Source organism: Scardinius erythrophthalmus (genome assembly GCF_964197995.2).
Source record: "Scardinius erythrophthalmus genome assembly, chromosome: 12".
Taxonomy (NCBI): domain Eukaryota; kingdom Metazoa; phylum Chordata; class Actinopteri; order Cypriniformes; family Leuciscidae; genus Scardinius; species Scardinius erythrophthalmus.
Genome location: NC_138232.1, coordinates 39,920,429 through 40,030,468, shown reverse-complemented (window position 1 = coordinate 40,030,468; position 110,040 = coordinate 39,920,429). Strand labels below are relative to the sequence as shown.

At 40.6% G+C, this 110,040-nt stretch overlaps 4 protein-coding genes across 8 annotated transcripts; 2 read left to right on the top strand and 2 right to left on the bottom strand.

Moving 5' to 3' along the window:
* Window positions 1–3,467: 3,467 nt before the first annotated feature.
* On the top strand, window positions 3,468–17,512 carry rad54l (RAD54 like). The gene is made up of 18 exons (XM_081380336.1): window positions 3,468–3,773; window positions 3,939–4,019; window positions 4,250–4,354; window positions 7,338–7,398; window positions 7,502–7,637; window positions 7,730–7,799; window positions 9,538–9,826; window positions 10,299–10,423; window positions 11,008–11,158; window positions 12,002–12,128; window positions 12,211–12,285; window positions 12,473–12,603; window positions 12,710–12,820; window positions 13,857–13,980; window positions 14,166–14,244; window positions 15,160–15,339; window positions 15,456–15,619; window positions 17,119–17,512. Exons 1-18 carry the CDS (start codon window positions 3,771–3,773, stop codon window positions 17,318–17,320), a joined length of 2,214 nt encoding a protein of 737 aa, XP_081236462.1. The 5' UTR covers window positions 3,468–3,770; the 3' UTR covers window positions 17,321–17,512.
* Window positions 15,741–28,077, bottom strand: lrrc41 (leucine rich repeat containing 41). 2 transcript variants are annotated; one of them, XM_081380338.1, is made up of 11 exons: window positions 27,907–28,072; window positions 27,709–27,795; window positions 27,398–27,468; window positions 25,676–26,360; window positions 21,853–22,080; window positions 20,905–21,051; window positions 19,291–19,389; window positions 18,848–18,976; window positions 17,880–17,952; window positions 17,544–17,802; window positions 15,741–17,389 (listed from the first exon to the last, which is right to left on the bottom strand). In XM_081380338.1, exons 1-10 carry the CDS (start codon window positions 27,992–27,994, stop codon window positions 17,583–17,585), a joined length of 1,827 nt encoding a protein of 608 aa, XP_081236464.1. In that variant the 5' UTR covers window positions 27,995–28,072; the 3' UTR covers window positions 15,741–17,389; window positions 17,544–17,582. The 2 variants fall into 2 exon arrangements, with proteins under 2 accessions (XP_081236464.1, XP_081236463.1); XM_081380337.1 differs by having other exon boundaries at window positions 17,377–17,802; window positions 27,907–28,077.
* Window positions 28,078–29,159: 1,082 nt separating this feature from the next.
* uqcrh (ubiquinol-cytochrome c reductase hinge protein) lies at window positions 29,160–32,854 on the bottom strand. The gene is made up of 4 exons (XM_081380004.1): window positions 32,538–32,854; window positions 32,201–32,236; window positions 31,209–31,370; window positions 29,160–29,468 (listed from the first exon to the last, which is right to left on the bottom strand). The coding sequence occupies exons 1-4, from the start codon at window positions 32,580–32,582 to the stop codon at window positions 29,436–29,438; spliced, it is 276 nt and encodes a 91-aa protein (XP_081236130.1). The 5' UTR covers window positions 32,583–32,854; the 3' UTR covers window positions 29,160–29,435.
* A 1,642-nt stretch (window positions 32,855–34,496) lies between these two features.
* On the top strand, window positions 34,497–65,313 carry LOC308699656 (fatty-acid amide hydrolase 1-like). 4 transcript variants are annotated; one of them, XM_081380556.1, is made up of 15 exons: window positions 34,519–34,833; window positions 35,516–35,629; window positions 43,799–43,939; window positions 44,026–44,159; window positions 47,549–47,755; window positions 48,673–48,713; window positions 48,797–48,921; window positions 49,017–49,142; window positions 52,169–52,266; window positions 52,416–52,515; window positions 52,642–52,685; window positions 53,160–53,199; window positions 54,921–55,029; window positions 57,704–57,849; window positions 63,749–65,313. In XM_081380556.1, the coding sequence occupies exons 1-15, from the start codon at window positions 34,624–34,626 to the stop codon at window positions 63,893–63,895; spliced, it is 1,782 nt and encodes a 593-aa protein (XP_081236682.1). In that variant the 5' UTR covers window positions 34,519–34,623; the 3' UTR covers window positions 63,896–65,313. The 4 variants fall into 4 exon arrangements, with proteins under 4 accessions (XP_081236684.1, XP_081236682.1, XP_081236683.1 ...); XM_081380557.1 differs by having other exon boundaries at window positions 57,704–57,799; window positions 63,749–64,465; XM_081380559.1 differs by having other exon boundaries at window positions 34,525–34,708.
* Window positions 65,314–110,040: the final 44,727 nt, after the last annotated feature.

The following is a 110,040-nucleotide window of genomic DNA, read 5'->3' as shown; positions in this document are numbered from 1 at the left end:
TACTTTTTGCAACGCATTGATCAGCATTGTTATTTTTGTTTCTCTGTTTGAGTGAATGTCTGTTTTTCTGTGCATGTTCTATTATGGGCTGGATCTTTGTCAGGGTGGATGCCAGATTTCACTGGATGGACGTACAGTCTGTTCATGAGGTACTTCTGTCTTCAGCTCTCGGGTCATGTCTAACCCTGGCTCAGGTTCATCGCACACAAGACTATACCGGTTTACCAAATTGTATTTAAATTGAGACATTTCACATTTTAGTTCTATGTTTTTGGGTATTGACTGATTGTATGCAAGGTGAATGATATACCAAAGCGATGGATGGATGGATAGATGGATGGATGGATGGATGGATAGATAGATAGAGGATGCATAGATAGATAGATAGATAGATAGATAGATAGATAGATAGATAGATAGATAGATAGATAGATAGATAGATAGATAGATAGATAGATGGATGGATGGATGGATGGATGCATGGATGGATGGATGGATGGATGGATGGATGGATGGATGGATGGATGGATGGATGGATGGATGGATGGATGCATGGATGCATGGATGGATGGATGGATAAATGATGGATGGATGGATGGATGGAACGGAAAGATAGATGATGGATGGATAGATAGATAGAGGATGGATGGATGGATGGATGGATGGATGGATGGATGGAACGGAAAGATAGATGATGGATGGATAGATAGATAGATAGATGATGGATGGATGGATGGATGGATGGATAGATAGATAGATAGATAGAGGATGCATGGATAGATAGATAGATAGATGATGGATGGATAGATAGATGATGGATGGATGGATGGATGGATGGATGGATGGATGGATGGATAGATAGATAGATAGAGGATGCATGGATAGATAGATAGATGATGGATGGATGGATGCATAGATAGATGATGGATGGATGGATGGATAGATAGATAGATGATGGATGGATGGATGGATAGATGATGGACAGATAGATAGAACAATGCACCTCTTTAATCGACAGTCACACGCTTCTATTCCACTTCTCACAGTTACTGTATTAACATCATGGTTTACTTAAACTTTTACTTGCATATCACTTGTAATATTCTCAAAGACACTATAACTTCCTGTGAACTCTTGATTGAATCTCACGAAACCCGTCAAGAACACGTCTGGATCATGTTTCACCTGGAATTCAACAGAAATACTATTCAGGAATTTGTTTTCTGAAACCATAAAAAATTGAAATAAAGAAAATATAAAAAAGTTTTTAAAATTTTATTTCAGCTTTTGTTTCACTTCCAATTTTCATTTAGTTTACCTTGATGAACTAAAAATAAAACTGAAATAAAAATTAATAAAACTATATAATCGAAACAAATAAAAATGACAAAAAAATACTAAAACTTTAACTGAAATTAAAATAAAACTGAAAATATGAAAAATCAAATTCAAAATACTAATTAAAAACTATAATAGTAGGCTATCTCAATTATAATAAAAATAACACCGGTATTCATACATTGTGGCAGTATTTATTGTACATGCTTTTTGATTGTATGACATATTAAAATCAATATATTTCCGCATGATTTCTTTCCTTTTCTTCTGTTTTCTGCTTGATTTTGTGGTTAAATGTGACCAGGACGTGTCGTCATGAGATTCACCCTTGAACTGAAAATATTTTATCACTATGGAAATTACAAAATCACAAATTCCATCATTGTTACTGCCTTTGAATGTAACAGGGATTTTATCAACTGTTTTGTATTGATATTATTATTAGAAAACCTCATACAACTGACATCAGTTTAACCTCCTTATGTTTTGTTGGATTCTGGCAGTGTTTTGGCCTTGTTTGTATCTGCATTTCTGTTTTTGACTCATAGATCATAGATCTAATAGATTATCTACTATTTTTCCCAGCATTTGAAAGATGTCAGATTGGGCGACGCTTTAATGTTCTCCACAATAATCTGGGACGTTTTGGTCAGTTTTGAGTTCTGTTCCTCTGAGATCTGAGGAAAGCCGTGTTTTATAGTCTTGAACCGCTCATCCTGTTTCCCAGCAGCGCAGTCCATTCTTTTCCTTAAGGATGACATCATTTTCCCTTTGGATGCTGTGCATCCCCTGCTTTATTTAAGGGAAATTACTGCTATTGTTTGATGTATTTATTGTAGTTTTTTTGTGTACATGTTATCATAATTATATTTTTATTATTTATAAGTGTATATACCTGGAATTTATTGCTCAGATTTTTATACAGATGATGCATTTAAAGAGAAATATACATTTTACCTTTGTGTCGTACGTGTTTCATTTAGTGTTTTGCTTTGCACAAACATTTACATTCCAGATTCTCTCTGCTCTCCCATTGAGTTCTAATCGGTTCTAATGGAACTTTGTGTTCCGCAGTCAGTGTCAGTGTGACCTCTGACCCCTATATAAACAACACGACTGCGCCATCTAGTGGACAGTCAGTGGAAGTTCAATAAAAGATGCTCGAAACATTCTGACGAAGCGTTGGGAAGTTACTCTAAAAGTAATCAATTAGCTACTAATTACTTCTTAAACAGTGTAATTAGATTACTATTGCTACACTTATTACTAATTAATAAAGAAATCCCATATCAACCTTGATGAACAATAAAAGGATAGACATGAAACTGCTCTTTTAATCTTTTTTGAAATAAATAATATGAAAACAAATTATTAAATAATATGAAATTGCATAAATTATTCTTGAACTGACAAGGGAGAAGTTTACTTTAAAATGTAGGCTATATTTTATCATTAGACGTAAAAGTTTTATGTTAAATCCACTATTGTTATATATATTTGTTCTATAGTTTATACAGTATTTTAATGCAATTACATCAGAAGTAACTGAAATTGAATAACAGAAAAATTAAGACTAATCCCTTAGACTTTTTCAAGGGAAAAGTAATTAAATTACAGTAATTAGCCCAATTAATAATGCTTTACACCCAACACTGGTTAGAATTTAATAGGAATAGAATCTATAAATGCAAATTAATCAAAGTAAAAATACCTACAGTGCATAAGCCTACATTGATAATATGATTAAACGCATATTATTAGCTGTTATCAACAAAAAAAAAAAAACTTAGAATTGAGTAAAATACAATCATCAAGACATTATAACTCTATATATTTGTGTTTTGATGCCATTGGCATACTTACTCCCTAATGAGAAATCCTATCATGTAGCCTAATGGAAAATTATAATAATTTAAATCTATTTTGTATATATTTAATATGAATATAAAATATAAAAATAAAACGTATACATTTCTATTACACCTATTTATTTTAATTAACTGTTTAAATTAATATACATTTACATTTTATATTTGTATTATATTATGATATTTTTGTTCTGTTTCTGTCACAGCCTGAGGTCGCAGCAGCATTTATTTTCGAAACGCATGTCAAGTTTGTCCCTTCCCGTTGCCGTAGAGTGTGAAGTGTGCACATTGCGCGGGACTCTCAAACATGCCAGTATTTAACAACAACAACGACGATGACTAAGTTTTCAGTTCTAATTAATATGTCAGTGTTAATTTCTTATTAAATACGATATTCGTTGTTGTTGAAAACAATGGTGTGGGAATTTCGTTAAACGGATCAGTAAACTTATTTATTTAATGCCTGAGGAGGATCGCCTCAGAAAAAAAAAAGACTTGGGGAAAAAGAAAATGCATATTTATTTGAATGAAGTTATTTAAGTTGGATTAAATTCCAGATTCAGAATGGTAAGTTGCTATATTAATCCTTTAATTTGATGTCGATTAAAGTATGTTTAGATACCTGTGAGCTTTGTGTAAGTTATAGCCTACTTTTAGTGTGTATGTTCTGTTTGTTGTTATTGATTCGTGTTGAGAGAATTCAGTCAAATCTTCTGTTATTAATAACCTCAGAGGAGAAGTCTAGCACCCAGTCAGATGGCCAAGAGGAAACAAGGCCCGGATTCAGACGATGAGGACTGGGAGCCTGAAGTCGTGAGTGGGACACAGTTAAAGCTCTTGGTTGAATGAGGATGTGATTGACACACACACACTGAATTATTAATTGTTCATATTTATATATATGTGTATAGTATATGTATGTATGTGTGTGTTTGTGTTTTCTAGAATCACTGTAAACATTAGAAATGCTTAATTGGCAATACATTGTAACAATTGTCATGTCTATAAAGCACACTTTTAATTGAATTGTGTCACTCCCACAGGGATCACAGAGTAAGAGAAACTGTCGAGAAAACTTAATCTCTCCCTTCAGAAAACCCCTGACGCCTCTCACCAACACACCCGTCTGCGCAGATGGCAATGCACATGTGAGTTTTGAAATATTAAATTAAATAGAGAGAGGCACATTCAATTAGACTTGTTTGTAACACATTGGAAATCTAACAAACAACTCCTTACAAAATGAAAATTAAATCCTTTGGGTGTAGGTGTGTGAGTGCAGTCATTTTTAAAAAACTGCAGTGATTCTTTTACATTTAAAGCTGGAATGACTTGTCAAGTCATCCTCATTTATATAGCGTTTTTAACAATGTAGATTGTTTCAAAGCAGCTTTTTAGAGATAAACGTATAATATAAACTTTAAGGTATAAACTTTTGTCCTCACATCAAGATTTCAGTCTCGTCATCCTAACAGACAGTTAAGGCAATTTTTGGGATGATGCATTGTATTTTTTGGAATAGTTTTGACAGAAAATTACATTAGACCCTAAAATCACCTTTATTTATATAGCACATTATACAATACAGATTGTTTCAAAGCAGCTTCACAGTGATGAACTAGTGATTAAATCATTGAAACTTCATTAAATGTGAGACTTATTTAAATTCTGCGCTAAAAAAAGACAGAAGTGACGACATTATTCAGCTCAATTCCCTTATGAAAATCAACCATGGTTTTATTATAGTAAAAGTGTGGTAACCATAGTTTTTTGGCAGATTGAGCACCAGTTTTACATGGTTAAACTATGGTTAGTGTAGCAAAAACATGGTTAATTTGTAGTTACCAATGGTTTAACTATAATAAGCATGTTTTTATGGTTTTATTTGTAGTAAAACCATGGCTAAAGTCAGTTCAGTGTTGATGTTCAGTTCAATAGAGTGGTGCAGGTATTAAAATCTTGAAGGAACCGGCGCCGAATAAGAGTTTCCGGGTTCTGATGTCATACTTGCACCACTCTATTACTGTGTAAAGTTAATCAACTTGGACATGAGTTCAAATCATTCAATAACCGAGTCCAATAAGCAGCTCTATCCACCTTATTCCTGACATCATGAGAATAACGTAACACTTGGTATTTTAACGTGACATGTTATAACAAAAATATCTACGGCAAGAGCTCTTTTCAGTCGCTGCTTTCTTTTCCTGGTGAGTATTTTCTTTTTTCCCTTTGCAATCCGCTGTAAAAGTATGAAAAAGGCAACATGTACTACACATATGTGCTCTGTTCACTCGAATTTAATTTATGATATATTCCATTAATAATTCACTGGAATGCACAAATAATCTCTCGTTATTCTCAAATCCTCACGTCTCTTTCCAGGTTTGTTTTCACAGGTAAATGCAATTTGTAATCTGTCAAAATGACGGAAATCACTCTGAAATAGTATCACGTAATGCTGAAGTTAATGAACATTTTTGATTAAGGGAACATAAGTTACAGATACAGTACCAGTCAAAAGTTTGGAAACATTACTATTTTTAATGTTTTTGAAAGAAGTCTCTTATGCTCATCAAGCCTGCAGTTAAAAAAAAAAAAAACAGTAATATTATTACAATTTAAAATAATGGTTAACTTTTTTAATATATTTTAAAATGTAATTTATTTTTGTGATGCAAAGCTGAATTTTCATCAGCAAGTACTCCAGTCTTTGGTGTCTTATGATCCTTCAGAAATCATTCTAATATGCTGATTTGATACTCAGTTATTATCAATGATGGAAACAGTTGTGCTGTTTAATATATTTTTTTGGAATACTTTTTTCAGGATTCATTGAGGAGTAAAACGTTAACAGCATTTATTCATAAAAACAGCATTTATTCAAAATAAAAACATTTCTAACAATATAAATCGTTACCATCACCTTTTATCAATTTAACGCATCCTTGTTGAATTAAAGTACTAATTTGTTCCCAAACTTTTGAACGGTAGTGTATATTGTTACAAAAGATTTCTATTCTAAATAAATAGTTCTTTTTAACTTTTTATTCATCAAATAATCCTGAAAAAAGTATCTCAGGTTATAAAAAAAATATTAAACAGCACAACTGTTTCCATCATTGATAATAACTGAGTATCAAATCATCATATTAGAATGATTTCTGAAGGATCATAAGACACCAAAGACTGGAGTACTTGCTGATGAAAATTCAGCTTTGCATCACAAAAATAAATTACATTTTAAAATATATTAAAAAAGAGAACCATTGATTTAAATTGTAATAATATTTCATAATATTACTGTTTTTTTTTTTTTGTTTTTTTTAACTGCAGGCTTGATGAGCATAAGAGACTTCTTTCAAAAACATTAAAAATAGTCATGTTCCCAAACTTTTGACTGGCACTGTATATATTACTACAGTGATATTTAACCCGTCCGTCATTGCTGTGAAAGACTCGCGCTTTTGGGGTTGTTTGGTCTGTTGAAAGTACCTTGTTGATGCTTTTACACTTTTAAATTTCCTTTTAATGTTCGATGGCTGAAGGGTGAGTAGATTAATGTCATCTCATTGTGACACTTGTATTGCGTTCATAGAGCGAGCGTTTCACTAATTGTTTACAGTTTAACGGAAGTTACACCCATAATTCGCGCAAAAACGTCATAGGGCGAAGGAATAAGGTGGATAGAAGAAATTAGTGTCGTTATTTACTTTGAGTCATCAATCCAGCTCAATTCTGTTCGAGTTTTGTTCTCATCCAATAGTGTCAGTGCAGTCAAGTAGGATAAAAGATTATTTTATCTTATAAATGTGCAAGGCTTTTGGTAAATTCTTGAACAGAGAGAATATCATTTAGATACAGGCCCGGTTTCACAGACAGTGCTTAGATTAAGCCTTAGTTCATTCAGGACATTTAAGTAGCTTTTATAAACGTGCTTTAGAAAAAAACATTGCTGCTGTGCATCTTGGGACAAAACAATAGCACTGACATATTTTAAGATATATCAATGCAAGTTGCATTCAGTTAAAACAGCTCAAACATGCATTTCAGTCGAGGACTAGAATAAGCCTTGTCTATGGCACCAGAGGATATTGAGCTATAATTAACTGATTATTTTCATTTCTTTTACAGGAAGACTTCATTCGCAAGATCTTATCAAAGCCATTTAAAGTCCCCATTCAGAATTATACAGGTAAGTCTGCACTCATAGCTCGTTTATGTATTTTTTATGAAGTAATTAGTGTGATGCTAAGCGAGTTGTAGAGGTTCAGAGGCTCTTGTGTTGCTCTGATCAGGCCCGTTGGGTCTGCGCGCTCTGGGACTGAAGCGGGCCGGTGTGAGGAAGGCCCTACACGACCCGTTTGAAGACGGAGCTCTGGTTCTGTACGAGCCGCCTGCCATCAGCACTCACGAGCTCATCAAAGCAGACAAGTCAGTCATATCTGTTGATTATCAGATTATCAGTCTTATTTTGCAGCTTCTCTCCAATGACATGATCGACGTTGTGATTGATTGTTTTGCAGGGAGAAGTTACCAGTGCATGTGGTGGTAGATCCAGTGCTCACTAAAGTGCTTCGGCCCCATCAGCGAGAGGTATGATTTGCTATATAGAAGAATATAGGGGTGGATTGTTACAGAAGAACCTCAAAAGGTCTCAAATATCAGTCAGATATTTCCACTATAATTATAACCAGGGCTTGACATTAACGCCCGTCAAATGCGGGTGTATTTCAGCAGTGGCGTGTAACGCAGTCACTCCTACTAGCCACTTTGGTGGGTTGAATTGTATATATAATATTTTCAATTGTAGTCTTTTAAAAAGGCATCCGAAATAGTAAACTAAGTGCAATGTAATGTTGTCAAAAATATCGATTTTTTTCTTAACGTATCGATGCTGAAATATCTGAAAAGCTTCCAATACTAATTTTCCACTGAATGGATACACGATATAATTGGCGATATAATAACACGATATAAAAACTCTCATCTCTCTGACAGCGAGTGACACACAAACCCTCTTCCTCTCAGTCTCACGTTTCATTTGCTCTGGATCAATATTGTTGCATTTACAGGGCTTGAATTTCGCTTGTTATTGCGTGTATTGCTCATAATTGTACTCATTCCTGCAGATTTTGTGCTCACACGTCACACCCTAAATGTGTGAACATAAAGCCGCCTCTCAGTGCTGAATAGAGCTCTTTTTCACTGCTTATTGGGCTTAAATAGTCAAATACACACAAAATAATGTCAAAGTGCTGGTCTTGGTGAGTATTAACGTAAACGCAGTCTGTTATGTTTTATGTGAACGTAAACCGCTGAGAAAGAAAATGTGTAACAGTATAATGGATCCGTGCGTCAGGTCTTAAAGGGGTGGTTGATAATGATTTCACTTTTCTAACTATGTTAGTGTGTAATGTTGCTGTTTGAGCATAAACAACATCTGCAAAGTTACAACGCTCAAAGCAAAGGGAGATATCTTTTTTTTTTTTTTCTCGCTTTTTAAGGACTACAACTAACGGCTGATAGGGACTACACCACATTCCTCCCGGGTTATTAGTGACATCACCAACCCTAAAATTTACATAAACGCCGTCCCCAGGAACGCGATTTATAGATTATTAAGACAGAATATGCTAATCAATGACTAGAAGATAACTACACATAAGCTACATAAATTCATCAACTAACCATTCAGAAATGTCCTTTTGCTTCTACATGTTGTCACCTCTTATTGAGTCTCTCCATCATTGTCTGACTCCGGTTTGAACATAAAAGGCTAAAAGTTTTTGAAATTTTCAGTGAATGTCTGTGTGAGGTAAAAGAACATGAGCTGTTGAAGCTCCGCCCCCTGTGCTGGGAGCAGCAGCTCATTTGCATTTAAAGGGACAGCAAAAAACGATGCGTTTTTGCTCACCCTCAAAAAGTGACAATTTTAACATGCTATATACAAATATCTGTGGGGTATGTTGAGGTAAAACTTCACATATACACTCTGGGGATGTCAGAGACTTATTTTACATCTTGTGAAAAGGGCATTATACAGCCCCTTTAAAGTGACAGCAGCTTAATATGCCTGCTGCCAAATTATGAGATGATGATAATAATAATAATAAACATATCTGTATGGCAGTTTTTCCCATTGGTATCGGTCAAAATTGTGGCCAGTGAAAATGCTGAGTGGCTAGTAACTTTAGAAAACCACTAGCCACAGTGGCTGGTGAGCAAAATAGTTAATGTCAAGCCCTGATTATAACCCCTTCTCTTCTATAAATCTTTATCCAACATTTTTGGGAAAGACCTTTCAGATAATCCCTATAATTTTCTTCCGTAGGGTGTGAAGTTCCTGTGGGACTGTGTGACAGGAAGGCGGATTGAAAACTCGTACGGCTGTATTATGGCGGATGAGATGGGGCTGGGAAAGACTCTGCAGTGCATCACACTCATGTGGACTTTACTTAAACAGAGTCCTGATTTCAAACCTGAGATCGACAAGGCCATCGTAGTGTCCCCTTCAAGCCTCGTGCGAAACTGGTACAACGAAGTGGGCAAATGGCTGGGTGGACGCGTGCAGCCTGTCGCTATCGATGGCGGCTCCAAAGAGGAGATAGATCGCAAACTTGGTATTCTTCTTCTCATTCTTTTGTTACAACAGGAGTTATTTATAGGCTTTAAGACAAGACAATTTCACTTGAGATGCAAAACTGATCAAGAAGACTTTATATATCTTGAATTCATTGTTTCTCTTACTCCTTTGTTTCATTATTTTATGCATAAGCCTCACTAAATCGTGTTAAATTTGCACCTGAAACAAGAAAAAACTGTATCCCAGTAAATTAAATTTCCTATGCACATTTATCATGTTTTATTTATTGTTTTACTGGAAAACAAGACAAAAATACTGATTAGATTTTTATTTAGTTTTTTGGCTTGTTTCTTGTTATAAAGTATGTGTGTGTGTTTTAAATGTTTAATTTGAGTAATTTGGCTATTAAAAACCCCACATTGGCTGGTCACTATACTTCATCTTCTGTTTTGAAGGACTCTGTTATTCAGCTTCACTACATGTTCATGTCATCGCATGTGTTCTTTCAGAGAACTTCATCTCCCAGCATGGCAGACGAGTGCCAACTCCTATTTTAATAATATCCTATGAAACATTCCGCCTCCACACTGAAGTCCTGCACAAAGGCAAAGTTGGACTGGTTATCTGTGACGAGGTAAGTGTACAGCAATAGTAAAAAAAGTACATAATAATTAAACGATTCGTAGAAAGCCTAAAAATATTAGGGAATTTTAAAATTGTTATTTTCAGACCTTAAAAGGTAAGATAAATGTATATATATTTTTTGGAAGTATGGAAATTTACTGAAGTGAATACCATTTAATAAAAGAATACTTAGATTCAGCAAAGATGCCTTAATGTAGACAGCATTTATTTTATTTTGTAATAATGTTTCACAATAATACTGTCTTTACTGTATTTTTGTTAAGATAAATGCGGCTTTGATGAGAATAAAAGCCTCTTCACACCAAGGGCGATACATATAACAATAAAGATATAGTTCTAAATATCATTGTAAAAGAATAGCAGAGTTCACACAACTATAACAATATGGCGCAGAGAAACAATGTCATTGGAATTACTTTCGGAACAATTTCTTCCTGCTGATGAACTATAGAAACCTTGAGACTTTTTCTAAAATTAAAAACATCTTACTGACCCCAAACTTTTTGAACATAGCGTATCATGGGGTTTCCATTCCGTATGTCCCGTATGACTGTTCCCGTGTGGTTTGTTTAGGGTCACAGGCTGAAAAACTCAGACAATCAGACGTACCAGGCGCTGAACTCCATGAACGCTCAGAGGAGAGTGCTGATATCTGGAACACCCATTCAGAACGACTTACTGGAATATTTCAGTTTGGTGCACTTCGTAAATTCTGGTATCCTTGGTAAGAGACTTTTGATCATTTCACTTGTACATGATCCTGTGGAGAGCTTTACTCAATCAATATTTATTGTGTGTGCTTCAATAATCATCCATCTCTCTTCTATAGCCCTATTCGGTTGGACTAGTTTAACATGAGAGGTGGGGTAAAGTAATGATTCCCAGAGCTTCTCTGTGATTTTAGTCCCATCCAAATGTGCATCTCAGTAATCATCACGGACAATGTCAGTAAAGATTACGGCGACTTTTACCTTCAGTAAAAAGGTCCGGAAAAATGACCTCAGGTTATACTAATCCTGTGCGAATAGACCCGCTGTAAATATGTACGTAAATATTCCGTCATTTCCTGTTTAAAAGTAGGTTTCCGTGGTTTTTCAAGTAAAGAGATGCTTGAAAAACATTGTTGCGTTCTAGACGCTGGGACAAGTCTGTGGCAAAACTCAAGTGTTTTCCACATTCAGATCAGAAAGAAGATTGAAAGCACTTGTTAGAGGCACGAAACATCTTTTAGCGTTAGGTAAGTGCCTTTTACCAACACAATCCAATCTGAAGTTAATTCATGCATAGTTCGACCAGACATAAATGTTTATAAATATAGGTTATGTGTTTGCACACATGATATCAGGAAGCAACGTAATACACACATGATAACAGGAGTGACGGCGATGCATAAATCGAGTTAACGTTACCCCTCCCACTTCTAGTGAGATCTCTTATCCCATGCGAATCGGCCATTATTATTACAGACGTCCTGTGGTAAAATTACATTACTCCATCTACCCTTGTAATGTTAATCCCGCCCGAATAGGACTTATGTGTGTGCTTCTTCAATCGTCTCTTCTCTCAGGCACAGCTCAGGAGTTTAAGAAACGTTTTGAGATTCCAATCCTGAAGGGTCGTGACGCTGACGCCAGTGATAAAGACAGAGCTGCCGGAGAGGAGAAACTCCAGCAACTCATCAGCATTGTAAACAGGTCAGCATGAGAGAAAACGGCCCGGCCACTCTATCACACCATTCAAATCGTTTCAATTAAACCTTGTGTTTGTTTTGTTAAGGTGTTTGATTCGAAGAACCTCAGATATTCTTTCCAAGTATCTGCCTGTGAAGATCGAACAAGTCGTCTGCTGCAAGTAAGAGATCAGCTGATAGTCATATTCCCTACTTTCTGTCATAGCAAGGCTCAAAATAACATATCCAGTGTTTAATACAGGGATTAGTAACCTCATGCATGTGTGCCATCATTAGCACTTAATCAGCAAGTTTAACTTTGTTTTGCCTTAAAGGAAGCATTAAAGAATAATAATTGTGTTTTTTCAGTCTTACTCCTCTCCAGAAAGAGCTGTACAAGTTATTCCTGAAGCAGTCCAAACCTGTCGAGAGTCTGCAGACCGGCAAGATCACGGTGTCTTCTCTGTCGTCCATCACCTCGCTTAAGAAGCTCTGCAACCGTGAGTGTGGACCTCTTCACCTTTGACATAATCAGCCCTTTTTTCTTTTCTGACAAAGTTATTGTTACATTGAAACTGCAAAAAATTGTTTTGTTCTCCCTGTTAGATCCTGCCTTGATTTATGAGAAGTGTCTGGCGGGAGAAGAGGGTTTTGATGGAGCAATGGACCTCTTCCCACAAAATTATTCAACTAAAGCAGTAGAACCACAGCTCTCAGGTCAGTTCTGACTTACACTGCCGTTCAAAAGTTGTTGTTTGAAAAATTACACATATCAGAATGTTACAAAAAAGTTTAAAATAAATGCTGTTCTTTTAAACTTTGTTCAGAATCCTCAAAATCTGAAGCAGCACAACTGTTTACAACATTGCTAATAATCATAAATGTTTCTTGAGCATCAAATCATCATATTAGAATGATTTCTGAAGGATCATGTGACACTGAAGACTGGAGTAATGTTGCTGAAAATTCAGATTTACTCAGGAATAAATTACGTTTTAAAATCTATTCGGTAACACTTTTTCAATAAGGTTCATTACTTAACAACATTAGTTAGCATGAACTAATAATGAACTGCACGTATTGTATACAGCATTTATTAATCTTTGTTAATGTTCATTTAAACATTTTCTAATACTTTATTAATCTTGTTAACATTAGCTAATGCACTGTGAGCTAACATGAACAGCTGTATTGTATTTTATTAACTAACATTAACAAAGATGAACAAATACAGTAATAAATGTATTTCTCATTGTTAGTTCATGTTAGTTACGTTAACTAATGTTACTAATGAACCTTATGTAAAGTGTTACCATATGTGCGAAATGAATATTTCTGTTTTTGCAACCTTGTTAAACATGAGACTTCAAAAAAGTCTTACTGCCCCTAAACTTTGGTAATATTTAATGTGTCAGAAATAAAAAATGTAAATGCGTTGACAATATTTGTGCTCAGCAACTAACATTTGTGGCATTTTTTTTTTTACCTTCATAACTGCATTTTTCTGAACCATGTAAAATCAAATCACTTTTATTTGTGACATCAATTTAATCTGTTATTTAAAATATTAATATTAAATATGAATCTGAACCTATATAATTAAATCAATCAACATCAAATAAAACCAAATGTAAAACAAAGTGGTACAAGCCTTGCTAGGGTACATTTTAAATAGGCCAAAACCCATAATGTGTGGCATTTAAGCCGTGATTTATTAATGTCTGACCGTGATCTATGACTGCCTTGTTTTCAGGAAAGATGCTGGTACTGGATTATATCCTGGCGATGACCAGAACAACAACAAGTGATAAAGTGGTTCTGGTCTCTAACTACACACAGACTTTGGACCTTTTTGAAAAGCTGTGTCGAACCCGAAGGTGAGGATTTCAGATCATATAAATGCAACTTCAGTGTAGAGCGCAAGCGGCCTTGATCTGGAAGTATTTTCCCCATCTGCCTCCTTATAGATGTACACAACATTAACTACAATTTTTTGCCATGAACCAAAATATTACCATTCAGCCTTATGATGGTTTAATAATATATTTTTCTCCATGAATAGATACCTTTACGTTAGACTGGATGGGACAATGTCCATCAAGAAGAGAGCAAAGGTTGTGGAGAGATTCAACACCCCCTCTGTAAGTCTGTTTCCATAGTTTATTCTTATTTTAGTTCTATTTATATATTATTATAGTTTTCATTTTGTGCTTTTCTTTTTTTTTATCCCTATTTAGGTTTATTTTTATTTCAGCTTCAGTTTTAGATTTTAGGTACAATTTTATTTTCAGTAAGAAATTTAAGTGCTTCAACTTAAAGGGGTAGTATAATGCCCTTTTCACAAGATGTAAAATAAGTCTCTGATGTCCCCAGAGTGTGTATGTGAAGTATAAGCTCAAAATACCCCACAGATATTTTTATATAACATGTTAAAGTTGTCACTTTTTGAGGGTGAGCAAAAACACACCGTTTTTGTGTCTGTTCCTTTAAATGCAAATGAGCTGCTGCTCCCAGCACAGGGGGCGGAGCTTCAAGAGCTCATGTTCTTTTACCTCACACAGACACGCAATGAAAATTTCAAAAACGTTTAGCCTTTTATGTTCAAACCGAGTCAGAAAGATGGAGAGACTCGAGAAGAAGTGAAATGTAGACATTTCTGAATGGTTAGTTGATGAATTTATGTTGCTTATGTGTAGTTATCTTCTAGTCATTGATTAGCATATTCTGTCTTGATAATCTATAAATCGTGTTCAGGGGGCGGGGTTTATGTAAATTATAGGGTCGGTGATGTCACTAACCCTGGAGGAATGACGTGTAGTCTCTACCAGCTGTTTGTTGTAGTCCTTAAAAAGAGATTTCTTTAAAAGCAAATATCTCCTTTTGCTTTGAACTTTGAGCGTTGTAACTTTGCAGATGTTGTTTATGCTCAAACAGCAACATTACACACTAACTAAAGTTAGAAAAGTGAATTCATAATCAACCACCCCTTTAAAATAGAAAGGCTGCCTTGTGAGCTAGCTGAAATGAAATGAAAAATGAAGAGAATTCTCTTCCAGAATCCAGAGTTCATCTTCATGCTGAGCAGCAAGGCTGGAGGCTGTGGGCTGAATCTGATTGGTGCAAATCGCCTGGTGATGTTCGACCCTGACTGGAATCCAGCCAATGACGAGCAGGCGATGGCCAGAGTGTGGCGAGACGGACAGAAGAAGACCTGCTTCATCTACAGACTGCTGTCGGTGAGTTCAGAGAGACGTTTTCCCAATTAAATGGCTAAAAAATGTCTCTTGTACGAGATACTCATCATTTAAAAGTGGGTCATTAGCCAGCTTGTTTCTTTTCCCCTCTCTGTTAGACTGGAACAATAGAGGAAAAGATCTTACAGAGACAGGCTCATAAGAAAGCTTTGAGCAGTTGTGTAGTGGATGAGGAACAAGATGTGGAAAGACATTTCTCTCTTGGAGAGCTGCGAGAACTCTTCTCACTCAACGAGAAGACAGTCAGCGACACGCATGACAGGTAAACACTACATTACTGCCATTCTCACCTTTATACAAGTGTGGATTTAGCACCTACTAGCATAAAGAACAAATATAGACAGACTGTGCAGAGAGATTGATTTAAGACTCAAACTCTGTTCGATACAAAAACAGTTCTTGATTTTAATGTTGTTCATTATATTATACAAGCAAGGATGCAATTTGTCTTAAATATCTACACAAATGCAAATGTGACATTGATTTTACCATAATTTTATATCTCTCTAATTTAAAACATTATTTATAAAGGTAATGCACAACAACAACAAAAAACGCACTGGAAAATACATTTAAGTGGGCAACTATTGTCCCTTAAAGGAAAAGGGTGGTAAATGCCTCGGGAGGGTATGCCACTCTAAAAAGTTTGGGAACCACTGCCATACAGCATCATCACGCACTGGCCTCAAACAGTTGTGGCGCGTCATGTCACATAAGTGCCCAGTACAGAAATGCTGGATGAGTGGGATAATGGCTTTCACTCTCGATGAGTCTTAAGCACTATTCGGACGGGACTAGTTTAACATGGAGAGGTGTGGTAATGTAATGTTACCACAGGATGTCTGTGATAATAATGGCCAATTCGCACGGGATAAGAGATCTCAGTAAAACTAGAAACAGAAGTGGGAGGAATAACTCGATTTAAGCACCGCCTTCACCCTCCTGTCGTCATGTAATAATAATCCTAATATCACGTGTGCAAACACACACGCATGCACACACACACACACACACACACACACACACGTGAATATATATATATATTTCTGATCTGAATGGTGTGTGGAAAACACTCAAGTTTTGCCACAGACTCGGCCCAGCGTCTAGAACGCAACTGAATGCTTTTTCAAGCATTTCTATACTTGAAAAACCACGGAAAACTACTTTTAAACAGGAAATGACAGAATATTTACGTACATATTTACAGCGGGTCTATTCACACGGGATTAGTATCACCTGAGGTCATTTTTCCAGACCTTTTTACTGAAGGTAAAAGTCACCGTAATCTTTACTGACATTGTCCGTGATGATTACTGAGATGCACATTCAGACGGGACTAAAATCACAGAGAAGCTCTGGGAATCATTACTTTACCCCACCTCTCCATGTTAAACTAGTCCCGTCCGAATAGGGCTTTAGTCTACTCAGTCGCTTACTCATGACACATAGCAACACAGCTAAAAGTATTCCTAATGTATTGGACCTTTTATTGAAATTAGCCTTCTTTTACCTGTTAAGACCCTTAAGAACTGTGTTTGAGTTTGGAGGTGCGACACAAAAGTGGTGTTTGCAAGGTTTTTGTGTAAATCCTCTGTGTGCCCCTAGGGTTGCAGAAACTGCATACTTCACCTCTAACACCTAATTTATTTATTGACTAAATTCATTCATGGATGAGGACATCTCAAAATGCATGTCTAATAAGATTATAAAAAGAGGCATTTGTATATAAATCCCTTTTTTGTGTGTGTGTGTGTGTGTCAGGTTTCGCTGCAGGCGCTGTATAAACAACCGTCAGGTGCGTCCTCCTCCGGATGACTCGGACTGCACCAGTGATCTGTCCAACTGGCAGCACTGTTCAGATAAAAGAGGCCTGAGGGACCCGGTGCTGCAGGCGTCCTGGGACGCCGCCGTCTCCTTCGTCTTTCACCAGCGCTCGCACGAGGACCAGAGAGGAGTCGTCTGAGCATCATGAACACACACATCAGATCATACAGGCTGAACACTGTGCAACTGACATCAGCTGATCTGGGAACTGTAGGAGATAGTACACTGTAATTCAATTCTCTTCCTTCTACTTTCCTTTTATTTATTCTGTGCATTTATAAACAAATTCAATGTTTGTCCCTATCAACGTCATTAAACGTGAACTATATCCAAGGTGTTTATGCTGGTCATTTCTCACTCACATCTGCATGATTTTGTTCAAAAGGCAGCATAAGAGTTCGTCACATCACACTGATGTGATCTGCCATGGTGGACCTGGAGTCCCAGTCATCCGTTAATATGTTACAGTACGGGATGAGCTTCCGCAGAGCTTGACCTTTGACCTCAGGGTCACGATCCAGTGGATTAAAGCGCAGGTCTAGTGTCAGTCGCTGAACTGGCCTGCATGTTTCCAGCAGCTGTGCAAACTCCAGAAGTTCAGCAGGAAGAATGAAGTTTGAGCTGTGTGAAAGAACACACTGTGTTTATTGTGTAAACAAACATGTATGGAAGATGCATGCAATAAAACCAGTATTTACCTAAGGTCTAATTTTGTGATTTTGCTGGGACGGCATCCTGAGAATAAGGTGGCTATCTCTATGACACCTGATGCTGGAAAAAGAAAAACAAGTTTGGTCATATTTTTTTCCCCCTATTATTTCACAAAACACAAATTTGTTAAAGGGATGGTTCGGAGTGAAATCAACCTAGGGTCCTTTGCACCATGACCTCGAGCCAAACACCCCCCAGAAGTCTTTTTCCCCTTGGTCAAACATTATTAAAGTTAAAGCTTATTTAGAGATATAAGGCTTCGTGCAGGCGCTAATGGATCCAAGGCTATATCTCGTAAATTACTCCATTTAAATTCACTAGCTTTTGAGCCGTCAGGCAAGTATTATTTAAATAAACTCCTGATGTACTTACAAACTTTCCAATGCCTCGTTTTATGAGTTCAGAACCTATTTGTGCTACTGTAGAAGTTTGGTACCATTCTGGGCATTATTAGTGGGGTAATTTACCAGATACAACCTTGGATCCATTAGCGCCTGCACTAAGCCATCCGGCTGATATCTCTAAATAAGCTCTAACTTTAATAATGTTCAACCAAGGGAAAAAAGGCTTCTGGGGGGTGTTTGGCTCGAGGTCATGGTGCAAAGGACCCTAGGTTGATTTTACTCCGAACCATCCCTTTAAATACTTCTTAGACAATCATCATATTTTAGTCTGTTGCTCACACAAAGCTGCATATTAGAATGATCCTTCAGAAATCATGCTGATTTGCTGCTTAAGAAACATTTCCCATTATTAGCAATGTTGTAACCAGTTGTGCGGCTTCAGATTTTTGTGGAAACTGATACATTTCTTTCAGGATTCTTTGATGAATAGAATCTTTTGTAACGTTCCAAATCTCTTAACTGTCACTTTTGATCCATTTAACACATCCTTGCTGAATAAAAGTATTCAATAAAAATAATAGAGACACTGTACGGAGCGAGTTGAGTCTTACCCAGTCGGTTCTGGGCCAGCGTCAGGCTCTGGAGGGACGAGACCCCTTTCAGCGCTTCGACGAACGGCAGCAGGAAGTCCTTCTTCACCGCACACTTATCCAGCAGCCGACAGTCTTTCAAGGACAGCTCTGAGATCCAAACAACAGCACAAGCATTAGGCATTCGTTTCAAGACTCAGGCTAGCTTTTTAATGAATACATCTTCAGTATCTCGCTGCTCTTTGGGTGTAGGGATGGTTTCACTCACAAGAAAAAACAATCAAAGGCACTCGAGTAATTCGTTTTTAGAAAAATATTCTTTCATGGCTTAGATTTCAACGGCACGGTGTTGCTTGACATCCGGTTTTAAAATCTAAGCCATGAAAGAATAAAGACTTTTTATATTTTTCGAGTGCCTTGGATAGTTTTTTCTTATGAGCTTTTTTTATGCATTATTGCTGTACCTTCTAACACAGAATATTCCAGAAAATGAAGAATCTCCCGGTGATAGTCAGCTAGGTTTACGTCTTCCAGGTTTAACACTTTGAGTAAAGGATTTGATTCTATGAGGGCGAAAAAGAGACATGTATCATGTTAACATATGAATCAACTGAATGGAAAAACATTCTGTAATACAACACTGACATGATTCATTTTCAAACATTACAAGTCAAACTAAAGAAGTTGCTAGAATCAGGTAAGGCGAGTATTTCTACATTATTATGACATTTTTTCAACATTACCTCAGAAATACATTTGTTTGGCCTCTGCTTTTGTGTAAAAGAATTACGCTTCATTGTATTGAACGTGCACACTTGTAGTGCACTTCAAATCTTAAGAGTATATTCCTGTAAAAAAACTACTATAATATCAATGAAATAAAAGGCCACTTTTAAGCAACTATCAAGTACACGTCTAAAAAATGCACTTTGTAATAATGTCAAATAAGGTTTTACACTTATTTTAATGTGTTGACAAACATAGTAAAGTACTTGATTGTATTTTTAACTGTAGTGTTATTTGATATATGACACACTGGTTAACATGAACTAACAGTGAAAACACTTCTAAACAAGTCAGATTCATCTTAGTTCAAGTTAATTTCGACATTTACTAAAAAAAAATTATTAAACTCAAAAGTTGTATCTGTTAATATTATTTATGAACCCGAGCTAACATGAACTAACGATGAACTGTTATTAACTAACATTACTGCAACAAAATGTATTGCTCATTGTTAGTAAATGTTAATGCATTATCTAATGTTAATATAAGTAACTGGACCTATTTATAAAACTATTACCATTTAAACTCTAATGCAATTAAAATGCATCAGTGTCTGAAAACATTGCATTCAGTTCACAATTAAGTATATTCTTTGAACATTATTTCTGTAGTTAGAGTTATGCATGTTAAAGGGGTGGTTGATTATGATTTCACTTTTCTAACTTTAGTTAGTGTGTAATGTTGCTGTTTGATCATAAACAACATCTGCAAAGTTACAACGCTCAAAGTTCAAAGCAATGGGAGATATTTGCTTTTAAAGAAATCGCTTTTTAAGGACTACAACAAACGGCTGATAGGGACTACACGACATTCCTCCTGGGTTAGTGACATTACCAACCCTAGAATTTACATAAACCCCGCCCCCTGAACACGATTTACAGATTATCATGACAGAATATGCTAATCAATGATTAGAAGATAACTACACATAAGCTACAAAAATTCACCAACTAACCATTCAAAAATGTTGCCTTCATGTCTCTCCATCTTTGTCTGAATCCTGTTTGAACATAAATGGCTAAAAGCTGCCTTCCCTGTGCCGGGAGCAGCAGCTCATTTGCATTTAAAGGGACAGACACAAAAACGTTGCGTTTTTGCTCACCCTCAAAAATTGCCACTTTTAACATGCTATATAAAAATATCTGTGGGGTATTTTGAGCTAAAACTTCACATACACACTCTGGGGACATCAGAGGCTTATTTTACATCTTGTGAAAAGGGCATTATACAGCCCCTTTAAATTTTCACAAGGGTGCCAGAAGGACGTTGAGGTCGTGTGAAAATGTCTGTACCTGCTAACGTGTGAAAAAAGCGTGAAGACAGGTGTACTCCTGTGAGATGAAGGCTGGTGAGTTTGGGAGCACACGTCAGCGCCGGAAGAAAACACTTGACTGACATCGGGCCGGTGGATTTGACCAACAGCTTCTCCAGGCACAGCTCTGTGGATCAGCACTAATGATCAATCTCAAACTTACAGACCAAATTAAACAAATATCTTCAGTTACAATCAGTTAACAGTGATGACACTGTCAGTGTTATTTTAAGATAATTGAGATATTTATATAGGTTTTATTAATATTATGAATCATTTTTTTATTTTACATTCAAATTTTTAGTTAAAGTTTTATTAGTTTTGTTGTTTTTTTTGTCCTATTTAATAGTTTTTAAAATATGTCTAAATAGTAATTTCTCCCCTTTTTCCATTATTTTTAATTAGTTTAGTAAATCAAAAAAAAAAAAAAAAAATAAATAAATAAAAATGAGAAAAAAAGTGTGCCTTGGCAATTAAATGAACACTTAAATTACACTAATATATATATATATATATATATATATATATATATATATATTTTTTTTTTTTTTTTTTTACATTTAAGTTAACATTTATTTTATTTCAAGTAACAAAAAAAATATTTTTTATGGTTTTAGTTTTCAATAATAACCCTGCACTGATTCAGCTCCTGCTCAGTAAAATTTTACTGACAAAACAAAGCATTGATCATTTATTTTGTAAGAAATTCTGGGCAAAAAAAAAAATATATATAAAAGCCTTTGATCAGATTTAGGGAGAAAAAAACTGCCTTTTAAATAGCAAATCATATATGTGGCCGAACTCCACCTCTAGGTTGTTGGCTAAAAGTTAACATCAACTAGCGATTTTCAATCTTTCTATGCATGAAAACTGGAGCCTATCTACATCTCCTCCATCTGCAGAATTCATATGTATTAGTTTGACTCACCTTTGCTTTGAGTGAACTGCGCCTGCTGGCCGTGTGTGTTTCTGTCGGCAGGAGGGCAGATCTCCAGAGAAAGGCTCAGGAGAGTCGGACACGCTCTCAGGACGCTGATCACGTGTGTGTGACCACAAACGTGACTTACACTGAGATCTGTGAGAGAGCAGCCGGGGTTCAGGAACAAGCGTCTGAGAGACTGCACCAACACTGACATCTCCTCCTCTTGAATGAGCCCTGCACAGACACACACAGAGCGACTGCTTTACTTCACACCATCCTGCATTCAGAGACGGATATATTAGGGCCAGACTAGGGCAAAAGAAAGAAAAAAAAGAAAATATATATATGTGACCCTGGACCACAAAACATGGGTCAAATTGATGAAATTGAGATGTGTACATCATATGAAAGCTATATAAATATGCTTTCCATTGATCTGTGGTTTGTTAGGATAGGACAATATTTTGTTGAGATAAAACTACTATGAAAATCTGGAATCTGAGGATGCAAAAAAATCGAAACATTGAGAAAATCGCCTTTAAAGTTGTTCATGTTCACCATTGTGCTGCATTCACTCACTATCACTTCCCTCACACACTCCTTATATAAGGGTTAGAAGAACGGTTGGCAAACATATAACATGCTAGAAACATAATAATCACTGCAATAATGATCCAATCACAGACTCTTAAGCATTTGCCTCTTTAAATCCAAACAACATTGGCCGGGAAGTGTATTTAAAGGTTTGGGGAGAGTAGGATTTTTAAATGCTTTTGAAAAAAAAGTCTCTTCTGCTCACCAAAAATTATTTGATCAAAAATACACAAAAAAAAAAAACAGTAAAAATTTGAATGAATTGTTTTCTATTTTAATAAATTTTAAACTGTAATTTATTCCTGTGATCAAAGCTGAATTTTCAGCATCATTACTCCAGTCTTCAGTGTCACATGATCCTTCAGAAATCACTCTAATATGATATGATTATTATCAATGTTGAAAACAGTTGTGATGCTTAATATATGTGGAAACCGTGATACATTTTTCTCAAGATTCTTAGATGAAAAGAAAGTTAAAAACAGCATTTATTTGAAATGGATATCTTTTGTAACATTATAAATGTGTTCACTGTCACTTTTGATAAAGTTAATGCACTCTTGCGGAATAAAATGATTAATTTCTTAAACAAAAAACCTTAATGGCCTCAAACATTTAAGCAGTTGTGTATATATATATATATATATATATATATATATATATATATATATATATATATATATATATATATAGTAGCGCTGCACAACAGGGAACTACACTAACCTTTTCCACTGGTGGCACTTGCGCTACTAACTTTTTCAGTTACTGGCGCAAAACATGATTTGGTCGCACAAATTATTTATAGTAAGCCGCTCTGCATAATAATGAACAATAATGAAACTGTATTGCATACAGATGTGCTTTTTATTTTACTTGCCTACTTTTAAACCACATGCCTTCTTGTTTTTGTTTTCTTTAACATTGGTTGGGATAAATTTTCTCCTAAATGGATTTCAACATGCTATGGTTGGCACAGGGCAGACTCCTGAACTCTTAAGTAGTGATGCACCGATGTGAAATTTGTGGTCGATAACGATAATAACCAATATTAATATTGCTGTTATGGCATAAAACAGTAAAAAAACAAACAAACAAAAAAAAAAACAGGAACATTGTGTACAATTAAGATAGGCTACTTAATTTATTATTCCAATGGCAAAAATATTGTATCATGATTTTTTTTCAGGAAAATCACGCTTTCACGATTTTATCACGATTCTTTATGTTGGTTTTACTATTTTGCGACTGAGCATTACAGCCAAAACGTATGTCCATATTTTAAAAACAAAGCCTTGGGTAACAAAACATATATATAAAAAAATGGCAGACGAAGATAACAAATATTTGTCATTATTTTCTTTGTTATTAAATATTAAGATCAAAGATGCACATTACACATACACAACTTAATACACAAATTAAATAAACAGTGTTTTATGTTTTCAGCTTCAGTATTTAACAGTAGCATTGAAGAAAGTAATTAAATTAACAAATATGAAAATAAAACAAAATAGACTTCACTGTATAAATTATACATTGATACTTATTAAAGCTACTTCAGTCAAGAGCAGTGTGTGATTTTCTCTTTGCATTTTGTTGTTTTATTAACATTAAAGGAATAGTTCTCCTAAAAATTCAAATTGTCATAATTTACTCTCTGAAGTTGTTTTAAACTCGAATGAGTTTCTTTCTTCTGTTGAAAATAAAAGTTATTTGGAAGAATGTGGGTAACCAAACAGTTGATGTACCCCAGTGACTTCCATAGTATATTTTTCTCCTTTGGAAGTCAATGGGGACCAGCTACTGGATAGCCACATTCTTCAAAATATTAATATTAGAAAAATATTAGAAAATATTAGAAGGAAATTAATACAGGTTTGGAACAACATTAGAGTGCGTAAATTATTTTTGGGTGAACTATCCCTTTAAGGACAAGCGGCAGCGTGTTTACTATTGCTACTGTCTCTTTAAGAGTTGCGCGCGACGCGTCTATACACGTATTTGACAAGCAGATTTACTCAATTTTCTCAAGTTTGCTTTCACTTTAGACATAACCGACTTTGTTTATCTAAACCTTGTGTGTATTTAACAGTATAAGCACAATAAGACTCGAAAGATAACTAGTATCCAGGCGCTGGTAGACAGGCTTTTAGTGCATGTGAGCTTCACATGTACGCGCTGAGGAAGGAACGCACACGTTAGAACACGTTAAAATATAAAACGTTAAATATCCGTGTTTGTGTGTGTGAGAGAGAGAGAGAGAGAGAGAGAGAGAGAGAGAGAGAGAGAGAGAGAGAGAGAGAGAGAGAGAGAGAGAGAGAGAGAGAGCCGCTCGCGCAGCACTGATTCAATGGTAGGCTACGTTTTAATCTAAGTAACGGTCGCGGGGCTGAAGTTAACTTGATGTTTTGAATGCTCGAGGCAGAGCACGTTATAAAACGTATTCTTAAAATACACATTTCAGTTTTAATAAATGCTCATAGTAAATCATAGCATATTGCCTAAAACATAGGTACAAAAATAATCAGTGATACATTTGCGACCCATTAAAAATTAGGGTCGCAATGGCATTTCAAAAGGTCGCATATGCGACCATTTTGGTCGCAGTGTAGTTCCCTGCACAATATTGAAGAAAAATGCGATATGGGATAACTCATTAAATAATGCGATATTCGATATACGATACGATAATGCTTAAAGTGTGTAAAATAAATTATCTTTAAAATATATTTAAAACTGTATAACCTACATACGTGTTTCACATTCTTTTTGTGACAAGAAAACTTCCCTAAAACTTCAGAAACTGAACAGCAGTGTTTTACTGAAACATAAGAAGTGTTATTTTAACATCAGTGTAAACCACAGGGTTTAGGGTTTCAAGTTATCCTACATTAGGTTTATTTAACAACAGAAACTGAATAATCAAATGTAAAAATAAAACACTGCTTAGTTTTCACTGTATGAATGAAATATATACTGATTCTTATTAAAGCTACAAACGTTATTCAGCCGAGAGCAGCGAGTGATTTTCTCTTTGTCTTTTGTTCATAACCCCAGTTATTGCAAGCTGTTGCGATATGCATATCGCGATATCTACATTTGCGATATTTCAATAATTTCGATATATTGTGCAGCCCTAATATATATATATATATATATTTCCACCTGACTAATCCATATGTGTAGATGTGTAAGAAAAACTAGATATCATATTTAAGTATCAGCTTGTACTTACAGTCACTGTGAAGATGCAGTGTGTGAAGACACAACCATGTAGGCAGACTATGCGACACCGTGGTCAGGATTTCACATTTGGACACTTCAAAATCAAGCGATTGGATGTGACCTTTGGGGCAGTGGTCAGCAGGGCTGCTAAAGGACGAAAACTCGCTGCACAAAACCTCTGGATTTTCCTCCACGTCTAAAGCGAGACGTTTGGCTGCGGGTTCCTCCAGCTCTCCATCATGTTCTACTGAACAATGGCCGTCGGCGTTGGGCGTCTCTGGTGACCCCTGAGGACCCCTGTGCCTGGACATGAGCCAGCGCAGAAAAGATGAATCTGGGTTTCTTCTCAGAACCACTTCTCTGACAGACCCGTGGTCCAGGAGCCGGTGGAGGATAAACAACACGTATTTCCGCCCGTGTTTGAATAGAGCGTTGGCATCCAGTAATCTGAGGGACGTCACTCCCGCTTCGAGGGCGCTCAGGATGGGCCGCAGGTCACCGGATGCGAGCCTGCAGATGTTTTTGGATGAGGTGTTTAGAGAGAGGACTCTGACGTGCTTCACGGTCATGGAGAGGATGGAGGAATCGCTGAGGTTGGAAAGGTACGATCCTGCTCGTCTGACCTGGGTGAACATGAGCATGTGAAAGAGCCTTTCCAAACATCGCTGCTTCCAGTCCTGAGTGAGCGGCGCTGACTGAAAAACACAGAATCACAGTTCAGGTTCAGCGCACTTGCTCATTACACGGGTCTCATGGGGACCGAGGGTTGAATAAAATTAAATTAAAAGGTTTATATAAGAAATAAAAAAAATGTAGGCAGTTATTTATCAATAAACAATTTTTTTTTATAAAATAACAAATTATTGGCCATGTAAGTTGCACTTAAGGAACTTGACTTGGTAGTTTGCTCTAAAAACTCAGAACAAAATACACAGAAAAATTAAACAAAAAGGTCCACATACAGATTTTGACTTCCAGTCAAAAATCCAGAATAAAATAAAATAAAAATAAAATAATACACAAATAAATAAGTAAAAAAGAATAAATAAATAAATAAATAAATAAATAAATAAATAAAAGGTTTATTGTGCACGTAAGTAATAATAATAATAATAATAAAATATATAAAATAATAATAAAATAATACACAACAAAATAAAAACTAAAATAAAATAAAAATGTCTACATAAGGAATTTGACTTCATAGTTTGCTCTATAAAGCCAGAATAAAAATAAAACAATACACACACAAAAAAACTAAATAAAATACAATGTTTATTGCCCATGTATATTGCACCTTTGAGGAATTTGACTTGGTAGTTTGCTCTAAAACTCAGAATATATATATATATATATATATATATATATATATATATATATATATATATATATATATATTACATTCAAATATTTAGTTCGTTTTATTAGTTTTGTTTTTTTGTCCTTTTTAATAATTTTATAAATTATGTCTTAATAGTAATTTTCCCCCTTTTTCCATTATTTTTAATTAGTTTAGTAAATCAAATTATACAAAAAAAGAGAGAAAAAAACAGCGACCTTGACATGTGCCTTGGCAATTAAATGCAAACTTATATATATATATATATATATATATATATATAATAAAATAAAGGTTTAATGGCCATGTAAGTTATACTTATAAGGACCTTGACATCACACATGATGACAGCCAGGATTTAATCCAGCAGAGATGATCATATGAAGAACAAACCTTCGATCTCCAGCGCCACGTCTGATCCAGATCTCTCCATATTTTTGCCCAAATTACAGAGGTGGAGATTCCTGAAATGAGCATCAACTTTTAGCATTAAATATAACACCCTAACTTTATTTCATTCGCATGGCCTGTATTTTAACATTTTAATTCAAAGGAATACATTTTCTACACCATATATATATATATATATATATATATATATATATATATATATATATATATATATATATATATGAAGAGTACACACTGGGATACATCAGATGCTCTTCAGTCATATGTATGTATGCATTAATGTATTACTGTACCTTTAGTGGCAGCGGCAGTTTCAATCCTGTCCAGATAGTAAATGTTTAGATGTGGCAGTAAGTCTTTCAGGAGAGAGACAGGCAGATCTAGATCAAGAAAAATAGAAATAATATAATAAATATCAAACTGGTCACTTACATATGAAGTATTGAATAGGGATTGACAAGTCAGTAATTGTTGTTATAAGTAAAACTTACTCAAAACCTTTCTTTCTAATAGATCAATGTTTTGAGCAACTTTCACGATGCACATTTGCACCAAAGAGCTTCCATCTGAAACTCCCATTTTTGCACAAATACTGTTTTCTTACAACCGAGCGCGTGCTCGATACATTTCTACTGTTGTGCTTCCGTCATGTGTTTCGGAAATAAAAATGCATTGGAAGGGAAATCTGGGACTGGAAGCCATTGCTCCTCCAGGGGGCGCTCGGCTGCTCAAAAACCCGGAATTTTCATTAAACGGCTATTAATCTTAATCTTTTCCCCCTCGTATTTGTGATATTTATACACTTCAAAGTATAATATTTAAAATAAATACATTCAAATAATTAATAGCTGATATGTAAATGTAAAGTCGCTGACATATATATTTTAAATCTTCTTCAGTAATCACACACGACTGCGATTGGGCAGAACTGCCAAGCGCTGAGAAAAGTAACAGTTACCACGTGACAACACTTTTTTTTATATAGTTTACATACTGAATATTATTCTAACGGGTTAGTTCTGAATATTATCTTTATATCCATCAAACTAAAAACTCTCAGTAAAGACACGTTTGGGCTGCTAAGTCCCGCCAGTTAAAACAAAATTATTTCATGTTGAGTTCCATTCTAGTCGCTCAAATTCTATGCAAAGAACCCATCGACTCCTAACTTCCGGGCGCTGCTGTAGCCAATGAAACGCGCTGTATGAAACACGTGGTGCAGGTCCCGCCCAATCCAGCACTCCAGCTCATGAAAGGTTCTTCAAAGGCAATAAATCACTGATTACATAAAACAAAAAAGTTGTATTTTCTTCATTAAAATGGTCCCAAAGCATATTAAGCATAGCACCCTGTGTGAAAAGTTGCATCTTACTGTATTCTATTTACACTTTCATATTGTTTTGCTAAATAAATTAGTAAGATTCTTCAAAAGCACAAGAAACCATGTTAAGACATGACAAAGGAGAGTGTGTGATGCAGCATTATCTACAAGTTTCTAAAATACACATACTGCAAGATTATACAATGAATGAATGTTGAATGTTCGCTCTCTGTTTAAGCACTAACACATTATTATGAACACTTATGACTACTCGAGTTCATTTATAATGTTCCTTGATGCTTGTTTTCATTTTCATCAGGTCTACTGTATACTGTCGATGCTTCGTTGCTGCCGCGCTCCTTACACCGAAACACATTTGTTCCCAACAACCAAGTTATGGCAATAAAGTATTGCATACCGCAGTTATTTTTAGTTCTTTATTGTTTTCTGTTATTTGACATTAGCAACAAACCCCAATTCTGTGTCAGCATCACCTCTCTACTGATCTCAACAACAGAGGACACATTATTTCATATGAGAGAAGAAAACAGAGAACAGTTATTAATACTTCAGTCACAACTCGGCAATATGGAATCTGTTACAGGGAATTATTGAATCTGGGTCAAAAATCACATTATATATTGTATTCTATAAGCAGTGTATTTCTATAAGCAGACAACCATCTATAAACAGCTCCATTTATTTGACCGACTGGAAGACCTTGTGGGCCACCTGTAGAAAACAAGAACAGAACAACAAGTTATATCAAAACTGATGTTCACAAATTATTTTAAACAGTTTTTTTCAAGAGCAAAAGAAGATTTTGAGAATTTTCTCACACACAAAATAGCAGCATACAGGTTAGGTCTGACAAACAAGAGTAAATAATGATAGATTTAGCATTTTTGGTAAAACTACTCCTTGAATGTAGGTGTGTGACTGTAAGTTGAAAAGTCTTAAATGCTAAATTCTTCTTCTAAACCTCTCTACCAATCATTAGCTATGTTTCCGCCCACAGTTGTGAATTTAAAGGGATAGTTCTCCCAAAAATGTTCTTTTTGTACTCACCCTCAAACCATCCTAGATGTATATGACTCTTCTTTCAGACGATTACAATCTGAGTTTTTATTTTTTTTAATCCCGGCTCTTCCCAGTTTTATAGCGGGAGTGAATGATACCTGAGATTTTGAAGCCCAAAAAGCGCATCGATCCATCATAAAAGTAATCCTTACGACTCCGGGGGGATAATAAAGGCCTTCTGAAGCGAAGCCATGTGTTTTTGTAAGAAAAATATCCATATTTCTAACTTCATAAAATATAATAATCACTGGCTTCCTGTAAGGGCCGCATGCGAGTCGACCTCTGAGCCGACGCATGACGAGTGACCTCTGACCTGACGCATGACGTAGGAGTAGCGTAAGCTTTGACGCTTCTCGCTGTTCAGAGCTGGGAACAAACTCAAGCTCCTCCCACATTTATCTTTAAAACTCTGGATTCTCTATCCTCTGTGCTTCCACGTTCGTCATTACTTCATGCGTCGGGTCAAAGGTCACTCTTCCACCGGAACTCCGGAAGCCAGTGATTCTAGTTTATAAAGTTATAAATATGAATATTTTTCTTACAAAAACGTATCGCTTTGCGACTTTTATGATGGATTGATGCACTTTTTTGGGCTTCAAAATCTCAGGTTTCATTCACTCCCGTTATAAAGCTGGGAAGAGCCAGGATATTTTTTAAATATAACTCTGATTGTGTTTGGCTGATAGAAGAAAGTCATATACACCTAGGATGGCTTGAGGGTGAGTAAATTATGGGATTACTATCCCTTTAAAATACGTACAAAATTGGAGTATCACATAAAACATTTACGAATAAAGCAGCGTTTCAATCCCATGTGTTCAAGAGAACAAAATCGTCACTTCCTGGGAAATCGGCGCAAAATATCAGTAAAAAAAAAGGTTGCTGCAATTGAGGAAGAAACTGTGACTCTTTTTTCCTCCATCATAAATGAGTTCGTCTCAGAGCGTCAGACGAAACACAATAAACGCTGTCATGTTCTCTTGAGTTCGGATGCTGGTGTTTGAGAACGCAATCTTGTAAGACGGAGGGAATTAACCAAATCTTTCTGATGACAGACTTTACAGGCAGAGCCACCAAACCAACATCTGAGATGCTGTGATGCGATTGGTCCGCGGGTTAGTCCAGTTATCCAATCACAGCCTCTTCTAAGGTAAAGTCACCTGAGTTTATATTTATTTAGTAAATGTGTTTCCATCGTAGATTATGCACGTCTTCTTATCGGATAAGAAAATGTATCGGCCTCGATTTATGAGTGTTTTTAGAATTTATGCACATCTTAGTGTTTCCATCCAGCGTTTTTTTTTATTTTTTTATGTGATATCCCAAAATGCACATAAAAATAGGTGGACGGAAGCATAGCTAATGGCATCCAACAGCCACGAGCACTCTTACACAGTGGTCACGAGCGTGTAGGAAGTCGAAGAGCTCCTCTGTACAGTCTTCTGTGGTCTCTGAGCGCGAGCCGACCCGGGACTCGCACGCCTCCAGACGCTCGCGTGCGTGAACACAATGCTCCGACTGCGCACACTTCTCCCTCACGACCTCTAGAGGGTCCTGCAGAGCACATATCAAACAATATTCTTCATCAAACTTGTTGCATTGACTAACTGAGACTTGTTACAACACAGGGTATACTGTTGCCCTCTTGTTGGTCTGATTGCTTCTATTGCTCTCCTCATTGGTAAGTCAATTTGGATAAAAGCGTCTGCTAAATGATTAAATGTAAATTGTGCATATCATCCAGACACAAGCCTAAAGGGTTGACTGATATAAGATGAGAGACAATGTTATGCTGGGACTTAAATATCCAAAGTGAATAGGATTTGGTATGCAAGAACACAAACGGATACATGTCAAATTTGTTTCAGTTACGATAGAGGGCGCTATAACTTCAACACCATCAACACTGCACAGCTGTGATCGCGGAAATCCACACAAAATCAATGGCATCCACAAGATCTACTATTTTTTTTTTTTTTTTTACTTTATTTAGATTTTAGCCATGTTTTCCACACACATTATGGACTCTTGCAGTTGTATTTTGGTTTGGGGGTGAAATTACCTGGACATAACTTGACAGTTTTCATGAGATTCACCTTAATATTACATTTTAAAAATTCCAAGTAATAATTTCACTCTTTTAAATGAATAATTAAATTACTGTAATTAATAATAGTTTACTCATTCAAAAGTGACTTACAGTACACTCATTTACTGAGATAACCTGAGGTCTTGATCAAGGGCACAATAGTGAAAGTTTATGGAATTGACCCATTAACCACTTTAAAGCAATTGGTAAATATTTTTTTAAATTCATATGGATTGATTTGGACATAATGTGGGAATATAATATTGGTCAGATATATGATACATAGGAGACATACCACCATGTCCTCCTCCTCTTCTTCTTCTTCCTCCTCCTGAACATAACAAAGTATATTAATAGGTTACTAATGTTCATTCATATACACATGAACAGTATGAAAATAAAAGTAATACATAGGATACCTAGGATGAGTGTGTTCACACGTACAAGACTAAGTCAAAATCTCACGCAACAGTTTAGACAGCAGAAGCATGCAATAATATTATATATGTACATAATAATCAACCTCTAGATCAGGCTCGGCCACATACACCAGAACGTTTCGACATAAAGCGGCTCCTTTGCCCCCTAAATTACATTTAAACCGCTCAGCAAAACACTATATGCTAATATACCTCCTCTGGCTCTCCGTTCATGATCATTTTGTCTTCTAAAACCATGATTTCAGCTCAGTTTTCCAGAAGTGACCCTCTGTAGACTGTAATAATCGCCAATGGAGGACAGCGTGACACTTTCCGGAAGTTGTAAGAGCTTAAAGACGTTCTTGCAAAGAGAGACGTCCACCTCTGCCAACTTCCGGTTCACCGCGTTCATGTCATGCAAACACCAAAATTTGTGTATAATTGTGTATGCGACACTTATATTGAATAAAGTGTAGTTTTTAGCGAGACACGTATGTAAAATATGACATATTTCCTCATTTAAATACGACTAGCGTTGATCTACGTTACATTGTAAATGCTTTGCTGCCATCTGTTGGCTCGGAGAATGAACGTCAGTTCAACCAAGTCTGTCATTAAAAGGTAAAATATTATCATCCAAAACTGAAGGGTTATCAGGTTTAGTGTATACAGCTCTTGTATTAGATGTTCCACAATCAGTCATAATAGAAGTGGATACTATTTTGTTTAATTTCATAATTCATGACCATTTGTTGTGTATATATTTATGGAATATTTTCCCTGAATTGATTTTTGAAAAGCTTTAAAAAAATGTTTTTATTATTTAATTTTGATATAAATAAGGTTCCGATAAAGCTTTCTTGTTTTCATTTTTTTTTATTATTATTATTATTACAGATGCTTATTTTTAAACATAACTTTTCTCCACAACAAATATATTACCTTTAAAAACAAGTCCTTATTCTACAGAAACTGGTGATAATGGTAAAATATTGGTGAGACAGTTACTCTATTTAAGAATAAAAGACATCTATTTAATTACTGTGAATTCCTTAATTATTATAAGATCCCTGTAATTGAATTAAAAAAAGAGTTTGCAATAGTATTTGATGCCATTCCTAGTTGCCTTATTCAACTTTTATTAGGTCATATATCCTCTGAGTCTATCTCAGTTAAGTATTAACAGTGTGAGGATTAAAGATAAAACAATTTTTTAATAACTTTTATATGAAAACATAATGCAGAAAAATATCACTTGCCTAAATGCAAACCATTTTGAAATTTAATGTATAACCAGACTGAATGGAATTTAGTTACTGTCTCACCAGTAAAGTTATGGAAATTACATATAAAGTTATTCATTTGATTTACCCAGTGAGACATGGAGATACTGTACATGTGTGTCTTTTAGAGGAAGAATCCATATCTGATATTTATACTCACAAAATTAAAGATTCAGCTATTTGGTAAAGATATATTTTTATTGTATAAGAGTAAGAGTTTATTATTATTTATTATTTAAGAATTATGTATGGAAAATACCATATAGCCTACATAAACAAAAATGGACAAATAATAAACCTGCATCGTATGTTTTTTAAACTGAACTTATGTATTAGGCTATATTGAGGCCCTAAAAGGAAAACGGATATTTAGAATTTTAGTTGGTAATTTCTTGTAAATTAGTTTTTCCTCCTTTTTGTTGTTTCCTTAATGCTATTATGAATATAATAGTTGAATACATTGTGAAGTGTAGGCTATATTATGTCAAGGTTCTAGTTAATGCAATAAAAACGTTAAATATAGACTGTTTAAATGCACGTTATGGCAATAATTATATGTATAATAATAATTATAAGGCACATTTTTACTAGGAAGGTTAGATCAGCATGGCCTAATTAATATTCATGAGTTATAGACATGGAGATAGAAAACTCTTGTCAAAAATAAAGGTGAAGAAAAAAGGATTTCTTAGCGAACAACTGAAATAATGGCAATTCCTTAATATTTTTATTGGCAATAGGCCTACACTTGTGCTTTACACGTCCTTCCATTCAAACGAACAGCCTTTCTCCCAGGATCGGCCATTTTGAGCGCAGTTTGTAGTCTCCCTCTTTATTGAAGGGCTCTGATCTCCATTCGCACAGGAAATCGGTTAAAAGCATAGACAGTATATAAACGGTTAAAAGTTGTAACACCCGGGCGTTCATTTGTTGTGGTTAACACTACCAGAGTTCTTGAAGACCCAGAGACAGACTACACACTGTCTCAACCGGTCACAACACACTGAGCAACTGTTATGGAGAGTTTTAATTTGCAACAACTTGCCTCAGATATGATTAATAACTGGACGCCGATGTTTGCAGCCACAGTTTGCGGTACAGGTGCGTTAATTCTCTTCTGGAAATGGACAAATGAGGAGATTCAGAAGAAAATACTAAACGCACAGAAGAGCCGTGATGAATCACTTCAACGGGCTGAACAAGCGGTGCAACAATTTAAAATACAAGTAATAAAAATCTAACATGCATCAATTATTAATGCAATATGCATTATGTATAGAGTAAGTGTTTATGAATTTGCATGTCATTCGTTTAGATCAAGGGAAGCCATGGTTCTCACGGCTATTGAAACTCTGAAATTATCATGTTGTCACTATATTGTGTAAGTTGTCACAGTGGAACCTGCCACTGCTGAATAGAATTATTTAGCAAAGTTTAGCAAAAAATCCATTGTTTTTTCTATTATATAATAATTATTACATTTAAAGCAAATTAAATACAATTAAATAATTTATTAAATTAAGTAATCAAGCCATCAAATTTAAATTAATTAATAAAATTAAAACAAACTAAATGTGTCAACTTTCCCCCATCTGACTTTTATGGAGAACAACCCTCAGTTTATCTTCACTATATTGTTGACTTTTGACCTAAATTATGTGAGTGTGGTGTCATTGTGTTCATCTTAACAGATATTATATTACTAAAATATTATGATACTGGAAAACTTCCCCTATATATTTTTAACTAAATGTTTGGAAATCAACATAGAAAACCACCTCTATATAAGCATTTGTTTAACTGGATTTTTGCCTCAAGTTAGGGAGATCAAGCCACTGTGACAACTAGCCCCAGTCTCCCCTAGGTGAATATGTAAACATCTGATGTTTGTTTCTTGCATCTTTCCAGAACCCAGACTTTGAGAGCAGTTCAATAGTATCTCTGTCTTTGTCGGAGCTCACTGGGAAACTCCAGGACGGCTCCCTGCAGCCGGATGCTGTTCTACATGCTTACATGGAAAAGGTTGTGACTGCGGCCATATTTTACCTGTCCATAATTCTTTATGGGATTTATGTTTATTCCCAGCTTCAGAGGTTTACAAATAACTTTTTTTTTATTGTAAATCTTTTTAAACATTGATCCATCTTTTGCTGTCTTTTCTAGATGCCATTTACTAATAGTTTTAATTTTTACTCATATTTAAATCTCATTAAGTAAGTAAATAAATATGTCTCTTCTTCAAGAAAGAAAAGTTCTGATTTCTAAAAAATATAACATTGCAGTTATGGTATATGGCAAATAATTCATTTGAATTGATTTGGTCATAATGTGGGAAATCAAACCAACATTGGGCATTCTGAGTTGATGCATTTAAGAAAAAATAGACATGCAGCCCAACATAGTAATAATTAACAGAAAAAAGATAAGAGCGTGTATCCGCTGTGTAAAAAATACAAAACTTTTGCCTGGATCATAAGAACAATCTGTCCTGTAGCGTCTGGACAATCAGACACAAACAAATTATTATTATTTTTTTTTTTTTTTAATGAATAATCCAGCAAACTCACTCTCCCAACAAAGGCCTGTGAAACTTCCCCCAAAACTAACATCACAAATGAAGTGAACACACTGGCAGAACACGGTGTCCTGTTACAGGACACATTAGCCCCTTTCACACAGAGATTCCCGAAAATACACGGATAAAGTGACCCGGGTTCGTTTGATTTTGGTTCATTCACACTGCCAGTGATTTTCCGGAATCAGAGAGTGCGTTCACACACAACCCGTAAAAATCCTGTAAAGAGACGTGACATCTCAGCAGCGTCTTATATGCCTGGTTCAGATTACAAGATTTTTTTGTCTGTTACGATAGTCACTCTGTCAGATTACACGATTTTGACTCCTAAAAATCTTGTCATATCGTGGACAAGAAACATGTCTGACTACACGTTGCTTTCCGACTCTCACGCTCACTCACATACACACACACTCACACACACACGCTCACTCTCTCACACACACACACACACACACACACATTCACTCGCACATATACACACGCACTCACTCACATATTCACTCATGTTATCTCACTCACACTCTCGCTCACTCGCGCACACACACACACACACACACACACACACACACACACAGACATTCCAACCGTCGTCGTGGAGGACTGAGAAAAAATTAAACATGCTAGTCTTTTCATCGTGATGTCGTGAAGCATCGCAGTAGGTTGTTGCCCACTATGACACACTATACGAGATGAAACGATCGAATCTTGCGTCCCGACGTCCGTTGTCGTTTGCGAATCCCCACGACACCCTACGACAAACGGATTGTGCCAAAATCGGGCTAAAATCGTGTAATCTGAACCAGGCATTAAGTTTGCTTATGAGCTGCGATTTCTCTCTCTCTCGAGAAACCACACATTTTTTTTCTCTGATTCAATCATAAACTTGCGCATTACGTACCGTTTCACAGCTGGCGAACGATCCCGGCTTCAGCGTCATCACTACGACACGGCATTATTACTGCTTTTGTTCACACAGCGCTTGTTCCAGGACTGAACACGGCAATGTTACTAGGTTCCCAACCCGGCATTGATGCTGGCATCAATCCCGGGTCGTGTTTGCGTTCACACAGAAGGCGTTCTGGCAATTTCCTGGGATCATCGCGCTGTGTGAAAGGGGCTATTGAGACTGATAAGAGTTTTACGACCCCAAAAGAAAACTCCAGAGAGTTGTGACTCACTTAATTCTCACTGAGAAGGAGAAATAAACCCTGTTAATCCTATATATTCTATAATCACTTGAGAAATGTGTAAACATGTATCTAATTTTCCCACCTCATGATTTTCCTTTTATCTGGTTTGGATATTGTATTCTTGTAAACTCTATTGGGTTAATGTTTCAGACTTTGCATACTATGGTTAACCAAAATCATATATGTGGCATGTTTGGTCTCTATAAACTCCAATCTTCATCCCCGATTTGTTAATTTACATTACATTTTGTTAACTTTGTGACTCATTTACTGAAGCTTTTATGAAAACACACTTGCAGCTGCGCAGCTAGCACATCAAGCGTCTGGCTCGCTCATAGGCTGTGCTCTGACATGTAACCGATGAGCATCATCATACGTCAGAGCTCCCCAAGGGGTGTGGCCTTAGCCTATAACAGTCCCCCGAAATCGCCATTATAGCAGATATCACTCCTTCAGCGACAACTGCATGTCTCTGACTGACTACTGCAAGCTTCGCCGTTGAACAAGCCCTTCAGTTTGAGCGAGCATTCTCTCAGCGGACTACGCCCTTCAGCTGTTTTCCACTGACGCCGTCTCACCTGTGGCTATCCGGCGACGATTACGACAATATATCCTTTTAACTATGCCTAGTTCATCCTGCGCCACGTGCAGACTCAAGCTGCACGAGGCCGATGGACACGCGAGCTGCATTTCTTGCCTGGGAGTTCTCCACGCGGAAAATGCACTCTCTGCTGGCGGATGTGAGGCCTGCAAAAGCATGCTGATCTCCGTGCTGCGAACGCGGCTAGCTCTCTTGTGAGACGGCGACACCGCTTCACCCACACTCCCCTTCCCGGCCCTACTTCAGCCGAGGAAGAAGAAGCGGCGCAGCCAAAGGCCCCCCAAAAGCATGGATGTAAGCGAACGCACGCTGGCCGTGTCCCCGTGTGCCTCGCCTTCTCCAGAGCTGACACCCTCACCGGTACTGTTCGAAAGAGACCAGTGCCCCCCTAGCTATGTGGCGGGCCATATCTCCTTTGGTGGGTCGATCGAGCACGACGACAGCCTGTTTATCGCTGCATCTGAGGAGGAATGGCCGGGCTCTCTCAACGCCGTCAGAGCTTCTCAGTCGTCAGGCAGCGTTTCAGCGACCAGGACTAACTCCGACGCGGGAATGCTTCGGATCCTGATCAAGGCCATCACGGTGGGCCTCGCCCGAGGAGCCGCCTCGTAGTCGGCTGGATGGCTGGTTTCTCTCGGGGGGCCAACAGGCCCCTTGTCACAAACCTGCGCCATTTTTCCCCGAAGTCCACGAGGAGCTGACTAAGGCGTGGCGCGCACCCTATTCAGTGCGGGTGGGTTCGTCGGTTTCCGCGACACTCTCATCAGTTGACGGTGCAGCGGAAAAAGGCTATGAGTCATTGCCTCCCCTTGAAGAGGCCGTGGCAGCTCATTTGTGCCCGAACACGGTGGCTAACTGGCGAGCTAGAGCTATCCACCCCAACAAACCCTGTAGAGCCACATCAGCCCTCGCTGGACACGCGTATTCCGCCTCTGGCCAGGCTGCATCGGCTCTACACACCATGGCTGTGCTACAGGTCTACCAGGCCAAACTCCTCCAGTCGATGGATGAGGCTGGCCCGGACCCCGAGGCCCTCAGCGATCTCAGAAGTGCAACGTACCTAGCCTTGCGTGCTACGAAGGCTACAGCAAAGGCCATAGGCAAGAGCATGGCGAGCTTGGTTGTTTTAGAGCGCCACCTCTGACTTAAACTGACCGGGATTAAGGAGACGGACAAGACACGATTTCTCGACGCCCCCGTATCCAGCTCTGGCCTCTTCGGCCTGGCGGTGAAGGGGTTCTCGGAGAGATTCACCGAGGCACAGAAGGCGTCCCAGGCCATGCAACACTTCTTGCCGAAGCGCTCGAGCTCTGCGTCCAGCAAGACCAAGCCAGCTTCTTCGCCTCACCCAGCCAAGCCAGCGAAGCAGGTATCTCAGCCCCACCCTGCGGCTGATACCTTCCGCCAGCCGCGGTCGGCTAAACGTTACCCGATGCTCCGGCGTCAGGGCCCACGTCCCAGCGCTGTGAGCGACCCGGTACCGCCGAAGTCGTCCTAGCAAGGACAAAAAGAGTATGCTTCACAATCACAACCCATGGGTTCACGGTCCCCCTACACTAGGTGGCCCCTTCCCTGTTGTAACACTGACTCCCCCCCCAGGTGAAAGCTTGTACAGTCAGTCAAACACTCAATATGTGCACAAATCACAATACAAGGGTAGTAGGTCCCCACATGTTAGGGGACTCATCCCAATCAGTGGTTCAATCCCTGGCCACATGGGTGCAGGCCTGGCAAGCCATCCCCGGTGTGTCGAGTTGGGTCATAAACATTATAAAGCGAGGCTACTCGCTCCAATTCGCTCGCAGACCCCCAAAGTTTCAGGCGGTTGTCGAGTCTTCAGTGAGAAGCAACGTGGGTCACGTGCTTCGCCCCGAGGTACAGAATTTGTTAGCAAAAGGGGCGATAGAATTAGTCCCCCCCGCGCAAACATACTCAGGGTTTTATAGCCGTTATTTTCTAATTCCGAAAAAAGACGCCGGTCTCAGACCCATACTAGATTTGAGACATTTGAACAAAGCTCTCATGAGACGGCCGTTCAAAATGTTGACTATCAAACACATCCTCGCGCAAATTCGCCCGGGGGACTGGTTTGTCACGATGGATCTGAAAGATGCATACTTTCATATTCAGATAAACCCTCATCACAGGCCATTCTTGAGATTCGCCTTCGAGGGTCAAGCTTATCAATACACAGTTCTGCCTTTCGGCCTATCCCTAGCACCCCATACATTCACGAAGTGCATGGATGCAGCGCTTCTCCCCTGAGACATCAGGGAGTGCGCGTGATGAACTATCTCGACGACTGGCTAGTGCTGGCACAATCGAGAACCGAGCTAATAGCTCACAGAGATTTGATTCTCGGCCATTTGAAATGCCTGAGTCTCACAATCAATGTTACCTAGAGCAAACTGACCCCCAGCCAGAGTGTAGTCTTTCTGGGCACAGTTCTAGACTCGGTGGCGATGACAGCGCGGCTCACACGAGAGCGCGTGCTCTCAGTGCAGACACTAGCAGCCTCGTTTAGAGCACACGCCCCTGAGAAAATTTCAGAAACTTCTCAGTCTCATGACAGCGGCATCGTCAGTACTCTGTATGGGACTACTGCGCATGCGTCCGCTGCAGCACTGGCTGAAACATTGTGTGCCAACCCATGCATGGCAGTCCGGCAGCCTGCGTATCATGGTGAATCACGGTTGTTTGAGAGCCCTGGTTCCCTGGCGGGCTCAGGACTGGTACCTCAAGGGTGTGACCATGGGGGTAGTTTCCAGAAGGAAAGTGGTGTTTACAGACGCATCCAACCTGGGTTGGGGTGCTCTGCACGAGGGCAAGCCTGTCTCCGGCCTCTGGTCGAGCACAGAGCAGAGCTTACATATCAACTGTCTGGAAATGAAAGCAGTTGGTTTAGCTCTGAAAGCATTACTGCCAAACTTAAAAAGTCACCATGTCCTGGTCTGCACGGACAACATGTCAGTGGTGGCTTACATAAATCGCCAAGGCGGCATCAGGTCAGGCAACCTGTATGCCATGGCGAGAGACCTCCTCATATGGGCACAGACCAATCTGCGCTCTCTTAGGGCAATGCATATCGCGGGCGTTCAGAATCTGGGTGCGGATATGCTCTCACGGGGCAACACTTCCCTAGGCGAGTGGTCCCTGAACTCACAGACAGTCCGTCTGATATGGGGTGTGTTCGGAGAGGCCGAGATAGACCTTTTTGCCTCAAGATCCAACACCCATTGCAGAATGTTCTTCTCGAAAAGCAGGGATGCGTTGACCCATCACTGGCCCAACCGTCCCCTTTACGCTGTCTCGATGATTCCACAAGTCATCAAACGGGTCAGGGAGAGCGGGTGCCCAGTCCTGCTGGTGGCCCCTCTCTGGAGATCCAGACCGTGGTTTCCGGAGCTGATTCAGCTATCAGACACAGTCCCTTGGCCTGTTCCGATGAGGAAAGACCTCCTCTCTCAGGCAGAAGAGACGATATGACACCCTCGACCCGACTTATGGGCCCTCCATGTGTGGCCCCTAAACGGGTACCCAGGGACCTTCACGGGAAGGTCTTAAACACTATCTCTGAAGCCAGGGCCTGCTGGCTGGACAAATAATTGGCCCTTTGGGGACAGTAAAGTTACCTTGACCTTGAGACATAAAGTCGCAATTGCGTCTAATAGTCAGGTCCGAATCTTCAAGATTGTGTAACCCTGTAGGCATTTTTGAGGAAAAGTTGTTATACCACATTTTTAGAAAGTTCAATGTCTCCTGAATAAGGATCCACCGTATAACATTGAAATAAGGGTCCCATTTTCTTGTAATTGTTATCGAAACAATAGGTGCATTATTCACAGCCGAAACACTACAGGTGGATAGGGTAAAATTTTTAAGTTATAGATATCACCATAAAACCTTTCCAGTTTTTCACTTACATATAGACAGACATTTTTTGTATTACAAGTTTTCTGAAATGTCATGTTTACATATGCAAATGAGGCATACCAGTATATATATATATATATAATTTGAGGGGCAGGCATACCAGTACGCGGTTCTCCCTTTCGGGCTAGCCCTGTCACCTCGTGTCTTCACGAAGGTTGTCGAGGCAGCCCTTGTTCCTCTTCGGGAACACGGGGTTCGCATCCTGCACTATCTCGACGACTGGCTGATCCTAGTTCACTCTCGAGACAAGGTTTGCGAACACAGGGACCTAGTGCTCCGGTACCTAGCTCTTCTGGGCCTTCGGGTCAACTGGGAGAAGAACAAACTCTGCTCCGTGCAGAGGATCTCTTTTCTCGGTATGGAAATCGACTCGGTCACCATGTGCGCGCAGCTTACGAGCGAGAGCGCGCAGTCACTGCTGACTTGCCTTCGTCAGTTCGAGGGCAAGAGTGCGGTTCCACTGAAACTATTTCAGAGGCTCCTGGGGCATATGGCAGCCGCAGTAACGCAGCTCGGATCGCTTCATATGAGACCGCTTCAGCTTTGGCTTCGCGATCGAGTCCCAAGGTGGGCATGGCAACACGGCACGCTCCGAGTCCCAGTGACTTCGACCTGCCGTCAGACCTTCACCCCGTGGACGAACCTCAGTTTTCTACGGGCTGGAGTGCCCATAGAACGAGTTTCCCGTCATGTTGTTGTATCAACAGATGCCTCCACAGTGGGCTGGGGCGCCATGTGCAATGGACATGCTGCCACGGGCTCCTGGACAAGACCCCAGCGCCTTTGGCATGTCAATTGCCTCAAGTTGCAGGCTGTACGTCTCGCCCTGCACCGCTTCTGTGCGTTGCTCAGGGGTCAGCACGTATTAGTCCGATCAGAAAATACCACGACAGTAGCGTACATCAACCATCAAGGTGGTCTGCGCTCCCGCCGTATGTCGCAACTCGCCCGCCACCTCCTCATATGGAGTCAGAAGCGTCTGAGGTTGCTTCGAGCCACGGCAGCTTTCACGCTTGGCTAGGTGCCTCCATGTGCATGGTTCCCCCTCTGGGCGACCCCCACGTGTGTATTCCACTGTAAGCCTCTCTGAGCATGTGTCTTTCCCTCGGCAAGCCACCTTGCCATCCCTGGGGTTGAAATATTCCACCTGCGGCTGGACACCCCAGTGATTCTCCATATGCAGCCCCCTGGGGTCATGTGTATTCCAAGTCCCCCCCTTCGGGCTGGGCATAATTGCATATTTCCACTGAGATATGCTTCCCAGTGTACCTTGGTACCTTGGCATAATTCCAGCAGCCATTAAAAACTGTCCCTTTCATGTTAATGTTGGCTTTTCATTGTTTACATGTTTAAATATTCTGAGAATGCATAGTTTAGTTCTAATGTTTAATGTTTAAACTGCAATAAATGCATTAAAACTTTTTTTTAGTTTTTTTTTTGGCAGCCATTTTGTTTTTATTGTTTATGCCAAAACAGTGATGTTTACAACTTGTTATACGGCAGAAATGGATTCAGCACCTAAAAATCATATAGAAACAACACTTGAAGTACTTTTCCTCAAAAATGCCTACTGCATCTTATCCAGGGCTATTTATCTATTTTGGGACTCGACTATAATAAAGTCAAAATAGTGAGATATAAACTCACAATTCTGAGAAAACAGTCAATCTTTTTTTTCCTTGCATTTGCGAGTTTATAGCTCACAATTTATATATATATATATATATATATATATATGTATTTATTTATTTTTATTTTGGGATGATATAGAAAAAAGTGCAGAAAAACTAATGCAAACAATAAGCTATTATCAGCGCTTATTGTTGAGGTCTGTTTGAATGAAACCACTTGGTATCACAAACTGAGATGTGTAATGTCACACTTCTAAGGCTCTGGAAGTGAACAAGAATCTGAACTGCAGCACTGAGATCTTAATGGAGTCTGTGGAGCAACTGACAGAAATCAACACTCAAAAGAAAGGTCTTCTGTATGGAGTGCCGATCAGCATCAAGGACAACTTTGGATATAAGGTCAATATAAGAGAACAGAGGATTACCAGGGGAAGACAGGTGACTTCCTGTTTGTGGTGTACGTAACTTCCTGTTTGCGTGTGCAGGGTCATGATTCTTCATGTGGTGTTGTGGGTAAGTTGGATCAGCCTGCGGTCATGGACAGTGTGGTGGTTACAGTGCTAAAGAAACAGGGCGCCATCCCGTTCATCAAGACCAACATACCACAAGGCCTTCTCAGGTGAGTAAACACTGCACATCATTCCTGTGGGAAAAACCTGGTGATGTCAGATGATTTGCAGAGCAAGATGAGCCATGGGAATGAATCTTAAGCCAATGAGAGAGTATGAACAGACCATGCAGTTAGCAACTCTTTTACTGGAGCTTAGTCAATAAAGTTAATTTGTATTTTTCTGACATTATTAATGACAGTAAGCACCTTTATCCTCCAGTTGTTAATGTGAAAACTTATTTTCATTACAATGGGGAAAAAAAAAAAATATATATATATATATATAAATATATATTTCTTAAATTGTAAAGTACAGTTGTAAGTTTAAAATGTCAGTGTTTATTGTACTGAATTTAATTTGCTCTTTTTAATAAAATAAAAATAAAAAAATTTGTATTGCATGTCACAACATTGTCACAGTGCAAAAATAAAATAATAATAATAATAATGCTCCTAAAGATGAGGGTTTTTTTTTCATTCTTTCCAGAAGGTAATGTCTCATTTTTATTTTCATTTTGCAGTGACCGTTCTTCGTGAAATTAAACTTTCACCTCACAAAGCACCTCATTTTCTATAGAACAGAGACATGCAAGCCCTCTGTTCAGGCTTTTTTTTTTTTTTTTTGCTAGTATGCTGTTTCTTTTTTTTTTCACAAATATCTTTATTGAATTTTCAAACGTTTTCCAGACATACAAAAGAAAAAATGTACAAAGAAACATAAAAAGGAAAAAACTAAAGACAAGGCCTCCCCCCACCCTAGAACCCCATGCTCACTCCATCAGCAAAAAGTATAGTTTACATGGCGCAAGAAAGGCAACCACATATCTTTAAAATCCTCAAGTTTTCCTCTCGCAATGTAGGTCAGTTTCTCCAGTGCCAGGTTGCTAAACATTAGTTTAATCCACTGGTTTATCTTTGGTCTTTCTGTGTCCTTCCAGTTCAGAGCGATTACATGTTTAGCCTGCAATAAGCAGAAACTAACAAGCTTCCTCTTACTGTAGTAGTCCCTTTAAAACCATTAGGAAAAATGTGCAGTATAAGCAGAGTTTACCGTCCATAGGCATGTTGCAATCAAACGGGAAATAAATGTAGTAACCTCCTTCCAAAAAATCTGAAGTTCTGGACACTACCACATACAATGAAGAAGAGTGCCCTTGTCTACACCACATTTTACACAGACATCAGGAATATTAGAATTAAAATGGTGAAGTTTTACATGAGTAATATAGGTTCTAAATAACCATTTGTACTGCAGCAATCTAAACCCGCGTGTTAATAGTTTGCGTCTGTGCCAACAGGCAAGAATTGTTCCACTCATCATCTGAAATTTCTGTTTGTAAATCAGTTTTCCATGCTTGTAAATAAGAAAGACTACTTTCTTTTGAGGAAAGTAGTAAAATGTTGTAAAATTTGGAAAGCAGGCCTCTACTCTAATGATGGTTAACGGCTATGTTCTCTATAGTGGAGAGTGGGGGTTTCACAGTTGACTTTAGTTGGGTAGTGATGAAACTTATAACCTGTAAATACTTAGTGTTTTTTCTGGGCAAACCATATTTATTTACCAATTGCTCAAAAGACATCAATACTCCTTCACTATATAGGTCCCCAATTTTATTCAAGCCATTATTCAGCCAAATTCTAAACCCCATGTCTGCTCTTCCTGGTTTAAATCTATAATTTCCCCAAATTGCCGACAAACATGAGAGCCTAGATACCTCCGACAAGGCAGAATGAGATTGGTGCCAGACTGATATTGTGTTTTTGAGAAAAGGATTTTTCGTGTCTTTTAATAATTGTTTAATTTCGGCTGCATAAAGATAAGATGTCAAAGGTAGCTTCAATGTATTGTTCTCAATGTGTATCCAAGATGGTGTATCAGTGGTAGAAAAATAATAAGTAGCAGCACAAAGTTGAGCTGCCCAATAGTACAACTTGACATTAGGCAATCTAAGCCCCTCTAATAATTGTGTTTGTATTGTAGGGTTATTTTTGTTCAGCATTAACAGGGAGCTTTTCTTTTGGTTAATTTTATACCCTGAGAATTCACCAAACATCTTCAGAATTTGGCCAACAGCCTGGACAGACCTCCCTAGATCAGTTAAAAACAAAACGACATCATCTGCAAAAAGAGACAAGCGATGTTCTGTTCCTCCGATTTGAATACCAGTAATATCAGGGGAATTACGTATTGCCATAGCGAGTGGCTCGATAGCAAACAAGAAAAGAAGGGGCGATAATGGGCATCCTTGACGTGTCGATCTACATAGGCTAAAAGGTGTCGATTAGTATGCTGTTTCTAAAAGGACTAGTCTAATATAATAGTACTTCATTTCTCTCCTGCAGACCTCAGTATTCATAACAGAGAATTCACAAAAGAGCTCTTCAAATGACAGGTCTTATTAGCATCTGTTAAAATCATGGTATTATGGCATTATGGGCTGCTATTACATGGTAACTGTGTGATATGTAAGGCTTAACTTTTGCTGCCTGAATAACCATGATTTTCAATATAAGACCTTTGTACTGAAAAATAAGTTCAAGAGTGGTTTATCTTCAGTCATAAACACCTGGGGCTCCACAATCATTAAACATTTTGTGAGAGTTGAAATTAGACAAAAGTCAAGTTTCAGGGGTCAGCTAGAATAGTACAGAAACTAGAGCAGAAGTGAGAATCTTGTCTTCAGTTGTTTCTTGAAGGTTGTGATGGTCTCAGGAAATCAGGTAGAGGCTGAAAGCTCGTTCTACCACAGAGGAACTGAGAGAGTGAAGGTTCTGGAAAGTGATTTTGTACCTTTGTATCCATTGAGACTTTTTCGATTAGTTCAACTGTAGGGATACGATATTATTGCGATACTCCAAGACATAAGGTAAAAGGTTTTAAAAAAATTAACTAGTGATTAAAATGCTAAATTTGGTTATAGAGTACATTGGGGGTGGAAATGAATATGGCTTGGACTTGGTGCTGATAACCCAATGCACAGGACAAGAGTGACACCAGAATAAAAATATTCATGATTCTGAAGCTGAAAAAACTGAATTATTTTAGACGAATATGCTTGCACTCTATCACTGACTAGATATATCAAAAATAATACTTTTTTTACTGGTAACATGACATTTGGCATTATCAGGACCCACACATGATCCTCCATTGCATTATTATACATCAACATTATATATAGTAGTTTAATGTAGTACTGACACTAGAACTCTGTAAACTTGAATTTTTTCTCACATAGTAATTTTCATTTTGGGTGAACTATACACAATACTTATTGTCACTATCCACGATACATATTGTTGCATTTTTGTATTGCGATATATTGTGACACGATATATTATTACACCCCTATTCATTTGTATCCAACCCAACCTCTCTGTATTTGTATCGACTGTAGTTATGAGTGCAGTAACCCCATTTATGGGCAAACCTTGAACCCCTGCAACCTCAAGAAGACGCCTGGCGGTTCATCTGGAGGAGAGGGAGCTCTGATCGGAGGAGGCGGATCTATCCTGGGCATTGGCACTGACATTGGAGGGAGCGTTCGTATCCCATCAGCCTTCTGTGGGATTTGTGGATTTAAGCCCACATCGAAGAGGATAAGGTTCGTATGTGTCTTTGGACATTTGTTTCATTTTCCAAAGCAAAGGGTTCACAGCAGTTCTTGCTTCAGTAAATGACAACAAAGCTTTTAAAGATTCTGTCAGACAAATAAGTGTTTTATAAAATGCCTTGTGCCACCTCAAGGTAAATTAATGGATGTTGAGATTTTGCTATGTTTAAACAGTAACAGGGTTAACGTTTCATGATGTTGAGCCATTACTAGCCTTGTGCTCAAGGTCACGACACTACAAGGTGTTTATTAGAAATATAATTTAATGCCCATATTGCCATATTGTTTACTATAGAAAATCAAGGTAACGGAGTTGATCATTTAAGAGACAAATCTAACAACATTAAAAAAAACATGTTAACACATTTACAGCGTACAGGTGTCACTTCATAGTGATGATGATGTCATAATTTTTTGTGTGTAAATTCTGATTAAGAACACATAATCTCATAATCAGAGTATGATTATGGTCATTAAGGGATAGTTATAATGGCAACAGGGTGGACGCATAACATTAGGAAAACAACTTCAAGTATTTGAATAATGCATTATATCTATTAATATCTTTAAAAAAATACAAAAAGAAAGAAAAAATACTAGAATTTGCTTGCATATGTTTTTTCATAATTAAAATGAGCATATTTACTAATATAAAAACGGGAATTTGGTAACACAGGGCTAAATGCCTATTATAACAAATCTGTAAATAAAAACATTTATGTGTTAAAGAGGGACACAAAAGCCACAGTAATGTGCTCAATTTCTGTAAATATTGTCATGATGCACGAACATTTCTTTATTCATAATATAATTTCTTATTTCTTTCTTTGTTGAGAAGTTGTTCATATAATCTACTTGTTTTTTCTTGTTCTTTGATTTGCTTTATTTTTTATATCATCCTTGTTTAGTGGTCAAGAAATCAGTTCTTGTGTCAAAGGCCAGAAGTCAGGTAAGATCAGGTTTGCTGGTCTAGTTTTGAACTGTAAACAAGCCGAAATATAAGATGTGCATAATCTATGTGCTGGATTACAGTGTTGTCCTCTATTGGCCCTTTGGCAAGAGACGTCGAGAGCGTGGCTCTGTGTATGCGGGCACTGCTTTGCCAAGACATGTTCACTTTGGATCCCAATGTTCCTCCCATACCATTCAACCAAAAGGTCCTGTATAAATACAGGACATCAAATGCTTGTTTATGGGTCAATTATACTGTAGGTGAAAGCAGAATCTATGATACTTTCCTCTTATGAAACAGGTGTATGAGAGCTCAAAGCCCCTGAGGATTGGTTATTATGAGAACGATGGTTTCCAGCAGCCGTCTCCAAGCATGGCCAGGGCCTTCAGGGAGACTAAAGCCCTGCTGGAGAGAGCGGGCCACACGGTACACAACTACACTACATTAATAGTTGTTATATTAGCCATCGGCAGTTTGTTGGCAAGCAAAGGATATGCCCTTTTCAAACCATTAAAGGAACTCTCCACCGTTTTTTGAAATAGGGCTTATTCACTTTCTTTCCTACATTTAGATAGGTGGGCAAATGCATTTTTGTCTCAGTGCATGCATTGTTTTAGTTTGACAGGGTCGGCGCTAGCTTAGCTTAGCATAATGAATGGAATCCTTTGTTGCCAGCTAGCATGTCCTGAGTAAAAGTGATATAAAAAAATTAAAAAACCCCACCTAATTACTTCTTGTGGCCTGCGTATTCACAACAAGTACAAATAGCGATGCAGATTAACACTAGGTGATTTCTTAGGCAGATATTGACTTATATATTAAGGACTATATTAGGGGGAAGTACAGGCGAAGCACTGCTACTTGAGCGCGATATCTCTGCGCCCAAGTAGCATTGCTTCGCCTGTGCTTCCCCCTAATATAGTCCCAAGTCAATATCTGCATAGGAAATCGCCTAGTGTTAATCTGCATCGCTATTTGTACTTGTTGTGAATACGCAGGCCACAAGAAGTAATTAGGTAGGTTTTTTTTTTTTTATTATCACTTTTACTCAGGACATGCTACAAAGGATTCCATTCATGCTAAGCTAAGCTAGCGCTGACCCTGTCAAACTAAAACAATGCATGCACTGAGACAAAAATGCATTTGCCCACCTATCTAAATATAGGAAAGAAGGTGAATAAGCCCTATTTCAAAAAACGGTGGAGTGTTCCTTTAACACACAACAAATAGTTATGTATTTGTAAAATAAAGATCACCCATTTTTTACTGGATGTAACATCACAGTCTGAATGGCTTTTAAGATCTAAAATAAATAATAATTATGACTCAAATATACATATAGCTATCTTGTTATCTTGTGAATTTAAATGTAGTTTTCAAATTCTACATGTAACACCAGTAATTGTATTTTTATGAGAGCAGGGACTATTGTTGTTGTATGAATGTAATAATTAATAACTATGTTCAAATGTGTGTGTTTCTGTATGTATATTTGTTTTTATATCCATTATATCACACATTGTTTGGAGGACAACATTGGGCAGGATGTGTTTTTTTTTATTTTAAATAATGGGTTAAAATTAATTAATTTTTTAATAAATAATAAATGTTACTAAATTCCTTGTACAAGTTAGCTTTTTTTTGCTTTTGTTTATCATTTTTTAATTTAGTCATTTTAATTTCTGTTTAAAAATGCGAAGCTGTAACGCAGACTCAGATGAGCTTGGGTTGAGATCCATGTGCAGCTTTATTAGTGAAGACAATAGAGTCAAACAAACAGTCAAGGGTCAGCAACCAGCAAAGGACAGGACAGGACAGGCAGCGAACCATCAGAAACAGAGAGTGAACCATCAGGAACAAGGAGTCATAAACAGATTAACAGTCCGCGCGTCACAACACAGAAATGATAAACTGGGAAAATAAATGCTCAGAAATGTCCACTAAGGCAAAACAAGACTTTGCACAGATAATAGAAATTAAATAAAAAAAACATTGCTAATTGAAGCAATAATCATCAGATTATTTTATTATAAAAATAGACTGTAAAAAAATATGGACGTAGTGTTCATGACGTCACCCATAGGTTTCTGGGTAGGGTTGCACCAGCCGTTCGTAAGTTCTTTCTTAAATTGGAGCGTAAAGTCCACACTAGAGGCTTAGTAACTACTAGCTAGTTTGTAACTAACTCTGTACTTTATTCCGTTGCACCATTTGTTCGTAAGCCAGAACGTTGCTAGTAGGTTGTAAGCTCTCCGTAAAGTAATGCGTAGTCGCATAATATGACATTTAGCCTCGATGATTCAATAGCAGCCTTCAAATACGTGAGCAAGTTGTGTTGAAATGCCGTGAATTTCAGTTTATCCTTCATTCTAACTTCTTATGCCTCACGTTACTAACGGTAAAAATAAGTTTCCATTAAATACGATAGCCTGATCATTAATAACATAAGTGTTTTTATATGTAAATAACATTCAGAAACTGTATTTGAAATTAAATTAATAAGGATCAATAAATAAATATTGATACAAAAAACATAAATTACGTTAATTGATTATGACTGATATTTGACATGCACAACATGGACCGATGCACACAGTTTAGGACGGGTTTGTGTTAAAGAGCTGCTAACAAAGTAATCTTTTCACATAGTGTTTTCTCTCTTAAAATGTTAGCGAGTGTAAATGTCAGCATTATCATATACGTCTAAAGAATTGACGTCTGTCAGGTAAAAGAAGAGCTTATTAATGAAGTTCAGTCTGTCTAATATTTTGTTCCAGCCGCTACTCCTGATCGGAGGCTGCCGTAAATATTTAGTTTATACGTAGAGTTACGCCTCAACTAAGTTTAATGGTGCAACGCAAAAATATTTAGAAGTGCCTAAGTCGTAACTTAGTGTCCATTTACGTCAAAACTAGGCTAAGTTGTTACCTTCGCACAGTTGGTGCAACCGGCCCCTGAAGAGCATTTTTGATGGCCAAAGTGGGCGGAGCCGGCCGACGCCATCTTGGCAGTGCGTCACTTCCGGATAATCGAAAAATTAACAAAGAGGCGGATTATCTGAGGTGACGTGACGCTAACAGACAACTGACAAATGGCTAGTAGTGACAGCACCGGCAATCCACCTGTCACTCAAGTGCCCTCCCCCCACCCCCCACAGTTGTCATGAAGGGCAAAATTAGCTATATAGACCAAAACCACTTTTTGTACCAGGATGTAAACACATTGTTTCTGCTGTAAAGTTGGGCATATTAACATGGGGGGTATATGGGACTGATTCTCTTTCTCTCTAGCAGCCAGTTGATGAATTTTAACAGTTTAAGTCACTTCCGTGTTGGATTCAAGAGAGAGACCGGTTTAAATACTATACATTATACAGAACGTGTGATAAGTTGAGATTGCAGACTTGAAAAGCAGGTCTGATGTTCTGGTCTGGTGTGTTGTTCACATTTCAGCTTGTTCCTTTCCCACCTTTACGGGTCGACGAAGTCTTCTTTGAGTTAATTTTTAAGGGGCTCATGGCTGATGGAGGCAGAACGCTCTACAGTCATCTGTACGTCTGGTACCAGCACATTTACACGTCATGATTGATATCCATTAGAACTATTCCAGTGTTTCTGGCCTCATTAAAGACGCTGTAGTCATCTCTGATTCATAGTAATCAGACATTATGTTTGTATTCATATGTGTGTGTGATTTCAGGAAGCCAGGCCCCATTGATCCGTGTATCCGGGATCAGGCCGCCCTGTTGCGGATCCCAGGCTTCATAAAGAAGTTACTCTCTGTTGTTCTGAAGCCTTTTGTGAGTTCTGTAAATGTTGTTTCTGTTTCTCATTTGCATCTAATTAAGCAATCTGTTTTATTCAAGCTAATATGTTTTATAACTCTATATGTATAATAACTCTTATGTTTGGATTACTTTCTCCAGTATCCGCGGTTGTCTGCAAGCCTGAAAGCAGGTGCTGGAGTTGGGTAAGCTACAGACATTTTTTGTTAATATTAATTTGCATAATGAATATAATTATGCTGATAAATCTTGTGTTCTTGAGTGTAATTTAAGTTACGATTAAACAGTAAAGACCTCTACATTATTGCAAACAGATTTTTTATTTTTTTTTACTTTCTATGCATTAAAGAATCCTGACAAAAATCTATCATGTTTTCTATAATAATCTGAAGCAGCACAACTGTTTTCAACATTGATAATAATCATAAATGTTTCTTGTGCAGCAAATCATCATATTAGAATGATTTCTGAAGGATCATGTGACACTGAAGACTGGAGTAATGATGCTGAAAATTCAGCTTTGATCACAGGAATAAATTACATTTGAACAAATATTCACGTAGAAAACAGTCATTTTAAATTGTAATAATATTTCACAATAGAACTGAGCAGAATTGAAATGATACCTTCCTTTAATAGCTTTTTTTTTCTTTTGCAAGGTCTGTAGCAGAATTATGGAGACATCATGTAAATATTGAGGTATTTTTATTATTTTGATTTTATTATTAATATTATGTGGTCTTTCATCAACACCACTGAGATTGTAGAAATTATTATCACAGTGTAATAGAGGCCTATGGTTCTCTCTGGTCATTGCTGTAGCACATTAAATCATGTGAAGCCTCGCATTATGCACATTGTTTCTTCATTTTCATTCCTGGAACCATTTATAATCCCTGCTAGGAAACATTTAAAAGCCATCCAGACAAAAAAAATGAATGACATCCTAAATAAAAAAAGATTATTAAGTGTCCTCATTTCAGTGTATTATTGTGACCGGTGTTGGGGAAAGTTACTTTTAAAAGTAATACAATAATGTGTTACTCCCTATAAAAGTAACTGATTGCATTAATTAGTTACTTTTTATAGACAGTAATGTGTCACGGTCAGGGTTTGAAATTAACTTTTTAACCCACCGGCCAATTTGGCTACTAAATGTTTAAGTGACGGGCCATTCAGAACTTCTACTAGCCAAAAAGAAGAAATTAACCAGATTAACTACGTCACAGCTTTTATATATTTTCATACATTCATTTCTTATTAAAACAAAATCCTGTCATCCAGCAATCTCCTCCTTTCCTCATTTATTCTCATCTTTTTTTTTTCTTCTTTTTTTTTTTTTACCAAACGTGTTTTAGGTGGAGAAACATGTAGGATGATGTAAAGAACATGTAGGATGTTGGAAAATAGCAATGTCTTTTGTTAACCGAATGTTTTTTTAATCTTCGCTATTGCTGTAATGCAAGTGAACAAGCGCGCTGTTATGTGTTGCTTAGTGACGTCTGTGTTCAAGCAAGCCAGAAACGCACAGATTCTGCGCAATACGCTGTATTTAATAGATCATGATGACTCACGAGTTGAGTATTTGCAGATTTGGCTTACATGAACTTCCCCAGCAAAGTGCAAATTTGACAGCGTTACCCGACAAAGTAAATTTTTACCCGCATTTGCGGGTTGGCGGGTGTTAATTTCAAACCCTGGTTACGCTACTTTTCCTCACCTGGGCTGGGTTTGCTTCTTTGTTTTATTATTTTAAATCTAATCTTGACAAATGTAAAAGACCTTTCACACCAAAAGTGAATAAGCCTCAGGCTGAAGGAAATATTCACGTCTGTACAGCAGCTCAAACAAACCTTTCAGCTGTGCTGCGATTCTGGACCCGGAAGAAGAAGAAAGTTCAACTCTTACTTCAGCATTAAAAACAAAAAAGAAATGCATATGATGTTTATGACGGAATACCACAATATTTAAAGGTGTTTAGCAGTGATATTTCTATTTACAGCGTAATGCTAAAGTTTACAGTGGCTTCATAAATGAATTAAAAACATAAAAAAGCAAAACACCTGATGTACATTTCTTTGTTCTTCATTTTCTAGAAGTAGAGTTTAAGAACCTTGCTGTATTTTTGACAGGGGACAGGAGAGCTGTCAGTCAATACATGGGAAAACAAAGAAACCTGTTACTTATTTGAAAAAGTAACTCAGATATTTTGTTGTAAAATCAATAGTAATTCGTTACATGAAAAAAGTAATCCGATTACCTAACTCGCGTTACTTGTAATTCGTTACCCCCAACATTGATTGACAGTGCCTCCCTGCAGTTGAGCAAATGAATACTGTGTATAAAAGTGATTCTTATTCTGACATGATTGTATGTATTTTGAGAATGTGTGAAAGGTTTTTTGTTTTTCTCATCTGTAGGAATACACTGATGAGGTGATAGCAGAGTGGAGGAGACTTAATGTGGACGTTTTGTTGTGTCCTATGTTTGGACCAGCCTTCAATTTACATTACAGCGGCCGTATTACCAGTACGTACCTCACATTTACATTACTATTACATTATCTTTGTGTCTGTAACCTTTTTGTCATGAAGTGCAATTTTTTAAATTTGTCTTGTTAATCACTGTGCCACATCCCACGTCTCATTGCTTTTAGCTTTCAATTCCCTTATTATGTAAGGGATAATGTAGAGCGAGGCGGTTGTTATAGCGAATACAACCCCGACAAGCTGATCGGGACCCCGACGTGAAGCAGAGCTTGAATCAGCCTGAAGGGGTTGTATTCGCTTATTACATGGCTACCCACCAAATAAATCAATAATTTGACACAAAATATTGATTTAAAAAGGAGTTTATTGATATAAAAACGATTGTATTACTTCCGCTAAAGAAAATAGTCCGTTCTGTCTCTACGGTTAGAATCCTGCGTCCATAGCAACGCTCTGTTTTTCTTGGCAACGGTGTGTTATACTTCGCAGCGGTCTGTTATCAAGAAATAACAGATCGCATTCTACATTGGAATTCAACCAAGCCATGTAATAATACTAGTTAATTTTATTGTGACTAGCAAAAATGTGTTTCCTGTTTCATGATTTACTTAAAGTCAGCCTGAAACAAGTTTTGATAGACTTTTCTTCCCTATTGTGTCGTATCCACGACTTTCCCGAACTCTGACCTTTCCCGTGATCGCTATGGCAACGTAGAACAAGCCGGTAACGAACTTCCGGTTTACGTTAGCCTGAAGATACTGCTAACAGAGAGCCTCAACAAGCCCAAACAATTTGCTTGGATAATGAGGAGTAGAGCTTAGATCGGGCCCAAAAAATCAAGCCCGACCCTACCTGAGCCCGTTGTGTCCGAGCCTGGCCCGACACATTAACTGTAATTATGAGCCAAGCCCAATTTAGACCCAATCATTTTTAATACGTGGGCTGTTATAACCAGGGGCGGTGCCAGATATTTTTTTAACGTGTGCTGAGGGGGTGCTATATATATTATATATATAAATACTTTTAATAAATGAGCAAAAATTGGCCACTTAATATTTAATAATTAATTTTATTAAATTGAACAAGCACAACATTCGGCATTCAATCAAATATTATTAAAGATTTATCATTAATAATGTTATTTCAACACAATATCTCGTTATTTCGACATCAAATGTGTGCCGAGTGTGCGTGCAATAAGCAAGATGTGCATTTGTAAATCCGGTGACACGCGTGCATTGATTTTTATTAATAAACTAGTGTTTTCTGTCAGTGTCTGCTGCAAAGATGAAGATGATCATGGTGTTCACTTTTCATAATCAACATAGATGGAAAAAATTACATTATAATATTTGAACAAATATGTAACTAAATGCTCTTATTTAATGGCTACAACAAATATAGTAGGCCTACATACTCTCTATTTGTACAAATTGCTGCACATTCAAGTTAATTCTCGAATTAATTTTCACATTATTGAAAACAATAAACATACCACTTAAAAATATATATACGGTTGTACTGCAGTTTTTTCTAAGTAGCGTTACAAGAAACACTCTTTCTGCGTAGATCGAGGTCCGTTTATGTTGGAAACAACTCCCATTCATAAAATCCTTCAGTTTTCGCGTGTTGTTTGTGCACCTGACAACGGTACACGTTGAGCCACAAGGAGCCATTGCTTATCTGTCAGCATTACTACTTGTCAGTAATCAGTTTCACCCGTTTGTACCGCGACGCGAGTATCCCTTGTGTGCAAGCTTCATTGAGCGTTACGCTAAACCGGAACTGAGATACCGGCAACAGGAAGTATCGAGTGTCATGGCGACGCCCATTAAGACTCGCAGGAAAGTTGTGGATACCCGAGTGAAACGGCTTCTGGAACAAGAACACATGTGGGCGGGGCTTGATTTTGTCCGTGAGGATTTGATTGGATGGTTGTGGTTTGCTATTGGTGGATCTCATGTGAGTGACAGGTTGCCCCACCCTCATCATCAGAGAAGAGAAGAGATCCTGCTAGAGGAAGGGAAGTTATTTTGGTTAAAGTCCCCCTGTAGTCAATAATTTTATCCCTTAAAACTCATCTTTGATCACCAAAATGACACATTTAAAGTTTTTTTCCTTGAAAAAAAATTCTTCATGCCTTAAAATAGCTTGAATGTAACTCTACACCCTTGCCTCAGTAAGTATACGCTGTTCTATGAATATGCAAATGAGCCCCGCCTCCTCACTCAGCTCAGAGATCCACTCGTTGACGATCACTCGTTGATCTGATTGGTTACAAGGTAGTTTGTGACGTCAGAAACACCAGCGATTTCAAACCGTGTTTTTGAGACTGTCTTTGGTTCACTGCAGTTTTAAGGAGAAAATACTCAGCAATGGTGTCGACTTGTGAATTTACACATGGTTTGTCTTAAAGCATATTAAAAACACCACATAGACACATAAACAACATTAAAAGTTTGATTTTCACCTAATTATGTGCACAGATATATAATTTATAACAAATACTGCAATATTCCATTAGAAATAAGAATGGTCAATTTTGATTTCATGGTGACTTTAACAAAAAGGCTGTAGATTGTGATCCAATGTCTGTTTGATATTATGCAGTAGGTGTCTGTGGTTTAAAGTTACTTATTAACTCGAGTCATGATTTCAGCATTACATACGGCCTTCAACCTTTTAGATGCAGTAATTGTTCTCCACTCCTGAAGGTGCTCTCAGCTACACATCCCTGTACAACCTGCTGAACTTCCCAGCCGGGACCGTGACCGTGTCTACAGTGACGGAAGAGGACGAGGCACAGCTCAGTCAGTATAAGGGTTTCTATGGAGACGTGTGGGACAAACTCTTCCCTAAGGTAGGTTCTCTTACGAGAGGTCTCTCGTACTGCGTAAGTATCTTACACAATCCCTTTTCCGTGAGATATTGAGGCCAAAAATTATCCTTAATTTTGTAATAATGTGAAACGCGTTGCGGCAGCATGCAGACATAGGCAAATGAAACAGGCGTGGCTTAGGCCTATAAATATAGCTCGAAGGCTGATAGAATCTGATTTTTCATCTCTTCAGCGAAGCTCACGCATCGCTGGATCCGGAGAGAGAGAAGCCGCGCCGTCTGAGAAAGCCTTTCAGCAGGACGAGCCACTGCATCTGAAGTCGCTTCTTCACGAAGAAGTTGCTAAGTCATGGAACGCCCCCCTCTCAGCCAGAATGTGTTCCTCTGTCTCGCTGGCATTCTCCGCGGTTGACGGTGCCAAAGACAGAGGATACCATTCTCTTCCGCCGGTGGAAGAAGCCATAGCGGCTCATCTTTGCCCGCCCTCCGCTGGACAGCGCTCTAAGTTTGCGCTGCCTTCTAAGGCTTGCCACACGACGTCAACCATGCTCAGCCGCGCTTACACCGCCGCTGGACAGGCTGCATCGGCGTTGCATACAATGGCCACTCTGCAAATCTTCCAGGCTGATCTCCTCTGAAAGCTGGATGAGGATGGACCTGAAGCGATTTGCGTGCCGGACTTAAGGAGCGCCACGGACCTCGCTCTACGTGCCACTAAGTCTGCTGCACAGGCCATAGGACGGAACATGGCCTCTCTCACCGTAGCTGAGAGACATTTGTGGTTGCCGCTCTCGGAGATGTCCGAATCAGAGCACTCTGCATTCCTCGACGCTCCCTTCTCTTCTGCCGGCCTCTTCGGATCTTCCGTCAATGACTTTGTGGAAAGATTCTCTGAAGTGCAGAAAGCGTCACAGGCCATGAAGCACTTCCTACCGAAGCGCTCCAGCTCCACAGCAGGCCGTGCGAAACAACCGTCTGTTCGGAGCTCACAGCCACAGCCTCCGCCCACCGCCGCCACTTCGCAGTGCCGACAGGGCCCGGGACTCGAGACCGCGCTCTCGCTCTGCTAACCGCCGGCCCCCTACGCGTGGGCCCCGGACTAGGATTGCGGTAAAGCCCGAGGTCCCAAAGTCGTTCTAGCACGCCTAGGGAAACGACGGTGTTCAGGTCTCGCTGTGGCCAGACTTCCACCAAAACTTCTCGCTCGTTCAGTTCCAGGAAATGTGACTGTTCCAGTGTATTTTGCAGTAAACAAGCCGGAACCACAGCCCGCTTGCCTGCACACAAACGCCGTTTTTACGGCGACCCAGATAAATCCCATAAAGAGTGTATTTTCTGGTATTCCGGCCACGGCCGATGGTGTTATGAGTGTAGTAGAAATGCCCACAGCCCAGTACTCATTCCTACACACAAGCACAGCCCGCCACACAGGGCACGTGCACATAAAATCGACCCATGTCAATTGTGCATTAAACGTAGTAAATGTGCCCACAAACACTACATTCTGCATGTCTCACTGTTTCTGTAAAAACAAAACCAGCACACATTAAATCTGCCCAGGCAGACAGTGTATTCAGTGCAGTAAATGTGCCCGCTGACCCGCGCCCACATTCACTCACAGACATGAACCCACGGGGCTCGCCCCACCCTCCCCCTCTAGGCTGACCGCCGCAGAGGAGTCGAGCACGGGCAGACTGCCCGCTGTGATCAGCGCGCCCCCCGCCTCGAATGTCGCAAGCACGCCGTTCATGTTACAGCACACCGAAGGTCTTCGGTCGCCACGCGACCAGAGTTCACATTTCATTCAACCCCTAGTCATTCGTGCAGATGCATGGGCAAAGCTTCTCGGGTTTCAGAGTGGGTGCTAAACATTGTAAAGAGAGGCTATTCGCTACAGTTCAGTCGACGCCCCCGCCGGCGCGCGTCGAAACTACGGTAAAAAAAGAAGTTGCACACCTACTTCGTGCCGAAATAACTAAACTGTTGAGCAAAGGGGCCATAGAGCCTTTATCTCAAGCTCAAAGCGAAGTATTTGTATATCTGTACAGCAGATATTTCCTGGTACCGAAAAAAGACGGGTGTCTCAGACCCATACTAGATCTAAGACAGCTGAACAAAGCGCTTGCAAAACGCCATTTCAGAATGCTCACAACCAGAAAATATCTTTTCTGGGCACAGAGCTGGACTCGCTGTCTATGACAGCGCAGCTATCGCCACAGCGCACACTGAATATTCAGCACATGACGGAATCCTTCTGCTGTGGCGCTATTGTCCCGCTCAGAAAATTTCAGAGAATGCTGGGTCTTATGGCCTCAGCCTCATCAGTACTTCAGCTGGGTCTGCTTCGCATGCGCCCACTGCAGTTCTGGCTGAAAGCGCGAGTACCGCGGCGAGCGTGGACCTCCGGTCTGCTTCGTCTCAAGGTCGATCAGAAATGCATCTCAGCTCTAAATCCTTGGAAAGCAACCGACTGGTACCAATCAGGTGTAAGCCTGGGGACTTCCTCGAGTGTGAAGGTGGTGTCTACGGACGCCTCTACCTCGGGGTAGGGAGTGCTGCTCGAGGGCAGACCGTTCTTCAGCCAGTGGTCAGAACGGGAGAAGCTTCTGCATATAAACTGCCTGGAAATGCTGGCAGTAGACAATGCGCTGACGCGTTTTTGTCCCCAGATAAGGGGACACCACATCTTGGTCCGTTCGGACAACATGTCAGTGGTGGCTTATATAAATCGCCAAGGAGGTATCAGGTCCCGAAACCTTTACAGGCTGACGGAACGCCTCCTGGTATGGGCTCAGCACAACCTGCGCTCGCTGAGAGCAGCGCACGTGCCGGGTCACCTGAATATAGGACCAGACAGACTGTCCAGGAACAATGTTCCGACAGGAGAGTGGCCTCTACACCCACAGACAGTCCAAGTGCTGTGGAAAAAGTTCGCCAGAGCGAAGGTAGACCTGTTTGCGTCTCAAGAAAACGCTCGCTGTCCGGAGTTTTTTTCCAAGAGCAGGGATGCGCTGGCCCATGTCTAGCCCCGCTGCCCGCTCTATGCTTTTCCCCCCGTCTCGCTCCTGCCTCAGGTATTAGAGCGAATCAGGGAAAATGGATGCCCAGTGCTACTCGTGGCTCCGCTCTGGAAGAACCAGGCCTGGTTCCCAGTTCTGATGCAGCTGACAAGCACTGCCCTATGGCCAATACCAGTGAGGAGGGACCTCCTCTCTCAGGCCTCCTCCTCGCCCAGAGCTATGGTCCCTACATGTGTGGGCTATCAACGGGTACCCGCTAACCTCCCAGAGGGAGTGTTAAACACGATGACGCAGGCTAGGGCCCTGTCTACCAGACGGCTCTATTCCTCAAAATGGTTGGTGTTTTCTAGCTGGTGCACAGCTCGTGGCATATCACCCCCAGACTGTGGGGTGACGGAGGTTCTCTCCTTCCTACAAGCTGCTGGATAAGGGTAGGACCCCATCCACGCTCAAGGTTTACGTGGCGGCCATAGCAGTGTTTACTAAACCGGCGCTCGGCCAGTCACTTGGAAGGAACGATTTAGTCATCCGCTTCCTTAGGGGAGCTAAGAGGCTGAATCCTCCTAGACCTCCTTCAGTCCCTGTGTGGGACCTTTCTACGGTGTTGGAAGCCATGAAAGGTGCCCCATTCGAGCCTATCCAAATGATAGATGTTAAACACTTGTCTTTCAAGATAGTGTTTCTTCTGGCTCTCGCTTCAGTGAAGCGCATAGGGGATTTACAAGCGCTCTCAGTGAGCGCGACGTGTATGGAATTTGGGCCAAATGACTCGAAAGTCATACTCAAACCAAGGCACTGGTACGTTCCAAAATCCCTCAACACACCGTTTAGGGCACAGGTCATTTCCTTGTCAGCCCTGCCGGTCTCTAACGAGGAGAAGGACGCGAGCTTCCTTTGCCCGGTCAGGGCATTAAGGGCTTATGTGTCTCACTCGACTGTCTTCAGACAGACAGAGCAGCTCTTTGTTTCGTTCAGCGGGCGTTCTAAGGGACTAGCCGCATCGAAACAGAGTCTATCCAGATGGATAGTTGATGCTATAGCGCTGGCTTACACTTCTATGGGCCTGCGGTGCCCGTTAGGTGTCAGAGCGCACTCCACAAGAGGCATGGCCTCGTCGTGGGCCTGGTCCAGTGGGATTGCCTTGCAAGATATATGTATGGCGGCAGGCTGGGCCTCCCCGTCTACATTTATAAGGTTTTATAACCTAGAGGTTCCCGCCTTACAGGCTAAGTTGCTGTCGGTCTAATAAATCAGTATTGTCTGTTCTGATGTTATCGGGTCAGAATACTGGAGCTGCTGAGCGCTGCTCGCTGATCGACTGTATAACTCTATGGGCAGTGTGTAAGACCCACAATATTCATCAGTTCAGGCCGAGTTTTTCACCCTGTCTGTATGGAATACTATTTATGTAGTTTGCGCCTTATAGGACGCTACTAAATCTGGGAGAAAAATGCTGTTCTAGCCCCCTTTTTTCCCAGACTCCCTGTGAGTTCCCTGGTGATCGTGCACTATATGAGCCCCGGGCACCTGCCCTTGGGAATTTGGTGTTGGATCTCAGCACGCACTGCGTTTTAAATGGGTTCCCCTAGCATAAGATACTTACGCAGTACGAGAGACCTCTCGTAAGAGAACGTACTTGGTTACTAACGTAACCTCAGTTCTCTCTAGAAGAGGGAACGAGTACTGCGTATCTTAGCCGTGCATGCACTGGTTCGCTTCGGCGATGAAAAAACAGATTCTATCAGCCTTCGAGCTATATTTATAGGCCTAAGCCACGGCTGTTTCGGCGGGACGTGACGCAGACTCATTGGGTCTGACATCACGAGTGGCCTCGCTCGATAGGCTGCTGCAGTTGCCGCAGGTCAGCCAATAGGCACGCGAGCCATCTTGCCTATGTCTGCATGCTGCCGCAACGCGTTTTACATTATTACAAAATTAAGGATAATTTTTGGCTTCAATATCTCGCGGGAAAGGGATTTTCCCCTAGTGTAAGATATTTACGCAGTATTCGTTCCCTCTTCTAGAGAGAACTGAGGTTACGTTAGTAACCGAGTACGTTTTCACAGTGCAAAACCACTGAAGTTAAGTTGCATTTAAGTTGCAGTTGATTTTTAGCAAAAAAAAAAACGTTATTTCAAAATTATACGTTCTCATTAATGTGTAATCACTTAAACAAGCTAATTAAGTATTCTCGTAAGTGTATAATCTGCCATTTAGAATACATACGAGCGAGTCGCTCAAATGGTGGAAGCCATGTTGTGCATCCATCTTGAAAATACATTAGACAAAGAGGGACATACAAGCTTCGCCTTTCGCGTATTTACACGCAGTGGCACCGTGACAAATGCAAGAGAGAGATTTGCTCGCGTTTGCCGGCAGATTTGAAACAATACGGCCACCGTAGGAGTTAAAACGGCCTCGGAATGGGAGGAGCTAGAAAGTAATATTCAGTTGGTAGTCATATACAATTTCACCGCTAAATGGGAGTAAATCCTACACAATGTAGTTTTAAAGTGTTGTGAAAAATTGTGAGTTGTATGCCTGACAACCACAAGGCGGCAGTATAGTCACGATTACAAAGACAGAATCGGGACTGGGATCAGTACTTTTATAAAACAGACGTGATATATGTAAAGCTCTACTTAACTCCAGTAACCAATAGGAAAGCCATATATGGGACTATTTGGACTGTGTATATTTTTGGGCCCTATTTAAAAAAAAAAAAAAAAAAAGTATTTTAAAAGTTAAGCATTTTTGCATTTGCATTACTTTCGCATTACAAAGTCAAACCCATCATATAATATCAGTAATATGTCATGGGATGCAAATGTGTGTGTGTGTGTGTGTGTGTGTGTGTGTGTGTGTGTGTGTGTGTGTGTGTGTGTGTGTGTGTGTTTTCAGGCAGTGAAGGATGGCGTAGGTCTCCCTGTGTCAGTTCAGTGTGTATCTCTGCCGTGGCAGGATGAAATGTGTCTGCGCTTTATGAGAGAGGTGGAAGAGCTCACAGCCAAAAACTCACCAAAAATCACCAGGAAACATGTTGACTGAAAAGTCGGCTGTGTGTGTTTCTGAGCTGCAAACGGTTCAGTCGTAGGCGAGTTATGAACGGGCCGACGCAGAATCTGTGACCACAGAAACATCTACAGAATTTGATCATTGTTCATCAGGTGTTTTAGCTGATATGATGATGCTTTTGACTAACAACAAGACTTTAGTATGATGTATTCATTAATGTTTACATCTGATCGTTCTTGAGATTGTGTGTTGAGTTAATGTGTATTTTTGATGTTTAAATCAGATTAACATGTAAAAATGACTAAAAGACATTAATAGGTTGATCTGTTTGTCCAACCAGGGGCAGACAATGAGAAACTATTTGAAACTGGGCTTAATTCTTTGCAATAACTTTTGGTGAAGATAGTGGCACTGAAATTACACACTTCACCTTTAATAAACAAATAACTTTCAATCATTCTTCACTGTTTAAATGAAGTGTGAATATTTGATGCAGCTTCATCAAGCCTGAATGAGGATTTGAATGCATCTCTTCATATCTGTATAATTTTGTATAATTTAATGCCTTACAAAATTCATTAAACTAAAATGAATCAGTACATCACAGGTTCACTGAAAGCGTGTTCTTGCTTGTCTGTCGGCATGAGATGAGCACTGCTCGTTTTCTCGGCCCTGAATGATGACTTTGGTTGGAAAGGCTTTAACTGGACTTAATGACATGACACCATCAGCTCCAGTGTAATGTAAATATTTGTCTGTTCTGGGTTTTGCGCACATTTTACATTCTTCATTTGCATTAGTCATCAAGGATGGGAACTCATTAGGGACATTTCGATTTCTTCTTATTATATTGTTCTCTTTCTGGGTCCACTGCTGAAATGAACCCTAACTCTAATTCTGGCCTGAATAAAGAAATGTATTCAAAAAAACATTGATTTAATAATGTAACATGGAGACATACAATATGCTACTTTTGGGATCAGTAAGGTTAAAAAAATAAATAAAAAAAGAATACTTTTATTCAGCAAATATGCATTCAATTGATTAAAAGCGATAGTTGAGACATTTAGTGTTACAAAAGATGATTATAGTTACTAAAGTTATAAATATAGATATTTTCCTTACAAAAATGCATCACTTCACTTCAGAAGGCCTTTATTAATCCCCCGGAGTCGTATGGATTACTTTTATGATGGACGGATGCACTTTTTTTGGGCTTCAAAATCTCAGGTAAAGCTTGGAAGAGCCAGGATATTTTTTTAATTAATGTCATATACACCTGGGATAGTTTGAGGGTGAGTAAGTTATGGGATAATTTTCATTTTTGGGTGAACTAACCCTTTAAAATACATGCAAAATTTGAGTATCACATAAAACATTTACGAATAAAGCAGCGTTTCAATCCCATGTGTTCAAGAGAACAAAATCGTCACTTCCTGGGAAATCGGCGCAAAATATAAAAAAAAATTATAAAAAAAATGGTTGCTGCAATTGAGGAAGAAACTGACTCTTTTTTCCTCCATCATAAATGAGTTCGTCTCAGAGCGTCAGACGAAACACAATAAACGCTGTCATGTTCTCTTGAGTTCGGATGCTGGTGTTTGAGAACGCAATCTTGTAAGACGGAGGGAATTAACCAAATCTTTCTGATGACAGACTTTACAGGCAGAGCCACCAAACCAACATCTGAGATGCTGTGATGCGATTGGTCCGCGGGTTAGTCCAGTTATCCAATCACAGCCTCTTCTCAGGTAAAGTCACCTGAGTTTATATTTATTTAGTAAATGTGTTTCCATCGTTACCTTGTATTATGAAAACAAAAGCAATAAGGATCTGGAATTTATTGTTAACCTTATTATTTTATTAGCAAAATTTCACATACATAAACAAACATTTCTTAATTCATCTCCTATGTTAAATTTGTTTTGCTCTGACTTTGATTTTTATATTTCTTCTATAAGACTGTTAAAAAACAAAAAGTCTGTGAAATATTTAAAATGCTATGATACTCTCTTTAATACCCCTGATATCTTGTAATATCTTTATTCGTTAAAATTGAATGTGAGATATCCTTTTTCTGTTTTTATTTTATTTATTTTATGTATTTATTTATTTTTGTGTTATTCTCTGTATGTTACCTTTTCTGCAATAAAAAAAAAAATGTGTTTTCATCGTAGATTATGCACGTCTTCTTATCGGATAAGAAAATGTATCCGCCTCGATTGAGCGCATATGTTTTAATAAGCGTTTTTAGAATGTATGCACATCTTGACGTTTCCATCCAGCGTTTTTTTTTTTTATCCCAAAATGCACATAAAAATAGGTGGACAGAAGCATAGCTAATGGCATCCAACAGCCACGAGCACTCTACAGTGAACACAATGCTCCGACTGCGCACACTTCTCCCTCACGACCTCTAGAGGGTCCTGCAGAGCACATATCAAACAATATTCTTCATCAAACTTGTTGCATTGACTAACTGAGACTTGTTACAACACTTGTATACTGTTGCCCTCTTGTTGGTCTGATTGCTTCTATTGCTCTCCTCATTGGTAAGTCATTTTGGATAAAAGCGTCTGCTAAATGATTAAATGTAAATTGTGCATATCATCCAGACACAAGCCTAAAGGGTTGACTGATATAAGATGAGAGACAATGTTATGCTGGGACTTAAATATCCAAAGTGAATAGGATTTGGTATGCAAGAACACAAACGGATACATGTCAAATTTGTTTCAGTTACGATAGAGGGCGCTATAACTTCAACACCATCAACACTGCACAGCTGTGATCGCGGAAATCCACACAAAATCAATGGCATCCACAAGATCTACTATTTTTTTTATTTTTTTTTTACTTTATTTAGATTTTAGCCATGTTTTCCACACACATTATGGACTCTTGCAGTTGTATTTTGGTTTGGGGGTGAAATTACCTGGACATAACTTGACAGTTTTCATGAGATTCACCTTAATATTACATTTAAAAAATTCCAAGTAATAATTTCACTCTTTTAAATGAATAATTAAATTACTGTCATTAATAATAGTTTACTCATTCAAAAGTGGCTTACAGTACACTCATTTATTGAGATAACCTGAGGTCTTGATCAAGGGCACAATAGTGAAAGTTTATGGAATTGACCCATTAACCACTTTAAAGCAATTGGTAAATATTTTTTTAATTCATATGGATTGATTTGGACATAATGTGGGAATATAATATTGGTCAGAAAATGTTGATATAATACATAGGAGACATACCACCATGTCCTCCTCCTCCTCTTCTTCTTCCTCCTCCTGAACACAACAAAGTATATTAATAGGTTACATGTATGTTCACATATACACATGAATAGTATGAAAATAAAATACATAGGATATCTAGGATGAGTGTGTTCACACGTAAAAGACTAAGGCAAAATCTCACGCAACAGTTCAGACAGCAGAAGCATGCAATTAGTAGTATATATGTACTTAATAATTGAAAAGGAGGTTTGAGAGGGATGTGGCTTGAGACCAGTGGAGGTGTCATTAAGAACCGTCCAGTCCAGTCACTTTAATTACACAGCGTCGTTCTTTATTTGGTATAGTGTTTGTGTTTGTGTTTGTGTGTGTGTGGTTTCTAGGAGGGAAAAGGATATGGAATACAATTAGTTACATAATGGCACAATACAAGGCCACAATTCATTTGAATGATTATCAAACATTTGTAAAAGAACTTAGAATGCAGGAAATTAGCTAGGTAGCCTACAAACAAAGTCAATACATACATTTTCTCTGCCCCGTAATGCCTATAAATACTCAAATGCACATATTCTTACAATTACCACAGTGAGTCACGTGAGCAATATAAGCCAAGTTAAACTGTTCAATCTAACTGTAGAAACATATGGAACTTACGTAGTTCAATAACGCACACAAGGCAGGAGACACGGCATTTTCAGCACGACACACTAGGATTCCTCCATGTGGCATGAGCAAAAGGAAGGGGCTGTGTGTACCGGTGCTGCCTAATGAAGTCTGTGGCTGATTGAGGCTAATTAGTTGAAGGTGTGGTGAACTGCATGGGGAACTGAGGCCCCGTTTACACGATGGGAAAGCGCAGATATTTCCCTGCATTTTGGCCTGTCATTTACACGAAAACGCAGTTTTTATCGCAGAAAACAATTATTTCTAAAAACTCCGACCAAAGTGGAGATTTCTGAAAACGCCGGTTATGTGTTGCCATGTCAACTGGGAGAAACGGGGTTTTAGGTTCTCAAACGTCACATTATGCACCAGAAAATGCTTAGGTCATGTGAGCGCCCTATGTTTAGAGTTTGTTTGGCTAGCTTACTGTTTGATCATGGATGCTGTTAAGGTGGTACTCATTTTTACTTTTGTGCAAACGCTTTTGGCCTGTTTGCATTTGCAAACACAACTGCTGTACTATATCGAGGAGCAGAGGCGAAGGAGTACACGAAGGTCAGCATTTTTACAGCAGCTTTCCCTTCCAAGACGCCGGTACATTGCCTGCCAACGTCGCCGTCGCCGGTTTTGGATCCGACCTGGGCGAACCGCGGTCTGGTGGGAAAACTTTGAGAAAGAAGTCGTGCTCCCGGAAGAATGGCATGAGAACTTCTGAATGTCACGGTCATCTCTACTGACGCTTTCGGAGTTACTATGTCCCTCCATAGAAGGTCAGACTACTGTCATGCGGTCGCCGGTCAGTGTAGAGAAAAAAGTTGCCCTCACCCTATACTATTTAGCTGATGAGGGTAGACTACGTAAGACGGCCAACGCATTCGGCCTGTCTAGATCGGCCGTTTCAATAATAATCCGAAAAGTGTGTAGAGCAATAACTGTCCACTTGGGTCCTAAGTATATAACACTGCCTAAATCCGAAACTGCTGTCCAGCAACTTGTGCAGGGATTTGAAGAAGCTCATGGTCTTCCTCAGTGCCTAGGTGCTGTGGATGGGACGCATGTAGAGATAAAGCAACCACCAGCCAATTCCAGTGACTACATCAATAGGAAAGGGAGGTTTACCTTAAACATTCAAGCCACCTGCGATTATAAATATGCCTTCATGGACGTGGTAGTGAAATGGCCTGGGAGCGTGCACGACGCACGTATTTTTGCTAACTCCACACTTAACACATCCTTGAAAGATAGAAGCATCCCTCCCTGTCCAAGGCAAATCATCGAAGATGAAATGGCCATACCGGTTTACATACTAGGCGACCCTGCATATCCACTGCTCGCATATCTTATGAAGGAATATGTCAATGGGGGAAGCTCTGCCCAGGAGCAGTACTTTGGACTATCTTTGTGCCGAGCGAGGATGGTGATAGAATGTGCGTTTGGGAGACTAAAAGCCAGGTTCGGAGCCCTGAGAAGGGCCATGAACATTAATCTGGCTGATCTTCCCTTTGTAATTTATGTATGTTTCGTGCTGCACAATTACTGTGAGGCTTCCAAGGACACGGTAGACGACAACACTGTTGCTGAGGCAATTCAATACGACAGGGAAAACCAGCCAGACACACAACCAGATGCCAGAGCAGATTGCATGACATCAGAAGGGAAGAGGGTCAGGAGAATCCTCACTCAATTCCTGGATCCATAAAAGGGACAATCCCTGACAATGAAAAACATTGTGTGTGGGGTATCAGACAGTATGACATCTCAAAGTTTAAAGTTCTTATTGTCATAGTTCACAATATTTTGCTTTTGCTCATCACAGACCTAAACACTGTGCTCCTTACATGCCAGTATTTAAGCAGTATGTTTTGGCTACATTTAAATGTGTTAAGCATTTAAATTTACAACATGTTAAAGCAAATATGTTAACAGTTTTCTATTCTTTACATTGTACATGTTTACAAGTCACTTGGATGTAATGTATCGACATTGCCAAGTGTAAATGTTATTTGTTTGGTAGAATGCCATTATCCACATAAAGAATGAGAAATTCTAAATGGTCCTGTGTGAACGCTTTCTATAATAGGTTGATCTGGTTTGAACCATATTGAATAAACACAAACACACGTCTTAATTTTTCAGACATTTTATTTCTGAAAAGATGTTTGTCATTAATCCAGAAAATCAGACAAGCATAGAAGTGCAACAAAGTGGCATTTGTAGTGCAAATGGTCAAATAACAAATAAAGGCATATTTCAAGTAAACTTAAGACTTCAAGAGGAATTCACAAATTGACTAAAGTAGTGCATATAAGCTGCCTCTTCAGTACTGCTTTTTAAGCAATAGGGTTTTTAAGTAAAAAAAAAAAAAAATCAAGAGGCCTTAACTCAAGGCTACCTGTATAGTACCCATTTTTAAACTCTTGGTACAAAAATATTGGAACTGCTCAGGGTAACATTTCACAATATAAAAACATCCACAAACATAACATAATAAGGTTATGAACAAAATACAGTACCAATATACAATACCAGTATTGGAATTATTTTATTTTTTTTGCACATCAATTGAAACTTTTTATATCTCAATATCGTTAATCCTCCTTAAGGGCTTGCATGGGTATATAAAAACTGACCCTGCATGACTGTGTTCTGTCCTGTGCTCTAGTCCTTTTGGACCACCAAGCGGTTCAGTGTTGAGTCCAGGAACTGACTGCATCTGGAGAAACCCAAATCTCATGCCAGGCTTTTATTTGCTGACTTCTCATCAGCTTTTAACAAAATGCAGCCTCTCATTTTGATTGAGAGGCTTGCTTCTTATTTTAATCTGCTCGACCAGCTTTTAGCCTTGTTCTTAAACTTTCTGACTGATAGGACACAGGAGGGTTTTAGTAAATGGGGTTACTTCAAAAACCCAAGTCTCTAACACAGGTTCCCCACAAGGCTGTGTACTTTCCCCGCTACTGTTCATTTTATACACGGATAGTTGTAGGTCTCTTAAAGAGGACAGTTTTCTTGTTAAATTTTCTGATGATACTGCTCTGCTGTCACTCCTCCATGGCACAGAGTCAGATCACGGACGTGCACTTCCTGATTTCGTAAAGTGGTGTGATGACAGCCTTCTTGACCTTAATGTTCTTAAAACTAAGGAACTCGTTATCGATTTTAGAAAAAAAGGGACAAATACCTGTAGCGACTGAGACAAATCAGACACAATTATTTGCCATATGCACACACAAATCTTTAAAAACTTCCATCCGAGAGCAGGGTCCCAACCCCCCAGGCGGGGCGAAAGGGGCCTGGTTGCCATGGCCGCGATCAGATAGGATGTTTTATGACTCTCAGGAATGCTAACAAGTAACTAACTCTGCCACAGATATCAGAACAAACTCTCCTGCATTCATTTATTGATGAACTGACTGACATGAAATGAACAGGCATTCCAGAAGATTTTGAGAATGATTTACTGTTGGGTGTTTTGTCTTTTAATAATTCTGTTGATAGGCTACGATCTCTTTGATACTATGTAGTTATTACAGGACCAACTGTCTATGTAACTCCACTTATACCATGTTTGGTCTCGATAAATTGGTACTTTGAAGATCGAAATGATTGTGTACATGATATGCCAATAGCTGTGCAACACATTAGAATTACTAAGAATCTTCCTTAGTAGTGTCATTAAACACCAATCCAGCATGCCAGTCCGAGTGAGCACGCTTAAGACAAAGGCTTGTAAATCCTGGTGACAGAAGAAACTCCCGCCAGACAGTCCACCCTTCTCATTGGTACAGCAAACCCAGAGAGGGGTGGCCATTCTCAGGCTTTATTAGAGACTGACCACAGTGACCGCGCTCTCTTCTCAACGCTTCTCATCCGACAACAAGGCAGCTTCTGCTGTTACTGGGGGAGGGGCTGGACCCCTTTCCCCCCACTTGGGCCCAGCTCCCTGGGTTTTGCAGTTTTGCACAAACGCTTTACTATAGTCGCTCCTCGGTTTCTCTGGCCGCTCTGTGTCAGCGCTCGCTGCGGCTGCCTCCGCTCCCCCTCCCTCTCAAACATGACACTGGCTTTGAGTGTGAACGGCTGATGATTGGCTGTTCTGCCTTAAGTCCCGCCTCTCTTGGTGTGTTAGATTTATCGGTCAGCTCGTGCTGAGGAGGCGGGAACTTATGGTTATGGTTATTTACATCTCCCTTTTCCAGGTACTTTGAATGAGTGTTTAGCCTATGCTTTCAAGGTTTTTAAATAAGCTTGATATGTGTTTGAGAAGATGTTCTGTTCTGTTTATATTTTGGTGACATGTCGAATGTTTTTGGTAATATATTTAGTTCCCTTACGAGAACGTTCTCTCGTACTGCGTTGAAAACGCTGTGGGAAAAGTCCTTTTCTCGAGAATATTGAAGCCTTTATTTTAAAACGCATTGCTGCAGCACATGCGAGAGCTAGAAGCTCGCGTGAGCGTGCTGATTGGCTTGTGCAAAGCAACTGCACGAACCAATGGCGGAACAGCAGAGGAGCGCGAGCCAATCGGGGCGCTTGGCACTCTGCCAGAGTCAAGCGCGCGAAACTGCATGTGACAGAAGAGTATAAATACACAGAGAATCCGCCATTTGACAGATTTTATCTCCTTCAGCTTCGACTCACCTCGTCGCTGATCCTCTCCGGATAGAAGCCGCTCGTCGTTGAACAGCCGTCCAGCGGAACAGCTTCGCATCCCGGCATCTGCCAGCTGAGCGTTTCCCTGTGGCATCCGACGAGTATCCTTTTTCTCTTTCTCTCTATCCTAAAAGAGCAAATTCGCTGTTTTCACAGCGCGCGGTGTTGATTCAAATGCCGCTCTCTATCTGTGAATACTGCGGGTTTCCCCTGCTTGTGTTTACAGACACACACTCTGTGTGCTGCCTGTCTCGGCCCTGAGCGCCGAGTCAGCGCTCACTATAGGCGGCTGCCTTCTCTGCGACGGGATGCCTGTTTCTTCTCTCCGCTCGAGACTCGCTCTCGCTTCGTCGGTGAGTTATCCCGCCCATCTTCCGTCTTCGGCGCCCCGCAAGCCCCGTAGGAAGAAGCGGCGTGATCATGAGGCGTCCTGAACGCGGTGAGTTAGCGGATGCACGCTGGGCTTTCTCCACGTGCTTCCCCCACGCTCTTCTCAGTTCTGTTCTCTCAGAGCGACCAACGCCCCTTGTCTGAAGCGGCGAGATTCGTCTCTTTTGACGGATCTGCTGATGTTAATGCATGACGCAGTTCCGTGGCGGCATCTGAGAACGAGGATTGGTCGGGCTCCGCGGACCCCTCCCCCCCCGTCTCAGTTAGACCCTTCTGACACTCGAGCGAACATCGACGCCGAACTCTTCCGCGTCATGTCTCGCGCTGTCAACGAGCTGGGACTCTACTGGTTTTTCTCCAGCTGAGCCTGCCAGAAGCCGCCTCGACGAGTGGTACCTGCCGGGGCGCCAACAGGCCCCTCGTCAGCGCGCCGCTCCATTTCTGCCTGAGGTCCACGAAGAGCTCACTAAAAGCTGGCGCGCTCCCTTTCCAGCGCGAACGCGCTCATCTGCTTCTTCAACGCCCTCCACTGTTGACGGCACTGAAGAAAAAGGTTATGTGTGTCTCCTCCCACTGGAGGAAGCGGTCGCTGCACACTTATGCCCTCCCACTGCAGGAAGTTGGAGGTCTAAGACTGAGCACCCATCTAAGCCGTGCAGAACTACTTCGGCCATTGCCAGCCGCGCTTATGCTGCCGCCGGTCAAGCCGCCTCTGCTCTCCACGCCATGGCGACCCTGCAAGTGTTTCAGGCGAAGCTCCTCCGCTACATGGATGAGTCAGGCCCTGACCAAGACACTTTTAAGGACCTCAGAAGTGCGACAGATCTAGCGCTAAGGGCCACAAAGACCACCGCGCAAGCACTGGGCCGCAATATGTCCAGCCTGGGTGTCTTAGAGCGCCACCTGTGGCTTACTTTAACGGAGATCAGGGACGCTGACAAAACTGCCTTCCTCGACTCTCCAGTCTCTCCATCCGGTCTCTTCGGCCCTTCTGTAAATGGCTTCGCTGATCGCTTCACGGAGGCTCAGAAAGCTTCAAGTGCTATGAGGCACTTCCTGCCCAAGCGCTCTAGCTCGGTCCAACGGCGCCCCAAGAGCACGCCGCGACCGGAAAAGCCCGGGTCTCAGGTTCCCCAGCCCCGCCCCGCGGCTGACACCACTCGACGCCTGAAGCCTGCAAAACGATTCCCGTTTTCCCAGGCGACAGGGCCCTCGACCGAAGCTGACGCTCGACCATGAGCCCAAGAAGCCGTCTTAACCGGCAGAAAAAGGGGTCTATGTCCCGCCGCGGCCGGACCAGCCCCGAAGATCGCTCGAGTGCTTCTCACAGCCCCCTCTTCAGTTCAGGCGGCTGGAGCAGCTGTGTATGCAGACAATGGGCCCGTCACGTGTTACGCACCCCTGCACCCAAACGCTGTTTTAACAGCGACCCTCACAGAGCACAAAACGAGCAAATTTTCTCCCCTGACTTCATATCAGTTCGAGCCCCCGTCTCTGGGCGTTCCAGATATGATGATGCCTCTGGCTCTTCGGGCTCTAGCCTGGCAGGCTATCCCAGGAGTTTCAGAATGGGTGATATACATCATAAAGCACGGCTACTCGCTTCAGTTTGCACGCAGACCCCCGCGCTTTCGCGCTGTGGTTCAAACCTCGGTCAGCAGCACACTGTGTCATGTCCTCCGCACCGAAGTACTAAGTCTACTAGCAAAAGGAGCTATCGAGAGGGTTCCCCCTTCTCTAAGCGAGTCAGGCTTTTACAGCCGTTACTTTCTCGTTCCGAAGAAAGACGGCGGCCTGAGGCCCATTTTAGATCTCAGACATCTGAACAAGGCTCTCATGTCACGGCCGTTCAGGATGCTCACGACCAGACATATACTGGCGCAAATTCGCCCAGGCGACTGGTTTTTCTCAGTAGATCTGAAAGACGCTTACTTTCACATTCAAGTGAATCCCCACCACAGGCCATTCTTGAGATTCGCCTTCGAGGGGCAGACATACCAGTACACGGTTCTACCGTTTGGACTGGCTCTGGCACCTCGTACATTCACGAAGTGCATGGATGCAGCTCTCTCCCCCTGAGACAGCGGGGAATGCGCATTCTAAACTACCTCGACGACTGGCTCATTCTGACTCAGTCAGAGGCGGAGTCACATACTCACAAAGCCTGGCTCCTCAGCCATCTAGAATGTCTAGGGCTCAGGGTGAACTTTTCAAAGAGTATTCTGTCACCCAGCCAACGTATCATGTTCCTGGGGACAGTATTCGACTCCGTTCTTATGAGAGCATGGCCCTCCCCGGCCCGTGCTCTATCGATTCAGCGGCTCGCCGCATCGTTCACGGAGGGCTCTCATGCACCCCTCAGAACGTTTCAGAGGATCCTTGGCCTTATGGCCTCAGCATCATCAGTACTCCAACTAGGCCTACTGCGCATGCGTCCTCTTCAGCTATGGCTAGCACCTCGGGTGCCACCCCACGCCTGGCACTCAGGCCGATTGATTATCAAGGTGGATCAGCGCTGTGTTCAAGCCCTGGCCCCTTGGACGAACGCCAGCTGGTTTCAGCAGGGCGTGAGTATGGGGGTGGTCTCCAAGAGGAGGGTGATTTCAACAGACGCTTCCAACTTAGGTTGGGGAACCCTGTACGAGGGCAGGCCTGCCTCCGGCCTCTAGTTGAGCTCGGAGAAACGCCTACACATCAACTGCCTCGAAATGAGGGCAGTTTTTCTGGCCCTGAAAACCTTCCTCCCATACCTGGCTGGACACCACGTATTGGTCCGGACGGACAACATGTCAGTGGTATCTTACATAAATCGCCAGGGCGGCCTCAGGTCCCGCAACCTGCTTGCCATAGCCACACAGCTACTGTTATGGGCTCACACCAATCTGCGCTCGCTCAGGGCAGCTCACGTGCCGGGCACGTTGAACACAGGAGCAGACATGCTCTCTCGGGGCAGGGTTCCCCCAGAGGAATGGTCTCTCCACCCTCAGACGATTCTCCTACTTTGGGAGGTCTTCGGGAAGGCGGAAGTAGATCTCTTCGCCTCAGAAGACAATCGTCACTGCCCAATCTTCTTTTCAAAGAGCAGGGATGCGTTGGCCCACGACTGGCCCAGCCTTCCCCTCTATGCCTTTCCTCCGGTCTCGATGCTCCCTCAGGTCATCGAACGGATCAGAGACACGAAATGCGCAGTGCTCCTGATAGCTCCTCTATGGCGAACCCAGTCTTGGTTCCCGGAGCTGATACGGCTGTCTGTGACAGACCCTTGGCCAATCCCAGTGAGGCGCGACCTCCTGGCTCAGGCCAGCAGGACTATATGGCATCCCCGTCCCGATTTGTGGGCCCTACACGCTTGGCCACTCAACGGATACCCCAGGACCTCCCAGAGGGCGTCCTGAACACGATCAGGGAAGCTAGAGCTCCGTCTACCAGACGCCTCTACCACCATAAATGGTCAGTGTTTTCCAGCTGGTGTTTAGCTCGAAACCTCGACCCACACACTTGTGAAATTCCAAGAGTGCTATCCTTTCTCCAGGAGATGCTGGATGCGGGTCGCTCCCCCTCCACTCTCAAGGTATACGTAGCAGCCATTGCTGCACAGCATGTATTGGAAGCCGGAGCCTCCTTAGGAAAATGCGACCTTATAGTTCGCTTCCTTAAGGGCGCCAGAAGGCTTAACCCGCCTCGGCCGCCATCTGTCCCAGCATGGGACCTTTCTTCGGTTCTGCGGGCTCTTAAGGGACCTCCCTTTGAACCACTTCGGTCAGCCGACCTAAAACCTCTCTCCCTGAAAACCGCCCTGCTGTTGGCACTGGCGTCAGTCAAGAGAGTAAGTGACTTACAGGCGCTCTCTACTAGCGCTTCCTGTCTGGAATTCGGCCCCAATGACTCTAGGTCATCCTTAGGCCAAGACATGGATATATTCCTAAGGTGCTCTCAACTCCGTTCAGAGCCCAGGTTATTTCTCTGTCAGCTCTTCCCATCTCAGAAGAGTTCAGTGATGTTCTCACACTCTGCCCTGTCAGAGCTTTGAGGATTTATTTAGAGCGTTCAGCCTCTTTCAGACAGTCTGAACAGCTTTTTGTTTGCTTCGGGGGCCGAACCAAAGGTCTTCCTGTCACGAAGCTCACGCTGTCCAGGTGGATAGTGGATGCCATTGCTCTGGCCTACACCTCACTGGGCCTTACATGTCCCATAGGTGTTAGAGCTCACTCCTCGAGAGGCGTCGCCTCTTCGTGGGCCTGGTCAAGTGGTGTTCCTATCGAAGACATTTGTGCGGCGGCCGGATGGTCCGTCCCGTCCACATTTGTGAGATTTTACAACCTGGAAGTTCCTGCTCTGCAGGCACGAGTTCTCTCTATCTAAGCTCTGGCTCTGCGGACCCAGGCTAGTTTTGACATTCCTTCGGTCACATTGTGCGATGACCGGCTAGTCTGTTTCGTCCACATTTGTGAAACGTTACAACCCAAAAGTCCCTGCTCCGCAGGTACAAATTCTCTCTAGCTAGGCCCTGGCTCTATGGATCCAGACTAGTTACGAAAATGCCTATGTAGGACGTTATGCGGCGGCCGGCTGGTCCGTTCCGTCCGCATCTTAAACCTCTATGGTACCTGCCTTATAGGCATGAGTAAGTCTCTATCTAATGTATGCGGCGGCCGGCTGGTCCGTTCCGTCCGCATCTTAAACCTCTATGGTACCTGCCTTATAGGCATGAGTAGTCTCTATCTAACGTATGCGGCGGCCGGCTGGTCCGTTCCGTCCGCATCTTAAACCTCTATGGTTCCTGCCTTTTAGGCATGAGTAGTCTATCTAACGCTGGCTCTGTGGACCCAGACTAGTTTTTGACTCAGACACTGGTTGTCATCTCGAGTTGTGGGATTCTTAAGACTGGCCCTTGGCCCAGCTTTATCTGTTTGGATATCTAAGGGCCCGAAGACTCGGTCTCTTTATCCTAGGCTATTCTGTACTTCCTGGAGCTCTCGGTGAGTCAGATTGGCCAAAGACGACAAGCACGGCGTTTTAAATAGTGTTCCCACAGCGTTTTCAACGCAGTACGAGAGAACGTTCTCGTAAGGGAACGTACTTGGTTACTTACGTAACCTCGGTTCCCTTAGAGACAAGGGAACGAGTACTGCGTTGCCTTGCCGTGCTATTGTCTCTTATGGCAGGTGTCTTTCGCTTCAGTCGATTTAAACCTGTCAAATGGCGGATTCTCTTTGTATTTATACTCTTCTGTCACGTGCAGTTTCGCGCGCTTGACTCTGGCAGAGTGCCAAGCGCCCCGATTGGCTCGCGCTCCTCTGCTGTTCCACCATTGGTTCGTGCAGTTGCTTTGCACAAGCCAATCAGCACGCTCACGCGAGCTTCTAGCTCTCGCATGTGCTGCAGCAATGCGTTTTAAAATAAAGGCTTCAATATTCTCGAGAAAAGGACTTTTCCCACAGCGTTTTCAACGCAGTACTCGTTCCCTTATCTCTAAGGGAACCGAGGTTACGTAAGTAACCAAGTACGTTTTTTTGACTAATGCTAATTGGGATATTGTTCAGCAGCTAGCTAAATTCGGTTGGTCAGTTGGTTGTTGTTGTTGGTTGCATACCATTCAAAAGTTTGGGGTCAGTAAGATTTTTAATGTTTTTAAAATAAGTATCTTCTGCTCACCAAGGCTGCATTTATTTGACTAAAAATACAAACAAAAACAGTAATATTGTGAAATATTATTCCAATTTAAAACAGCTGTTTTCTACGTGAATATACAGTAAAATGTAATTTATTCCTGTGATCAAAGCTGAATTTTCAGCATCATTACTCCAGTCTTCAGTGTCACATTATACTTCAGAAATCATTATAATATGATGATTTGATGCTCAAGAAACATTCATTATTATTATCAATGTTGAAAACAGTTGAAAACAGTTATTTACATTTTTATTTCATGATGCTATGATGAATAGAAAGTCAAAAGAAAAGCATTTATGCTTTTGTAAGCTTTTGTAACATTAAACACTACCGTTCAAAAGTTTGGGGTCAGTAAGAATTTTTATTTTATTTTTGGGGGAAATAAATAAAATAAAAATAAAATAAATCAATACTTTTATTCATCAAGGATGAGTTGAACTGATCAAAAGTTACAGTAAAGACATTTATAGCCTAATGTTAGAAAATATTCTATTTGAAATAAATGCTGTTCTTTTGAACTTTCTATTCATCAAATAATTTTGGAAAAAATGTGTACACGACTGTTTTCAACATTTATAATAATAATGAATGTTTCTTGAGCATCAAATCATCATATTAGAATATATATATATATATATATATATATATATATATATATATATATATATATATATATATATTAAAGATTATTAAAGTATTTCTGATTCTTTAGCAAGTCTATTGTGTATTTTCACAACAGAGTTTTGACTTATTTTCCGTGTGTTCCGAGTGTGTTTTTATACTTTTCTAGTGTCACTCATTTAAATTGGAAGCTTTTTATATCTTGTATGTTATACCTTTTGTACCTGTCATTGTATTCAACGTTTTTATTGTTAATAAACAAACCACATCCATCCCCCGCACTTTTGAAAAGCTTGCTACGCCTCTGGACCCATCAACGAATCCAATCTTCATCCACTTCAAGAATTTTCCACGATTGCAACTGCCATGCAAGTATTCTTTGATGAGATTGCTATGAAATAAGCTGATGGTTCTTTCATTTCTTTCCATACTGAAATAGATCGTATTCCATAGTTCTATTTCCTGTTTCCGGTTCCACATAACTCACCCCTTTACCTATGCATGTATGTATGGATGTATGAATGTATTTATGTTTGTTTAGTGTTAGTTATGTTTGTGATTTAGTTAATAAAACTTGTGCACAATTATGAATTTGGTTTCTGATCCTCTGTTTGCATACAAAGTCCCTTTTACGATTTTGATCTTGCTACATGCTAATTGCTGTACATAAGGAATAATTATTTTTCAGTGACCATGAACAATACATTTTCCTTAGAATAAATGAATAATCAAAGAGTTCGTTGGAACTGATTAATTGATTGTAATATATTAATTTGGCTTACCTCAAAGTTAATCTAATTAACTGACCCAAATATTAATAATTAATCATAATTGGTAATTATGGATTATTATTAATATTTCCCCTTTGAGCTAATATTATTACATACCTCAGTATGCAGGATCCATGGCGAGGATGTGGAGATCGTAAATTATTATAAATATCTGGGTACGGTTTTTGATTCAACTGAAGTTTGAAAGGAACTCTAAATCAGAGGTCAAACGGTCCCAGCAGAGAGTACATTTATTGCGCAGGATAAATTCATTCGGGGTTTCTAAATCTATACTGTGCACTGTGTATTTGTCAAGCGGCAACATTCTGATCTGAAAAATGAAGCCTACCCAGAAGTGCGAAAAACTGCAATACATCGAAAATCCGCTAGGGGCAGGTCCCAAAAGGGAGCAAATGTCCATAGCCCCCATGTTAAAATGTCCGTTTTCACAGCATAAATTCATGTTTTTACAAGTTGGTCCCATGGACTTTTATTGTTTTTTTCGATAGGTTCCGAGTGCCTGACAACTCTGAGGGGGGTGAATTTTTTTCTAACTCGTTAGTTTAGATCGTATTTAGATATAAAATATATGACAATAAGGGCGTGGTTAACTTTGATTGACAGCTTGATTGACAGCTGACAAGGCAGCGCCACGGAGAATGACAACATAAGAAGCGCCATTTTTTAATACAGTTGACATATAATACTACTGTTTCTGTATCATGAAATGTAGTTTTAAGAGTTTTTCAGGCGAGAATGTAGTTGTTTAAAGCTCAAATCTGTGGTTTATTTAAAGATTTATGAAAATTTTATCCAGTTGATCCAGCGATGACCGGGTGCTCGGCGCGATGTACCCCGCCTGGAAGAGTCTTACATCGGCTTGACGTTCTGAGGTTTGCCGCCAATGCCGCGGACTCTGTCGTCTCTGTAGTGGTTAAACAGATATAATTCATCTTGTGTATATCTAATGGGCGATTTTTGGTCTCGTGAATCTATATTTTTTTTCCCTGGGCAATCGTTTTGGCTGAGGGGAAGTTTCATAACTTTATAAGCTATTTAACTTTACCGATGTATGGTTAGACTCGCGCTGACTTTGTATGTTTGACTGAATTGTTTGCTTTATTTGTATAGCTTCTTATACCTTTTACCTATACTTTTATAATGGCTAACATTGATAAAACTGAAATTTAACAAAAAGAGACTGGGTTGAGTTTTTGTCATTTTAATTTTTAATACAACAAAGATGATATGTAATGTTGTTTACTGCAAAATCTGTTGTTTAGTACAAACGCACATATTGCCTGGACCATAAAATGTTTAATATTTTTATATTATATTTAAAATGAAAAGAGGCAGGTTTGTGTTTTATATATATATATATATATATATTTTTTTTTTTTTTTCATAAATAGGCAAACGTTATGTGCAGTTGAATATAATCAATATGCGTTGCCTGAACCACATTTGTGTGGCTATAATGTTTAAGATTTCTTTAAATGAAAACGAAAAGAGTTAGTATGGTGTTTTATAACATATTTCGTTGCCTGAAATATACACAGAGATAACCGGAGTAGCAGGCGAACTGAGTGACGTGCGCTGCGTTAGAAGGTGGGCGGGGTTAGGATTTCCCAAGATTTTCCAAGATGGCGCCGCCCATACCCCCCATAAACGGCTTCAAACCCGTTCTTCAGAAAGTCTATGGGTGACGTCACAGACGCTTTGTCCATATTTTTTACAGTCTATGGTATTTGTCTTATATTGAGAGCCTTCTTACTTTTTCTTTCATTTGTTGGTTTGGTAATATTTCAGTGAAGGACCGAAACTGTTTAAATAATATTGTGAAAGTCTGCTCCAAAATGATTGGAATCCAAATGTGTGAGCTAAATTCTCTTTGGGAGAAACGTGTTCTTCAAAAAGTAAAAAGTCTGATGAACCAACATCATATTCTGGGAGATGAATTTGTTCTTATGCCATCAGGTCGGCGTTACTTGCAGCCCCCTAGAAAGACAAACCGTTATGGAAGATAATTTATTCCTTCAGCAATTATGCTGTTAAACATTGAGCTGAGGAAATAATTATGGACTGATCTGTTCTTGGCACTATGCACTTTAGGAGCTACGGATATGTGGAATTCATTTTTTATTTACTTTTTATTGTATTTTTTTTTATTCTGTTTTTGATGTCTTTTTATTTATAAACTGTCCTTGGACCCGGACCCTATCATGTTACCCTTGTTATATACTACACGCTATGGCTTTGTGAATGGTTGTATGTCTAGACGGTGTACTGTAGAAACTGAATTGCGCTTTGGGGATTAATAAAGCTATCTGTATCTGTATCTGTATCTGTATCATTTTGGGCTGCGAGGACCAGGTCTCGAAAGGCTTGCGCTCTCTCCTCAGTAGACAGGATAGAGCAGTTTCCCTCCCACTTTGATGAGTCTGGTGCCTGGCGTCTTCTCAGCCCGTCGAGTCCAGGCTATAGAACCACACATCTTGGACAGAGAACTGAAGCGTTGAGGTTCCACAAGGCGCACTAGTCCAATTGCCCAGGGCCTTCTCTGTCTGTCTGCCGCTGATGTTGCACCTGGGACAGCTGGTGATGTCGGTCTACCATTGACTCCTTAATGCTTGAGGTCCGCCTTGATGTCAGGCCCGTTGAGGCCAGCTCTTTCTTTTGACTGGGCCCTGGTGACCACTACAGAGAAGGCTTTCCGCTGAAGTTTTCCCACATCTTTAGCAGCAGAGGGTGTAATCTCACTGAATCCTGGCCAGGATTGTTTGGCTGTCCACAAAGTGAATCCATTGCTTGACTTTAATGTGGCAGTGCTTCTCAAAATACTGAGTAGCGAAGACCGCGCCACAGAGTTCCGCCTTGATCACATCTCCCTTTTGGTCGAGAGGGGTGAGTTTAGCCTTGGATTCCACCAACTTCACTACAACTTTGTCTCGGGTTTCCCACCGCAGGTAGAGTACAGCTCCATAGGAGGATTTGCTTCCATCTGAGAACGTGATCCCTGTTGGTGGGCCTATGGCTCCAGGCGGCGTGAGGCTTCTCTCAAACCTTACTTGGCCAAGTCTCACGAATTCTTCAAAGAGCGTTATTGCGGCTTCTCGAAGTTTTAGTGAGACAGGGGCATCCCATGTGTCTTTAGATGGGTTGTCCTTGCCAGCTTCCTGGAATGATTCTCGTCCCAACATCACTCCCTTCTGTTTGGCTGGTGAGGCAAGACCAACCGGGTCGTATAATGCGGCAATCTGGCTAAGAAGTATGCGTCGGGTAAGGGGATTCGGTGTTCCTTCCCTGACATCCTCCATGCTCAGATTAAATCCTGTCCTCATTTTCCCTCTTTTCTTAGAGAAGTTGATAGAAGTCAGCAACCGAAGCTTGTCTGTCTCAGGTTCGTAGCCGACCCCAAGTGCTTTGTTCTCCCCATCATGCATTTGGTTGGGCAGTACCAGGGTCCTGGGTACTTTTGTTTTAGCAGGGGCTCTACTCCTCCCACTTTGGCGTGACAGAACCCACGGTTTGAGGAAGAAGCCTCCCGCTTTCAAAATCTCCTCCACCCCTTTGGTGATCCTTTCCAGCATCTTGAGGTCATCGTGTGAGGTCAGGATGTCATCCACATAGCTGTCCTCAGTCAGAGCTCGCCGTTCTTCAATCATATTAGCAAACTGAGGAAGGTTGGCCGTCTCCTTCATTGCAACTTGGGCGATACATTCTGCGGGTTTATCACCAATATTGACTCTGACAACTGCAAACACCGCAATGTTGTCCGCAGGGTTGTCTCTCCAGAGAAAGTGGTGGAGGTGAACTTCATCATCTTTCAGCCACACTGAGTTAAACATCTTTTTACGTCACCCAGTGTGGCATGGAGTCCACTCCTGAACCTCAGAAGGACACCTCTGATGGGACTGAGTACATCGGGACCCTTGTGAAGGAAATCATTTTGACTTATGCCTCGGAATTCTTGGCTACTATTCCACACAATTCTCACAGGGGTTGAGGAGGAGTGAGGGTTCGGTGCAACCAGATGGCTGATGTACCATTTAGGTCCTTCCCAGTTGTTAATTTCCTCCCTTGTGAGTTTTGCAGCAGCCCCTCTTGAAACCATTTCATGTATTTGTTCTTTGTATGCAGCCTTCCACACAGGTTCCTTCTCCAGACGTTTCTCAGTGTTTCTGAAGGTTGCCTCCACTGACTGCCGAATGTCTGGCAGTGTTGTGAGGTCTGTCTTCCAGGGATAAGCTGCGTCCCAGTGGGGAGAGTTGCTGTGTTTGTCCACCAGCACGTATGTTAGGCATTCTTTTATCTTTTCCAGGTCCCGCTCTTCCTTGAGGGTCATTTCTTTTCCTCCAGGGGGGCACCTACCACACTTGCAGCCGCCACATTGAGGACTGCACGCAGCTCCTATGCTGTCCCACCTGAACCACTCGAAGACCTCTTTGTTGGTGGTTGCGGTGCTCCGGACAAGCGCATTTTCTTCCTTTTTTTGAGGTGTGATGGTCTCTTTATACGCCATCGAGGCCGATCTCATGGTCCTTGCAAGGTGAGTTTCAGAGCGGTACACGGCCAGGTCGACTGTCTCAATGAGATCGGGATGGGTTCCCTCAACAGTCTTTCTCAGCGGGCCGTCCAAGATGACGAGGTCTCCCACAATCTTGATTGGCTGGGGAACAAGACGACCTTCCCGGTGACTGATAAGGAGGTCAATCTTTGTGGGACGGACCAGTTTGTCTCTGGGTACATTGGGAAAGAACTTCTGCAGTTGCTCGGCGGTGACTGATTGAGTCACCTCCGCAATGTTTTCTAGGCCATAGCAGAGAATTCTATGCTCTTCCACTTTTCCCTTGGATGTCTTCACCTTCAGCCGCAGGGAATATCTTTTGGTCAGGGCAGTCTTCTTCATCCCCCCGACTCCATGGACTATAAGCCTGATGTTCTCACCGCACAGTCCAAGGCGATCGGCTGTTTCATTGGTGATATAATTGGTGTCAGATGTGAGGTCGATTAGGGAGCCAATAAGGCAACCCGAGTGTGTCGTTACTTCCATCAGCTTCACTTCCGGCGCATACAGTTGATGAGATATTGTTTGAGAACGCATTCTTGTATTTCTCTCTTGTAAGCTCTGCCAGAAACTCCTCTTGTTTGTTGGTTAGGCCAAGTTTCTTTCCTCCAAATTTTATGGTGCTCTGCTCCTCACTGCTGCTGTCCTTCTTTGGAGTCGGTGGCTTAGGACACAGAGGGTAATTGTGGTCCGACACCCCTCCTTTCCGACAGTCTACTTTTGGGCAGAGGTATCTGGGTGTGCATCCTTTCCCATCCTTGGGGTGGGGCCGCAAACCTGCTGTGGATTTAGTGAAAGCCTTCCTCCCTCTCTTATCTGGGTAGTCTGCAGCACCCTTTTCCACAGAGCCTTTGTCTGCAGGGCTCGGCTCCAACTGATCTAACTCTTCAAGAATCTCCTTCTGCTTCTTCAAGAATCCTAGGAGGCAATCAAAATGATACAGTGGAGAGAACCTGTTTGCCGGGTCAGTTTTGTGCATAATCCACTCCTTCTTGAGTGAACTGGGAAGCTTGCTTTAAAGAGATTGAGCAACAACACGGTTCTTCACGGCGTCCTCTTCACCAAGAATCTGGAGGTTGCACTGTGCCCTTTCCACAGCCTGGATCAATTCAGTGGTTCTTCTTGGATTGTTTCCTTTGACGGGGGGGAAGAGACTGGACCTCGGTGGTGATCATTAGGACTATTTTCGCTCTGTTCCCGTATTTGCTGTCCAGCAGCCTGAACATATCGTCGGCGGATCCACAGCTAGATAGGACGAGATCCTTCTTGACCTTTTCGTGGAGACTATTTAATAAGTGGAACTTTTTTATACATTCCACACCTTGTGGGTTACCCAATTCTTGTAGGTCCTCCCACTCAGTCTTCCAGCGGTAATAGTCCCTCATGTCACCAGAGAAAGTGGGTAGCCGTGCTCTTTCAAGGCTGATTTGAGGCTTGAGATTAGAGTTTCCTTTGGTTCTTTCCGGGCTGCTTTGCTGTAATTTGTTTGCTTCGGGTGTTCATGTTCAATGCCCCCGTGTACGTTTTGGGCTTCAGCTAGAGATCGGCAGACATGACAGGGAGAGAGAGGAAAGAAGCATCTTGTATCGGATCACCAGAGTCCCGGTTTGGTGAGAGTATGAGCCCTTTTGGTGAATGAAGCCTGTGCTCTTGATCGCACACTTTTAAGCTTTTCCAAGTCTGCCATTGTTACTCCCTTTGTGTTGACTGGAGAGTTGTCACTGCCAATGTGTATACACGCTCTTTTATCCTTGATCAACGGGCAGTTTGATTGGTGATAAACTTGGGGTCAGTCACAGAAGTGAGAGGCCAGCTGATCCTGGGTTGGTTGAGCTTCCTTAATGAAGCAGTCCATGGCTGTTTTTTGCTGCACTCAATCCAGTGCAGTGGGCCGCGGTTTATAATTGTTCGGTTCTTTAAGAATCTCCCCACCGAACGGGGCGTCAGGAGAGGACACGTTGTTATGACTCGTTTTGGTTTTTTATTTACTGTGATTAATTTTCCATACACAGTTGATTAGTCCACAAATAGCAGGTTATAAACCTGTAGAAATAGAAAGGCTATGGTGTAAACAACATTAATAGCCACATACATAATATACCATAAATTCTGAATAATATACAAATATAAATAAAATATAAATTTCAGTATAGTCAGTATTTAATATTATAAATATTATAATATACTTAGTGTTTAAACTGAATGACTAAACAAAGCACATCTAAACACAGAAATGCAACAATTTCACACACACCAAATGTACATCAATGTCAATGTTACACATTAAACCAATAGCCCAAAACTACAAAAGTGTTCTCAGTATGTTGGCCTAAAGTGAAAAACAGTGAGTGTAGTTTTAAGTAGCAACGCTGAGCATAGCAATCCATTACCAATGTAAAGTGATTAACTACATTACCCATCCAGCACCGCAAACAGAGGTAACTCGTGTGACAGTGAAACGCTTCAATTTCAAACATTCGCTGGAATATAGCCACGGATACAATCGAGCCGACAACGTTAAACATCAGACCGCAAACAAGGTTTTATCAGCGTGACCAAAGTAACAGTTATCAAGCATACAAACCGCGCACATATACAGTGCCGGCACAGCGGTAGCGCAAACAGACAAAGAAACTTAAACTGCAGCTCAATGGATAGAAACAGCAGCTTACCGGTGGCGCATCTCTCCTGACGAGACAACATGCCAAAACTAGTACTCGCTCCCGCTTATAGCCCGTGCTCATTCATTACTGGATTCTAACACACTGTTTTGGGATTTTACTGGTCCACGTTTCAACTCTTGACTGGCCCGTGCTTCAGTCAGGGAAGTGAACCTCCCACCTATTAAACTGCGTTACATTAGGTGTGTTCGACATCGGCTGCGGCTGGATGTAACCGATCGGCAAGAGTAGCTGCGTGCAGGCGGGGAGGAGCTGCAAACGGAGACGTGAAATCTGACACTTTCTGGTTCTCGTAGTGACCGCTCACGTGGTGTTTGCATACTTTACCACAGCTGAAGTGAAATAAATGCAATATTTGCCAAATAATACACAGATGTTTCAGAGACATTTTCATTCAGTAGCCTACTTTATGTACAGCTTCATACAGCGTCTGTTTGAACAAGAATAAAGTTCAACATAAGCTACTATCAATGAAGTGGACTCTACGTTTTTTAATCAGTTAAATTTGATAAACATGACACAATATAACATCGCAACGACATGAAAAGAGAGTTTACTGTTATAAAAAACTGATTTGTGAGCTTTAGAGGAACTAAAGGTGTTTGAATAAAGACGAAACACACGTGATTGTTGTCATGCGGTGAATCCGGCCAATCGTGGAACAGCTGTGTCGTCATCAGAGCTCCTGCAGCCGCTCTTGAGAAGCTGCGCTGGCTGAGTTCTCCGGCTACTCTCGAATCGCTCTCGCGGTACTTTGATGGCACTCGTCACAGTCACGTGGCGTCTGCGCTGTATCAAGTCGGACAAAATTTCTAACCGGCATGCACTGCTTCAAGTCAGCCGCCGATCGGTCTGCGCAGAGCTGCATGAAGTCGAACAAGCCGATTGCTGCTGAACACCCGTGACGTAGTGAACGCAACAATGACCTCAACAGGTGTGTGTGCCAAATCAGTTATGTTGATGGTGCTGAGTGGAACTGCGTTGGGTGGTCTGTTGTCAGCTGACGAGTTGACAATGAGTGCTGAATTGGTGGTGAATTTTGGAAATAGGAGTGTGTGTGTAGTGGCGGCGTGTGTGCATAAACTGGTCCATAAGGACCTCTTCCATCAAATTGGATATTGTAATGTGGCGGTGTCTGCACAACTTGCCGCATTAGAGCAAACCCATTTGCAATTGATGATGTTAGCCTATCCAGGATATTTGTTATTTTAGAGAAATTTTCGGATGCCTGCTTTTCTGAGGTCTCAATAATTTCCACAAGTTTCTTCTTGACATTTTTGTCATCCTCAATGGCATTCAGCCACTGATTTTCAGCTGGCAGCTTCCTCTTGAACCGTTCATGCCGGTGTCCCTTCAGTTTAGCCTTTACAGAGTACAACAAAGAAAATGTATTAAAACATGCTCATTTGCATAAGTAAACCTATACAAAAATAATCATATTTCATATTACCGTGATGAATGATGGCCTAAATTCCCTCAGTATAATCAATCCATGAACAAGTACTTAACAGTTCCCCGTTACTATAATGTTGTAGCACATGAGAATGACTGATGTGACTTCTCTTCATTACTTTTTTTATTTTTGCCTTTTACCACTACTTTTTTCCGTGTATGTTTACAGTCTATGGACGGAACTATTGTGACAGAAATTTTCTTCAGGATGAATTATTTTGCTGAAGGATTTCTACACACATTCATTTAAACAAAGCCAACAATACATACATGACAATATATACATAGGCCTACCTTGAAGCAGGTCTCTCCTCTGCTTCACTGTGGGGGTGATGGTCACACTTCCATCAACATCTTGAACCTCTGCTTCAGACTCGGCGTCCAAGAATTCCACCAAGGACGAAGCAGATGTGGCGGGGGAAGGAGAAACGGAATCTTCCAGTTCGTTGGTCTCAATGCTGGAGGCGATGGTCGTAGTGGCTGGGGAACCACCCCAAGCCTGCTCGCACAGTTCAAAGTAGAGGAGCACCACTCTTCCATGGCCGCTCCTGCGTCCAGTGTCCACAGAATTTCTGTATTTCCCTCTTATTGCCTTAAGTTTCGTTGTCAGATGGGCTCGCGTTATCTCCTCCTTCACTTGAGAAAACTCATCGTTGGTCTCGGACGGGTATTGTTCCAAGAATTGCGCCAACATGTCGACATATTTGGACTGGCAAGATTCCCAGTCGACATTGTCTTGGGCTTTACTTGCCTTGTAGTCTAATGCGACTTTAAGGAGTAACTCAACTTTGCTGTCTGTCCACACAAACGAACCTCGCGCGAGTCTGTTGTTTTGAAAGGAACAGGAAGTCGCCCGTGCTATTCGTTGTTGTCGATTTTGAGGATTCTGATTGGCTTGCATGGCTTTATCCTTCTCCCTACACTGCCGCCCATAGGTTTGGCATAGTTATGATGTTGCTCGACGGCGTATTTATGCGGGTTGATGTAAACAACAACTTTTTTGAAAACGATGTTGTGTGCACAATGTTATTTTTGAAAACGGAGGGGAGGAAATATTTGTTTCTCTAAATACCCGGCTATGTGTAAATGTGGCCTCAGTAGCAAAGAAAAATGGGGCGTGGCAACTGCAAGACAGAGGAAAACTTCCAAACAATAATCAACCTCTAGATCAGGCTCGGCCACCACATAAACCAGAACGTTTCGACATAAAGCGTCTCCTTTGCCCCCTAAATTACATTTAAACCGCTCAGCAAAACACTATATGCTAATATACCTCCTCTGGCTCTCTGATCATGATCATTTTGTCTTCGAAAACCATGATTTCAGCTCAGTTTTCAGGTTTCCAGAAGGTATTTTTTTTTTTTTTTTTTTTTTTTATTGAACAAAAAGCACAGGGGTTACAGTATCAAGCACGAAAAATAAAATAAGATAAAATAAAATAAAAGTAAGACAGTAAAGTCAAAGTAAAGCAAGGCAGTAGATAAGGGATAGTCTACAAAAAAAAAAAAAAAAAATTCACAAAACATTCATAGAAACTCAGTTCTCCAGAAGTGACCCTCTGTAGACTGCAGACAGTATAAGAAATGGACACAGCGGATTCAACGGAGAAAAGTGAGGTCAATTAGAAGCACTCACTTCCTGATGGCTGAGCGTACTGCGCAGACTCAAACAGAGCTTGACGACGTGGATGTGACGTGAGCAACCCGTCTGTCTTCTAGTAGCTGTGCCAAGAGAAATCTGAATCATTCCCTTCCAAAACTTGCAGAGACGGAGAGTGTGCGTAGGAGGTGTCCATGAGATAGGAGCAGGAGAAACTTGCGCTAAGAATTCTGATTAATTATTTTGTCATTTTGCCTCCACGTCCCCCCCGTTTGCCCGCGAGCTTCTCCTCCGGTCCATACGGTAATCGTTGAATGCCTCAGATGTAAAGTTATTCGCTGTCAAAGTGATGCCAAAATTAATGGGAGTCAATGGAATGCTAACAGCAGGTGATGGTCTGCTAATCAATGGCGGTGCCCGGGGAAGCTTCAATGTTTTCCGGAATATTGCCCCCCTGGTAGACTGTAATAATCGCCAATGGAGGACAGCGTGACACTTTCCGGAAGTGGTAAGAGCTTAAAGATGTTCTTGCAAAGAGAGACGTCCACCTCTGCCAAGATATTTGTGTATAATTGTGTATGCGACACTAATATTGAATAAAGTGTAGTTTTTAGCGAGACACGTATGTAAAATATGACATATTTCCTCATTTAAATACGACTAGCGTTGATCTACGTTACATTGTAAATGCTTTGCTGCCATCTGTTGGCTCGGAGAATGAACATCAGTTGAACTAAGTCTGTCATTAAAAGGTAAAATATTATCATCCAAAACTGAAGGGTTATCAGGTTTAGTACAGCTCTTGTATTAGATGTTCCACAATCAGTCATAATAGAAGTGAATAATATTTTTTTTTTAATTTCATAATTTCATGACCATTTGTTGTGTATATAGGCCTATTTATGGAATATTTTCCCTGAATTGATTTTTGAAAAGTTTAGAATTAAAAAAAAAAAAAATTAAATGTCATTTTGATATAAATAAGGTTCCGGTTAAGCTTTCTTGTTTTCATTGTATGTTTGTTTGTTTGTTTTGTTTTTTTATTATTACAGATGCTTATTTTTTAAACATAACTTTTCTCCACAACAAATATATTATACGTTTAAAAACAATAGGTTACTGTCGTAACCCCGGTTCTCTGAAACATCGAGTGGAGAGATCCACCTATGGGAAGGGCATCCTGTACCTGACCTCTGCAGAAGCATCCAATTGCACCAAGTCTGGCTAACAGACAGAAGCGCGCAGCCAATGCCAGGTAAGGCCACACTCCCTTACCTAAGGCAAAGCTGGTGGGTCTCTCCACTCGATGTTTCAGAGAACCGGGGTTACGACAGTGACCTATTGTTCTCTTTCATCATCTCGTTTTGAGATCCACCTATGGGAGAGACATGGACAGCTCCCCGATTGCCCAATACACTCACAGTGAGGTTCTGAAGGCCAGAAAAGGACGGTCACCTCAGAGAGGCGGTGCCTGACACGTCCCACAAACATGACCCTGCAAGGGTGACACCACGCTAAACTGCTGTGGGCAAGCAGGGCATGAAACATGCATGAGACACATACATGATAATGGCCCCCGCACCACCAATGCACATAGCTAAATTTATTTATTTATTTATTTATTTCAGGTTTATTTAACAGGGACAATGCACACTAATAATACATAATTAAATGTACAGTGTGCCAGAATTTTTACATTTTACATCTGCTGTCCCTGGACAGATCTTAAGATGTCACACCTAAAAAAAAAATTAAACAAAAGGATTGAAATATTACATACATGTTAATACACAATAAGCCAGCCAACCTCATCGGCATAGCACAAGAAGCACAAACAAACAAACAGATAGGACAGAGAAGACAGGGTAGCAGCAAGATTTCATGTCAAATGTAATGTTGACAGTCCTGACTACCTGTTAGCCACTTCTTTAAGTTAAGTTTAAAAGAAGCGTACGTTTTAAAATTCCTAATGTGAATTGGAATGAGGTTCCATTCATGAGCAGCCCAAAGCTGTTTGACCAAGTGCACTCTTCCTAAATGGGACAATGCAGTCACCTCTTGGTGCACTCCTTGTAGATCTACAAGCATTTGGCGCTGTTCTCACAAACTGGCGCAATACAGGAGGAGCCAGTCCATGCAAAATTTTGTACACAAGACAGAGATCTGCATATATAATCAAGTTTTCGAAATTCAATAGACTATATTTTTTTTTAAACATGACAGTGATGATAATATATGGATTTCCTATCAAGTACTTTAATAGTTTTCTTATATAGGGAGAGTAGTGGTTTGAGAGAAGTGTTGCTAGCTTGTGACCAGGTTGTCAAACAATAGGTTATATGAGACAAAATCATTGAGTGCATGAACATCATAGCGGCCCTTTTTGACATGCAGCTACGGACATATCTAAAATTTGCCAGGTTGTACTTAATGTGATTACAAACCTTCTTAATGTGTAATCTAAAAGTAAGATTGTTATCTATGTATACTCCAAGGTATTTAAAATCTGAGTCGACTTGTAGTCTCTCCCCTGCTACGACTACATCAGGTTCTACACAGCGGCTTTTAGATTTACTAAAAAACATACATACAGTTTTGGATACATTCAGTTGAAGGCAATTGTGATTTAACCATTCTGTAATCTTTTGCATCGAGTTTGATAGCAGATCAGCAGTTTGTGCTGCACTGTTAGCATGTACAAAGATTACTGTGTCATCTGCATACATTTGGGTGTTGGCATTAGGACAAACATTTGGCAAGTCATTTACATACAAAGAAAATAAAAGTGGACCCAAAATAGAGCCCTATGTGGGACACCTGCAGACAAGGCAATATACACCTGATTGATGATTCCTAACTCTAACGAACTGAGTCCGATGTGTTAAATAAGATTCTACCCATTTAATAGTGCCTGTATCGAAATTAAAAGTTTGTAACTTGGATAGAAGAACTCCATGATTAATGGTGTCAAAAGATTTTTTTAAATCTAGAAAAACAGCACCAACAACCCCTCCTCGATCCAACTGTGACTTGACTTTGTCAATGAAATAGCAATTGGCTTTAGCCCCAATTAGGCAAATAGCAAAAACACTTGATGATATTTTCTACTGAATCAATGAAATAATTATTGAGAGCATCAGCTACTTCAGCTGGCTTATCTCTTAATTTTCCACCAACAACAAGTTCAATTGATTTGGCATTGTTAACATCATGTCCCATTAATTTTCTTAACTGGCACCAAATAGTTTTAGTATTACCTCCTGCTTTTTCAATTATGGTCAAAAAGAAGTTTGCTTTGGCTATCCTTATCTCTTTGACTACTCAATTCCGTAACATAGTGAAAATATGTTGATCACTGCTTGGGAGATTTTAAAGCCATATCCCGTTTTTTCATTAAATTGAAAATATTTGTGGTTATCCAAGGAATGGTGTCCAAGAAGGAATGCGAATGCTTGGTGACAGGAATGAACATGGCCAGCCGGCCCATTCACTCCTCGTTGGTTAACCCGGGCGGCTAAGCCCCTTGTGGAATGAGCTCTGATGCCCCCTGGGGGCTGCACTCCCTTTGCTTCATAAGCCATAGTATAGCGTCCACAAGCCAATGTGAGAGGCATTGCTTTGAAATGGGACTCCCCTTGTGCGGGGGAGCCCTTGAAACAAAGAGCTGGTCGCTCTTGCGGAAAGCACTGGTCCTGGTCATATATGCTTGCAGAGCACGGACGGGACACAGAGCATTCAGCCCCTGATCCTCCGGGGAGGCAAAGGGTGGAGGGTGAAAAGCGGATAGATCCAAAACCTCCAAAGTGAACGCAGGGAAGCATTTCGGCATGAAGGCCGGGTTAGGCTTAAACCCTAAGCGTCCCGCCGGCGGGACGGCACCCCATGAAAAAAATTCATAATCAAATTACTAAGCAACCACTGAATGATATGATACAAAATAGGTATCATTTTAAAGCTTAGAATCTCGGCTTTTCAATGCACCTATACATTTTATTCAACTCCTAAAAGGTGCTGAGTTATTCCTTTAGAACGGATTATACCGCCGGAGGGCGCCCCCTAGCTATGGAAAAAATTAATTGTCATATTTTTCAAAACTGCATTGATCAAGTCAAGTCAAGTCAAGTCAAGTTTATTTATATAGCGCTTTTCACAACACAGGTTGTATCAAAGCAGCTTCACAGTAATAAATTAGAACAATACATCAATGTTTGTTTCTAGTGGAACGTCTACGTTCGGTAATGCTGATCAATAGTATCGTTGATTGATTAATTAAATTAAATATCCCCAAATATCCCCAACTGAGCAAGCCAAAGGCAACAGTGGCAAGGAACCGAAAAACTCCATCAGGTGACCTAATGGAGAAAAAAAAACCTTGGGAGAACCCGGGCTCAGTCGGGGGCCAGTTCTCCTCTGGCGTTTATGAACTAGAGGTCGGATTTAACTGTAGGATTAAAAGTATTATATGAATGCCTGGCTGAAGAGATGCGTCTTTAATCTAGTTTTAAACTGGGAGAGCGAGTCTGAGCAACGAACAGTATCCGGAAGACTATTCCAGAGTTTTGGTGCTAAATGTGAAAATGCTCTCCCTCCTTTGGTGGACCTAGATATCCTAGGTATGACCAAAAGCCTTGAATTTAGTGACCTTAAAGAGCGCGATGGATTATAGGGCGATAGAAGATCCGTTAAATAGACTGGAGCTAAGCCGTTTAGGGCTTTATAAGTCAGTAGCAATACCTTGTAATTAATACGGGACTTCATAGGTAACCAATGTAGGGATGATAAAATCGGTGTTATATGATCATATTTTCTTGATCTAGTTAGAACTCTAGCGGCGGCATTTTGGACTAACTGTAGCTTGTTTATTGAGGATGCAGGACAACCGGCTAATAACGCATTACAGTAATCTAGTCTCGAGGTCATGAATGCATGAACTAACTTTTCTGCGTCAGAAACTGATAGCATATTACGTAGCTTAGCAATGTTTCTAAGGTGGAAAAAGGCTGTTCTTGTAACATATGAAATATGATTTTCAAAAGACAGGTTGCAGTCTAATATAACACCCAGGTCTTTTACTGTAGAGGATGAAGTAACAGGACATCCTACTATGTTAAAGTTGTATTGTGAGAGGTTTTGTGGGTGGTTTTTTGAACCGATAAGTAGTACCTCTGTCTTGTCTGGATTTAATAAAAGAAAATTATGCGTCATCCAATCTTTTATATCTTTAACACACTCTGTCAATTTGGATAATTTAGCGTTTTCATCTGGCCGTGATGAAATATAGATTTGAGTGTCATCAGCATAACAATGGAAACTAATTCCATGTTTCCTTATAATATTTCCAAGTGGTAGCATATATATTGAGAATAATAGAGGGCCTAACACAGATCCCTGCGGCACTCCATAGTTTACTGGAGTTATGATAGATTTTTCTCCATTTAAATAAACAAAATGGTAGCGGTCAGATAAATACGATCTAAACCAGCTTAATGCTTGTCCTTGAACACCAGTATAATTTTGTAGTCGATCTAAGAGTATTGTATGATCTATAGTATCGAACGCAGCACTAAGATCAAGTAAAACTAATATTGAGATACAGCCTTGGTCAGAAGCTAAAAGTAAATCATTTGTGATTTTAACGAGCGCAGTTTCAGTGCTATGATGCGGCCTGAATCCAGACTGAAACTTTTCATAGGTGTCATTTTCTTGTAAGAAAGAGCCCAGTTGAGCGGACACAACTTTTTCTAGTATTTTAGACATAAAAGGTAGATTTGAAATGGGTCTATAATTTACTAGATTATTCGGATCTAATTGTGGTTTCGTAATGAGAGGTTTTATAACTGCCAGTTTAAATGTTTTTGGAACATAACCTAAAGATAAAGACGAGTTAATAATATTGAGGAGAGGCTCTTCCACTACAGGTAACACTTCTTTCAATAGTTTAGTTGGTATGGGATCTAATAAACATGTTGTTGTTTTAGATGAAGTAAAAAGTTTATTTAACTCTTTTTGTTCTATAGTTGTGAAGCACTGTAATTGTTCTTGCGGCGTGATAATTGAGGCTGAATTATAAGGCGCGATTGAGGATTGAACGTTTACAATTGTGGTTCTGATGTTTTCTATTTTCTCAGTGAAGAACTTCATGAAATCATTACTACTAAACTGTAATGGAATATTTTGTTCTGGAGACATCTGTTTATTTGTTAGTCTCGCCACGGTGTTAAATAAGAACTTAGGATTGTAATGGTTGTTTTTTATTAGTTTGCGTAGATGCTCAGCCCTGGCCGCTTTTAGGGCCTTTTTATAACGTGACATACTGTCTTTCCATGCGATTCTAAAGACCTCTAAGTTGGTTTGTTTCCATTTACGCTCTAAATTACGGGTTTCTCTCTTTAGAACACGCGTAGTATTGTTGTACCATGGTGCTTTACTTTTCTCTCTGACCTTTTTTAATCTAATGGGCGCAACAATATCCAATGATCCAGAGAGAATGGTGCTCATAGTGCTAGTTAATTCCTCAAGTTCATCTGTTTGTTTGGGTTCACTGAGCAGCTGAGACAGATCCGATAAGCTGTTTGAAAAATTATCTATGGTGGATGGAAGGATTGTTCTGCCTAATCGATAACGCGGCGCAGCATGATATATTACAGGAGTACGTAATATGCAAGTTACCATGTAATGGTCAGTGACATCGTCACTTTGTGGAATGATATCTATATCGGTTGGATCGGTTCCATGTGATATAATTAAATCGAGTGTATGATTAAATCGATGAGTCGGTCCGGTAATGTTTTGCTTGACCCCAAAGGAGTTTAATAAATCTGTAAACGCAGCCCCTAACGCATCATTTTGATTATCTACATGGATATTAAAGTCTCCAACAATTAATGCTTTATCGAAGTTAACTAATAGGTCTGAGAGAAAATCTGCAAACTCTTTTAGGAAATCAGCGTAAGGCCCAGGCGGTCTATATACGGTAGCCAAGGCTAGAGATAATAGGGATGTTTGTCGAACATCTAAGAGCGTAACATTTAGTACAAGTACTTCAAATGAAATAAACTTATAACCCGTTTTCTGAGTAACATTGAGAAAATCTCTATAGATTGTTGCAACACCGCCGCCACGACCATTCAGACGGGGCTCATGCTTATAGGAGTATCCTGATGGAGTAGACTCATTTAAACCAAAATAATAATTTGGTTTAAGCCAGGTTTCAGTAAGGCAAAGTACATCGAAGCTATTATCTGTGACTATTTCATTTACAATAACTGCCTTAGGTGTGAGTGATCTAATGTTTAGAAGACCTAGCTTTAAAAATTGTTTTTGATTACCAATAGCAACATTTTCTGGTTTAATAACAATTAGATTTTTTCTAGATCCTGCAGTAGATTTATGATTTGATCTCACTAAACGAGGAATAGACACAGTTTCTATGCAATGTTCTACACTATTTATATCAGTTAAATTGGTGCAGCAGAGACTATGATTTGGACTTTTGTTTACTAGTCAAAAGGTATTTAACATTTTGGAGATGTTATCTGACAGAAGATCCGATCCGAATCTGCTTGGGTGTAAGCCATCAGCACGGTAAAGCCTAGGACGCTCCCAAAACAGATTCCAATTATTTACAAAGAGAAGTTTCTGCTCATTGCACCATGACATTAACCATTCATTAAGCGCAAATAATCTACTAAACTTTTCATGACCTAGTCGATACGTGGGAAGCGGTCCTGACACAATAATCGTTATATCAGGCGATGTGCTGCGTACCGTATCGATCAGATTCCTGAAGTCTTTCTTCAAAACCTCCGTTTGGCGCAGTCTGATGTCGGCCCCTCCCGCGTGCAGGACAACGGTTCCGACGCGCTCGTTCAGAATCTCGGGAACGTGAGCAGCGATTTCAGAAACACGAGCACCAGGAAAGCAGTGACTATGCACCTTACTTTTATTTAACGTAACGTGTACGTGTCGAACGATGGAATCGCCGATGATCACAGCATCGCGTTCTGTTTCGCGAAGAGGGGAGAAGCGGTTTTGTGTGGATATCTCGAAAACCGGGAGGGTCGGAGAGAGTTTTCTTGGTCTAGACCTGACTCGCGACTTCCGCTGCGGAAAAATCCAGGCTTCGTGATGGCATGTTGGAGCCGGAGTGAACGAGACCATGGCTGATCGCGACCTCGACGTTCAGGACCGATGTTGAGGAACGCACGGAGTAGACGAGGTCGGAGTCAGCGGGTTAGTAACATTAATCTCTGATTTGTGTGCCTCGGCACGTGATGTTTCGAGAGCCAAACGCCGGTCTATCAGCTCGGCTTTTCTTACTAAAAGGTCGTGGATCTGTTTCTCAACAGCTTCCAGCTCAGACTGCACCGCGTGCAGCTCAAATGTGTCCTCACCTGCACCAAAAGGTAGACTACTTACATTTGATATATTCGCCATTTTAACAGATGGACAGTAAGTTAAGTTAGCAACGACGCTACCAGTGGTGCTAACAATATTAATACTAATTTATGGCTTAAGTCTTGGATATAATCCGTCTTTTCAGTGGTACGGGTGTAGAGTAGACGCACGATAGGCGAAAAAATGTTTGTTTGTAACTTAAATGAGTGCGGAGAAGACGCGTTCAGCCGTGATCCACGGACGTAACCTATAAGAGTATCCAGCGTTGGATCACAAGGCTTGAGACGCGTCTGCTCAACAATCCGCGTTATAACTATGAGGTGAGGAAAAGTAGAAAATGTTCGTTGTAAGTGAGTTTAAAGAGAAATCAAGAATTATAAATCAATCGATGGAGCTCCAAAGACAACAACGCGCTCAGACGCGACGCATGCGCATTCGAAACAGGAAGTGTCCAAGGAGGGAAGGATCAACACAAAAGAGGCATCATTTGAAAGCTTAGAGTCTAAACTTTGCAATGAATGTAGCCATTATGATTATCTCCAAAGTAGTGCTGAGTTATTTGCTGATAAAATGATTTTTTTTTAATACATAATTTATGAGGAAGAGGAAATTATTATGTACTGCAATGTGTCAAAAACATCATACTGCTCAGATAGTCATGTGTCATATGTCATTTGAAAGGTCTCAATGAGTAGAATACAACAGGCATAATTGTTTCAGGCTTTTACTAAACTTGAGCAAGGTTTTTGTAAAATAAGCCCCTCAAGAGACCCATGGGTAAACCATATATGGATGCTGAATTTTAGACACATTTCCACTTGTAACTTCATGAAACATGCTCCGATTGTGGAAAATGACACATCATTATTTACAGCAGATGCTTACAATTAAAATGGGTCCAAACTCAACGTAATCCATCACTCAGAACTAAAGATATTCCTCATGGAGTTCTAATTCACAAAAAATACACAAACGCACGTAGCCAAGCGAGGTAGCTTAGACTTGGCCTTTTTACTCGTATCTTCATGAAACATACATCGATCATGAAAAATTACACATCGTTATTTACAGCAGGAGCTCATGATTAAGACGAGCCCAAACTCATCAATCATATCTAAAGATATTCTTCATGGCGTTCTAACACAGAAAATACCAAAGACGTATCTAGCCAAATATATACTCATGAAGCACTCGCGTTTGGTTTTTACTTATAACTTCACGAAGCATGCACATATCGTAGAAAAATGCACATCATTATTTTCAGCAGACTCTCACGATTAAAAAGAGCCCAAACTCAGCATAATCCATCACTCATATCTAAAGTTATGCCTCTTGGAGTTGTAACACAAATGCGCACATAGATCTTTATTATAGATGTAGCACTTATGTCGCGTTCTAACTCATAACTCAATGAAGCATGCATCAATTGTGGAAAATGGCACATCATTATTTACAGCAGAATGTTACGATTAAAAAGAGCCCAAACACACCATAATCCATCACTCAGGTCTAAAGATATTCCTTATAGCGTTCTGACACAAAAAAATACCAGAGGCGCACCTATGAAGTAGCAATAGCAGTGATGCTATGTTGTTTTGATGTGACGTTTCAGCTCATAACTCAATGAAACATGCATAGATTGTGAAAAATCGAACATCTTTATTGACAACAGATTCTCACGATTACAAAGAGCCCACACACAACAGAATCCATTGCTTTGATCACGAGATATTCCTCACGAAGTAATGCATACTTGGATAAAAAACAAGTCTCTCATCCTTCCTGGGTGCAAAGTGTTTTCCAATTTTCCCGGAACCGTCCGTGCTCTTTTTCAAACGTGGAATAACACAAAATATGTATCATTTTAAAGCTTAGAATCTCAGCTTTTTAAAGAATCTAACCACTTCGATCAACTCTGAACGAGTGCTGACTAGTCTCTCCAAACCGGAGTGTACCGCCCGTGTGCGCCACCCATGGCGCCCCCTAGCTGCGAAAATATTCATTATCATATTTTTCAAAAATATTGCCTTGATTCAAACAAAATTGGTGTCATTTGAAACCTTAGAGTCTGAACTTTACAGTGAATGTAGCCTATTTGAAAAACTCCAAAGTATTGCTGAGTTATTTGCTGATAAAGATATAAAATAAAAATCATAATCTATAAAATACTTTTTTGTACTATGTACTGCAATGTGTCAAAAACATCATACATCTCACGAAACATTCAAAAATCGTTGAAAATGGCACTTCATTTTTTACAGCATATTCATACAATTAAAATGAGCCCAAAATTAACTTTATCTATTGCTTTTATGACAAGATATTCTTCATGGTGAAACACTATAAAAAATGCCCATGAGGGGGCGTCAAGGTCTCAACAAAAATGCTATCTTGGTTCCAAAGGCTGTAACGTTTGATTACTTTATCCAATCACCACAAAATTTTATCCAGATGCAGCTCATATGTAGAGGGACTTCCCCAAAAAAGAATTTTCCTCCTACCTTATTTCCTTCCTGAGTTATTCCATGTCAAATAAGAAAGATATGCATTATCATTATAAAAATGATATTTATTTTTTGTCTTTTATCAGCAGTTTCTCGGCAGAAGAATGTCCAAATGTACTTTAATTTATATTTTCAAAAAATGTGAAAAGTGTTCTTTCAAACGATACCTACCTTTTGACTCTCCTTGCTATAGTTTTGAAGTTATGAGTCTTTAGTTTTGTGTATGTCACTCAGAAAACTCTTTTTTTTATTGCTTTCCAAATGTGTGAGGACTAAACAAAAAGGCTACCTTTGTTCCAAATGCTGTAACTTTTGAGTACTTTATGCGATCACCACAAAATTTGATTCAGATGCAGCTCACATTTAGGGGTACTTCCCCAAAAAAGAAAATTTGTGCTACCATATTTCCTCCCCGAGTTATTGCATGTCAAACAAGAGAGATATGCAAAATCATAATAAAAATTATGTTTTTTTTTTGTATTTATCAGCAGTTTCTCAGCAGGAGAATATCCAAATGTAATGTAATTTATATTTTCAAAAAATTTGAAAAGAGTTCTATCAAACGATACCTACCTTTTGACTCTCCTTGTTATAGTTTTGAAGTTATGAGTCTTTACTTTTTTGTGTGTCACTCAGACAAAAAAACTCCAAAAATGGCTCAGGTTTAAGGGTTAAAGGAGAACTCCGGTCAATTTTAACATTGAGCTAATTTTTTTGTAAATTTCCAAAAGTCCATAGTAATCGATTGTCGAGTTCACACGCATAGGTTTAGTAACCTATGATCACGCGCGTGAACTCGACAATCGATTACTGTGGACTTCGACCGAAAACAGGAAGAAAATACAGGTATGTGCGCTGGCTGAAATAACATCATTTTTATTAATATCTTTCACATCTACTGCAGTCAGATTCACCCGTGATCACTCTGAAGCAATCACTCACATGGCTGGGCACTTGTAATGACACATCAAGGATGTTAAGAGGCTAAAAGCAGGTTTAAAACTTGCCCCATTGAAGTCAACAGGGTGCAAATTTTAAAAAGAGGATAACACGGTGTAGGCAACACCGATTTTTGTCGTTGTTCTCTGTATTGACAGCACTCCAAATTTACAAAAAAATTAGCTCAATGTTAAAATTGACCGGAGTTCTCCTTTAAGGGAAACCTTATCTCCACTTAGGGAGAATTTGGTGCACGAGGGGTGAACCGAGAGTGCATGAAGCTCACTGACCCGTTTAGCAGATGCCAAGGCCGAGAGCAAAGCTGTCTTGAGGGACAGCAGCTTAAGGGAAATACTCCCCAGAGGCTCGAAAGGATACAGAGACGGCGCTTCCAGCACCATGGAGAGGTCCCACTCTGGAACAGATCTCCTGATGACGGGCAAAGAGTGGCGAGCACCCTTCATAAAACTGCGGGTTAGAGGGTGCTGCCTGACGGTGGAGCCCTCAAAACCCACATGACAGGCTGAAATCGCAGCCAGGTAGACCTTAATGGTGGAAAAGAACCTGCCTCTTTCCATGAGGTCTTGCAGGAAACACAAAATATCAGGCACCGAGCACTGATAAGATGTGAGACCACGCCCATCACACCACCCTTCGAACACTTGCCACTTATAGCCATATAGGAATCGCGTGGAAACGGCCCTGGCATTCTGAGTAGTGGCGATTACACGCGGCGGGAGCCCCAGTGCATTTAGGTTCGTCCTCTCACGGGCCAGGTCCAGAGGGCCACCCTGTCCAGGTGGGGGTGGTAAATCTCCCCGTTGGCTTGGGACAGTATGTCCGTGCGAGGGGGGAGGCGCCATGGCTCGGCGTATAACAGAGGGATTATCTCTGCCAGCCACGGGGCTTTGGGCCACCTGGGTGCTATCAGAATGAGAGACAGGCCGTGCTCTCTCACCCTGGCCAGTGTGGGAATTATCAGGCACAGGGGAGGAAAAGCATACAGCAGCACTTTGGGCCATGGGTGGGCCAGTGCGTCGGCCCCGAGGGGCGAGTCCACGTCCTTTAGCGAGAAGAACATAGGACAATGGTGGTTTTCGCGTGAGGCGAAAAGATCTACGGCTGCCTGTCTGAATCTCATCCATAACATCTCCACTATCTGCGGGTGAAAACGCCAATCCCCGTAGATTGGGTTTTCCCTCGATAGCAGATCCGCCCCTCTGTTCAGAATGCCCGGAACATGAGTCACGCGTAATGACAGAAAAACCCGTCTGCTCCACACCAAAAGCTTGTAAGCTAGAGCGTGGAGTTTCGACGAGCGCATGCCGCGCTGGCAGTTGATATAAGCCACTGCCGTGGTATTATCGCACCATACTAGAACGGGATGTCCCTGCAGGCAAGGCAGAAAATGATTCAGAGCTTTCCAAATGGTAAAAGCTCTAAATAGTTAATGTGCACTGAACGTAGTCTGCTTAGCCACAGACCGTTCACCGTTCTGCCTTCCTGGGTGGTTCCCCAGCCTGTTAAGGACGCATCTGTTGTCAAAACTTTCCGCATCGTAACCGTCCCGAGGGGGATTCCCCGTGCGTAAAAGTTCTCGCTCTCCCAATGGCACAGGGCCGCCGAGCAGGCGCGCGTCACCGTTACCGAGCGGCAGAGATCGCAAATCAGGCTGAAATGTAGTGACAAAACCCATTTCGTGAACGTTCTCATTCTCAGGAGACCCAACGGCCCAACTTGGATAGATGAAGCCATGAGACCCTGCAGCCTGAGGCATGTGCGATATTGTACTCTCGCCCCTTCACTGAACTGAGACAGATAGTCCATCAGCAAGCATGGAGACTGAGTTCAATTCCAAGCCCAGGAAAATGACATTCTGACTGGGAGTCAGATTGTTTTTGCTCGCATTCACCTGTCCAGCGACACCTTCTCCTTCGATTTGGCTATGATGAGCCAATTGTCTATGTAAGTCAGAATTCTCAGCCCTGATAGTCTCTGGGGCGCCACGCCCGCCTCTGCAGACAGACAAAAAGTTTGGGGACTCAAATTGCGCCTGAACGGAAGAACTGTGAATTCGTAACAAATGCCTTGGTAGGCGAAACGAAGATATTTCCTGTGTGGAGGGTAGATGCTTATGTGAAAGAAAGCATCTTTCAGATCGACTGATGTGAACCAGTCGTTCTGCTTTATGGCACGGGCGAGATTCTGAAATTGTATTTCCTCAAATGTTTGTTCAACACTCGAAGGTCCAATATAGGGCGGGGGGCGCCACGCCTTTTGGAACATGAAAATACCAGGAATAAAAACCATGGTTTATCAGATTGGGTGGCACCATCTGAATCGCTCCCTTGTTTAGGAGGGAGGAAAATTCCTCTTTCAGAATGTGTGATGCATTTTCTTCAGTGTGAGAAGAGAGAACGCCGTTGAAAAGCGGAGGTTTTATTGCAAACTGCAGCCTGTAACCCTTGGGTTACGGTACGCAAAACCCACTCGGGCGCTGAAACGGCTTGCCAAGCCGCTTCGTGACTCGCAAGCGCCCCCCCTCGGGCCGGAGCGGGGCTGTATGGGCACAGCTGGTTCATTTGTGATGCAAAGGCGCCATCTAGTGGGCACACTAGAGGCGAAATGCAGGGGTTCGGAGGGATTTCCTCTCTCTGCAGTGAGAAGTTTTCTCTGCGGAGAGAGGTCTTCTCTCTAAAACAAATTCATTTGATTCGTAACTTTGTGTGTTTTGTGTTGGGCAAACACTGGGGCCGAAGCCTTTATTGACAGAGTGAGGGGAACATAGTGTGGTGTCCACTGTGCTAAACTTTCCCTCACAAGGTGCCCCCTGAAAGTGGGGGGAAAACACACATCTCCTGAACACATGAACTGGGCAGTCTCAAGTGCAGGCAGAAAAATAATATCCACGGAGAGAGATACTCTCTCTGTAACGGATTTATTTAATTTGTTTGTTTAAAAGTGTTATTTAGTTTTGGGGAACACAGGGGCCGAAGCCTTCCACACACAACGTCCACTAAAAACACATGAGCTGGGCAGCCACAACTGAGCTGTGTGAGCCCAGCTGGTTGATTTGTGAGGCAATGGCGCCCTCTTGTGGACGGACTCAGGGCGACATGCATGGGATCAGAGAGATTTGCTCTCTATGTTGGCAGATATATAAATCTGCACGAATTCATTTGATTCATTTGTAATGTGTGTGTTTTGTGTTGGGAAACACTGGGGCCGAAGCCTTAATAACTGGGTGAGGGGAACCAAGTGCGTGCGGTGTGGTAACACTGCTTATGTACTTTTCCTCACGACAGCCCCCCTCTAACTGGGGGGGGGGGGGCACACACACACAACGTCCACTAAACACACGGGCTGGGCAGCCACGAGACGGGATTAACCGACCGTCCGTGGGAGACCCTGTGTCTTTTGGACAGGGGTTCCGGGACCAGGAGAGAAACCGGAGGGCTCGTGGCCCGTGAACGCGGGCTCGATACTCCCAACGGTCGAACAACAGGCAGGCTGCTTGCGTTCGGGGCCGCCTTCCTAGGAAGGCATAAATTGAAAGCTTCAACACGAAATCGTAACACATCAAGGCCCGTGAGACCGTGTTAACAGTCTAGCGGGACGCTCCAGCCGTGCTTAAGAGCTTCGTGAACGCTGGAAAAAACGGTTTTAAGAGTTGTTTCCTCAGACTGGGCGGTGGTCCAAGCGCTTACCCGTCGTAAATATTCCTATCCTGGTCGGTGGCGCTCTGTGGAGCTGGCCACACAATGTTGAGACGAACGGCCGCTCGCTCACAAACTTCCAAGAGGATGGACTGAGGCAAAGCCGCGTGAGCGCTAGCCTAGGGAACGCTAAAAGGACCGCGTCGTCCCCGTCGCCGGAACCGGCCAGTTCGTCAACGAGATTGAGGTTTTCCCACGAAGATGTCCTCTTCAGGGAATGCGGATTGGGCTGATGTCAGCTCAAATATTTTAGAGAGGTGGACGTCATCATCACCGTGTCCCTCTGCCCCATCCGAGTCAGAAAGGCCGAGCACGGCGCGCTGAGTCGTGCAACTAAAAGCCGGCTTAGTAAAAGCTACATGGGCAGCAATTACAATGACCGCAAATCTCCGGGTTCTCCAAGGCTTCTTGAGCATGTTAAGCCCAAGCAGACCGCGCAGAACGAGAGGGTCCTTAGCGGCGATGAGAGCACCACACGCGGCCGGGCAGGCTCGTCGTGATAGGCTGTTCCCAGGAGAAGCGGCGGTTTAGACGGTCACATAGCCATGGGTGGGCCAGCGGTGAAGAACTCGGAAAAATCCGTGGTAGGCAGCCATGTAAGGAGGAGCAGGTGAAGGACAGCAAGAGCTCGGGCGGCTCCGGATGCAAAAAACACAGCGGATAGGCTGAAGAAACGACTGTCACTCACATGGCGGAGGCTGATCTGGCGATATGTCCTCCTGAAGACTCGAAAGTGAGCAGGGTAACGTTAATTCAACCGAACTGTGTTAGTGCAGAGATCGCGAGAAGCGAATGTCAACTGAGGGGGAGGAGCGCGCCTGACAGCTATATACCTTAGGTAAGGGGGTGTAGCCTTGGTGCAATTGGATGCTTCTGCAGAGGTCAGGTACAGGATGCCCTTCCCATAGGTGGATCTCGAAACGAGATGATGAAAGAGCCCTTATTCTATTTAAGTCCTTATTCTACAGAAACTGGTGATAATGGAATATTGGTGAGACAGTTAGTCTATTTAAGAATAAAAGACATCTATTTAATTACTGTGAATTCCTTAATTATTATAAGATCCCTGTAATTGAATTAAAAAAAGAGTTTGCAATAGTATTTGATGCCATTCCTAGTTGCCTTATTCAACTTTTATTAGGTCATATATCCTCTGAGTCTATCTCAGTTAAGTATTAACAGTGTGAAGATTAAAGATAAAACATTTTTTAATAACTTTTATATGAAAACATAATGCAGAAAAAATGTCACTTGCCTAAATGCAAACCATTTTGGAATTCAATGTAACCGATTGAATGGAAAGAGGTCTGGAGTTTAGTTACGTTATGGAAATTATATATAAAGTTATTCATTTGATTTACCCAGTGAGACATGGAGAGGAAGAATCCAAGAATCTTTTAGAGGAAGAATCCATATCTGATATACTCACAAAATTAAAGATTCAGCTATTTGGTAAAGATAAATTTTTATTGTATAAGAGTAAGAGTTTGAAGTAAAATTTGGTGATTAATTTAATAATTATGCATGGAAAATACCATATACATAAACAAAAACGGACAAAAAATAAACCTGCATCGTATGTTTTTTAAACTGAACTCATGTATTAGGCTATATTGAGAGATGGTCCTCAATGCAGAGCATAAAATCCAGGGGGAGGAGTTGGATAAAATCCAACTCCTCCCACCTTACATATACCTAAACCTACCCGTCTCCACCCCCTAATCCCTAAACCCACCCCTAAACCTACCCATCTCCACCCCTAAACCTACCAATCTCCACCCCTTATATAAGATCCGACTCCTCCCCTCGGATCTTGTGTACTGCATTGAGGTGCTACTGGATATTGAGGCCCTAAAAGGAAAACGGATATTTAGAATTTCAGAATCCTTTTCTCTTGGTAATTTCTTGTAAATTAGTTTTTCCTCCTTTTTTTCTCTTTTTGTTGTTTCCTTAATGCTATTATGAATATAATAGTTGAATACATTGTGAAGTGTATATTATGTTAAGGTTCTAGTTAATGCAATAAAAAAGTTAAATATAGACTGTTTAAATGCACTTTATGGCAATAATTATATGTATAATAATAATTATAAGGCACATTTTTACTAGGAAGGATAGATCAGCATGGCCTAATTAATATTCATGAGTTACACTACCAGAGTTCTTGAAGACCCAGAGACAGACTACACACTAACGGCCCATTCACACCGGACGCCGAAGCGGCGCGGAACGGAGGCCGCTTCCTTTCGGCGCCCATGTTAACCTATGGTGTCGTTCACACCAGACGCGGTGCGCCGCGGCGCGTCGCGGCCGGCCCGCGCCGTGAAGCGCCAGTTTCGGCGTCTGGTCTATTTTTTTCGCGAGCCGCGAGTGATCCGCGTCCATACCGGCAGGAAGTCACACCAAGAAACACGAGACATCCGGTCAATTGTCAAAATATAAGCAATTTTCAAATTAAAATACCGCGAGTATTAACAAAAAGTATTAATACAAGAAGTGTACAAACTTCTTGGTTACAGAAACATGGTGTATTCATTTTATGAGGTTATTTACTTACCCATGATGTAAAAAAATAGCTCTGAATAAACAACAACTGAGCAGAAGCGCTTGTAGACCGCCGCGGAGAATACGCCTCTAGTGTGAACAGGCAGGCGCCGGACCGCGCGTGATTTTCCGTTCCGCGTCGCTTCGGCGTCCTGTATGAACCAGGGGTAACACAAATTGTGCCGAATTTCGACTCCCTGCCAGAATCTGACTCCCCCTCGCGTGCACGCGCATGACGTCACTGAACTAGACGCGGCGGTCAATTACTTCACTGCTCATATGTTTGCTTTGTAAATGCTTAGGCATGAAAGTTTACTTTTCTGAATAATATGTATTTTTTTATTTTGATATACAAAGACTACCACCAAAGGTGGCCTTTATTGTTAATCTTTGTTTGATTATGGGGAAATACCATAAACAAAAATGGCCTAAAGGAAAACCCAACTTTTTGTTATTTCAGATAGATAAGACAAATTTTATTGAGTTACTAGGCCTACTTGGATTCAATAAATAGTAAAAAAAAAATGCACTGGGTCTCTATGTGAAGCTTTTATGCTATTTATATAATGATCTCATACCTGTTCCTTTTTCTGTTTATATCATTTTATTTTTTTCTCTCTTTCTTTTACTTGTAGGCTATTATTATTTTATACTGCATATGTTATTTTACTATTTGTTGCATATTTATAACCATATGTATTTATGCAGTGACACACATAAAATCACTATAATTTTTAAACACAGCACCTGCCGAATTTATACTCCACCTCCAATGTCAGCTTTGCAAGAGAAAACACATAAACTCATTCTGATGACTGACACCTTTGTCCATGGAGGATCCTCTGCAGAAAAGCACAAGTCTTGCAGATTTAAGCAGCACCTGCCAAAACCATACTCCCCCTCCAATGTATTACATTAACACACACAATTATACTGCACCTTATTGAAACTGAGCGTTTTCACTGGACTACTTCTGCACCTAAATTAATGTACAGTTAATGTGTCCATTTTTATTCTTTCTAAATTGTTTATGTGATTATTTGTACTTATATATTTTTTTCATACCTTTATCTTTCACTCTATTATCTTACCTCACATAAGTCTGATTCATCTGAATTAATCTTATTATTATTATTATTGATATCATCCCTTGATTCTCTGCTACTATAGGAAACTTTAGTACACCAAGACAAATTCATTGTACATGCAAACCCAAGGTACTTGGCAATTAAAGTGATTCTGATTTTGATTATTTAATTATTTGATTATTAGATACCAACTACTTGTGTCCAGCTTGTATTAAATAAATTTATTTTCAAGTGTTGAGCAGTAGTTTCTCTTTTTTTTTTTTTTTTTTTTAATCCTATTTAAGTTATTTTTCTCCAACTTATGCGTTTTTTGACCAGCTCATTGGAGACCACAATTCAAAAGACACCAACTTTGCACATACAATAAAAATTATTAATTTACTGTGACACATGTACATAAAAGGGGGACCAACGGTGAATGCAATGAAATTACATTTACATTGAGCAAATAATAATAATAAAAACATTCCTGAATGATTTCACAGTTATAGGCGTTTTACATGTATTTTTTTATCACCGAAATGCAGCTAATCATCCTGAAAACAGAAAGTGTGCACCATCATAAAATGCATTTAAAGTTGTAGGTAAATGTTGAAACGGACAACAAGTGTTATGTCCACTTCAGATGACTAGCCACCCAGTTATACTGGCAAATATCAGCCAGAATGAACTG

Excerpts from the sequence above, each read along its gene's own strand:
- rad54l (XM_081380336.1), top strand. Across the intron at positions 7,399-7,501 it reads CCCCATTCAGAATTATACAG|GCCCGTTGGGTCTGCGCGCT; the intron begins GTAAGTCTGCAC and ends TGCTCTGATCAG. Across the intron at positions 12,604-12,709 it reads GCTTAAGAAGCTCTGCAACC|ATCCTGCCTTGATTTATGAG; the intron begins GTGAGTGTGGAC and ends TCTCCCTGTTAG.
- lrrc41 (XM_081380337.1), bottom strand. The coding sequence starts at position 27,994 with ATGGGAGTTTCAGATGGAAGCTCTTTGGTGCAAATGTGCATCGTGAAA. Across the intron at positions 22,081-25,675 it reads ACTGCATCTTCACAGTGACT|GGCTCATTCAAGAGGAGGAG; the intron begins GTAAGTACAAGC and ends GTGTCTGTGCAG. Across the intron at positions 17,953-18,847 it reads GCTGGCCCAGAACCGACTGG|CATCAGGTGTCATAGAGATA; the intron begins GTAAGACTCAAC and ends TTCTTTTTCCAG.
- uqcrh (XM_081380004.1), bottom strand. The coding sequence starts at position 32,582 with ATGGTTTTAGAAGACAAAATGATCATGAACGGAGAGCCAGAGGAG. Across the intron at positions 32,237-32,537 it reads TGAACGGAGAGCCAGAGGAG|GAGGAGGAAGAAGAAGAAGA; the intron begins GTATATTAGCAT and ends TGTTATGTTCAG. Across the intron at positions 31,371-32,200 it reads AAGAGGAGGAGGACATGGTG|GACCCTCTAGAGGTCGTGAG; the intron begins GTATGTCTCCTA and ends TGTGCTCTGCAG.
- LOC308699656 (XM_081380556.1), top strand. The coding sequence starts at position 34,624 with ATGGAGAGTTTTAATTTGCAACAACTTGCCTCAGATATGATTAATAAC. Across the intron at positions 47,756-48,672 it reads CCCACATCGAAGAGGATAAG|TGGTCAAGAAATCAGTTCTT; the intron begins GTTCGTATGTGT and ends ATCCTTGTTTAG. Across the intron at positions 48,714-48,796 it reads TGTCAAAGGCCAGAAGTCAG|TGTTGTCCTCTATTGGCCCT; the intron begins GTAAGATCAGGT and ends GCTGGATTACAG.